The sequence below is a fragment of the Neopsephotus bourkii genome, unplaced genomic scaffold, assembly GCF_033783945.1.
Source record: "Neopsephotus bourkii isolate Nb327-2 ecotype Australia unplaced genomic scaffold, CSIRO-AGI_Nbou_v1 NB_234, whole genome shotgun sequence".
NCBI lineage: Eukaryota > Metazoa > Chordata > Aves > Psittaciformes > Psittacidae > Neopsephotus > Neopsephotus bourkii.
Genome location: NW_026900744.1, coordinates 17433344 through 17564336, shown reverse-complemented (window position 1 = coordinate 17564336; position 130993 = coordinate 17433344). Strand labels below are relative to the sequence as shown.

At 47.9% G+C, this 130993-nt stretch overlaps 1 protein-coding gene and 2 long non-coding RNA genes across 9 annotated transcripts; all 3 read right to left on the bottom strand.

Moving 5' to 3' along the window:
* Positions 1 to 3430: 3430 nt before the first annotated feature.
* Positions 3431 to 15625, bottom strand: LOC133208029 (uncharacterized). 7 transcript variants are annotated; one of them, XR_009724212.1, is made up of 4 exons: positions 15507 to 15625; positions 6601 to 11604; positions 5952 to 6058; positions 3431 to 5582 (listed from the first exon to the last, which is right to left on the bottom strand). It is a non-coding gene; the product is annotated as an uncharacterized LOC133208029 (long non-coding RNA). The 7 variants fall into 7 exon arrangements; XR_009724216.1 differs by having other exon boundaries at positions 6601 to 11257; XR_009724213.1 differs by lacking the exon at positions 15507 to 15625 and having other exon boundaries at positions 6601 to 8578; positions 9160 to 13403.
* A 42421-nt stretch (positions 15626 to 58046) lies between these two features.
* LOC133208030 (uncharacterized) lies at positions 58047 to 95665 on the bottom strand. The gene is made up of 3 exons (XR_009724218.1): positions 95607 to 95665; positions 58767 to 58850; positions 58047 to 58573 (listed from the first exon to the last, which is right to left on the bottom strand). It is a non-coding gene; the product is annotated as an uncharacterized LOC133208030 (long non-coding RNA).
* A 2062-nt stretch (positions 95666 to 97727) lies between these two features.
* Positions 97728 to 117922, bottom strand: SEC16B (SEC16 homolog B, endoplasmic reticulum export factor). Its single transcript, XM_061345630.1, has 26 exons — positions 117877 to 117922; positions 116551 to 116876; positions 115369 to 115475; positions 114707 to 114812; positions 114476 to 114590; positions 113563 to 113704; positions 113066 to 113223; positions 112413 to 112474; positions 111019 to 111154; positions 110264 to 110491; positions 109619 to 109716; positions 108867 to 108948; positions 108624 to 108741; positions 107896 to 108007; positions 107546 to 107651; positions 106882 to 107022; positions 103986 to 104099; positions 103219 to 103291; positions 100774 to 101022; positions 100124 to 100194; positions 99649 to 99789; positions 99360 to 99467; positions 98515 to 98596; positions 98343 to 98425; positions 98174 to 98242; positions 97728 to 97833 (listed from the first exon to the last, which is right to left on the bottom strand). Exons 1-26 carry the CDS (start codon positions 117913 to 117915, stop codon positions 97765 to 97767), a joined length of 3135 nt encoding a protein of 1044 aa, XP_061201614.1. The 5' UTR covers positions 117916 to 117922; the 3' UTR covers positions 97728 to 97764.
* Between the last annotated feature and the right edge of the window lie 13071 nt (positions 117923 to 130993).

The window sequence follows — 130993 nt, the reverse complement described above, 5'->3', positions numbered from 1 at the left end:
GCAGGGTTGTATATGTCTTTTTGTGAGGAGCTCCCCAGTTCAGGAGCCTGGACATTCCTGCTGGGTGATGAGCTTCGAAGCAGGGAAATTCTGAAGCCATTCTTTTGAAGCCCAAGAGCAAAAAAAGCAGCCACAGGTGAGGAGACTACTGGGCCCTTGCCTTAAAACAATTCTATCCCTCAGTAGTGGGCAATCAGTTTTTCCTCAGCCAGGCACAGCATACGAGCTCATGTCCCAGTGTTTCCAAGCACGACAGAGGAACCTCTCTGACTGCTGCCAACACAATGCCAAACAAGCCCTACACTCCTACTGCAACCGGTAACCTCTCTTCAAACTCTCCAAGAGCTCCCAGGCAACTACACCAGTCTGGGGAGCAGCACAGCTCTTCCACTTGTCTGGCATGGCTAGAAGAGACTGACAAAACAGGTTAATGTGGGGACTCCCACCTCCAGAAAGGGAAATAGTTCAGTTTCCATCACAACTCCAAGCTCCACCATTGGTTTCTCCTAACAGCTCTCCAGCTTGGGGCAATTGAGCTTGCTCCCATATCAAAAGGGCAAATTGCTTTTTTTTCCTCTTGGGTATCTCAAGAATGGCTTCAAAATTTCCCTGCTTTGAAGCTCATCACCCAACAGGAATGTCCAGGTTCCTGAACTGGGGAGCTCCTCACAAAAATACAAACACAACCTTGGTTTGTCCTCTGTTAAAAGGACAACTATGTCACCAGCTGCAGTCCTGCCAGCACTCTGAGCATCTCCTGGGTTAACGCACTGAGGGCTGACAATAACCAGCAAACATCAGATCCAAGCCAAAGCCTGGAGCACTCAAGAAATCCCCACGGGATGACTTGAAACAAAGTGTCCCTCTCCCTTCCTCCCTCCCACATCCACCAGAGACTGACCCCAGAGCCCACTACCAGTTTTCCTAGCGGTGGTTAATCATCTGCCCCTCTGGAAGTCCCTTCTCAGGGTGCAGAACAGTCCCCACACATTCCACCTTCTCCATCTGCTGATGGCTTCCTTCCACCCAGGCTGAGCCTCCCCCAACCTGAACTAATGGTAAGAAATTAGCATTAAAATGATAGCTTGCTATTAGTAGTGCCTCAGCTTCCTATCACACTCCAGGAACAGGGAATGACAGGCTGTGATTTCCCTGCCGTGATGCAGGGGAGAGGGAGTGATGGCAGCCAGAAGCACTGAAGTTACTCATGGAAAGTTTTAGGCTCATCTCTCCTATCCCAGCAGCCCCTTCCATTCCCCATCCCCATCGTGCTCATCCACTACACAGGCAATCCTACAAACAGATGGCACCTGGGCAGGAAAGCAGACAAATTGGCTCCCACCTGCAGGAGCACTAAGCTTTCAAAGCAGACAAAGCACTCACTCGCCAAGAGCCCTGCAGTGTGGAGATGCCAGAGGAATCTGCCATCACCCGCCTTCCTCCCTCCTCACTGCTCAATGACTCCTGCTGCATCCTTGCCTGCTTGCAGGCATACAGCTGGCTCCTCCCAGGAGTCAGTGGCAAGAGGAGAAGGTTGTCCTGAATCAAGTGCCTAGAAGAGGTAATTCAGGCCGAGCATCAACGGAGCGATACTTTTTTCATGTCAGCACAAAGCTTTGGCTTGGAGGGCTTGCAGCTAGCCTGAAGGAAGAGGGTTTTCTTGGGTCCCCACTGAACATCCATCTGTTTGTCATAGAAACAGCAAGCTCAAGCTGTTTCTTCTCTCCTCCTGCCAAAGCAGGGGTCTGCCCTCCCAGAAAATTCCCCTCCTTGACCAGATAGCTGTGGCAAGAACATGGAAAGTCTCATTTCATTTTCTGCCTGCCTGCCTGCCTGCTCCTCTGAGCCCACCTGGCTGAAAGCTTCTTAGTACATCAAGGCCAGGGAAGCAGCTCGCATACCAGACTGCAGAAAACAGAGAGGCAGGAGGAGATGAGCAAATCCATGGGTGTCGATGCAGGTTGTCATCTCCCTCTGGGTACCTGAGTGACCCTGCAGAGTTGTAGCAACTGAGGATTTCATATATGGTGCATTCATCCTTGCAGAGCCCCATAGTGCTGGTCATCTGCACCAGGGAAAGGGGACACAGTGAGGACAAGACATGTAGGAGCACTTGAGTGCTTTCAGCACGTATTACATGGAGTCATACACAACACTGCTGAAAACATCCATTCAAAGCTACACTTTTAAGCTGCTTGGGTAAAGTCAATCTCTTCCACTCCATCCTTACCTCTCAAAAAGTGCCTGGACCAACAAGTGAAGGCAAGTGTCCTTGAACTCCAGCCTTCCAATTGCCTTGTAATAGGCTTACAGATGGGATGAAAAAGGGAGAAGGAAGAGGATGGTAGGAAAAAGCAGGGTAAAACAGTTACCCCTTTCCCAGCATTTCTATTAGCAGCTGAGATGTGGGAGCAAGGAGAGGATTTATCTGATGATGGATAGCCCGTACATTTGTATCTTCACTGAGCCATAGACCCAGTTCGGCAGACTCCTGACAGATGCAGATGGCAAAGCCATTTTTAATAAGGTGGAGAAAAAAGGGAAAAAGAAAAAAAAAACAAAACAAACCAAAACAAAGACAGGCTCCAGCTGGAAAAGATGGAAGACAGAATCAGGGCTAATAGAGAACCAGAATCTTGGATGCAATAAAGAAGCCCACCCCCTACCTCTGTTTTCTACCATGGCCTGGCAGCAGCAGGGTCATTCTCTCTCCTCTGTAATCAGGTGGAAAATGAAAGCTGCACCCAGAACAGCACTATAGCTTTGCTGAAGTGGTCCCTGAGGACAAAAAGGTGGCAGAGAGGCTGCTGGAACTCTTTTGGGCACAAGCACTCTTCTACAAGATTAGCTCCCATTTCAGAGGAGGTGAGAGACAGCCTGGGGAGAACATTAACATGTTTGCCCCTCAGACCCTGATTTAGTTCAGGCCTGGCCCCCAGAGAGCACAGATGGCCCCCAGGACTCTGAAGAGGCATCCCTGGCAGACTTCCTGTTGGTACAAGACTGCCAGCATGGCAAAGGACCATGCTGTGCAATGCTCCCATGATGGCAAACAGCAATCCCAATGACCCTGATTTATCTCAGGCAGTGACAAGGGCTTTCCCTCTGTCCCAGGCCACCGCACAGCAAACAGACACCAGTGACACAGTGCTGCTTATCAGCACAGCAAGAAAAGTGATGATCAGCACAGTATACATCGCCCTTTGAGCAGCACGTATGCATGCCCTGCTTGTTACTAGAAGCCAGCGATTCTTGATGTAAGCCCAGGGGAAGGGAAAGGAAGAAGTAACCTCATGAAGGGAAAGATTTCACCTCAACCAGTGACATTCTGCTGTTGTCACCGCAAGCCATAACATCACCCTCTCGATGTGAAATCTAAGTTGACAGTGATACAGGAGAGTAGACAGGGCAGCAGTCTCTGCACAAAGCAAGAACCAGTAGCTCATCACCAGGTTACTGAGCAAGTAGATCTTCCTTTTCTAGAGCCATGGAATAATCTTTCCTTGAAGTTATTCCTCCTTCTGGGCAACTCTGTGGAGGATTTCATTTTGGTCTCTGTTGTATCCTCTTCCATTTCTGAAATAAAGAAACTAAAACCTCCTTTGCAGAACAACACATGCATCCATAAGCTGGAGTCACCAAAGCCTGAAGAGTTTCTAGTGCCAAAGTCTGGGTGCTTTCAGACTCATCGGAGGTGCATTAAGCACCTTTGAGCCCTGCTGCCTGTGGCATTTCCAGCTGACATTCCCTCCCCTTGTCCCAGGAACAGGCAAGGACAGGGCTGGGCAGTGAGGTGTGGCGAAGGCTACTGCTGAGACCTGGTAAAAATGTCATCCAGCAACATATGCTTCAAAAAAGATTCATTCCCAAGCAGCCAGGCTCCATAATAAAAGTGTCAGAACAGGCGAGTTGCCTCCCCCCAACCTCATTGCCTCCAGATTTATCCTGTCTCCGGTCTCTCTCCCCCAGTAAGCCAGCACGTGCCTTTCCTTTCAATGGGCTGGCACTGAAACTCAGCCAGCTGAGGTTGTAAGGGAAAAATTAAAAAAAGCCAGGTGAAGGGACTGGGGGGAGGGGGGTGTCAGAACCTGCTTGGAGCCAGGTTTTCCTCTAATTTTGGCTGCTCTCACTTCTGAAAGGGAGGAGGGGGGAAGCAAGAAGTACCTTAACAGGAGAATGCTCCCAAACCAGAAGCCACCTGATTTTGTGTCCCAAACCAATGCTGTAGCTGCTAGGCTGTATCATCATTCTCAGGATGCTCAAATCACATTCCTGATAAAACCCATCCCAGAAGACATGAACATCCCTGAGCCTGTCACCCTCCCAGCCTCTTCTAAGGGCTGTGCATGTGGAGGGTACCCAGAGAGCAAGGAGAGAGGATGAAGTCCCCTGTGAGTCATAGTCTTGGGGAGTGCTGAGCACTGGCTTATCTTCACAGAGATATGATGCTAATGCAGTATTGCAGGCAGCCCCAAAGACAGAAATGGGGGGCACAGCAGGAGGAGAGAGAAGAGAGGACGAGAGAGGTTAATGTTAACGGTTCTTTGCAAAGAGCTAAAAATACCCAGAATAGCCAGGGTTTCTGTTGTGTCTGGGGTTTTTTTCTCTTTTCTTCCCCTCATCCCCCCAAAGGAATATGCCACATAAATTAGAATTATTTCCTTCCAACCTGCAAGACAGGACCAGGCAAAGCATCCTTCAGCTGTGAGTGAAAGAGACAGATCCTGCTTCTGTCGGGAGCACACCAGCCCCACGGAGGTGAGGTGGAGGATGGCAGATACCAACTGCAGGGACCCTGCTGGCTAATCCTGGTAACCAGGAGAGACAGGTCTGTCCCAGGCTCCCAGCTGGGGTGCAGGGTGTGTTTCTCCAATACAAGAGACATCAATAGCAGAAGTGAATCCTGGATATCTTAACTGTCCTGAGGGGATGCAGGCTAAGAGCAGATGCTTGCAAAAGTGGGCTGTGGAACAGCTTTCCATGGAGCAGAGAAAAACTCCACTACTGCTAAGGCAGTCCTGTTACATTTGCAAAACTTGTTGCAGGAGGCAGAGCCCATGATACCTTCTGGACCTACGGACCTTATCATCAGGGACACCTTTCTCTGGCCCATGCTAGGATACCCATTCAGGTACATGGCTTGCAACCTAGCACCCCCTTCCTCCATTCAGCAGGGAGAGAACCAGTTCACTTCTAGCAGTGAGTGCAGGTCCATAGGCAGGAGAAAAACCAAAGCCACCCCCACCATGCTATAAAAGCGCTGCTTCAGTGTGTCACAGCTGTTTCTCACATCTGGATGAGACAGCACTTAAAGTGTTGCAGCTGGCACCAGCTCCTCAGCATCTCCTAATCCTGTTAATGCCAGGCAGGGGAGAGGTCTGGCAGTTGAGGTGAAGGGGCACTTCATCTCCATCAGGTTCTCCTCCGCTAATGAAAATGTTTCGCTAGTGTGTCCTTAGGAAGGTTTCCTACAGCTCCAGCCCCTGTGTGATTGAAGGCTAATCTTGGCTCCTGTTGGCTGAATGGCAGCCCATGAGGAAGGTGATGTATTGTGTTTCACTTCAACTCGCCATTTAATGGTGCTGGAAAAAGAAGAAAAAGCACCAGATGTTTCTAGATTGTAAGTGATCTCTTCCTGTAACACAGAGAGAGGGCAAGGCAGGAACAGGGGTCTCACGGACTGAGATCACAGTGCACCCCTATAAATTCAACCCCTCTTCGAAGGGCTATTTCATGTGCCAGTGTGACTCCCTCCAAGAAGCAGCCCAGCTGATTACATGTGGCCACAAGAGGCAGCATGTCCTGTAGCCACTCTGTGGGTCATGACAGGCCTCCAATGAGCTCCCCATCATCAGTCTGGTCAGTGCAGTGGCTGGGAAAAAGAACAAGGTCTGGAGTGCAGGCTATTTGGGGTCAGGGAGGAGAGCATGTAGCAGGGGCTTGGTACTCACAGGCAGTGGCCTTGGCTCCTCTGCCTAGCTTTGAACTAGTCTCTGAAGCCTCAAGATGTGAGTTTTCCAATCTGCGGTGTTAGTTTTCTTTTAAAACGCTTAGAGATCTACTCATAAAAAAATGGAGATAAAAAATCAAGATTACAATCCTTTTGCTGGTGTGCTGCTCACACTCAAGGAGATGCTTGGCTCCAAGACACACCAATCTTTCCCCTCTGCTCCAGAGCCACAGCTCCAGATCATCCCCACCAACTGTTGCTCTCCTGCTGTGTCTGCCCTTGATGGAACAAACCAATTACCCATCATAGGACCTTCCACCTGCAAATCTTTGCAGCTTTTCTCCTCCTTTTTTGCCCCTACAAAACGACCAGTATTTGTTGAGGACACCCAAACACAATACAACCTCTCCTGTTTGCTTTCCTTTCTCCTCCTCCCCCTTTTCCTACCTTTTCCCAGCCCTGCCTTCCACTGGCACTGGATGTGGGATGCTTACCACAGACCACACAAAATGCGTCCTCCAACAGCTGGAGGAGAAGGAGAAACTAAGAAATCAGGAAGAAAAAGAAAAAACTTCCAATTACTGTCAATTTAGCCACTGAACACCGTGCCCCAGACACAAATCACTCTGGTAGAGTAGCACATAACATACCTGCACACACAGTACACAGGGGTGAGCATTCAGGGTGCTTGCTGAAAGTATTCTAACCCATTTGGTCACCAATGGCCGCAGCCCTTTTGGGGGGTTCCTGTAGCCCAGTCAAATTGTGGATGGTACTTTTCTCTGCTCCCATGAGCTGTGGTCCAAGCAGAGACAAAGGCACTTGCTGAGAGCTGAAGCCCAGCACATGAAATTGCCCGAGGGATGTCCATCCTCATGCCCAGACCCATGTTTGGGTTATCTGGCTGTTTTTTTTCCCAGGAGGGATATCAGCTACAGACAGCACTATGGGCTGCCTGTTGATGTGGTTGCAGAGGAAACAGCCCCTGCTGACAGACACCTTTCCCTCCACAGGAGTACATGCTTTGCTCCCAGCCAGAGGGAAAGTGGAGGCACCCAGCACACTGTCTCAGCGGAGGAGGCACTCAGCCAGCCACTAATGCTTCCCACTGTCTTGGAGCAAAGGGATGAATTAGATTTTATTAGCTCTTACGAAAAGCACATCACTCCTGCCCTTTCCTCCTTGCGCAACACTCATACACAGACTCAGCTGTGCAGCAAGTGAAGCAGAACCAACTTACCTCTGTGCCAGCAGTCCCAAACTCCTCTTGGGTCCTGTATAAATCTTATGAATTTTAAATCTTAGATAAGGTGGGAGTTAGGATAGAGCAATCCTCCTAAGGTGCTGCAGGGCCCTTGCTGCCCCAGAGTTCTTTAAAAGAGATTGATGCTTGGCTTTTTCATACGGATCTCTCAGGTGGCACCAACACATGGCCTGAAGAAGGGCATGGTCTTCATGCCAAAGCCAGAGCCACTGCACAGTCCCTACTGCAGACACCCAGACTTGGAGCTGTTATTTGGGGTTGGTCGGCAGTTTTCCACTGAGCACTCCTGCCACGCAATGTATTCCTCACCCCCAGCACCCAGCCGTAAGCAGGGCTGAGGGATGGTGCTGCTCCAGAGAAGTCTCTCTGAAGTCACTCTGGGGCTTGTTAGCAGAGTGATAAAGGGGATGAATGGCCTCAGAGAAATGCTCTATTTCCTGCTGTGGCATTCATTATCCTTTAGCCGGGCAATTTTTCACACCAGCCAGGAGCCCTGGGCTTGCTCGTTTATTGTCCTCTGGGGCTGTCTTCCACAAGAGGCCAAGCTCTGTACTTGCACTCATCGCCTCAGGCAGCTCAAGCGTGCCTGAAGAGCCCTCAGCATGGCAGTCCATGCAAGACGGCTGGGGGCAGAGCAGCTCTTCTCCTGGGTAGTCTCTGAGCTCAGCTCCTTCCTCCCACCTAACCAGCCTGCTTTCCTAAACTCACAATTTGGTGATCTGAGCCACAACTGCCCCCCCAGATCTGCAGGAAACAGAGCTGGGCACGTTTTCGCCTCATTTCCCAGGAAGTGCAAAGCATACGCACTCCTGCTGCATCAGTCTGTCCTCTGCCCACTCCCCGCAACTTCTGACACAGCAAACAGATTTCAACCTGATCTGACAGACACAGAGGTCTCAGAGACAGTCAGAGTCTATAAATTTCATGGGAACAGACTGTTAAAGAGAGAAGAGACATTATTAGCACCTTCCAAACTGTAGTGTATCATCCCTTATTAGACATCAGACAATCTGTGTGGGAGAAGGAGAGATGCTATAAATATCCAGTAAGGGGAGATGCTCCATTCAACACAAGCAGCTTACTAGACACCAGAGAATCCAAACTCAAGTGCCATATCCACAAGAGATGAGACTTCATGGATCCCACTGCACACAGTACTAACGGGTGAAGGTTTCAAGCCTGCTCAGCTGACAGGAGAGACAGCCAGCTAAGACGGCATGTTAGCTTTTTCAAAGGCTTTTCAAAGCCTCTGGAACCAGGATGTGTCCTTTTTCCTTACTGGTCTTCCAGTGTCCAAGCTGAGGTCCTGCTGCATTTCCAGCTTGAATTGCCATCCCAGACTTACGGATTAGTTCAGATGCTCCCTGAAATGGAAGAGACATGCCCAGGTCAAAGGGGAAGCACTGATGGGCTCCATCCCTGCAACCCTCTCATTGCCTCTCTGCCACACAGAGAGAGATTTCACCTTCCACCAAGAAGTTTCATCCACTTCCAGCAAGTGCCAGCACGTGGGAAGGCAGCCCCAAGTCAAAGCAGCCACCCAGGGAGCTCACAACAGTATCACTTAAACACCAAACTACCTATTAGCATGTTGACTGATTAGTGGCATTTGTTATTGTGTAAGAGGGTGCCTGTTCCTCTACACATAGGTCCTTTCTGCAGACCAGACCCACTCACCAACCCCAAGTACAAATCTGCAAGCCAGTGCCAGCACAGAGCTGGCAGGCAGCAGCATGGGTGCAAAGCTCAGCCTTCCCCTGGCAGGACAGAGGAAGTCCTAGCAACCTTTCCTCTTCCTTCTAAAGGATGAAGGGGACACAACAGTCTCTTGGTTCTCCTTTAAAGTCAGTTAAACAGTTTGTACATTACACAGTGTGATACAGCCTTGGGAAAGCACCACCAAGAAGCTATTTAGTAGACCTGCCAGCTGGCTTTCCTTGCTCACCTCCTTTCAGTAACCCAATTAGGAGACCCTCATTAGGCTGTTTCAGTGTGGAACCTGGAGCTGGTGTTGCTGGGACCTCACATCACTCATCACCACTCTCTGGCATAGGAAGAATTAGCAAGAAGCACATGGTACACGGCAAGGCAGCAAAGGTGACTGGAGCTTGCGGAGGCTGACCCCATTGCAAAGAAGCCCAACCTTGCATGCAATTTGGGGACAGAGTGGGGCAATCCCTGTGCTCATTTAGGATCTGTACTGCCCCAGTTGTCATCTGTTCATGGTGTCATTTCCAGCCTCACTCATTCCAGAGTCCTGGAAGTAATCGAGAAGTGGAAAACAGCCTTTTTCCCTCCAGCTCCTATGTGACACTGGCCTATCTGGCCAGATGCATTTTGGGGCTTCTCTGGATCACCTGGCAAAGGCCAAGTCCCAGGATGTGCTGTCAGCCTGGTGGATCACGTATCACTTGTCCTTGCAGGGCTTCAGCTCCACAAAAAGAGTATTTAAACATGCACTACAGCACATCCTTTATTCCAAAACAAGGATTTACACTTCAGGGCTGCTTGACTCCCTGTTCCACCCAACAAAAGGAGTGATGGGGATTGAATCCAGGCTTGCCTTCATTAAGAACAAAAAAAAAAGAGAAAATCCAGAAATCCAGTCACTCTATCTTAATTGTTCTGATCCAACCTTTCACAGTGTTGCATTGAGCTAAAGGGCTGCACCTGAAAGTATGCCAAGAGCGGCATGAAATGTTAATGTTGCAATTAAAACAATATGAATATTGCAGCACCGCTCTGCTGCTCCCCATCCACTGAACAATTCTCATTCAATGGAAGTCAAGTTACATTTGAGGAAATAATGAGGTCTGCTAATTAAGTCTGGCCTAGGAAGACAGCAGTCTTAAAAGGGGGAAAAAGAATAATCAGATCTCCCCCAAATATATACTTTCACTGCTTATTATCTGCAGAGGGAAATTATTAACACTGCACAATGCCAGGATCACAGGTCAGCACCCATTGTCTTATTGCACACATCTAGAGGAAATTATCTTTTTAATGATAAAACACGTAAGTCAGGACCTGCCTTGTCCCTAGGAGCTGAGTGGGGAATGCCAGGCTGACACCTTCTATACTCTGAATGCAGAAAGCAGGTACCTGACAGTGAATGCCAAATCCAGGCTGGGCTAGTGAGCGGCAGGCAGGGGCTCCAAGGAGCTGAAGTCTGCAGATTGCATTCAGCTGACAAGACAAATCCCACCTTGTACACAGGGAAGATTTTTCCTCCCCAGCCACTGAGACAACTGACTGACACTGACACTAACTTGAGCTCGTGGAAGCCATATGGAAAGAGACTGATGGGTCAGTCCTAGGGGGGCAAAGACTGGTCAGGATCATCTCATGTTTTAATTCTAACAAGAGGCAACAGGGGAAGACCTCCTTTCCTGCCCCTCGCATCCACCAGTTGCTACCCCAAGCCACTGCAGTAACACTGCATCCACCAGTTGCTGTCCCAAGTGCATGTTGCAGTAACATGAGGACACAGCAACAGACCAGAAACCAGAAACATCAAGTCCAGGGGTCCCAAAGGAAATCTGTATCAATGCATCACACCCACAGCTTCTCCACCTTCTTGTCTTTATCATCTTCCCAAATTTCTTTATCCATGACTGTTGCTGGGACTGCCATTGTGATTCCCCAGTCCACGTAACTGCAGAGGGAATTTAAGGCAGGGAGAGTGTGGCAGCATGCATATTTCTCGGGAAGAGCAGACGGATGAGAACAGCCCCACCATAACTTCCTGCTGATTCATCTGCCTTTTCTCTTTGAGTTTCAGGAGCATACAAGACCTACTCATCCTACAGGCTTGAACTTTGTCATTAGACCCAATCTGAAAAACCAGCACGGAGTTGTCTAGGGACTACAGAGCAGCTTGTTGTGTAAAGAGCAGGCTACGTTAGTCCAAACCTCTCCTGCTGCTGGAGAAACACCCTTCCCAGTTCCCCAGAAGAAAATTCATCCACTGGAGGTGTGAAACAAGGCACCAGAGTTGTGGTTCATTCCTTCACCACTGCTGACACTCTGAACCAGATAAGATCCTTGGAAACACAAAGATCCAGATGAGGGGAACTCAAACCATCAGGAAAGGAAACACTTAATTTGAAAGAGGAGAAAAATACAAATGAAAAGATCAGAAAGGACCTTCTAGGTCCTAGATTGTCCTAAGGGACTCAGATACCATTTATAACTATCTGTGGCCTCCTGGAGATGGAAGAGAAATAAACTTACTTGCTAAGCAAGGTCCGACCAGGAGGATGCCTTCACCCTGACCACAGCAACAGCAGCAGCTCACTGTTTTCTGGATGAATAGGTGGTCTCCTCCATCCAGCCTGTTTCTCACTGTATTTCAAGATGAACCAGCGCTTGCTGCTACCAAGTGTCTGTTCTGCAATAAAGAGCAATAAACATGCCAGAGTAATTAATGTCTTAACAACTTATTACAATCCTCAGATAATTAATCACAAAAGCTAAACATGCTGTCTCACCCTCCTAATGTGTTAATGCTCTAATTATTATGCCTCAATTAAGGGAAAGTCAGTGCTCCTTGCTTAGAAGTGCATGTTTAATAAGGGTGCTTGAATGTAGGCAAGTTGAAGTGGGAAGGGAGGGGGTGATGGGGGTTAAGGAAGAGGACACCATTTTTAATGAGGTTTCACGGGTGGCTCGAGGCAAAGAATTGACAGCCTATATCTGGGATCTCACACACGACTGCATGGGGAACTGGGGGCCATCTGCAGTGGCTCTGTACTCCACTTCCCACCGGGCTATTTATAGAAGAAGCAGTATGTGGGACAGACAAGACAGGGACTGGAGATGAGCAGTTACACTGTGGATCTGGACAGTGTTAGACAGCAGAGCTTGCAGCTCGCAGAGCAGCCAGCAACAGGAACTGGTGGTCTCCACTATCCAGCCCACTTATTGCCTTATTTCTAGACACATAGGCACTTGCCACCACTCCTGTCACATGTAAAGTCTCTCCAGCACAGTCCTCTACCCTTGACGTACCTTGCCTCCAAACAAGCTAGCTCTGGGTCATCCCTTGGAGATGATAAAAATAGTCCCTGAAACCCAGGATTACTAAGGGATGTGACAGAGCAACTCATCTCATTTCAGCCATTGCCTGGTGGTTTTCCTTTCATTCCTTTGTTGCATGAGGGAACAGAAAGATGTGTCTTAAAGAACTCACCATTAAAACAGCCTTGGTTTATAAGTAGGGAAACAGAAAGCCAAGGGAAGGCAGTCTGCAGGGGACTTTGGTGGTTGCTGCCACGGAATCTGCTTTTCTGGTGCCTGGCTCTGAACCTCAGAAAGAGGTTCTTGGTGGAGAGGAGCCTGAGCAGAGTTTAACAGAGAATGTAGGACCTGGACCCCTCATTCTGCGAGAGCAAGAGGTCCCCACTGCACTCAAGACACAGCTCTTCATGCATATGATCCTCATTCTTAAGAAAACTTTCAGTACAAAATACAGTCAAAGCAAACATGGCATCACCTCTATTACACCCTGCAGAAGTGGTGTCCTTAAGAGAGCAAAGCACTCAAGATACAGGACTCAGAGAGAGGTGGCACAGATCTGCAATGAAGCAATCATGGGAAGCTAGGACCACAAGGGCCAGACTCCAGATCTTGGTACCATACAAGATCCGCAACAGAAGAATGGCTGGAGCCCAAGTCTCCCAAACAAAGCCTATCAAAATTTTATTTTTCAAATAAAAAGCTTTTGAAACAACTCTCTCACTCAGGTGGGTCTTCAAACATAAGAAAGCTCTCCCTGAACCAGCCTGGTTTCTGTTCCATCCAGGCTTTTCCGAATTTCTCAGACAAATGAATCACCAGAAGCATTTCCAGCCTAGGTTTGACTGGAAAATGATTTTATTTCCTCAAAAAATAACACACTATGTAGGTTTGGATGGTTTCTCTGAGGAATAAGGGAGAGGGAATATGAAACAAAACAAAACAACCTGGAGGGGACATGAATTTTAAAAGCCATGAAGAGTTTTCATTTTCAAATAATCAAAATGAAAAAATATTTCACCTACTCATTTCCACAAAAATAATTCTGTCACCCTGATTCCTTGGTGATGTCTCATGAAAAACAACAGCAAGCTCTCCACCTCTGCCCACTTCACCTCTGAGACCACAACCTGCTGGAAGTTTGGCTGGAGAAAAGGGGCTGATGTCTCCCCACAGAAGCAGCCTGTGAATTCCTCCAGGGATGAGAGCTCCAAAGGACTTGTGTGCTGGCCCTCTCTGCATGCTGCTTTCCACTCCAGCATCAGTCTTGATCTGCCCAGACTTTCCTTCACCTCTTTGATGAGGATGACTTTAGACATCCAACTGTAGTTCCCCACACTCAGCTGGAGGCACTGCAGCACTTTATCTCAGCAGCTTCAATTCACTCTGCTATTTGCTGCATGAAGACTCCACCAGAACCCAACCCATCGTGCAAAACCAGACCATCCACAACAGAGCCATCAAAATCATTGAAATCTGAGCAAACACCACTTCACTAGGGACATACAAGGTATATGATGCCTCCTGAGGAACCGAAGGATCTTTCTGCTGCTATCTGCACTGACTGATGGACTGGGGAATTTTTCCATGACTGCTGGCATCTATATTGTTCATCTATGCCGAAACAGCTGTGCTCAGAGATGAGACTGTTGCCTTCTTTCTTTTCAAACATACTAACCAAGCCTCTCAGGCATTGTAAGAAAGCAGCTAACTGGTTTTGTATCTCACCACTCACCACTGGCCACTAAAGTGCTCACTTGAACACACAGGCAACTGAAGACAATTAGTTCTGGGGATAGAAATTTTTGCTTGGTTGTAACAGATTTGACCTATTGCAAAGCATCAAGTCTGGCGCCAGGCGTTTTGGAGAAGTTGTCTGGCTTATGTTAGTATTGTGTGGGGTTGGAAAAAAGAGCGCAGTAACACACAGCTCCTATGCCAGGGTGTTTTCCCAGGATGCTCTGGGTCCTGTTTAGCCTGTACCCACAACCAGTAAGAGAAAAGGCATCAAATCTGAGCCTTCTTCCCAGTACAGTGGACATAAGTTCACAGTAATCCTCACTGTGCCCAGGCTGAGCATGCTCCCATTCACACTGGAGAAGATGAAATGGAGAGGGGAAACACCATTCATCATGCCGCTTTGTACCTTCCCCAGATGAACTTGGGATCAGCTTCTTGGAGATCTGCTCCCAGTCATGCTCACACAAAACACTTGCACCCAGCAAGCACATGTGAGCGTGTTCCCAGCGCCCTACAGCAGGGCTTGGATTCTGAAGGCAACCTCCGGAGAAGAGCATATAACCATCACATAAATAGATACAAGATGTAATGACCATCAGATAAAACACCATCACTGCTTCTCAGAAACACAGTGGGCCCCGAGTGGGTTAAAGTAAAGTACTGGGCCATGAACAAAGGTGGTGCCACTGGAACCCAGATGCCCCCAAACCAACCCTCACAGACTTTCTGAGCTCATCTTACCCCATCCCTCTGCTTCCTTTAAGACAGCATGCAGCATGACAGCTGGGAAACCCACTCTGGTCCAAATTTTGTTACAACCCTACTGTTTTTTATCCTTGTTTACTAGCATTAATTTTAATGGCTTTCCCTACATTAACTTTGTCCTGAACCAGTTGGAGAAAGGTACCTGCTCACTTGCCTTCTGGAGAACAGCCTGGGTAATTTTCCCTTGCCATATAACAGTCTGTCTGGGATCCTCAGGAACTACAGCCAAACTGTGTACTTTGTTGAGGGCAATAAACTTCCCAAGGCTGGAGAAGGAGGATTTACACATCCCTGAATACACTACCTGTTCTTTATTAAGTTTTGGCTTGTGCTGGTCCAGCAGGTGGACATTTTTTCCTCCTGCTCAGCACTGAAGTACCAAGCCTGCACCAAGGAAATGTAATGCTTCCAGGCAAAGTGGCAACCTCCCCAAGTCTGGGAAGCTTTGGGCTGGCTTCATCACCGAGTCTCATTTTCCCTGGAATCATTAAACATGCTTGTGAAATATGCCCTGAAAGAGATGATGGTGCTGGAATACACATGGAGAATGTTTCAGAGGTGGGGAGCAGGAAGAGAGGACACCTTGCCCTCTGCACCAGCCCTCTGCAATGCGATGCCCAACTCTGCCCACACTGGCAGAGCTGGCCATTGCCAAACAGGCAGCGCTCCTCTTTGTACTGTCTCATTGTCCTACACACACAGCAGGAAGCAGAAGTGAGGATGATGCAATGCTTGAGATTTCTCCCTCCTGTTCACTCTCCCTCTTCTCACCTCTGGCTCCTTCCAGCCACTATCCTGACTTCCTGAAGGAGACATCACAACTCAATGCAGGCTGGGCTCTGCTGGAGAGAAAAAGATTGCCCTTTCCTTTGCCCACCAGGTGCCATGAGATGTGGTCCCTCCATTCTCCAGCTCACAGAAAGGTGTGACAGGTCAGGCCATGGGAAGGGAGAGAAACACTCAAGACTCTTCCAGCACCATTCTTTCCCTGTTAAAAAAAGAAAAAACCAACCAACCAAACAAACAAAAACCACAGGACAACCACTCTTTCCACCAAAGAAATGCAAAGGTTCAATTCAGGCATGTTTCCAAAGTTTTTTGTCTGACAGCATAAAAAGGGATATGGTTAGACCAAGGGAAGCTATTTGATGTATCACATGATACCTATACTTTAAAAGTACAGATGTTCCCTCCATGCTCCAAGGGGCAATTCAGAAGACAGAGGACTCAAAAAATGCCACTATATCCAACCACAAGCACCTGGGCTGCTGTAGAGAGTGTTGCCATGGAAAGATGAGGGAGGCAGCAGCGAGATGGCTGGAGTATTCCTACCAATTAACATGAAGAATTTTGACTGCTTTGCTGTATTTTCTGCAAGAGCCTAGCAACCACCTCAAAAGCGTTATTCACACATCTGAAAAGCGTTTAGCAGGGTTACATGCCTAGTAAGCTATGCTAACAGGGAGGGACAGCTCTCCAGACAAGGCCTCCTCAGCACAGGCACACCGTATGTATGCAGCTTGGGCACCTCAACTCCTGCTCCAGGAGGCTCACGCATTAGGTGTGGGCAGTCATCGGATCACACAGGACACCAGAGCGAGATCACAGGGCAAGGAACAGAGACAGAGCCACAGCTGCAGGGAGGAGAAGACCAGAATAAGGAACTAGATGTCTTCCCTTCATGGGACGAAATAGGGCAGCTTGTCATTGCTCAATTCTCAGTCCTGGTTCAAGAATCCCTGTCAGTCTGCAGCATGGGTTCATTTCAAATGTACTGTTTCCACCAGGGCTCCTTCTGCTCTGCCCTAATAAAACAGGAGAAACAAGACCCCCGAGATACCTTACAACGTCTCTACTAGACACTAAAGAGTGAGTGACTCAAAGGCCACAGCATCCTACCTACTTCCACCTGAAGTAAAGGCAGATGTATCAATGTAGCCTCTTCCAAAAAGGGGCACTACAGACTGACAAAAGCCAGCTTTTACCCATTCATTAAGTTCTTGGCATTAACTGATTTCTCCCCAATCAAGCCATAAAACCCAAAGCTGCATGCAAGCAGCATCCTAAAATATCCTTGTAAATCTCAGCCACCACGTTCATTAATTACAAACCAGTGATAGTTCAGACCATTAGTTCTGGATGGTAACTTCATTTATTCCCACATTAATGCTCAGTGTCAGTGGTTATCTCATTACCACTCTATTACTTACCTACTTAATCCATCATTGCAATCCAGGCCAGAAGGGAGGAGCCGAGTTTGCCTTGTGTCTGTAGCAAGATAATGCATCAAGTGTAGAGTACCTAGGAATCACAAACAAAACACTTTACTAATCTGCAGCTGAGGTTATATCTATTAAGAGGAGGAAATTACAGAGATAAGTGTTGTTAGCTGCACAAACACATTCCAACATTGAAAAATTGTTGATATTGAGGATTAAGTTTCTTATTAAATCAGAACCAAAAGCTTTGGCAAGAACGGAAAGGCACACTAGCAACCATTAAAAAATAAATAAATCAAAGACCTTAACTCTCTACTTTCCTCCTCGACAAACTCTGCTTCCTCCAAACCCCAGGCTGGATTCAGTTTCTGGCTTTTCAGTTTCTAGCTTTATTTCTGCTAAATAGTTTGAAAAGGCAGGCCTAAGTATGGGCACTGTGACCTTGCTACCTCCTGAATGCTCCAGAAAACATAAAGGCAGCATTGCAGCTAACACTAGCCTCAAGCGCTAGTGAAAATACACCTAAAGCCATGAAAAGATACAATAGTTATTGGCATTTCAGCATGCACCCAGCTGGAGTTCCTCTTGTTTGGTGAGCAAGCGCTTCAGAAAGTGTGCTTTATTGCACCTGCCACACTCTTGCCTGTTTCAGGACTTACTCTGCTCACTGACTCAGCCCCATGGGTCTGATCAGGATGCTTCAGCAAGACCAGCAGCTTTTCCCTGTCTCATTCCCTGCTCCTTCCCCCCCCCCAGATAGTCTTGCTGGAGATAGTATTTCAATCTTTCCTGACTCCACTGAGGAAAAGGGAAGCCCTTTTTAGGTTAACAGGCGTGAAACCCAGATATGAACTGGAGAAAGGGTTCAAATGGACATTTCCCTTTCAAGTAAGGCAGGCTCTCTTAAGAGCAAGCAAAGTACCTCTGCTCTGCCCAGACTTATAGGAGTGGTGACTGGTTTTTACTGCTTCTAAGGACATGATATAGAATGACTGGAACCCTCTAATGTGAAAGAAGCTGATGCCACAACAGATAGGTAGAGAAAGAAGACACTGCCCCAAGATGATGTTGGGAGCAAAATATCAATATTTTTCTCTGCAATCAATAAACCCCCAGCTAACATGCCTGTGCTCACAAAAGTGGGCTCTAAATGGTGCTGTGCCAGAACAACTGAGAAGGCAAGCTTGCAAGATGCCACAATCAGATGTAATTAAAATACCTTTGCTGTCCTGCTCTCTATCCCCTCAGCAATGAAATCCATTACGGAGTGTGGAAAGAAAATTATTTAAAATGTCCCTGAAGCTAAGTTGTTGACACTAGTGTAGACAGATGGATTTTGATACACTCTTGATTAAACAGCTTTCTGCAGAAGGCAGAGGGCAGAAAAGGAACTGGGTGATGAGCCAGAGGACCAGCGTAGAAATAGTGGCTATTGCCCAGGGAAAGCAAAGCCTGCTTTGCAGGGGAAAGCTGCCCCATAAACCAGCCTCATCCCCCTGGGAAGCAGGCTGCAACCCTCTGCTCCAGTGCCAGGCTCCTGTCCCTGAGCTCTGATGATGAAAGGCTGCGACGAAAGCAAGCAACAGAAAACTTCACACAGTACTTAGCCCATAGCAGGGCCAGCAATACTTCCATTTTCCATGGAGTTACACATCATGGGGGTATTCTTCAGGATGCAGTAGGATACCAGCTCCAAATGCAATTTTCCCCATAGGCATTCATAACATCTTTTTTCTTCGTTCTCTCTCACACACAAATGCTCTTGAACTGATAAGGATTGAACTCCCTTGGCAGAGAGGGGCAAAGATAAAGTCTTCTCCCTGGCTATATATTTATATCAAGCTGGTAGGAACTTATTATCTTTAAGATCTCTGGCACATACAGCTGCACTCAGCCATCAGGCTGGAAAGTTATTAGGGGTGGACAAAAAGGAGCCCAAAACACATTAACCCTGTTTTCGCAGAGAAGTAAATGAAAGGCAAGAATGAAGGCTGTTACAGCTGGGTGTACGGAGCTGACCTGTCCAACTCTTAGAGACTTCAGAAAGAGGAAACCCAGGTAGGACAGAGGGTCAAGCACAGCCCAGGAGCTCAGAGCTCGGTCTGCACCCACAGCTCAGGTTAAAACACTCTGAGTGAGCACACAAGCTCTGCAGCCCAGGGTGCTGCAGGTGTGAGTCATGGAGCCATACAAACTAGTGACCACTGCTTACCAGTCCTGTGCCTGCATAATTCTGGCCCACTCTGGTGTTCAAGAGCTCTGCAGCTGCTTTTACCTGGTTTACCTAAAAAAGAAGGCTCACAGGCATGTCCCACAAGGGGCTTTCCTAACAAATGTTCCTCAGGCTTTGTGTACAAAGATATTTGATACAAGACTCCAGATAAGGAAGGAATTATAAATCAGAAAGTATAAGGTACTCAATATTACCAGTTCCTGCAGTAGTAAAGCCCCTGTTGTTGCACAACATTCATCTCTCTTTCCTAATCTATTTCAGACGGTTCAAACAGAGGCTTGAAATATTTAATTCCCTCTGCTCGCTCCCATAGCCTGAGAGAAACTGAGGCAAGCAGAAAGAATCCTATACCTTGCATCCTCCTTATCATTTTTCTGGGACTTGCTTGTGAGTGCGCTGTGCAAACTTGACACTTGGGAAACCTCAGCTGCTTGTTTTTACATGCACCTTGAGACTGAGGTGGCTTTTGGTCCCAACTCTGCTCAGAACCTCAGTTCATAACAACAGTACCACTGATGCTCAGATCTGCAAATAGCTGAGGGGCAGCTAAGCTCCTTCCGAGTCATCAGAAATTCAACCCTACACTAACAAATGAATGGCCCAGACAGCCACAGAGAGCACTGCGTCTCCACCTTCCCCGCAGCGGTTTAGTCTTCCAACAAGGAAGCAGGTGTTTTAAAAATGTGTTCACCAATGCACTGCAATTAACAATGTCTTTAAACATTGTTTCACACCCAGCCCAAGTGAAAAATACAATTGCATCTCAGACAGAGGGATGCCCTTCCACAGGGTAGCACAGGTACTTGTAGCCCCCATTTTTGCACATAGGAAAGGATTAGGGGGAGATGCACTTTTAACCTAAGGCTGCCTTAAGCAAAGACTTATGCCTTTTAAAATAGGGCAAAAAAGTCACATTCACTGTTTATCAACTTTTCTCTGACAAAAAGTCATTGCCTAAAACTTACCGTGCCTATGTCTATGTGGGCATCTGTGCACACAAACAAAGGAGCAGGTGGTCTTTGCCCTGGTCTCTGTCCATTGAGGAGCTGACAGCTGAGCATTTTATTCCCCCTGCAAACAAAACACATCACTTGAGCACTCCCAGGGAAGTAGCAGGACCAGAGCAAATTCCCAGAAAAAGCCCTGGCAGCATTCCCCTTGCTCTGTGGCAGTTAAGTGAGACGGAGTAACAGAGCAGGACACATGGAGCAACAGAAGCTGAACAATGCATGTGTTACTGCAAGGAAAATTAGCAATATTAGAGGGGAAGGGGAAAGGGAAAGCACTTGCTAACAAATACTTATTAAAACACAATCTTATCCTCATCTGACCCTCATTCTGATTTAAGAACACTGGAAAGACTGGCATTGATGCTGCTGCATTCAGGCAATACTGCTGACCACCCATGCATCTAACTGCCCGGGAGACTCTACAACCACTCCTTGCCTTTCCTCCAGCAATACCAGATGCATCAGGTTAACTTACCAGTATTTTTAAGGTGACTCAGCCCCACTCTCCAGGCTCCCAGAGTCCTCTGACATAGTCAAAGCATCTTCCAGTCACCCCAGACCAGCTAGCTCACCATGCACTCACTATTGCCTGTCTTGGATATAAAAGAATGGTCTAGTCACAAATCCTGGAACCCCTGTGAATCTCCTTCCAGATGTCTTCAACAGAGATCAATAAAGGAAATGCTTCCCATCCAAGCAAGCCCATTGAGCAAGCCAGCATGCTCAATAGATCATTCTGCTGCCCTTAGTAGCGTCTGGAGACTTCAAAAGCCATCTAGCACACCCAAGTGTGCTTGCCCTACCAGTAGCTGCACCACTATTTCACAGGAACACAGGAAAAAACAGATTTTATACAGTTCAGGGACCATGTGCCTAAGAAATCTAGGGGAAGCTAGACACATGCTGAGTGGCTTGACAGACTCCTGAAAAAGGCCACCTCTGCTGACTGCCCAGCAAGCTTGGTTCAATGTATCTATCAGTCACTGGCCATCAAGCCTAATCACATGGCATACTATTCCATAAATACATTTTAAAAAGAATGAAGGGGGAAGAATGCTGTGATGAAAAGGAGAGTTGAAGTTCATCCACCGTAAGACAAATGCACATTTCACATTTTGAAGTCTGTAAGAGTTGATTTTCTGTTCCTCAGCTTCAATCACCTCTTTGTTAGTGAGATTTGGCACTAGCCCAGGTCTCCTGAGGAAGCAGAGGCAAGGATTTTCCAAAGCATTTGTCACCCACGTCTCCTCCCGCAACTCTCCCTTGGGGATTTGCTAATGATCAAGGCCCTCTCTGAAAAAAATCTGCCTTTAGAAGATGAGGCCATGGCCACGAGAAACCCAAGAGCAGTATTTCTGCCTCAGACCTAGCTCCAAGAGAAGTGTTCGCTTGCTAGCCCTGCTGCCCTCCACCTGTTTAAGGAGGATGTTTTCATTATTGTTCAATTTTCAGTGAGTTTAGCTTCACATCCTTCATTGGATTATTTTTATATTTAATGTCCTCTCCTACTTTTCTTTTTATAGACTGGTAATCCAAGTCCCTTGGTAAGGCTGAGTAATCTTCATCAGATTTTAATCAAAGTAAGCCAGATCCTCAGCTGCCACTATTGATGCATCTGCCTTTAAATATTTGAACGATGCCGATTTACCCCAGGAAGGCACGCACCCCATCCGTTCAGAAAATTGGAATTCCTTCCTATGCATCAAGCTAAAACAACAGGACAGAATAAACAACCTGCCGCAAAGGCGGTTTAGTTTATAAAACCAATACCCAGGATTTCAGAACTAAATGAAAATCTGAGATAATCCCTCCCCAGATCCAGCCAGGGAAAAGCACTCTGGACAGAGCAATATCAAGTAACTTCTTATAACACACTTTTTCCTCTTGTGAAAGGTGCCATAAAGTGAGAGTCAAAGGGATATTACCCACAATGCCTCACTCCTTGACACGAGTCAGAGAATTCCTATTTTCCATCCATAGAAAATGCGTATTTTACCCATGCAGGCTTCTCCAGGATGGACCTGCTTCTGCTTTGTTCAGCAATGACCCTTGTGTCACTGCCAAACCCCAGCATACAAAATCAGCATATTAGTTGGAAAATAATGAGATTTCTAGAATACAAAATGTTGGCTCCACTTTCCTTACCTTTAAAGATGATATCTGCCAGCTTTCCTCCACAGATCAGAAAGATAAAAAAAGCACTTAGATGAAAGAGAGTCTAATCTAATTGCCTGACTCCAGGAGACAAGTTTGAGGAGAAGATGGGGGTACAGCACTTGTCAGTATTTGGACTGCAAACAGCATCCAAGTGAAAACAGAAATAGAGGATTACCTAAAACACTCTGGTAAAAAACAAGAGAAGCCGGTTACACTGATTTACTTTCACCTTTGGGGGTAAACTCCTGAAAAACACTTGGGATTTTGCAAGTTCTCTTTGGCCATTTCCACTGAGATGGAGGGTGTATCAAAGCCAATCTTGTGCTTACACACACAAATCTGCATTTCTATTATTACTGCTAGAACATTGTAAGGTCTTGAGGGTTTGTCAAAACCACGCTCTAGTTTAGACACACTTGAACAGTTTAAACCTCCTGAACAGGAGGAGAACAACTTCAGGATCTCAGTCTCTGCTTCCCTTAGGAGGTTGAGGTTTCCTACTCATCCTTTCCAGCTGTTGGCTGGACCTGCCCTTTCTTCTGCCTCCAGCTGGGTTAGCTTACAAGCCGGCAGGGATCAAAGCTTTCCTGCTCATGACTTAACTGGCATCCTGCTTCACAAGTAGATGTCTCAGTTTTGCTCTCCATGCCCAAAAATCAAGATGGAAGAAATATAATCACCTTCTTAAAAGAATTCAAGACATAGCCCAGCCCCTGAACTGCACCTGCTTTCGTATCATGTCATTCATGCAAGTCCATTAAAACCAGGGGCCTGTTCAAGTGAGCAAACACCACAGTATTATGCTGCCCTGCTCGGGGCAAAGCCAGGGGACAGTGGCATTAAGATGTTATTAATTATTAAGGGGACTAAACCCAAGATGGGCATTAAAAAAACCCACGAGTCAGCTGATGGTTGTAAGAAGAAATTACGAAAAGGCAGAGCTATTGATGAGAAAAGAGCAAGGACTTTGTTTCCCTGCGGTTGCTCCACAGCTCTGTGAGTAGAAGAGGGCTCCAGCGGACACAACCCCACCAATTTCTTCCTATATGGAAGGAACACTAAGCAGGCAGCAAAAGCCCTGGTGTCATGCCCTGGGACTGACCCCAAACCCTACAGGGGATTTAAATGAAAACACTGGTGGCTCCTCCATTCTTTAGACTTGCCAGACAAGCAACCCACATGCCATCAATCCAGCTGCAAGCAAACACTTGGGAAAGCTACGGCAAATCAGCTTGAGGTGAGACTCAACACAGATTGCATGTTAATGGGCATATTAAACCCTGTAAATAGCCTCATGCCTATATGGAGGTGCATCTGCAGGAGGGGTGACGAGCTTCAGTTCCCACAAGCAGAGTGCATCTTTTGTCCTTTCATATTAGCTCACCCAAGCATCCCTGATTAGAAACACAGGTTCCTACAACAAATGGTCTTATTAGTATCTATGTGTAGTGACAAGGAGACAACAACAGGTGGCCTAGACATTAACTGAAACACTTCACCCTACTTGCCCCAAAACAGGTTCAAGATCATGCCAAGGGCAACCAGGATCAAAGCACAAAAAAGATGTCACGCATAAGCAGTCCAAATGATCCTCACGTGACTTCTGCACTGTTAGGATCTCAGCTGGAACATGTTGTCCAGTTTGGGATGCTGATCTCCAAGATGGTACAAACAACTGGAGACAGTCCAAAGGAGACGGACAGCAGTGACAGGAAATCTATAGGAGATGGCTGGCAAAGAGAGATGGCAAGCATTTGTGATGCTTAGTCTAGAGAGCATGGAGACATGGTTACATTCTTCAGACAAGTAAAAAGGAAAGAGGGGGACACCCCCCCCTTTCCCCACCTATGGAAAAGACAAGAAATCCTAAGTTTAATATAAAACAAGGAACCTTTCAGTCAAACATTAAGAAAGACCTTCTGAATGTGCAGACAGCAAAAGCACTAGACAGTTGTCAGATCTCCACTGCTTTCTTCAAAACATCCACAGTTAAATTAAACCCTTTGGGCTATGTTACAGAAGACCCTGTAACTCAGCCGCAAGACAGTCAGAGTTACGAGCTCATTCTGCACTGTGACATGGGGAATGGATAGTCCAACACCAATGAAAAAGAAATTAATTTCCAGCTCATCATAAAAAACACCAAAAAAAAAAAAACCCAAAGCCACACAGCAGCTGCTGCTTAGAGGGACCTTTAAAAACCCTTCCAGTGTGAAAAGGCCAGCAGAGGAGGGAGAGGGTGCATGCTTTGAGGTCTGGCAGGAGCAGGGGGGAATGAAGAGGAAAAGGCCAAAGCAAACCTGAGTCTGCTGAGGCTGTGGCAAACAGATCAAGAATAGCAGAGCAGCAATAGCCACCTGTCAAATGAGAGCCCTGTTGAAGTCAAGAGGGTGCTCTGAGCACATGCAAAGCTGTACTAGGTTAAATGACTCACCCACCACACACTGCTCAGATGTGCCATCAGCAAGAGGGTCCTTGTGCCCTTGCAGAACCTCCCATGGAGTCTTGAGCGCTCTCTCCTCCAGCACATGCAAGCCTTGCTCTTGGTGCTGTCTCCAGCAGCAGAAGAAATAGTCAGGCCACTTCCATGTGGCAACTCAGGACCAAGCCCCCTGGCTGACTTTAGTATTTCATGGGTGCCAGTGCAAGGCAGGAGCATGTGGCTGGGTGCTCTCAGTTGACAGAAAAGAAAGAGTTTTGGGATGTCCATGTTTTTTGTCAATGTCTGACCACATAAAACAATACATATATTTATGTCTAACCAACTTATATATTTATGACTAACCAACTTATATATTTTTGTATATCCAACAAAACAAACTGCAAGTAGAGAAGCTCTTCAAGCCTGAGGCAAACCTGGGTGCCCCAAGCTCTCCTGAGTCTTATTTTTCTTAGAAATCGGGCAGGAGCCCAGGATTCACACCATCCCCCTTGGATTTGTGTCCTGGCTGCCTGCTGACCTCTTGTGTGAGTAAAAAATACAGCAGTTTCGTTGGCTCCCTCATCATGGACCTGCCCCATTCCCAGTACATTGGCTGGAGCTAATTCCTGCATCATATCTTCAAATTTGTTCAAGCCAAATTTGTTCTTGTGCTCTGAGGCCCAAACCTCCCTAGATTTGAGCTCTTCATGCATATTTGGCTGGATCTGCATTTCAGGGAGCTGAGAGATGCTTGGAGAAACCAAACTGCCTAATTGCCTCAGTACCCATTGGAAAACGCAGCTTGATGCACATCCATGATAAAGCCTAACTATTCGATGCAGAGTCCCCTAGTGTTGCAGCAAGTTTTGCAGCAGGTTTCACTCCAGATCTAGACATTCCTGCATGCCAGACCTAGACTTTAAGCCCAGAAATATTCACCCTGAGTGTCTTCTCCCACGTTGACTTGTGTTTGTATGAGGCTTGGTTCAGATCATCACACTCACTGTATTTGAAAGACTTAGTGCTGTCAAAGTCTGCTCACCTAAAAGGAAACTTCCTGACCTCTTCCACCATTCCTTTCCCCAGGTGCATCAGAGAGAGACCACAAGACACGCCTGCAGTGAACTATTATGCTCTGCGCTCTGCCTCCTGCTTTGTTTATAGAGACTCTGGGGAGATTTGTGGGCCTGGTGATGAATTATAGGAAGGAAGACAAACATATTTTACTGTTCTGGGCAAGGAGTGTTGGAATCCCGTGGACATCTGGAGGAATTATTTCCAGAAAATTAACATTGTTTGTCATTTGCATGATGAACTTCTGGATCTCAAATGAACTATGGGAAGAAACCAGTGGGAGAGGTTCATTATCCCTGATGGAATGAAGCCCCTTGACATGATGCTAAGGTCGCCATGATCTACGGACCTGCTTGACTGACAACTCAGAGTGCTCTGGAATTGAACGCACAATATAACTGGGGGCGTAAGTGATCTGCCACATTAAATGCCGAGGCGTTAATAATTGTTGCTTGCCTCCAATTGCCTGAGTTTCGGATTCACTTGTTCTGGCTGTCTCATAGGGCACGCACATTAACTCCTTCCTGACAAACTTCAGAGGACACAAAATTCAGTCAGAGGCACCTGCAGGCATCCAGGTAACCTCATGGATTAAAACTTCCAGGCTTTCTTGCTTACCTACTGATGTGCCTTTTGGGAACATGATCTCAGCAGCTCCCTGACACAGACTGCCCACCTCTGCCTCAGCTGCAGTTACAAATCCTAGGCAATGAAAGATGACAAGCCTTCACCAGCCCCCCAAAGGAGATACTCAAATTCACAGCACGGCAGAGAAGCCCTCGAAGTTTTCCCAGTACCACAATGTAGCCCGCTTAGTTTCTCTGTGTGTTAATGTCTGCCACTTGGGACTTAACTTCAGGGCTTTTTTTTTTTCCGTGTGACTCTAACGTACCAATGCCAGGGAGAAGTTTGAGAGCTGGAAGCACCACTAGCTGCAGGGCAAGGGGTGGCAGGCACTAGAACTGTTTCTGAGAAACATTGTCTCATTTAGTACATGGCTCTTGGTCTCTCAGCATCCCAGTTTCTTCCTTTGAAAACCTGAAACAGTCTTTGATCTGCTTCTGAACTGATTTTCCTAAGTCTCCTGAGTTAGTATTTCCCAAACTGGGGAGTGAGGTCCCCTCTGTTTCCCAAGGAAAGGGGCACATCTGGGGTGCAGAAAGGATGTGAGATCTCTCCACAGGAGCAGTGTGGGTGCCTCAGCCACAGCAGACTTATTAGAGAGGGAGGCAAGAAAAGCAGAGGGCACCTGGGCTTGGATCAAATTCACTCACAGAAGTACTACCTCAAGTGCTTTTGTACGCTCCTCTAAATTCATTCTCCAGTGCTTTCACGCCCCAACCTCTAAGCAGACAGAAGAACATTCCCTTCCCTCAGAGGGCTGCTGGAAAGAAAAATTCACAAACTTTTCTGAGGCAAGAAAATAGGAGAATGTACACTTCATGAAAGATTTAATGACAACCCAAATCTTTTGGGCACCAGGACCATCCTGGCATCACCACTTGACAAGGAAAGCAAGGGAAGCTCTCTGCTATGGACCACAGCCTCCCCAGGAACACAATGCGGTAGGATCTGAGGAGACATAATTCACTGACAGTATTCTCTGTGCAAAGGTCCTGAAAAAATATGCCAGCATCTTTCCTTATATCAAAGGAAGTGCCACACTGATTAACACAGGCAGAAAAAATCGGCCCCTGCCTTTTCGACACATCTTGAGGCCATTATGTGATGACCAAGTGGTTGAGTCAATGCAGTTTGGTTTTGCCTGGGAGACAGGGGATGAGAGCATCCTATAGGTTTAGGGCATGCACGGGACAGCCAACACTGTGCCCACCAGTGCTCTGTGAACAGCTCAGGGGGTGGCTCCACTCTGCTTCTATCCCCCCTTGCTGGGACTGGAGCTGAGACAGGGGAGAAAACTGAGCATCTGGAAGTCCATATGAATAAGCTAATACCGCAGGGCTGTCAGTCATGTGCTAATACCCTTAGCTAAAGAAACATATTGATCCTGATTGCCTGGAATTGCACTTGAAAAGGGCTGGGTGACATTTCCAAGGAGACACAAGCTACTTTCAAGTCAATTAGCGGCATTGGAGGATTCATGCCGAGGGGACGAACTCACCTCTGAGGAATGCCAGGAGAGAATGAGAATTGAATTAAGCTCTTTCATACACAGAGAAACAAATCCTTTAATGGTCTGTAACAGCTGACAGGACACCCAGGGTCGCCAAAAGCATGCTGGCAGCAGCTAGGTGAAGAAGTTACCCTGTCATGAAGCTGAGGACTGCATAGCAACTGAATCCTTGCTAAGGGCCCAGGAAGGCATGCAAAGCCACACAGGCTAATCCTCTAAATAAGGGAGAAGATGGAAGCGAAGGTTAAGTTCCATGTCAACAATGCATGTAAAGCTCTTCATTCCTCTACAGGTGCCTGACTTCCCTTGAGGCTCAACAGGAACTCCACAGCCAGCAGCATCTCACATATAGCTAAGCAGCACTGACTCTCGTGTAACAGACATTTAGATGAGGTCTTTTGCCTGCTGCATTCCCCGGAAAATTCCCTCCATATGTGGATCCCAAAGACTCCTTCAGAGCCTAGGATCCCAAGCAAGTTTGAAACCACCACTGCAAATCTGAAGGCAGAGAAATTAAGGTAACTCTGCAATCCCTCTGATTTTTCTACTTGCAGGTGCTCTGACCCATATTTAGTTTCCATGGTTCCTTTTACATTCCTATAAATAAGAGGCTTGTACCTGAATTCAAGGCTTTCTGGACAGCTTTACAGAGATGATTTCGTGCTCTCTCACAGCAACTGCAGTCATTCTGTCTCATAAGCCAAGGAGCACAACCCTTCGATCCCTGTGCAGGAGGGTGAGGAGCTCCAGTGAAAAGCTTTTCAATCCATTCAGCAAGGTGAAAGTGACCCCACCATCTACTGAGCGACCGAGAAGCCTCAGATCTGGACATGTCCCAGGAGTATTTGAATCCTCCCGAGCATGGCATAGGAAAAAAACATGGAAAAAAAAACAGCCCACCTCTTCTCTCCAGCCTCACCTCTGCAATGAACTCTTAAAAATCTCAGACACTATGGACTTCCTTGTGATATCATCTCTCAGTCATGAGCCCAAAGCCACCTTCAACGTATTGGTGACAACTAGAGGCACCAGAAATGACAGCATGTTCTGAATGCTGCACCAGCCCAGGAAAAAACTGCCCCTTGCTCCCACCTTCCACAGTGAAGTAGTTCAGCCTAAGCCTAAGAGCCAAATCATGTCCCCTTCCTCATCCACCCACCTATACCAGGCATGCTGCAGCAAGAGCTCTAATGGGGATAATCTTTCTGGCAGAAAAGGAAAAACTGCTGCAGCAGCATAAGTTTTACTGGGCATGCAACCACATTTCCTACCTATCCTTGCCATGATGGAAGCGTTCCTAGTCCAGCACAAAGAAAGACCCTCTTGGTGTCCTCCTGGCTTTCCACCCTCCCCTCTCTTCCCCACTGCTACAGTCCTGAACTGAGGAGTAGAGTCAGCCAATTCCAGTCCTAACGGAAATCAAATGGAACTTTTTCCTTTCAACTCAGCTGATGAAGAGAGCCCATGACTGGCTGCAAGCTCTGAGTAGACTAAATGAATTTCCTATTAGCTGCTGCAGAAAGATGGAGACTTGGGAAATGGATTCTCCAATGGGTTCACCATGAAATGTCCATGTAACTTCTTAACTAAGCATTTTCTCATGTCCAGTGACTTCCCTGAGCAGAAAATGAAAGCATAATTCCAACACGTATCCAACAAGTCCTGCAGAGCCAGAGCTCCCATTTGTTTGGTGACAGAGATTACACACACCTTGGACCACAAATATCTATCCAAAGCACAGCCAAAAAAGCTGAAGCACATTTTCACTAGAACTCCACAGTGCAGGGTGTCAGGCTCATTTTGCAAGGACTGGTAGGTGCCTGAATCTCAGTTAAAGCCGGCAGGCCTCAAAATAGCCTTCTGCAGTTATTTCCAGCCTGTAACATAAAGCATAGGTGCTATTACTGAAAGCACCTGAGAAACACAAATGTCTGAGGCTCAGCTTCAAAATGACCTTTGTTTCAACACCCGCAGTTTCCTCCGTGGATGGAATATGGTTAAAAGCGACACATGACTAACCGTTTAATACTAAAGAAATTGAGCAGACCACATTGATGCAGACAGAGGCTATGCTTACAGGTAGGCAGCAGATACACAGAAGTGACTTTTCCAAAGCTATACAGCAAAGAACAACAGAGACTTAACCCCAGATCTTCCAAACTCTCCTTTTTTTTTCCCAGACTACTGTGCTTTCCTTTCTTCTTGCTATTAAAAGCCAACGGAAGGGATACAGTATGGCTGCTGCATGGACATGCTTAGCACCAGATCTCTAGTGAGGAGCATAACTGAGAGAATCCACTGCCTTTGCAAGGTGGGAAGAAAGTGAAGGGGAACAGCAGGGTGCTCCTGACTACATGGAAAAGAAAGCAAAGGGGTTTATTTTTTGCTTTTTCTGTGAAGAGATGTCTACATTTCCCTTATTAACAGCAAGGCTCAGCCCTAGCTAGAGAACAGCAGGAGAGACTATAAAATGGGGTCTTTTCAAAGCACCATTTCTCTATAAATACCAAGCATGAGCTGTTGCCCATGAGAGCAGCCCATTACATTTCTGGGCTGCTCTCACTTAGCCATGCAGGAAGCCAAGCTGGTTGACTTAATGACCCCCTTCTGGGTTTCAAACAAAGCAGTATCATCCCCCTAAGGATCTAGAAGGACCTACGAAGGTACTAAGTCAGAGTAAAACATATGAGAAAGTCAACTTTGGCCCAGGACTTGGAGCAGAAGGGATGGTTCACCTCACTTGCATGCTTGAGGGACCGCTGACTCATCTGACCATGTGTGCTGGCCTTTTTTATCACTTTTTAATAAAAACAGAAGTAGTTCCTTCTGATATAGAGCACCACATGCAGGAGGGACCAACCCAACTGCCCTTAGCTCCAGAAAAGAGTCTGCCACAATATAGGGATGTGGATGATGTAGGAAGGGCATGGGGACAGACAGAGGCACCAGAAGTGGATGTGCTTAACCAGACAGATGATGAGCTGCTAGGTTAATGATGGGCTCTGTGCTGGGTGGTGGAAGGGGGAATCAGCCAGGGAAGCTGGAGGGATGGGAGAGGGGGAGGACCTGCATTACGTTTCAAAACTGTTTGTTCTGGCCCTAGTTGCCATTATGAATTTCTTCTACCCTTGGCAAAGAAGATGCAAAACCCAACCTAGTGTAAAATTGGAGGACGACTCAGTATTTTTTGGCTGGTGTTTTGTTTGGGTTTTTTTTTTCCCCACAGCCAGCTTCAATTCTCTTCAAACCTGAGCTCACCCTAGCAATTCCCTCAGCAAATCCAACAACACCAGGAGTCCCCATCCCTTCACCAGGAAAGTGCTTAAATACACATATACACCAAGAGCAGATCCTCCCTCCACCTTATCCGATCTAGACCTGAGGGCTCAGTTGTGTCTTCTTACATAGATATTTTTATGGAGGCAGGGGAATTAAGTTTTATTAAAATAAGGGCTGTGATTCTCTCTGTCATATGCTCCCACAACATAGGAGTTCAATATGACATGTATCACCAGGGGGGCTACCAGAAAAATTGCAGGAACTAGCAATGAAAAGACCTAGGTTCAGGCTAGAGGCAAAGAAAAGACACAACATGACAAGGGGCTGAACATCTTGTATTGCTCTCACATGTGTCCTCAGGTCAGGTGTGGAGCAGAGACAGTGTGGCAAGGCAGCAACGAAACAAGGCTGATCATGTTTTCCTTCTCCTATGCATTTCATACTCTAAGGCTTTTACAGCTGCACCCACGTGCTCCACACACAGCTACAGACAGAGAGGATTTTATTCTTGCTAAAGCTTAATCTCTAATCCGAAAACCTATGGATAAAAAACTGAGTTAGGAAAGCAAGCCATGTGCAACTTTCACCACCCAAGAACTGAAAGCACAACCGCCTGGGTGCAAGAGGACAGATAACAATACTGAAGTGGATAAAATCAATTGTTCTGTAAAAGATTTCTGGGACCATTAGTTAATTAAGCTGCCAGCAGATAAAAGTCTATATTATAGACTCTGATCACCTTCAGCACCCAACATTAAAACAGATGAGTGGATTTGAGTGCCCATCCCCTGCCTACCTGCAAAACTCAAACCTATTATTTCTCTGCATGCTCTCTACTTTCACAGAGTAACAAGAGTTAAAAACAAATCCACACTCCTTCGGCAAAAGCAAAAACACTGCCAAGCACATGAACACCAGGGATAAGGGAAGCACAAGCACAAGCCTTGCAAGCTGCCCAGCCTTACTATTTCTTGAAACACAGACATCACGCAGTGCAAATAACTTTCAAGAGGTGCAAGGGATACAGTACCCATGATGAGCCACTTCTGGACCCATCATCCTCTTGGGAGCATCATTTGGGGCTTGATGAGCAACTTTTTGCTTTGCCCATCCATACTCAACCCACAGGCAGTCACATCCCAGCTTTCCCCATGGACGGTGAAGTGGCCTCATTCTCACCCAAGGGACAATGGACCTACACCATCCATGCTTTGGCCTCAGCAGAGTTAAACCCAGGCAGGGTCTTTAAAGAGAGTGCTCCACTCCACAGGGCGAACTGAAATGGAAAAATTGACTTGGAAGCTCAAGAACAGACAGGAACAAAGAGGGAGTGTTCTCTAGAGACCTTCAGTAACAAGGCATTCTCATGAAAACCACAGTCTCAGCAAACAGGAAAACAAAAGACTGCAATTACCTTTCTGAACACGCTTGAAGATGCTACAGGACTGAGTGGTGCTCTCCTCAAACCTTTCCTTTCCAAAAGTGATGGCTTCCCAGTTTACCTTTACCCTGCTGGTGACCCACAGAGTCCTTGTCACCACATTCCCAACCTTACGTTTAAATCTGACTCAGGAGCTGAAGCCAGAAGTTACGTGGTTTAAACACTTCTGCTGAGATGAGTGTATCATTTTCTCCTGGCTCCCCACGTGAATTACAGCCCCCTCTGGGCAGTGCAGAATTGCTTTTGAAGAGCAGCTAGAAACACTTCAGCACTTTCTGAACAGATAAAAGGAGAGCTGTTGAATCCAGTACATTCTGGGGAAGAGAGAGATTTTGCTTCCCAATGGCTGTTTACAGCACTAGCACAGCCTGGCTAGGATCGCATTAACCACCTTTGTGCTCTGGCAAAGTTACCATCACCTTACCACACTCACTTTTGTCATACGAAAGAACATTACTCAAACAGCACCTGGTTAACAAGCAAATCCCAGAAAATTCCTACACCCCCTGCTGCCATCCAGGTTTTCTAAGGCTCTGACTCCCAGTGCATTCCAGTCAGAGCCAGCCCTATTTTCACAGATAGCTGAAAGGCATAAGCTGGAAAGGCTGTAAAGGGGAGCTCCCAGAAGGAAGATATAGGCATGTCCCTGTACTTCTCTGAAAGACAGCAGTGGAATGGGCTCCCAGTACCTCATAGCAGTATGGCACAGGTGCAGAGCAGTGCACTGGTGGCAGTACGGCCCCCTTAGTGCTAGCAGGACCTCAAAACCAGCAATGAAACCATAGGGCTGAGCAATAGCACTTTACCTCTCCTTCCTCTGCATCTCACTTATCCCAATTTCACAAGACCTTCCACCAACACACAGCTCATTAGTATCTTTCATTGCTTTGTTTAAACGCTTTCCAAACCCATTTAATCTTTAGCATCCACAGTATCCTGTAGCAATGAGTTCTGCAGTTTGCTGGCATGTCATGGCAAGCAATTTCTCCTTTTCAAGCATCCACAAAGTCATTTCACTGCAGATGCAGAATGAGATGAAAAAGCAGGAGGCAGTCTGGAGGAGAAGAAATAAAACCATCACAGCTTTAGGAAGAAGAACTGGCAAGGAAAGGTTAAATGAACTAGGTTCATCCAGCTTAGGGAAAAAAAAAAGAAAGGAAAAAAATAAAAGGAGAAGACTAAGGCACAGAGGCATAACAATCTTCCAGTAGCTAGCAGGTTATTAAGACAGCAGTCGATTGTTCTCTGTGTTCAGTGGCAGAAGAAGAAATAATTTAACTTGGAGCAAAGAAAACTTAAAGTTTAGATATTTAAAAAAAACACACTAAGAAAAACCCCAAAACACCCCCACCCCTATCTTTCTCACTAGAACAGATACCAAGGAAGTTGCAGAATTTTTCACTGGAGACATCTATGGAAAGGTTAAACAAACACCTGTGTAGTGAGGAAAGGTGTAATTGATCTTGCTTCAATGCCAACACAGGGAGTAGATTATCTGCAGAGGCTCATTCCAACCCTCTGCTCTGCGATACCAACAACAAACTTTCAAAATGATTTCTTCATGCATTTTTAACTGCATTTTAATTTTTGCCCTCATATAGCTTGAGACAAGTATAAAAAAAAAAACTGTATCTAATAAATCAGAAATTACATGTTTTCCATTTTTCCAGTGTAACAAAATGATGTAAAAGTTCCAAATTGGAATAGATATATGTTAAGCTATACAGTTGTGCCAATAAATATGCATGGGTGTCGCATCCCCTTTTGCTTTGCCAAAAATAGTACCAAATTATGCCAACCAATGAGAAACTATGTTTCATTAGGAAATGAACTTTAAAATACAAGATTAAAACGTGTTTCTTAAATCAAGATTTCCTGCTCGTTGATTTAAATCATGATTAAAATGGGTGATTTAAATCAACCATCCTGAACAAAATACACATCTTTCTCAAGTCTTGAGGGTACTTCTGCAGAAGACAGTGGTACCCTAAAGATGAGTCAGATATTTCTAGTTTCTATTGTTCTGCTCTTTCTCCAGCTAAGGGATCCTATCATATTCATCTTCTCTGAAGAAAAAAGCAACTTAAACACCCAAGCCTGACATCCCCTGTCCCTTTCATTACCCCTCTTTGGACCTTGTGCCTGCACAGCTCCCCTGCCCAAGAAGCATCATCAAGACATTTCAAACCAACACAGAACCAATCTCAAACTTCCCTGCGACAATTATAATCAGATCCTCCCTGGATGCAAATAATGTTTCTGAGCGTGGGCTCCAATCATGGCTCGTGAATAATTACACCAGGATTTCAAAAGCCGCCCTCAAGAACAAGTGGAATGTGGAATCAACATGCCTTCTCACGCGGCTGGAAGTACACAGACACAAAAGGAACTGCCTGCCAGCAAGACACAGTGCAGAGGGCCCCAAAGACCTCATTACAAATAGATGTTGGATATTTCACCCCAGAGCTGGGAATGTGGCTTGTGTCAGGGATGCACTACACCTTCACCAGACCACAGACACTTTCAGGGCAATCCTGAACATTTCAGCCAGGGGTGGCTGAGCATCTTGTCTAAGGCCTTTTGCCTCCTTGTTCCCATCCCAGTAGATGTCCTCTTTGCTGCTCAATGGACAGGGCAGCTTGATATTTATTAGACACAGAGTGGAGTTGTTCTAAGTGAACTTCAGCCTAAGCCTAAAGGAGTCATGAGGTTTATGGGTTGAGTTCTGGAAATGCCACTGGGAGCTAGAGCCATACCTCACACGCTTGGGTGGCACACTACCAAAACCAGTCTCTGGCTCTGGGAATACACACAGCCAGGTATTTTCATCTATGGTTCAGCCCCACAAAGTGAAAGAAAAGTCACAAATGCAATAGAAGCGCACTGCCAGGGATCACATTCCTCAGCCATGGTCTAGAGCATCAGGGTGCCACAAAAGGTGGTGTGTCTCCACATTTCTGTGGAAGGTTTTGGTCCATGGATGGGCAGGCCATGTCTCCAAGGTCATGTCACTGGCTTCATGTAGAAGGAGTTCTCCTCCAGAGTTCTGAGGAGAATCCCAGACTCCAGAGACCCTGTGATTTTCAGACTACTGTGCCAAGACCATCACCAGAGGTGCAAAACACTGGTGTTTCAGCATGTGCTCGTCTATCAAAAGTAGGCTGAATGCCAGTTCATTTTCCTGGGCTCATAGATACAGAAGGGACTGAGAGAGAAAACAAAGCTCTACATGGGCACCCCTGGCCAGGACACCTCCCAGCTTTCTCTTTTCTCCAAATCAAAGATCAACCTGTAGTTCCAAAGGCTCCCCAAATGGCTTCCACTATTTTTATTTATGTACTTACCTAATTGATCTGAGCTACAGAGGAACAGAAAGCTAGCAAGGAAGCAGAACTTCAGTTATTGCAAAGCCAGAATGACTCTCCAGTCAACACAGGTACAGATCCAGCCTTACCTGACTGACTTCTGTGGGCCATAAAGAATATCCAAGTGGCAGAATCTGCCTCTCAATATATAAGAAGCGGAGGAAGATATCCTGAGCTAACAACGAAAACTTTCCAGCAACAATCCACGAACTAAAGACAACGTAGCCCAACACAATAGCTCTAGGAATCACGATGCTCTCAACCCCATCTAGCCCATCCAGGAAGGAAATGCCTCATGACCATTTTAACTGCCTTGGAGGTGGAAACTTCAGAGAAACAGGAGTAGGAGTAGGAAAAGGCATCAGCAAGGATGGAGGTGGAAAGGAGAAACAAGGACAAATCGAAAGAACCAGAGCTCTAAGAGGGAGCAGACAACCCAGAATCAACTCAAAATTTTCTCAGCACATACTGAAATTCCATCAGAAACAAAGCAATTCAACCAAATGACATTTCAGCAGGCATACACCAAAATGAAATCAGGATTTCACCACCCCCACCAAAAACTGTCATTTTATCTGGTCAAAAATCAAAGAACTGTCAAGATTTTGATATTTTTTTTCTTCTTTCTTTGTTCTTATTCTTGCCATTAAATGCAACAGAAAGAATGGCACCCAGGCAGGATTCACCTGCCTTTCCCTTCCCACCTATTCTAACTTGCCAACACATCCTTTTTTAAACAAAATATAAAGAGTCTGTGAAATGAAAAGCTAACTTCTGTTAAAAATTGTATTTGCAAAAAGTCAAGGAATCTTTAAATATGAGTAAAGAATAGAAAGACTACAAAAATATTACTAAAAACAAGCTTTAAGCTTCCCATCAAGAGAAGTTTCTGTTTGGTACAATGGAACCCTTGGCATTTTCTTCTTCACATTGACTGCTGTATTGTTTTTTTTCAGGGTTTTTTGCTGGTTTAACATCTTCCCTCTCCATTAAGCTGGACAGCACAAGCGGGCACTGGGCAAGTAAGGCTCGGGATTTTCAGCTTTGGCTCAAAAGCCAAAATCTGCTGCTGACTGCTTGGGTAGAACAGCACAGAGAGGCCAGAGTGAGCTTTAAAAACAAATTCAACACCTTCCACAGGGCATCTCTTTCCATCTGTCATCCCAAGCAATTCTGCTCGCAGCACGAGGAGCAGGCCAACACCTAAGTGTGTTTTGCAGATCCTCCTGTGATTTTGCAAACTCACCCCACAAGGAAACCGGCAATGAGCTACAGCCTAGTCTCCCTCTCCTTCTCTCAGCAAGCAAACTGCCTGGCCCCGGATTCTGTCATTAGAGACAGGAGCTGTTAAGAATTCATGCCCACTGCCAACACTGCATTTTTTGGAGAGGTCCTGCACTCAGGCAGAACTAATGAGCAGGCAAAGCAAGAGAACAGCAGTTAAAGCAGAAAACACGCACACAAATACAGCCAAAATGAGAATGCAGACTTATCTGTAGGTCTTCTCCCCTCCGAGGTACTTCAGCAGCATCGCATAATGAAATGTTTACCCAGGGGAAAGGATGATTGTCATACCTGTTATACAGATGGGGAAGCTAAGGTAGGAAGGATCTAACTACCCAGATGTGGAGGGATGTGCTCGAACTGGGTCTGGATTTGAAAGGAATGATCCTGACATATTCATTCAGCCGAGGAGACCACAAGGTGAAGAGAGTACCCTTGCCTAGATGGCTCTGAAGGTTGCAGATTCTCAGCTGTAAAAATAGGCCAGATAATACCCGTCTGAAGGGGATTTACCCTGTCGTACTTGCAAAATACTTTGCAGTCATTGGACAAAGGACTTTATCAAAAGTCAGCCAGAGGCTGGATGAGATATTAACTTCTCCCTCTTTCAGCTATTGCAAAAAAGTCCTGCTGGTTTCTGGGAGCAGAAGGCAGTGCTTCTTCCCGCATTTCTGTGCCTAACAGCCATCCTGTGGAGCATGTGCTTACGACTAATAAGAGCCCTAACTGCAATGGAAGAGCAGAGGACTTAATCACATATAGAAATAGGACATGCAGAGAAAGGATTCACAGAGGAACAGGCTCCCTTTACACCCATAGAGCAGTTTACATAACGAATGATGCTCTTCAATGTATACACTTCCATGTATAGCTTTACTGAGCTGTGGCTGCTGGAGAATTGTAACTAAAGTATTTCTCACTTGCATCTGTTTATGTTGTAAGCCATAATGTTACAGCAGCATTTATTCCTTTTTTCCTTTCTCTTTCCCTGCCTGCTTTTTCCCCAAGCATCCAATTTTTTAGGCCTATAACCCTGAAAATGATGGAAGTCTCCCATTGATTTCAATTGGCTTTTGTTTAAGGCCTTAATAGCAGAGAGAAAAATTGAATGATCATTCACTGAATGAGACAGATTTGGCCCAGTTCCCCAGCTGGTGTAAATCAGCATGAGCCCATGGAGCTCAGAGGCTCCCTGCCCTCTGCTGATGACTTACCCCACTTCTGTACACGTAAGGAATTTTAATGATTCTATCTGGCATTGTTGGCACATTGGACACAGAGTGCAGCTTTTAATGCTGCTCAACGGCTCCACCTCATTTGCTTTCAGGACACCCCCTGCCATGGAGCAGAGAGAATACAGTGTTTGTACCCCTTCCCTGGGGTACAAGCCTTTCCACTGCCATAAGGTAACTCAGTCTACTGGATCTTTACTTCTAGCAAAAGGTAAGCACACTGCTAATCCTTGTAGTCAAATCAGGATGCACTCGATACATTACACCAATACTCTGGGGTGTGGTGTAGGAATGGTAAGGAACGGGCAACTGTTTATGTATCTATTTTGCCTCCTTGCCTCTCCTTACTCACCAGAGGGAATTAGTCACCTAGGCCAAGAGGAGGCAGCTTGTATTGGCAGCAAGGTAAAATACACAGAGAGGCTTTACAGCAGCACATGCCTGAGGCAAGGCAAAAGGCATGCCAAGCACAACTCCTAAGCCATGCTGCTGCTGGAAATCCTCTGGAATTCAGCTTCTCCTCATGATGCAGGTATTCCTTCCCTCTATAGCTCACCTGTAGGCCTGTCCAACCTGAGCAAGGTGCCCCTGAGAGGAGCAGGAGGAAACCACAAGAGGCTAGGGTACACCACATGACTGCCATCTCAGGGTTAGCAGTTGATCTGGGATCTCAATGGGAATGGGGAGATGAGACAGGGTCAAAGGTAGTCAAAACCTCTGCCAAAATGTATTTTCCCATGAGTTTTCACATACCTGATTAGAAACATACTGCAAAAGGCAGTCTGGAAGAGCAAGAACTATTTGTTTACAAGCATCCAGCAATGATCAGCTGGATCTTTCTTCCCCCACAGAAGAGATTAGTATAGTAGTCCAGGAAAGGAAGGGAAAAGCCAAAGCAAAGCAATGAACAAGCTAACAAGAGGAAAATCTCTGGCTGGCAGGTCTCTTGCTCACCTTGATTAGTTGAGCAGGATATAGACATAAAATTACAATTGCTTCCTCCATTCCCCCTTGCCCCCCCTTTGTGTGGGGAAGATGTTAAAAACGTCAGGCTTGATTTACCCTGACACTCTGACTGACTCACGACAGCTATAAATCCTCCCCACCAAACACAATCTCCTCTACCTGCTGCACGGCTGCAGATGGCAGGGGGAGGAGGTAGGGAAACGTGGTCTCCCTCTCTTGCTGTGCACATCAAGGCCAATAACTTCTTTCGCCCACCTCAAAAGAGGAGACAGGCAGCTTTTGTTCAGGTTGCTCATGCTTTTGCGTGAGTGTGGTTTAAACAAGGCCATGCGATATCTCTTTCGCTTTGAGGCTGTCTCTGTTCATTTTTATTAATGCAAGAATCTGGGTATGTGCTGCAGCACACATGTTCAGATCAATCTGACCACTGCCAACCGCATTACAGCTCCATTTCACCAGGGTGATTAGCACCAAAAGGAGAAAAAAGTAATATATATAAATGCCAGCCTCCCCTTGTGCAAACTTCCAGGCAAGAGAAGCACAGAAGGCAACAGCTAAAGTGTGTTTTGGATAGAATAGCAATAGAAAGCTCTAGCCAGGAGGCAAGAAAAAGGGGTGGTTAAAAGGAGAGAGAAAAAGATCTAATAGGAGAAGCGGATGCAGTGCAGTCTGGGATATAGCTCTGGCATGTCTCCAGAGGCCAAAGCAGCTCCTACAGGATGGAGGTTTTCTTTTAAAAATACTAATGGGCTGATTTGCAGAGCTGCCTGGCTCCCAGGTCTCCCACAGAAACTACTCCTCAAACATCATTAACATGTGTGCACTGCTGAGAAAGCCTTCCAAATATGACCCTGCAGCCACGCTGCCTGACTGTGGGAGCTGACACAAACAGTACCTAAACGAGACAAAGAGGATCTGCCTTCCCTTGCCCAAGCATCACACACTGGTGTTTGTTGTGGCACTTTCACATCTCATAGCTGGTATGAGACTCCCACATTTGGCTTTTACCTCTCAAGGCTGCTGCTGGGTTTCAGCCTCACTGGCTTGTGGTGTCTTCTACATCTCTGAGAAGAGATGTTTCTGGTGAGAACCATGATGCAGCCCAGCATCACCATTCTTCCTTTATCACCTGCTCTATGCTTCCTCATCCAGTACACAAGGCCTCACATGGTGGGAGAAGACTCTAGGGAGTTTCATCCCTGAGTAAAGAAAGTGCTGTCAGTCAAACCACAGCAGCTACAGCCTCCAGCACTCAGCCTCTGAGCCCCCATTTCAAGACTAGAGGACATAGCAGGCATAAGAACATGGCCATGCCAAGGGGAGGAGGAAGGAAGCGAGTGATGAGGTATCCATGGCCTTTTTCTTGCTGCAAACCCTTTTGTTATGTTCAGCACCTCCAGGGATCTGCCTTTCATGACAATTTAGTCCCACTTCACATCTATTCTCCTCTTTTGGACTCCACAGCAGCATGTGGCAATGAAATACCTGCATAATTACGCTCATCAGAAAAATGGTCTTCCCTTCCTTTTCGTTAAACCTTCAGCTTAATGAGTTCACCAACTAACCCTCAGGAGCTGAATCACAAAAGACTGCTAACAAGAACCTGTGTCATCTCTTTTACTCCACTCTGGACTGTATGTGGCTTGATCATACCCCTCTGACAGTTGCCTCTTCACTCAACTGACACATCCCAGCCTGATTAAACTCTCTTTGTGTGGAAGCTCCTCTGTACCTTTTTATCAATTTGAGGTTTCCTATGCCCTTTCAAGAGAACGTAGTCACGACTCCAATGATGGCAATTTAAGAGACCTTCATTCTCATCCCCCTGGTAACACATCTAATACCTGGGTTTGACCACCACTGAACATGGGTGAGACATCTAAAACCCGTGCCAGTGTTGGCAGAGAGCTGGCCACCATGCAGAGCTACTGGTGGAGCCCAGCATCCCCTTGCCATGACTATTCCAGATACTGAAGGAGCAACAAACTTGTTGATGCACTTTCAAGGAGGCTGCTGGAAGGACACTTTGCCAAATTACTGGAGGGAGCAACAAGACATATTCTGGAGCTTGGGGCTACTTGTATTTACTAGAATAACCACTACCAACTTTATATCTTATCTACAAAAACAAACCCAGAAACCTCTCCACCCCAAGAGGGAGAAAGTAACATTTGCAAAGTACAACACAACAATACTCAGTGACATTGGCATGCTGAGCTCCCTTTCGCAATCTCCTGGTTAAGAAAAATTCCCCTAAAATGTGCTGCTTTTGTTTATCACACACACACAGCTGGAACTCCTGTGATAGGAAATCCGTTTCTCTGTAGTTATTTATAAACTCTCCTTTCCAATAGTCAGTAGCTTCATAAACTAAAGCAGATCAATACACCTGAAAAGTTAGAGGCAGATCACAGGGAATTAGATGTCATTGGTGTACACATCTTTAGAAATCAGAAGAGCTGATCAAAATGTGTAGGTCAAAAAGCCTTTTGGGTTTTGGGGGTTTGGTTGTTGTTTTGGGGGTTTTTGGTTTTGGGTTGGTTTGCTTGTTTAGGTTTGTTTTGGGGGTTGTTTTTTTTTTTTGCAATCAGGTATTTTCCCCATTTCCAAATAAATTTTTCTAGGTATTGGACATGGAGGGTTGAAAAAAATGCAAACAAACCCCCCCAAACTATTTTGTATTTCTCTCATCCCCAAATCTAAGGCATTTCTGATCTTTCCCATAAAAAAAAAAATGGCAGAAAACAAACTTACCATGAGTTTGGGGGATGGGAAGGGAGAAATCTGACATGAGTTGTTTTGTCTCAAGTCTTATTTTCATCAATTTTTCACTCAAATCCAGTCACTGCTCCAGAAAAAAAGGACAAGAAAAAGCATTATTTTCTCAGCAGAAGCACTGCAGCTTCTGCACAGACATGGTTATTCTTCATGTGCGAAAAACTTGCAGGCTTCAGGCTGCTTAGACAGACCGGAGATCACCCCCAGCCATGGGAATGCAAACACAGCACCAGGGTTTCTCTTCTGTGAAGCCAGAAACTGAGTCCAACTCTCCAAGTTGCCTCTGAGCCACTTCCCCAGGCTGTCTGCAATCTAAATCAAATCACACCTGACTTCAGGCCAAGTTCAGGAAACTTGATTATCTTTCTCCCCCTATCCGATGGGAGATGGCAGGTTGAGGGGAAAGAGAATGGAGGAGTGAAAAATTAACACAAGCACTTAAGATGTTATGAAACTGCAATATGCATCTCTAGCCTGCCCCCTGGTCCTCACGCCCATACATTATTTAACAGAAAAGCATAAATGAGCCAGAACAATAGCTAGAGGGAGGGAGAGGAATATATATATGTATGTATATATACAAATAAAATTCCTTAAACCATGTCCATTAGTTTTGTTTCTTATTTAGGATACTGCATTAATCATGTTAATATTTTACAGCCGGGCTGTACACTTTAGCCATTACTTTAATCAAACCCATCAGCGTACCCAAGAACGCACTACCAGGTGGGAATAGCTGCTACTGCTTGCTGTTAATTACTTTGCATTTTACAGCAATCAGCAGCAGGGGCTGAGATCATAATAAATTCATGACTTATGGGTCCATAAAATCATTACCGTAGGAAAATATGTTTTATCAGGCATTCGTCGGGCTGCTGCTCAGAGAGAGATTTCTTGAAGGAAATGACACCCATGAAATTAAACCAATCCTTGCAGTCAGCAGAAATGCTAATGTGGGCACAAACAGAGCCGAGGTTTGCGCGGAGCTGAGAGGTGGGGGGAGCAAAGGGAGGGGAAGACAGAAGGACTTTGCTAATCTGGAAGGAGGGGAGGCAGTGGGGGAAGCCAGCTCCCACCAGGACAGGCAGGACAGAGGGAGGACAAGGCACTGCAGGGAAAGAGAAGAACCAAAAGCAGGATGCAGATCTGCCAAGGGGTCTCAGCACCATCACTACCACAGTATGATACTGCAGGAACATTGCTGTATGGGGCACCTAAGCACAGGGACATAAAAGGAGAAGTTACTCTCGCCCTTCTATGAGAAAGAAGCCTTTTAGCTAAAGATGCACTGATAAGTTGATGTACAGCAGCTTCAAAAGCCCATATTCCCTTTCTGGTGGCAGTTTTCCAGAAGGGAACACAACACATTCATGACTAATCACAAAAGCTCTTCGCTTAAATGATACGCCTGTGGCTTTACACATAGGTAATGACAGCTTGGCCTGAACTTCCTATCCCCAAATACTGTTATCTGAATCCAGAAGCTTTAATTCAATCACCTAAAGGCCCACACAGATTACATGGGACATTACAGATGTGATCACTGCAGGACCTATTCTGTACTGAGCATGGCAACGCCATCACAGTAAAATCAAGAGCGACAGTGAAATCAAGCAGTGTCAAATTGACATAAAGCAGCAATAAAGAAGCCTCAGGATTTAAGAAGCATGAAAGGAGCCTAAATGAACTTGCTGAATATTTTCTGAGTCTCTTCTGCACTCACATAAAATCCCATGGCACTTCCAGAGTCATTAGCCCTGCCAGTTCCTAAAAAACAAACAATAAGTTCACTTTCATATTTTTTTTCTTATTTTGTTTTCAATCTAAGTCCAACTGAGTTTTCTTTGGCAAGAAGCCATCAGCTCTTTAGAGCTCTTGTGTTTCTTGGCCTGTGAAAATGAAAAAGTGAAATGCCAACTAGAAAATTCCCCCAAAGTGTTAAATTGGCCAAGCCCTTATTTTTTACTGTTTGTTTCACTTTGAAAATACTATGGAAGCTCAGTCATAGCTGGTTTGTTTGGTTTATTTGCCTCTTCCAATTACACTGTGCAAACAAGGAACATTATTTAGTGTTATTTAAGCATGAAATTATAACAGATAATTTTAAATATCAAAGTCCTAAAAATAAATCTTTCTATCAAGGCACAGCAGGTCTAGATCTACTAGTTTGTTAACATGAACCAGGGTGGGCGGATGGCAGATAAACCACGGTGGAGAGCTTGCTGTGGAGAAGATTTGTTGCTTTCCTTTCTGGGGATGGTGAAAACCTGGGCAGCTCAGCTCTAGAGCCGCACTGCTGGGGCTGGTATCAGAAGGGACATGGAAGCAGACCAGCAGTGTGGCCGGAGCATGCCTGATGTCCCCAGAATGTCATCCTGCACGGTGCCCTGGGCTCTTCAGCTTCTACACAGCTCAGAGGAGTCAGCTGACATCTCCAGGGGAGATCTCCTTGGGTCTCACCTCCTGTGATATGTGGTCTGTAAAGAGGCGTTTTGATATTCTTTCAGAAGTAATAGCCCGGGAGGTTTTCCTACAAGTATGGGTGCAGCCCCCAACACAGCCCTGTGTGGTACCTACACCCCCATCCCAGAAAATGGGTCCCAACGCCCCTACAGTTAAACAAGGACTCTTCACCAGACCATATCATGCCTCCCTCTCCAGGCACTGTACCTGGATTTCTTTCCCTTCAAATCTAGGGAAACATGCAAAAACAGAGAGAGAGATCAGCCCAAGCCATCCAAAGGAAGGCATGGACCTATGCCGCTGGAGATGCTCCCAGGTCTAGTTTAAACTCATCAGAGATTTCATACTACAGGCAAATGAGCCAGCACTGTGCACAAATAACAGGCCCTAGACTACATTAGCCTGATGCCAACTTTCATCGGGCTTCCATCTACCTTGTACTACATCAGAACGTCCCTAGCATCATACCTGGGGCCTCAGTGCAAGCCCCAGGGCTCAGGTTGCAGAAATGCTTATGCCAAAACTTTCTGTGCAGGCCCAGCAACCACACAAGACAACCACAACCCCATTCTGCAACCCCACATGTGAGCTCCCCACAGGCTTCAGGAGAGCTGCATAGCCCCTTCCCTTCCTTCTGGACCAGTGGTAGTCAGAGGTGACATACAAACTCTTGTGTAGAACAAACTGTAGGTAAGAACAGGTTGTGGTGGAGCTCTGACGTCCCCAGACACACCGCTTTTTCTTTGCAAGCTGTCTTTACCTTAAGAAACCCCAATCACTCTAATCCCTGGGAGAAAACTGCTCCAACCACAGCCCAGACAGCTGCTCACTGCTCAGCATCACTGGCCTGGCTTCAGATCTGGCTGAGAGGAAGCAAGGAGGAACCAAGACCTAGAGCCAGATGCTCCTTCAGTCCCTCAGGAGCTCCTAACTCCCTGAGGACAAGCAAGCCACAGCTTCTGTGCAATAAGCTATTTTTCTTCGGGTTTGGCATCTCTAGTTTACCCCTTCTCTATCTCCCCAAAAGACAGCAATAATCCAGGCCACACTTCAAGATCTCTCTGTATCAGCCCTCCCCAAGATTCAGACGGGCAACAAAGCACAATGGGCTGTAACAGTCTAATATTCTAATACCTAAAGGGGGCCTACAAGAAATCTGGAGAGGGACTTTTTACAAGGGCAGGTACAGATAAGACAAAGGGCAATGGGTTTAAACTGACAGAGGGGAGATTTAGATTAGACATTAGGAAGAAATGTTTCACTGTGAGGGTGCAGAGGCGCTGGCAGGGATTGCCCAGAGAAGCTGTTGCTGCCCCACCCCTGGCAGTGTTCAAGCTCAGGTTGGATGGGGCTTGAAGCAACCTGGTCTAGTGGAAGGTGTCCCTGCCCACAGCAGGGGGATTGGAACTGGATGATCTTTAAGGCCCCTTCTAACCCAAACCGTTCTGTGAATCACGAAACATTTGCCAAAAAGAACCACCACACTCCAGGCAAGGCTACCTTCACCTTTTTGCTACCCTGTAGCAGGTTCCAGGTTGGCTGTTACTATTGAGGCCATAAGCAACCTCATCTGACAGGTACAGCAGCCTGGAGATTTCCCTGTTATGGTGCTGCCCAGCTATAAATATCCTTTCCTTCTTCAGGGATAGTGTGTCTGACCTGAAGTGCATGAAGCTTCCTGACAGGCTGGAAAAAGGGAATAGAAGAGGTTTAAATGTCACCTAAAACAATCTTCATTTTCTTTTCTAAATTTGCAAAGCTCCCCCAGTCACCGGAGTGAGGCATTGCCTGTTTGAAGTTCAGCCTGAAAATCCTTTTGCAAAATATTTGCTGAAACACAATAATGTTGGAATTGGAGGGGATTAAAACTGCTTCTGTCTGTGCCCCATCCCATTGAAGCCCCTCCTTAAGAGGGTTTCTGTAGAGGCAGTGACTTGGGTCCCTGTGTCTTGAAGGCGCAACACAAAAGAGAAGGAAATAAAAACGTAAAGCTCCTAACATCACTATTATTGAAATGCCTCATTTGACATTTTGACTGTTTCAATTAGCTAACAAGGAACGCTCCACTTAATCCACCCTCAGATACTGAAAGAAACCCAGTCTTTCCCTTCCCCCATCCCAGATCCTGCCTGGCAGCTACTTCCCAGCCTCTGGAGAAATCCCAGTCCGGGTGACAGCTCCTGTCCCGGGGGGGAGCCATCAAGCCAGAGCCTACCCAGCCCAATGCCAGCTGACATTAAGGAGCATCCTTCCCCCAAACCCTATGTGCCTTCAAACACAGCATCAGAAATTCTGGAGAGAAAGCAAAAGGGCACCCCAAAAACTACCAGCTGGTGCCTTTCTTACCATTTCAGGAAACACAATAGTAACATGGTGCTGGTTTAGACCAAAAAGATGGCCTCTCTCCATCATTAGGATTAATCAACTAGGATCCCTTGCTGTTCTGAACTGCAGAAAGCTGAAAAATCACCCACAATGATTTGGTACCCACAAGGAAGGACGAAACACTTCAGAAACATTCCCCACTTCCTGCACACAGTCCTGGGCTAATTCGATTGGGTTCATTTTATTTCTCCAAGATTTACCTGCCGCTATAATTTTATGCCAAGGAAGCTGAAGTGCTGGAAGCATTCCTGTTGGCACGTGTAATGGCCGGACCTTACCTCCACAAAACATTTTACAACCTTTAAACACACACACATAAGCTCTCCATCCCACGGGTGAGCTGCTGCGTGCTGCTGGCTGCAAGGGGGACTCGTGGCCATTACAGAGGAGACACTACACACTCCATAAAGTCAGGGCTATCGCCTTCAGCTGGGGGAGCTCTCGGGAAGATTGATTACCCTACGAGGAACACTTCACTTGCCTTGGGCAGAAAGGCAATTCACCAGCTCTTCTGTGGCCTGACTTTCACAAGACAGCTCTCCAGGCACCACCAGGAGTATTTTCTCTCACATCTGGAAGGGGAGGAAGGTGCAAGGAAAGAATGACACATGCAAAGCCACACAGATGTTTAATACCCACAGGACAACACCGCATCCCCAAAATGGGGTCTTGGAGGTGGTAGGTTCTTACAGACCTCAGTCAGGAAATCTTGTCCACAGTTTGTACCTGTTTGAGGGGATCAAGAAACCGAGAACAAGAAGTGGATTCAGGTGTGGAGAACTACCAAGGACTCCACCTGCTCTGACTACAAGGACTTTCATGTCCACACTGGCAAGCCTGGAATCTAGCAGACAGGAGTAGGAGCTGCCTGACAGAGAGCAGAGCAAGGTAGAGGCAAGGTATCAAGAGTCAGTAAAAGCCCTTTTTTGGCCTAAGACACAGGCTTCTCCCCTTTTCCCATAAAGAAGGCTTATTACAAGTGAATGGGACAAATCCTGCCCATTTTATGCTAACCATGACCTCAACCTGCTTGTCCTGTCCCAACCAAGGGCAATATTCTCCATCAGAGGAGACTGAAATCGTGCCCATTTGGAATAGCTTTTTCCATTGCTACTTTAATAACTCCCATAACCTTTGCTTTCATAAGTATGTTAGCAAGAGATATAATTTCCTCTGTGCATGAAGAAAAACTAAAACAAATACAAGTGTTTCTAGGCTCACCTTTCTCGGTACAGCCTGCCTTCCCTTTGCACGGAAACCAGCCACTTCCTAAGAGCTGTGCCAGATGCCCTCAGCTCCTAAATACAAAGTTAGTTTCCATCACATGGCTCTTCTCAGCAAAAGGCCTCTGTCATAGTTCAGGAAAGCATTTGCGTGCCAGGCAGCACTTAACTGAGTGCAAGTCTGTGTTCCAGCAGAAAAAGTAGCTTATAGAGACGCAAGAAGGCTTTGTGGGAAACTAGCCCTAATCCTCTTCTAAAATATCCTGGCTATCTTTGAGCTCCTAGACCAACAAAAGACATATAGACCATCATAAATCACACTAGCAAGAAACCGTATGTCCCTGAGTCCAGCCTCTGAGCAGTGAGAGAGCTGCATCATAATCACTCCTGTTCAGCTTCATTTTAAACCAGGCCCAGTACTTTCCTGCTCTACAGCCAATGAAAGGGATCAGCAGCTTTCAGCTCTAACATGCAGGAGCCTCCTGCTTGTCACCAGCCTCCCAAGTTCACGGACAGCCCATAACTAGCTGTCTTTGTGCCAAGACCTGCTTACTCTAAATAGTTTTTCTCCCTACTGACTACTTCTCTTCCAATATACACACACAGCATAACCACATGTCAGGCTTGATCTTGTGAAGCCAAACTCCAAGCATGATGGGATCTTCACACACCCTCTGTGGACTCCTTTATACCTCCTCCCATCTGACTTCAAAGGTCTTCAGAGAGTGCAGCCACAGCAACCCCATTATTCCTGATGTGGTCCCATCAAACCAGCTGACAGCAGTGCTAACACTTCCCCCAGCCCGCCAGGAACATCTCACTGGGCTTCCTCCAATCCCTGTTACTTCAGCCTTGGCTGCATATCATAATTTTGATACCTCATATTCTTTGGAGAAAACACTGACCAGAAAGTTATGAGGGTCCCAGCAGAGACTGGCACTTGACTCTGTCCTCTGGCTTCAATGGTCAGGCAAAGAGAAGAGACACACGCTGGAGACCTAGGCAGGATAAACAAACCCTCTCCAGGGACTGGAGGAAAGTGGCCCTGCAAAAAGAAAAAAAAAGGAGACTAAATTTCCTACATGACCCCTGAAACAGGTTACACCTCCAGGGCAGATCTCATTCCTTCTGCACGGTGACACTCAGGCACCCTAACCTGCATGACAAGAAAGCCCCAGGCACCTGGGGTACGAATTCCCCTCACCTCTTCCCCAGCATGGGCAGTATAGAGTCTGTTTAGACAGGGTTGGCTTACCCTAGCTTTGCTCCTCTGCTTCCCAACCACAGAAAGGCAGGGCGGGGAGCAGGAAAGGTCCTTCATTCCTGGTAAGGGCAGCGAAGTCCCAGCAGCTCAGCCCAGCACCTGAGAGCTACCTTATCCACAAATAGAGCTGTCCCTTCATGAAAAAAACCCATCACTGTGGCTGCAGAAGGGACCTGGCAACAACTTCTCCCTCCCAGACAATTGCCCAGATGATCCAGAGGCACAAAGTACCTGATGCATCCCAACCAGAGGCACCTCTATTAATCACAGCGCTCCACAGTTAAAGTTATTTAATTCAGAGGTGAGAGAAGCTGCTCAGCTGTTTATGTCCAAGGGTTAAACTTACCCCAGCCGCACACTAAACACATTTTTTTACAATCTGGCAGTGATCCTTGCCTATTAAGCATCTCTGGCTTCAGAGAAGAGGTATTGATTTATTTCACTTTTATGGCTGGAGGTATTTATTCCTATTTGCTTTCTCACTTCTTCACCCCAGCCAGGGTGGGAGAAAGAACAAAATTACAAGGCTGGTGGAGCCAAGAGGTGATGACTCCTGGTTTTCTGATGGAGGACACAAAGGCTGGGACGAGGGAGGTGAGGACCAGCTCCTGGGCTACACCAGCCTTTTTCACAGCTTTTATTTTTATGATGAAAAAAGGCAAACATGTGGCTGGAAGAAAAGGAAATCACATCAAACTTCAGAGGGAAGGTTCCTATCAAAATTGCATCCCCATAGGGTGCTTTGTGAGTTAGAGCTTGATTGATTTGTACCAGCTAAGGACCTCAGCAAATATCTCCTGTGGGAAGAATGTCAATGCTTTCCCATATCTTAAAGCCAATCAGGAAAGGAAGATAAAACCATACTGCTTCAAGAGACGAGTATAGACTAACAACCCTGATTTTAACTCATTCCCCATACTGCTGCAGACACCCACTTCCAGGCACGGCTCCTAGACAGGGCCCCCACTCCAGTTTCTAACGTTCTTTTTCAATCCCCTCTTGCTATAACTGATGTTGGAAGGCGGCTGGCTTTGTTCCTCAGGGCCAACACAAATGCATTTGCACCCTTCCAGGTGTTTCTTTCCACACAGGTGACATGCCATGAGATGCCTGAGATGTGACAAAAGCAACAGGAGGACAGTTCAGACCACTCCAAGGCAGCAGATGATCTGGCTCATTGTGTGACCCCCATCTCACATGCCCAGATTGTTCTGCCTCCTAGGTGGGAGTTTGCTTCTCAGACATGCCAAAAATTCACTCACAAAAACTAGAGAAAAACAAACAAACAAAAAACCTCAATCAAACAAAGAAACCCACCAACAACACCCACCCAAAAAAAAAAAAACCAAAACCAACCAACAACAACAAATCCCAAACATGCTCATTTTCAGCAGCATCCAACGTCAATGCATCAGCCTTAAGCTCTGCCACAGAAACTTCGCATGACACAGGACCAGACAAAGCATCCTGCTCTCCTGTGACTGCCTGGACTATTTTGGTAGCAGATGACTTTGGGGAAAGGATGCCTTCCACTCCTATGTGCATGCAATGCAAATGCAACAGAAGCCTATAGTCTGCAGGCACAACGTTAGGATTTCTGGAAACACAGTTCATGTCACAGTTCCTGAACTCCCACAGCACAGGCCATGGGGACAGAAAATGAAAAAGGGCTTAGGTGAAGCACTGAAAGTTCAGAGAAGAGATGGAAGCAAGTGCCAGGGACTCTGGGGAGAAGAGCAGGGGTACCTGGAATAGGAGACATGGAGCAGGTGTTGTTGCAGCAGTGAGAGATGGAGGGGGTTTGAGGGAAGTGGGAGGTGTACATTTTGGAAGCTCTGGGGTGAGACTGGTTGGGGACTCAGGACTCTGTACAGAGTAATAACAGCCCTGAAGCACAAAGGACCCCAAGTCAGGGCCTGTGGTCAGGGACTGAAAAAGAACCCCAAAACAGTAAGGATTTCTGGGCAGTTAGGAGCCACTCAAAGATCCCTTCTATGCACCCAACTAAACCTGCAAAATCCAGGGTCTCCAATCAGCCTCAAGGTCCCAAAGACTGTAAATTCCCCTCCCCGCCAGATGCCTTATGAATCCTCCAACCATTTAGCCTAGTCTGGGGAAACCGGAGAAAGAAGAACTTGAGCTCCCACCCTACCCGCTTGCTTGCCTTCCCTCCCGCTTCAAAGAGAAGCCCACATTTCCATTCATCAAACATGACATGCAAATACAAGAACGAAAGGAAAAAGTGGGCAGGCAGGCAGGCAGGCAGGCTGGTGGCAGATAGCATGGGAGCTGCCACTAAGCCCAGCTGGTTCACGCTTCATTAGCATCCTCTCACCAAGCTGCAAACACAGCCTTTCAGTCTGGCTACACACAGACAGAGAGGGAGGAAGGGAAGGAGGCACATTTTCCATCTGAAGCCCATCTTCCCCCTTCCAAAACCCAGCTAACCCCCACTGAGGCTTCCCTGGGCTCAAAGGTGCACTCTTGTGTTCCAGCATCTCCCACACTAGTTAAATATACCTTCAGGCAAACGTCAAGAGTGAGCCCAGTTTGAAATTTACTGTGTTGTCAAGATGACAAGTGCTCTGCCATGCTGTTAGTCCCTGCTGCCCTTCCTGTGTCTGTTCCCCTCCCCTTCTACTCATTAGAAGCTCCGTTGATAAACCAAGGAAGGGGAAGTTTTGGGGTTTTTTTTTTTTTAATCATTTGAATGCTTTCTTAGCTTCAAAACACCAACAGCTGTGAGACTAAAAGCAGAAGAATGATGGTTTCCCTCTGATATAAATGGAGATTCAGCCCACTGCACGGTGGGTCAGTAGACAGAGAAGAGTCTCAGTGTGCTGCAGTCATACAGCAGTAAGCAGGAACCCAGCCTGGAGGTCTCACTCCCCTGGCTGCTGACAGCTCACCCCAACCTGGCAATCCTGCCAAAGGAGCTGGGGAGCCACTCAGCACATCCTACTGCAGCCTTACCTGCCCCAGCTTTCTCCATTGTCACTTCCTGTATGGCCTTCAAAGCACCCTGCTTCTGCCCTCCACATGATAGCCCTTCGCAGTCAACCCAAACTTGGGTTTACATGAGGCTAGAGCCGAGGATGGATCCAGAGTCTGAACAACACTCACAAGCACCAACACCACACAGCAAAAAGTGCTAACAAAGGAGCCCATGAGTCAGGCAGGAGCACAGGCTGAAAATCAGGTATCTGGAAGTCCAAAACACAGACCAGCAGCTCTGTCATGACTTATCTCAGTACAGGACTGCAGTGAGCCACAGGACAATTTGCCTTGCTGTCTTCAGTGCTTCCCCTTTACTTTCAGTTAAGTTTGTGGCACATTCCTCCCCACATGACCCTGACAAACCTCAGGGCAAGGGGAACAAGACCCTTAACCTTTCCTCCAGCAATGACATGGGGTGTCTCTTGCATGGAGAGGCACTAAGTGTTGACTCGTCTTGCCTCTCTGCAGGACAGACAAGAGAAGATCAGCAATCTAGTACATGGCCTTCCCTTTCCTGGACTGCTTCTCAGTCCTTGTACTGCTGTTGTCCTTTGGTTTCTGCTCCTGGTTTCTGGGTCCTTTAAGCTTATCAGTTAAGAATGGAGTTAACCGGCTTTGAAAATGGCAAACCAAACTCCCCTTGAAAACAAGCTAGTGCAGTGAACCTTCCTACAGGCCTTTTCTATTGCATCTTCTGCCTGGGTTCCTCACAGCAGTAGAACTCTTCTGCCCTGTTAGATGTGCTGGGAAGCATCTTGACTAGCAGCCCAAGCCCCTGGAAGAGCTTGCTTTAAGTCTTGGCCAAGCCACTGGATCAAAACAGCTTGAGTGGGGAAATGGATTAAGCATTCTCCTCTTCGCCTTCAAGCAAAGGTCAAGGAATGAGGAATAGAGGCCATCTGAAACAGAAGGGACCCCACAGGACTGTCAGAGAGATACTTCTCTTGCCACAATTTACTCTTCCCATCAAGCCATACTCCAGAGTTAAAAGTTCTCAGCTTTCACTTATACCCTGGCTTCCTCAGAAAAAGAGGCCCATACAGCCTTTCAATGTGCCTGCCAACTGTTTCCCCAGCACATGCTCCCCAGAAATTCTGGGACCAGCTGATGAAGACAGAGGTATTGCAACAAGGAGGACAAGTGGTCACAGGAAAGATCTGCATCTTCTCAGAGCAATCTTTGACAGCCAAAATGGTGGAGACATATCTCCACTGACTTCAGTGGCTCTCGCAGCATCTCCAAGCAGCAGCAAGTCCTGCAGCTGGGGCTGAATGGCCAGAAGAGTCTGCCTACCTTGCCTGGGCTCTTCCTGCATGGTCAATCCACTCTCCAGGATTGGCTCCCGTTCATTCCATGAGCACACACAGCATCTGGCACAATAGGCCCCTAGTCTGAGCAGGGGCTTCTTGGTACCACTGACATAAATAACCATGATTAGCTCTTCTAAATGAGCATTCCCATCGTCTAATAAATATCGTAAAAAAGGAGAAATGAGACTTAATTCACTTTTATTGTCACAACTGACATGTTGCAAGATCTTAATTGGACTGAAAAGAGTTTCCAGTAAGAAGATGCTGTTTAACTAACTCATTAGCAGCTGCTTGACAGAAGAAAGATGCTCCAGTTTTAGGAGGTGAAAAAGACAGATAGATCCCACCACCCCATGCCCACCTGCCCATGCCCCACAGTGCATCCCCCTGATAGGCCCAGGAAGGGACCCATATTGAACAGCATCTTTAATTCAGGCACAGAGCAGACAGTGTAGCACACACCAATTCAGACATCTGCCACGTGTTCCCTTTCACCAATCCACATCAGTCAATAGTGACCAAAAAAGGAGCTGCAGGCACCTACACTCAAATTGAAAATATTTTGAGTTCTTCTCTATTCCCATTCCTATGCACTACCTACTGGATATTCAAAGGTCTCTGAACAACAAGGGCTCTTTGCAGGCTGTGCTTCAGTCTCTTTACCACCACCATTTCCACACTTGGGTCCTCATAAGGTCTTGGGAAGGAAGGCAAGGAGTGTAGCTCCTCACTTTTCTCCCAGAAAGCAGAGGGACAGCTTTGCATCACATACGGAAAAATCAATCAATCCAGGGACTGAATTAGATAAAACATCACCTCAACAAGGCAAATTTTCCAGTAAATTCCGAAACCCAGGGGCTGGAACAGAAGACACTGAGTAGCTGTCACTGCCACCCCAGCATCAGCAGCAACCGAGCATCTCGGACTCGGACAGACAGACAGCTCTGTGCCAGTTGCTCCACGCAGCATATCTGGAGCAGCGCCTGGCTGGTTTACTCGAGCTCTCTGTCCCAATGCAGATAAATTTAGTTTTCTGCTCTCATTGCCTGGGGAAGAGTAGGCAGGGGGAGCTGACATCTTTCAAATGAGACCTTAAAAATAAGCTGAACGCAGGTCTGGACGTTGAATCCCAGGCAGAGCTTTGTCTAGATAAAAGAGCTCGCTCCAACACCATAACCAGGTTGTACCCTAACCAGACTGCTAACCCAGCCAAAATCAGCTGCACTTCAGTAGCATAACAATCATGACTAGCATTTCTTGTTGTGCCTGGGATGCTGCAGGGGTGCCACCACACCATATGCTGCATACACACATGCAGCAACAGTCTCAGCTCTTCAATCTGTAAGGTCTTCACAGGGATCTGGAGGACAAGGGGCCAGAACAGGGCCAGGAATAAAAGTCCAGATCAAGCATCTTCTGTGACCCATTCCAGTCACTAGCCCAGCTTTGCTTCCAATGAGACACTTGCTTTCCCTGCGGCTGAAAGCTGCTCTGTAAAGGCAAGTAAGCATTTGATAAAGAAAATAACAGGATGAATAAAACCATGTGTTTGTACAAGAAAGCTTTTGCTCTGATCTTTAGTGCTGCAGTATGTTTTGACCTACAATTGCAAGACTCAGCTACATCTTCCCTCCCTCCAAATGTGACAGAAGGCAAAAAGAAGCTGCGGCTGATGCCGCAGAGCCCTGTGCTGGGATTCCAGCTGACAAACAGCATCAGCAGAGCTGCCCACACATACATGGATTAAAACCCATACCCTCTGCTCTCCTGTCACCTGCAGGAGGAAGTGCATACACACATATATACATACATTTGGGCCTGATTCTCCACTCAGACACTTGGTGATATATCAGCACCCTCCAACAGGTTTGTATACAAGAAGAAATACACCCACGACATATATTTCCTAATGAAGGCTGACATTTACCAGCTACCACAGATCCTACATTACCAAGAATAAAACTTACAGGCATAACCATCTCTGCTTGGACAGCGCTGTTTTCTGGGAGCGAGCCGGCAGGGTGGAGGTGGGTGTAGACTCCAAACAGTCTCAGTAGTGATGGCATGCAGAAAATGCAGGGACTGCACAGCCTCCCAACATGTATGAGGAGCTGAGGCTGGGTTTGCAAGTGGCATCTGCTCTTGTCCAGCATCCAAGGGGAGGATCAATGACTCTAAGTGGCCTCCTTAATCCAGCCTCTCCAGGCTGTCTGGCTACTACACAACCCTGTTGACTTATCAGCTCTGTGTTGATAGAGAGAGAAGAGGGCCACTTACCACCATTATCAGAGGCTCACAGAGTGATGGAGACCCCAAAAAGCACTATCAAACTGCTGGCATCTCACCCAGGACAGGATTTCAACTCAGAGGTTTATTACAGTGAGTTTTTCCACCAGCTCCTCTTCAGCATGGGCAAGCTTTGAGCCACACGCAGACTAAGTGCACTTTACAATAGACTCCAAAACCTCGCTGGACATGCCTCATCTGATTTACTATTGCTGCCAAGGAAGGTGGATTTATTCCCAAATTTAGCAGCTGCCAAATCAATGTGAGAGTGTTCACATGGGGATTTGCCACAAGCTTTTGTTAAGCCAGGGCAAGACTTGCACACTGAGCAGCCCTTTCCCTGAAAGGCATCAAGCCCACAGCAAGCAGTGGCCTCACTCCATCACAACATGAGTTGCTCACAAGGTCTCTCACTCCTGATTAAGTCCAGTGTCAATTCCGTTTGAAGTTGCTCACCCACATTTCATAGGTGACACAGTGACACACACACACACACACACACACAGTATGCTAGAGATTGGAAGGGACCTCAAAAGATCATCTAGTCCAGTCCCCCTGCCAGAGCAGGAACACCTAGATAAGGTTACACAGGAACGTGTCCAGGCGGGTTTTGAATGTCTCCAGAGAAGGAGACTCCACAACCTCCCTGGGCAGAAAACAAGCAGCAGACAAGGAAAAGAGGTCAGTGCTCCAAATTGTTCTTCTAAACTTCAACCCTAGCTTGGCATGCAGGGTGCATGGCAATGGGTTTATTTTTCAGTGAACAACTTTCCTTTCTTCCAATCAACTCTGAGACAGTAAGAGGTGGGTTTCAACATGGCATAAATCTGCCAGGAGCATATCAAGGCTTCTGAATAACAAGAGCAGAGACAACTGTCCAGTGGAAAAGAAAAAAAGGTCAGAGCAGTAACTCTTGCAGTATTTGTTCCACAAACAGAGAAGGTTTATACAGCTTTTCTGGGCAATTATTAGGCAGGAAATAAATCTCAAGAGAAACTCATCTTCTCCTGCTTTGCAGCTGAATCTCTTTGCCTCACGCCCCTAGCAATGTCCCCAAAATGCTTTGCAACAAGATGTCAGTTACACAACCCAAGGCTGTGCCCCAAGAGCCATTGGAGAACTGTATTAAATTTAATAGCATTGCTTCAGGTAATCTACGACCGCTTATAATCAATTGTCCATGCCCACTGCAGCATGACTATAGCCGTCTTCCCAGGGCTGCAGGTGCAGGACTGGCAGAGAAAGCTTCTGCGTAGGCTGGAGATGAGAGCGAGCTCTCTCACAGCCTTGAGCATATGGAGAGGCTGCAAGGCAGCCAGCTCACCCTGTTCCATGCCCCTGTAAAGCCAGGGTTCAAGGTCTCTTGGTGGACTGGAGAGCCCAAGCACAAGCACACTAACTGCAAAGAGTCTGTTATCCATGTCAGAAGAAAAAACAGCAAGGAAAAGCCAGTCTCTTCCTTTCGTATAAAAGAGGCAAGAAAAGGATCGCTGTCTCTGTTTTACACAGAGGGAAACAATGAACAGGGAAACAGGAATGATTTACCCTCTGCTGTAGCAGAGCTGGGAAATGACCAGCATCTCCTGCAGCCTCCAACACCCCACTCCATGTTCTGCAGTCATTCCATGGCCCAGGACTCACTCCAGGCTCCTCTGCAGCTCTGGGAAACAGAAGCAAGAATGGCCCCAGGTACGGGGCCAGAGCTGGGAGAGCCAGGTCAGGCAGAGGGGAGAGAGAAGGAATACAGAGCAAGGGGAGAGCTTGAAGAGCACAGCTTGCTACTCCCACCCTTGCCACACGGGTGGGAAATGCTATCACATACACCTCAATGCTTCCCTCTGTGGAAGCGGCAGGAATTAGCTCAAACCACCACCAAAAGCCGAAGAGGAGGGGGTCCTGAATTCCAGGTCAGCTGTTGTTATCACAATACTGGACAAGTTCAAGCAAGATCTGGGTCTAGCCTCTATTTCTGGCCCACAAAGCAAACCCAGACTTCCCAAGATGAGGGTATACTTGGATTCATAAAACTCCAAGGAGCTACAACAAACGGGTTGCCTGATTTCTTGCTTGGACCTTTGCTGAATATGGTGCTTGCCTTCTACCCTGTATTTTCTTGCCAGCTCTGATGAGGATGGCAAGAGAGAAGAGCTACAAGACCTCAGTCTACATGTGCTGCATTTCACAGTGCCTGGAGGCAGGAAGACATCCCTAGCTCTCCAAGTCTTTCTCTCTTCTCCTTGAATAAAAGTGTGTTGAGCACACACGTTGAGTAAAACACGGTTAGGAGAAGCCAAGTGAGCTTGGTCCCCCCGGGAGCTGCAACGACTTCAAGGAGAGGTCAAAGGCACACAGCAGCTGGCTCCTCAGGTAGTGTATCACCCACACTGCTGTTGGAGAGCCCTCAAGATTTTTCTTGAGCCCAGGCTGTCCGTGCAGCCGGTGAGTGACAGCCTCCAAGCCTCCCTCCTTCCCTCCTTTCTCCCTTGACATTCACAGAGAAAGAAAATACCTGTCACATTAGCATCCAGGAGAGACAATATATGCTGGCACAGCCTCTGAGACAAGATCTCCACCTAGCATCATGGTAGAAGCCCTGGAAAAGGCAGCGTATTGAGCCCAGCATCCCCATCACTCAGGCACTGAGTACAGCTAGTTGCAGGCACAAGGTAGCAAGTGTCAACTCTGTGCAGGAGCAATTACAGCTCTCTCCAGCAACACTTTTCTTCACCAACCTCTGAGCTCTTCTCCAGCCAAACAACATGGCCCTATTTCCACACATGTACCCTCCACGCACACTGACTGCATCAGAGGGAACAAAGTCCTCACTCTGCATCCTCAAGCACATATAGGTAACAAGCTGAGCATCAATAATGCTGAGCTCTTTACCAGCAGCTCCCAGTCACAGCAAGGGACTCCCATCACATCCAAAAACCCTGGTACCTCCCCAACCAACAGGCAGTTGTCTGGGCAATCAATCCCACGCTGATTTCATCACATGGAGGGGGGGGAAGGACAGCCAGAAAACTACTGTCCAGCCTGCTAAAATGGCTGGTCCCCTGAGGTCACCAAATCCAAGCCACTTTCACTGAGGAAGCGATAAGAGACAGCAGGGTACTAAGCTGTCCACTTCAACCCTGTGTTTTAATCTCGGAGCTTCTCCACAGCTTGGCATGAAAGGGAACAGTACAGCCTGCCTGTACAGCTGCTGTCCTCCTGAACAGAAACACTGCCATCTAGAGGCCCCTTCCCTTGTGTGTGAAAGGGCTCGGGAAAAGGGGTTTCCACCCTCCCCAAACACCTGTGCGGAAGCAGAGAGCTGTCAGCGGGAACAGGGAATCTCAGGTTTAGGAATGCAGCATGAGCTAGGCGCCAACACTGGATAGAGACCTATAAGGGATGCAGCCTCATCTGGGTCTTTCTTTTCTCCTTGGGAGAACTTAGGCTGAGAAAGTTGGGGCTGTTCAGCCTGGAGAAGAGAAGGCTGCGTGGAGACCTCATAGCAGCCTTCCAGTATCTGAAGGGGGCCTATAGGGATGCTGGGGAGGGACTCTTCATTAGGGACTGTAGTGACAGGACAAGGGGTAATGGGTTAAAACTTAAACAGGGGAAGTTTAGATTGGATATAAGGAGGAAGCTCTTTACTGTAAGGGTGGTGAGGCACTGGAACGGGTTACCCAGGGAAGTCGTGAATGCTCCATCCCTGGCGGTGTTCAAGGACAGGTTGGACAAGGCCTTGGGTGGTATGGTTTAGTGTGAGGTGTCCCTGCCCATGGCAGGGGGGATGGAACTAGATGATCTGAAGGTCCTTTCCAACCCTAACTATTCTATGATTCTATAACTTCGCTAGAGCTATGGAAACGTTCCTTCTGCTTTGGTGTGTCTGAAGGCTTGCTTTTGCCCTCAGCAGCCTCAGCAACTTCGAAGTCTTCCCTACACCCACGGGCAGACCATCCTGAGGTGACTGAGCTGTCCCACAGGGAGACACCAGTGGAGCCTTTACTGAAGAGTGTGTTAAACAGAGACAGGCTTAACAGCACCTAGCTCAGCCACAGATCTCAAGCCCTTTCTGCACACAAGGAAGTGCCAACCCAAAGTCCTCTGTAAAGCTGGGCTCAGATCCAGCAACCTCCACTTTGAACCAGTCTCCTGTTCCACAGCAGAGACATTCTCCAGAAGCTTTATCTGGCCCATGCTCCCCTCCAAGTTAACAGCCTCTCAAATGATTCTCTGTCTTCATCACACAAGACCAGAAGGACAACAGGCCACATAGTGGCGTATCAACCAGCACCTCCTGATCAGCATAGAAAAGTAGGTCCTCCAGCGAGGAATATGGTTCGCGTGGCAAACAAGTGCTCCCTGCATGATTGCCCATGGTGTCCTCCACTGGCACATTCACTGCTGCAGAGATCACACCAAAGGCCCTGGGAATCCCAGCCCCAGGAATTGTGATGGACAGCACAGGAGGCTGAACAACGTCTGCAGGTGGTCATGCAGGCTGTGAGAGCAAAGAGCATGCAAGCACAGAGATGTTCCCTCTGGAGCCTCAAAGGGAGCTGAAACAAACACAAGGAAGAGGCAGAGCATGGCAGCCTCCATCCTTTCCAATGACACATTCACCAGCAGCCAAGGCCCAGCATTGCTTCTGCATTTCCGATGGTGGCCCTAACAGCAGGGACAAGCTGGACATGAAGCTGGAGGTCAGCAAGGCAAGGAAAGTGGAGGGCTGGGTAGGTGATGTGACAAGAAATTCAGCTTCAGAATTAAGCTGAATTACCCTGAGGTAATTTCCTCATTTTGGGTAAACTGAGCCTGGCTCACTGAAATTGGTGGTCATAGATTGGCTTGCACCAATGAAGAAAAGGAGCTGGAGCATGTAACCTCCAAGCTGAAAAAAACCCTCAGCCTTACAGAGCAGCTCCCAGGTGAGATACAGATCTCTGAAGGATGGCACTTTAGCTTCTGGTCTCACCCTCCAAAATCCCCACTAATAGCAAGGGCTGTGCCACTATTCAGTCATCACTCCAGAAAGTGGCCTAGACACCCTTAACTGCTCTACAGTGAGTAGATGCCCCATTGCAATCTACCATGACATGACATGGTGTTAGGTCCACCTTTTCAAGCTCACCTGGGAGACCTCACACAGTCTGCAACTTCAAGCATGTCCTCAAATCCAGACCAGTGCTTAGTTGGGAAGCTTTTGTCAGCAAAGATTAATTTCTGCTGTTTGCAGCTTTCTACCTGAGCTACCTTGGAGCTTGAGCTGTCTGGGGAGGAGAAGACAGTAAAATCCCCTGAATGTGTTGACCATAAAGAATGTCTGGTTGGTTTTCCTGCTGTCCTGTCATTTTTAAATGGGTGAATAACCAGAACTACTACAGAAAAGAAAAAAATGCCCACCCTAAGCCCTGGAAATCTCATCAAGGAAGGTGAGACACTAGAAAAACATACTTGAGCATGGGTTTTAAGAGAAGCATTCTAAATTAGGGCTGCTGCATGCCAGGCAGCCATTAAGGTGCTTGCACAGGGAGCCATGGTTAGTACCCATTAAAGGGTGAGTAAAAAGGTACCCCAGGATTAAAGCTATCGGCGCCTCTGAGGACCAATGAAGGGGAAGCTTCTCAGCAGCTTATTCTTCCTCTCCTCTGCCATGAGCCGGCTGGTGATGGATGACCGAATCCCAACCCTCCTCTCCCGCAGCACATCATTTGATTTGCCACAGACATGGGGCTGGAGGTCCCCGGCAGCACTCTGTACGCCAGGAGAGGTCACCGTCTCTTTGAATAACGTCCTCTTGGAGTGCCAAGAAGTGACATCAAGCTTTGCCCCTTGCCACCCCCCTGGCATCACAGGGACGCTAGTCAGAGTAGGGGTTACAGGAGGTGCGTTCCCTGCCATCTCTGGCTGCCCATGCATGATTTATACCTGCTGTGTCAGACGGACATTTACATACGCTGGTGTGATTGCACATGCTGCCTCCCATAAGGGGTGGCACAGCTTATGAAGATGGGTAGGATGACTGGTCTGCACTGTGCCAGCCAAAGACCTCCCCCATCCCCCCTGACAGAGGACAGCTAATACCCTCCTTGCCCCACCAGCAGTACTAGGCTTGCCCACGGGAGATTACTGTTTGCAAAGAGATGTTTGCAACAGCAGACCATCTCCTGGGATGCCGCTCTGCAAGGGAACATGCTGTGCAACTCAGATCGCTCAAAAGGTTCACTGCTGAGATCCTGAGACAACGTGAGAGGCAGCAACATGCCAGCACAAGAGACACAGCCAGGATGCACATCATATGGAGGACACTTGCCTCCTGACATCCCTTTCCCAAAGTTCCCATTCCACCCCAGCACCGGCTTGCAAGCCTGCCTTCTGCTCTCTGCCCCTGCTTTGACAAGCACAGCTGGTCAACAGATAGCAGATCAGACAAAGAAGCAATGGCACATGTCTCACAAAGCCAAGGAAGAACAGCTGAAACACACAAAAGAGAGACCCAACTGCAGGGAGAGTGCACTACAGTCAAACGGGGCACCTCTAAAGAGCAAGGAGTCCCAACCGTTCCAGGTCATGGGTGGGAAGCTCCCCCTCTCCCAGCATTTGCAGTTTAAATTACTGAAAGGCCTTAATTTTAAACAACCCTAAAGATCCTGTTAGAGCCTGGGAAAGGGTCTACAGCTGTGTTTTCTCCTTCTTCCCCTCCAAACCCCTTCTTTGTCACTGCTCACCAGCCCAGACATGAACATACATGAGCAGCCACCTGCAAACATCACAAACTGCTCTGGAGCCAGTTAACACTTATGGTGGCATCTCTGCTGCCCTCCTGAGCTGGCAGGACCCAGAAGGGGTTGAGGGGTATCACTGCAAGGCTCCCAACCTGAAATTACAAACATTGTCCCACCATTGAGTCACTCACCACAAGATCTTTTATCACTGCAGCCAGCTGGGACTCTCAGTAATTTTCAGCTGCAAACTCAGCAGACAGGGCTGGTGCTGCTCTCCCAGCCACAAGCTGTGTATTTGAAAACCAATGTGTAGATAAGGAAGTGCCCCGAGTGGGTGGCAAGGGGGGGTATGTTCATTTGTCCTTGGCAGAACACCACCACAGCACCAGCAAACACAGCTCTGAGGGCAGAGGAAAGCGCTGGCAGCTACAAATTACTAATCAATGTCGGGTAACAACAACAGCAGCTAATAATGAAGGGCTGATCAGCTTACTACAGCAGTAATTATTCCTGACACCAGTCCTCAGAAGGAGCATCCAGGCTTAGCACGCTGTCTACCATGATGATAACCCAAGATAACTAGAGAAATTTTGTGCTGGAGAAAAGGAGGGGGGGAGAGAAAAAACCCTCAGCAATTAGCAAGACTTGTGGTGCTAATTACCCTGTGAATGGTGTGCAGCTTTGTCAGAGCTAACTTGAGCCTTCCCCATGACACCAGGGAGGGATGCGAAGTGCCAGCACACCTTTCACAAAGCAGCAGTGACAAACGGCTTTGGCACCTGGTTATTTTTGAGAACAACACAACTCGCTGCTGCTGACACTGAACTTCTTGATGGCACCAGCTCTTTGCCATCATGATTATCTCAGGAAAAGCATGTCACATCCATAGTGCAGAAACAGGCTTCATTTCACATCACTAGGTGATACTGAGCCCACCTAATCTGAATACAGGACCAATTCAGGATGTGAGCCTTTTGGTATGAGATACTGCCAGTGCAAGACCAGGTATCTTAAATCACCGGTGTATCTTAGGTGTGTATGGTCAAAACATGCTGCAGTCGCCCACAGCCGCTTAGGGTACTGCAGCAATGATGCTCTGAAGCACTGCAGCAGCCTAGACACAAAGATCCCCACCACTTCCAGCACAACTACCAGTCCTCCTGCTGAAGAAAACTTCCCGTCAGCATCCTCTCACCAGCAGAGGAGGAATTATTGCACCCGGCAGGGGTAGCAGTGTGAATGTGAGAACACGTGCGTGCTTCCCCCATGTGCTCCCTACTGCTAGAACAGGTGAGAAAAAAAATAATCAAACCTAACAGCCCCAAAGGCTTGCGATCGCACATGCCTCCCTCCCAAGGAGGTGTAATTAAGTGCACCATTTTCTTGCACCCTTCATTCAAGGAGGCTGCCAAATTGCTCTCAGCAATGGCACGTATTTTACAGACATGAACTTCTCGGGAAGGCAGCTGCTTCGAGGTGCGGGTCGCTGCAGTAGCCAGCACACAGAATCGTAAGTTCTGTGAGTCCACAGATGAACGAAGAGGTTGCAGCATTTCTCTGCAAGATCAATGCAGTTACAGCAGCAGCAAGAGCACAGCATAGCCGGTTCAGAGCTCATCTTCCTAGGCTCTTCCTCCTCCTCCAAGGCTCAAAGCCTCTGGCATCTTATTGGGAATGGGAGCTTTACCTCAGCCCTGGGGTCTCTGCAGAGAGCCCTGCATCCTGTGAGGAATACAAACCAGACATTTCACCAGCCTAGCAAGATGCAGCAATTGAAGGTGTATGTCAGCTCTGTGTTCATGGCCTGCAAACTTTCCAGCATATCCCGAATGCAAGTCCTCTGGTCTCTCCCTGCAAGGGTCCCCTGTACCAGCCCAGCCCTTCCCAGCCCGCTTGCAGTGCTGTGATACAGCCCACAATTCTATTACAGGGCAGTGTCAGGAGGACTGGGTTACCAGCCTTTGCACAAACAAAATCCTATTACAGTGGAGATCCTGATCCCAGCCTTTATTTACAGAAATTATTATTACAAGGGACCCTGAGGGAAATCATGGTTCTGCGCTGTATACACTGAATTCATCATTGCTAGAGAAGAAGCCTCATAACGTTTTGAGACACAGTGAGATGCAAACTGCCTTTGAGTTGCATGTGATGGAGTAGAGAGAGGAAGGGAAAAAAAACAACTACAGAAGAAACTGTCGCAGAAGAAGATAAAGGGAACAGCACACATATTTCTTTTGCCCAGCCCAAGGCAAGGTGTGTTTCTATCTGCAAGGTGCACTAAATCCTTTGTACCACTCAATTAAATTACAGCTGACCTAAGCAGAGATTGATGTTTGTCAGAAAAGCCTTGTCCAGCCTCAGCATCCTCTGCAGGGCAAATGGCCATGCCCCCATACAGGCACGTGGGCAGCCCAAGGAGGACTAGAAGGGAAGAAGAAGGGAGACACTGCAGGCCTGGAGCAGTTTGAAGCTGCTACCATGTGCAGTATCACAACCAGTGCCAGCACAGACACCAAATGCTGGGCTGGAGCATCTGCTTTCACGTGAGACAACACAGATAAAGAAGGAAGCAAAGTCCCATTGCATCCTCCTGAGATGCCACATTTGGACGTGCAGGGAAAGTCAAGACATCAAGCACCGTGGGGCACCTTCCTGCATAGCCCAGCAATGCTCAAGCACTAACATGCTCCAGTGGTCACAGCATTCCTGTTGCATACCTTGACTGGTTGATATGAGCAAAGAGATTTTGATGTCCAATAGGGAACAGACAGGAGGCCTTCCTGGGGCAGATGAACCCATCAGATGCAATGCTGTTCAGGCATACTCCAAGGAGGAAGAGGAGACATGGATCTACAGGAGTGGCTCCTAAAATTTCTCAGCACAAAACAAGCAAAGCATCAGAGAAGGGGAGGTGGTTTGTACACAGAGGTTCCATGACACTGCAGCATGGGTACTGTAGCACCATCAGAGTTACAAATCAAAGAGCTGGCACCAGACAGCTCATATGGCCTATACCAGGCACCATCCTAATGATGTACACCTGCTATAGAGAGACCTTCTCTATCAGAAAGGTCTCCCTCACCCTACAGATGCTTGGAATAAACAACCCATCATCACTTTGCTGGTACAGAACCAGAAATTCTGGCCTTAATACCTTAAGACACCACTCAAAGATGCTCTAACAGTGCCTGACCTGCACACATGTTTAAAAGATGCTTTTTCAGCCATTCCCACACACCTGTACCTAGAAACTAGCCTACTCCCCTTATTTAAGGGCCCAAGGAGGTGTCCAGCATGTCACAACGTCATCAGAGGAAGGCAAATCCTGACAGACAACAGGAAGATCCCACCAGCTGACACCAACAGGTGACAATGACAGCTCTGCAAGAGACAGACAACAGAAATGGAGTTTCTCAGGGACAGTCACGGTATGACTGGCACACCACAAAGGGGACATTAGCACAGGGTGCAATCTCAAATGCTAAATCAGACTTCCAGAAACTAGACTAGAACCAAACTGTTCCTCCTTTGTGTCTTCAGTCAACAATTCTCTCCTGCTGCTGTCTCCATCAGTAAAGGAGGCTGTAGTCTTCCACACCTCTACAGACTGCAGCCAATGCAGGGTGACACGGGTGCTGGCCCCTGCAAAGCTGTTTGCCAGCATTTCAAGGTGAATCTGATGACACAGTTGCTTTCTTAAGTGTTAATAACATGCTTCAGTCCAGCTTTTCACCTCAAGCAACACACAGCACCAAGTGCAGCTTGCCAAAAGCAAAAATCATATGCAGAACATAAAGCACTGCCCCTGGGAAATCTGCATCCAAAAAACACTGGAAATATCCCATCCCCCCACCCCCCGGAAACTGACAGAATTTGAATCCCTCCCCTGCTGAGACAGTCTCAATTTGTTCAATGGGCTCATTTCATGCCTCACCTGTGGAACAACTATTTCCTGAAGATGGAGGAACCGTGGAGAAGTTTGAGCCCAGCACAAAGCCAAATCTGGATTGTGCCTCTTGCTTTTCATCACTTCTCCCCCACTGAGGTATGTTAGGAGCAAGATTCAGAGACCGGCAATATTGTGTCTGAGCCACAAGACAGCAACCCTGAGCTGGAAGGAACAATACAGCCCTCTTCATGAACCCGTCCTGCTTATTCTTTTCACAGCACAATTGGAGGCTAAACCCACACTCCAATAAGAGTGCTGTGGATGAGTCATCTTCGCTGCTGTCAGCTGGAATGATAAGGATGAAATTGCATCGCTTATCAGCAATGAGCCAGCAGGGAGGTGGCTGCAGAATGCATGAGGCTTGCATTAGGAAACAGACCAAAACAGGGACATTCTCAAAAGCCCCAACCTTTTGTCCAATTCTGACACAAGCTCAGCATTCCTTCAAAGCCTAAACCCAAGTTAAATATTTGCTTGCAGAGACAGCAACTGCCTCTTGCACCTGCCCATGGAGGAGAAAACTGGGGAGGGGGCTCGATGACAAATTTAGTACCAAACTGTGCTGTTTTCAAGCTGGGAGTCCTACAGGGTCAGTGGACATTGACTCACAGATCATTATGGCTCTGACTAATCACACACAGCTCTTGGCTGGCAGCCTGGTTAAAGGATTACTCCAATGGAAAGCTGATCCCAATTTAAAGCAAAGCCCACATTTTACAGCTTCATATTGTAGCTGGTAGGCTCTACCTTATGTGCCTTCTTTTTGACATAGCTGTTTCCTCTCCCTCTTTCTACAAATCAGAAAGAATCAGGACCACTGGCAGGGTCTCATTATTGACAGGTCTAAGGAAGCAACTTCCAGCCAGCTCCGATACATTGAACAGCTGAGCAACTAAACCCACTGTTACCTAGAGCAGAATATCAGTCCTTTGGGAATGTCTCCCTAAGCCAGCCCCTGTTAGTCCTGATTAATACTAACACCTAATAACACCAATATTAATACCTTTCCACTTGCACACTTCCCCCTCGAGCTACAAAAATGGAAAGTCCATAGCAGAGAAAGAGCCACCTAACATATTGGAGAAGATATTTCAAGAGCACCTTCCCAGTTTGAAAATCAGAATCTGATGTAGCCCTTGGCCTGGAAGACAGGCGCCCATGTTCCTGTGGCATGTTTAACCCTGAAAAGTCATGACTCACCACCATTTTCCTCCTGTAATTGGAAATGTAACAAGCAGTGCAATACCAGCATTTGCAGTGCATATGGAGTGCATATGCAAAAGATCGCCTCTTACCCAAACATATATAATTTTGTCTGACAGCTATAATGGACATCTGAGCCTTGCTCTCCATGGGAGATTCAGCCAGAGATCACCTCCACAGGATCAGCTATCTGACCAGAATATAAAGGCAAGCTGTTGGCATTGAGACTGGCACATCAGGGATTGAGAGCTGAACAAGGCCTTCTCAGATGGCTTAGTGAAGCAGATAAAGGAGCTGTATGTTTATTTGATGATTTAATCAATAAGATAATTCTGTTAATTCAACAGTTTGATACAAAGCCACTTCCTTTCTGTTTAACTGCATTTCAGAATTTTCATGGCTTAGTTGATCAAATACATAAAATAGCAAATTTGTGCTAATTAATCAGATGTTCCTTAACTATGAATTGCAAGAAGCCCACAGGCAGAGAGCCTTATCACCCTGTGACACATAATGACAGCCCATAGATTTGCATCTACAGTAATCACACAACCAACTAACGATGCCAGAATTCATTTCAAATGCAGGACAACTGTACCACGAGGGGATCTGGCAGAGAACAGAGATGCTGGTGCATCCACATAATTAATGTGCGCATCTGCACTTTATACAGAAGGGTCCAACCACTTCTGGTAATGGAGTAAAGAAGGACTAGTACCAGATACGTAGTTTTCTTTTTACAGGTAAGTAGAGTAAAATATCTTCCTTCAGGAAAGTGGAAGAGCCCAGGGGTACATTTTTTAGACTTGTACCCTAAGGAAACACCAACTAGAGAAGCCCATCAGCACTACCATCACCACCCCCCTTCCAAAGACATAGCTACATCGTGAGCCCCTTCCCTTAACACTGCAGAGAACCACTGTAAGAGGTTGAAAGGCCATGGCAGACTGTAGGAAATAACTCCTCAAGGCAGGGAGCAGATACCAGTCACTCTCCTTCTCATGAAGGTACCCCTCATGTTGCTGGGCAGCCACACTTGAGAAAGCAGAGTGGAGAAGAGCATCTTCCTGAGCTGGGGAGAAGGGTGTGGTATGCAATGACCAATCCAAAAATGTTTTCTGCCTTTCCTCAGGAAGAACAAAGCACACACACCCTCCTTGCAACTATAGTCATACAGTAATTGCCAGAGTTACCACAGCCTGCTTTCAGGCTAATTCTCTGTTCCCCCTTCCTTTATCCACTTGGAAATTAGCCAAACCCTGATGCTGCCAGAAGAGATGCAGGAAAGGTGATCGCAGATCAGCCTCCTTCAAACAGTTCCAGGGTCTTCTTGCCAGGTTCCTCTCTGGGTAATACCATCCCTCCAGCAAGAAAGAAAAGCCTCTAATTAAAAAGACCTGGACAGCAGCTCCCACTCCTACTCTGATCAACGAAGCTTGCTAATTAAAAGCAGTTGACCTGAGCAAAGAATGGCTTGGAGGAGATTAGCCCAAGGGATACAAGATTTAAGAATTAAATTACTTGACTGCTCTGTTTCATTTTATTTTACAATCCTGGCTTTTCCTCCTCCCTCATGCAGGTAAATGGTGGTTTTGAGGACTCAGTCCCAATTTGTAGGAGCAAAGAACCAGAGAACATGGTCTTGCTGTTTAATTCACTGTCAAACACCACAGTCTGAATGTGTGGGCTGTCGGAGCAGCTGCTCCATCTGATCACCATGTGACAACTGAAAAACGACCAAGTGGCACCTAATTTCTCCAGTTTGATTAACTAGTCCTTTGCACCCTGCCACATGAACAGGACTGTGAACAAACACACAAGCAATGCCTCAGACACTTGCTCTGACTCCACAGCCAAGGTCTTACTGATGTATTTATCTCTGCAAGCCCTGGGAGATTTATGCCCAGCAATAAAAGGGAGGTGACCACCATCCAAAAGCAAACATGCTCAGGTCAGGTCCCCATCATCTAGCCTGATCAGCAACTCTCTCCTTTGAGTATCCTATCCCACATGGCTATAGAGCAGATGGGAGATCCTAAGGCAAGCTGGGAAGTAGCAAACACATCAGGTCTCATGTGTGAGGTGTTGCAGGATGCACTGGAATAGCAAAGCAGCAGAGGGCTGGGCCCTTTGGAGAGCATTCACGTCTAGTTTTCAGAGTTGCTCTACCCTGCTTACATCAGTGGGAACCACAGGACCTCAGCACCTCTAGAAACCCTGTAACAGGAGGCAAAGAAATGGAACGTCACACTTCCTTCCTTCAGAAGAATTAGCTGGACACATGGTGTTCTCCACATACAATGAGAAACTCCAGCGCAAACAGGAAATATGTTCTTCAAATACCAGCACTCAATGGCCTTCATTACAAAATGAGGGGAATTACCCAGATCATATACATTTTCACAGAGAGAAAAAAATATTATTGAAAGAAAAAGAAGCTTCCTCACAAAACACTTGGGATTTTTTGTATGTTCCACACACAGTCTTGGCATTCAATTTCTTTTAAAAAATCACTGTCTTGTAGTTGACAGGCAGAAGACCAAGACAAACAGGAGCCATGACAATCCAATTTCTACAATTTATTAATCTACTCCCCTTTTCTCTCTTGCATTCCATTTCTTTCCTCATTCAGGACCCTTCCTTGCTCGGATGCTGCAGGCCCAGCCTGGCTGGTTGGGGACCTCTTGCACTCCTAGACCATGCGCTGTCTCCTGCTGCAATGGTATATATACTGGGTGCTTCTCTCTCCTATCCCAGGCAGCCAACACAGGCAGCAGACTGTGCAGGCTGCCAGGAGCAGGGAGCCCCAGGCAGCTCACACACAGTATCTCCCAGAGCAGCATCCTCCCTTCAGAGCTTCCTCCACTGGACACCATACCTGGTTCTTGCTCATCATGGAGAACAGCTCATGCAGAAAAAGCCACACAGCTGTGAGAGGAGCCTTGCTCACACACAAGAGAGTAGCCTTCTATAATCCAAATCCTTGACAAATACACAGCTGGAAAAGAGCCATTTTGGGCCTGGTTATTCCTTCCACTAGTCCCTCAGCAGGGTACCATGTCTCTTCTGTGCTCATGCTTCAATGGCTGCTTCAGCATTTGGGAGACTGGGCCCTCCAAAGGCCTTTCTGTGCCCAGCAAGAGCTGCAGGGAGAACTAAATGGTGCAGAAGTCCCGTGGCACAGTTGGTTGCCAGCCCAGGCAGCACAGCCTGGCCCAGATGTTCCCTAAACTTTCATTGCATTTGCAGTCACAAGACATAGGCACTTGCCAAGAGCTGGCAAACAGGTCTGGCTTGGGCCCTCAGCCCACGGCTCCTCACACTCCTGACTGTTGATACCAGATCTTCAGAGTCATCTCAGTTTTCACTTTCTCATGATTACGCTCTCATCTTTATACCTTCATGCAGTCTGCAGCAACTTGCTTACCATTTCCCAACCAGCATAGCTTGGTCACACCTGATACTGGAATGACCATCAGAGCAAGGCACTATACTTCAGCTGCAATTCCAAAACTAAAATAATACCCTATTGCTTCCTTCAGTTCCCTTAGAAATGCTGATGGCAGGGTGAGGAAGAAGAGACTGTAACATCCAGCAAAAGGAGCTGGTCATGAATTAAGACCCTAAGGCATTACCCACCAGAGAAAAAAAAACCAAAACAAAACAAAAACAAAGAAAAACAATGCTTCCAAAGGAGAAATAATTCAGCAGCAGAAGTCAAGCTGCATATCAGCAAGACAGTGATTTGTATTCCTCTTCACTGAGGGAAGTAGCACATAAGCATTTAGCAACAGACACTGCGTCAAACACACCACGCTGCAATACCAGAGATGTTTCAGAGGTACCCTAGATGGCTCACCAAGCATACAGGGACATTGTGGCTCACACTTTGTTCAAGCTGCATAAACAAAGATGTCTGAGATGTTATAATATACTGTTACTCATCCCTAAGTCCCCAGATGCTGTTCCTGAAATAACCCCATCCTTTTTACTACCAGGAGGGAGTCAATTGTAAACCCAACCACTTTACCTTCTGAGTGGGAGAAATTTTATCAGAGATGCAGCAACACATCCTCATCTGACTTCTGAAGCAAGAGATTTCTTTAAAGAAAGTTCTTCTCTCCAGTGTCACCTCTCTCCTGCCCAAAGGTGAGAGAAGTACAGGAAGAAGTGGAGAGAAGCAGTACTGAATAGTCCATCAGAGGAGGGTGCTGAATACAGTCCCTTCCAGTTACCTGGCTGAAATTCAAATGCTGGATTAGTGTCTAAGCACACTTAATAGGAGGCAAAGGAGAGAAATATAATGCTTCCTTCCGGCCTTTCACATCTACAAACCTCTCCCAGGTAGCAGACAGTCTGGTCCATCAAAGGGAGACTAGAATCAGAAATGAGACATATTTGTCATGTAAAATTTCCAGGTATGAGGAACCAAGTTGAATTTCTGTCTGGCAGAAATGCTGTAATAACACAGCAGCAGCTAAGAACTCCAGTCAGGTGAAGGTCAGGGCTGCTTGGCATCCGTTACAGTCACAGACCTCTCAAAAAAACAAGAAGTGCAAAGGATGAACACTTCCCTTTGGCAAGCTCGCTCCCAGACAGCTGGAAATGATGGACTTTAAAGGCTGGAAACTCAGTGGGGTTGGCTGCAGCGAAATAGGGAAGAAAACTGAGATATGGAAGACGAAAAAAAAGTCTTCCAAACCAGTGTGTTTTTATCCATCTTCTCTTTGGTCACCAAGGTAGCTCCAGCAGTGACTTACGTTCTGGGACTGAAAGGAAAACACTAGCTGGAGCTCTCAGGAATTGGAGCATCTTTTCTCTACTGAGTTACAGCTCACATAAAAATGAGGGTAAAAAAATTTTTTTTGGTAAAACCCCCCAAAAGTGCCCTTTAGCCACATAAAGGGAAAAGTGCTGCAAAAGAAAGACCTTGATAAAACATAATCCAAATGGGGACACATTCAGCATTCCTTGGAGTATGTGATAGTTGCACATCATCCTGACAGCACCAGGCAGGGTTAGGGCACTGCCTTCTGCGCAGATCCATTCCATGGGTAAAAATATAAACAAGCAGGGAAATTGGTGTTACATTCAGATTTGGATGTGTCCTATTTCTCCTATCAAATCTCTGCAAAAGCAACAGTTTTCCACCTCCCCCTCCTTGGACATCTATAAGGATCAGCAGCTGGAAACCCCTTAACACTGCCAATCTCAGCACCCAAAGACCTGCCATCTGCACTGCAGCCTGCATTTTGTACTGATTTGTTCAGTTTTTGCCCTGATAGCACACCTCAGGCAGGCTACAGTTGCTCTGTGCAGGACTTGGAGGGAAGTTTCAAAGCTTGGCTGCTGCCAATGCACAGATGTTACAGGCTGGGTCACGGCAAGGTGCTAAAGGCCTTCAGAACTGTTGCAAAGCATTAATTATGTTCCCGCAGCTGTTCTTTAACCCTTGTTCATGTCTCCGTTCTTTCAGGGGCTGCCAGAATGACAACTGTGAACGGGAAATCAAAGCAGGAGGCTTTGAAAGGAAGCAAAGCAGAGACTTTAAAGGTTAAAAGAAAGAGCAGTCTACAAACACAAGTTCTTTTTTTAAAGATGTTCGTCCCTGCCATTTGCCTGAAAGCTTCCTCTTCTCCCACCCAGGTGCAGTACTGAACTCCAGCAGCACCCAAGGAAAGATGGAAGAGGTCACCCAAATCCTGAGATATCACAGAGGACGTCTCAGCTGGGAGGTTGACCCATGCACTTGGAAACGCTTTATTTCACAAGACTGGAAGGAATGGCTTGCAGTGTGGGCTTAACCAACCCTTCTATCTCTGTAGATCCAGAGACAAGATCTGAAAGGCATTTTCCTGGTCAGAAATGCCTGCTATGCCCCAGCTGGGCCAGGGCTGTACTCAGGAAGAGAGTAAACCTCTCAGACACCCCACTAACCAAACTAATCTGTTGAACCTAAGCTCAGAGCTGCTATAGAGGCCAGGGAACTCCAAGTGACAAGACAGCATTCAAGTAGGCTTACTTGGACCAGCACTGAGAAACACAGGGACACAACAGTTTCCTGAACTCACCTCATGTGCTTCACCCCCTGATAGCCACCATGTGTATGGGCTGGCAACACGCTTTTCAGGGTCCCAGCAGAGGCAATCTCAAGAGGACCTGTGCACAACTCTGGGAAATGGGAGCATTTGAACTATGTGAAGCTACTGCCAAGAAAGCAGGTCTACCCCTACAGCACAGTGCTGTTCAAAGCTGCCACTATGGGAAAGCAAAACCACTTCAGTAAGGAGGTCTGCATCCAAATACTGAGCCCTGCTGAACATCAGGACTAACAAGTGCCAACATAACACCAGGACAGCCATTCTGGTGCTAATGTTGCAGCCTACCCAGGAGGCATCTCCTCGCCCCATAAACCAGGGCTTCCCATGGGGAAAGTCTGTTCATTGCTCATCTACAGACCAGCTACAAATTAAAGCCCCAGCTTGAACACAGCCATCCCACTAACGTATCTGCATGGGGTGGACTGCAGCTGTGACACAGGACCATGAGTGGCTTGATAAAACCCACCAGTCTCCCGAATGGCTTCTCCCTCCCCTATTCCCCGTGCTTTAAGCTGCAGTCAAACAGAGCATAACTCCCTTTTAAGACTTGCAGATGTTGTGTTTCTGAATCCTCCGGCTGGGCAGCTTGTGCTGGCAAGAGGAAATAAGATTGTCTCTGGAATCCTCTGTGCTGCAGCTCTCCATGCACGAAAGGCTCCAGCACACTTGTGGGCTAAATAACTTCTTATGCTAGAAACGAAACGGAGTGGGGAGGAGAGTACAGATGCAACAGCAGCAAACAAGCAAGCAGACACTGAGGTGATAGAAAAGTTGGCAGAAAAAACTACACTGTTGTGCCTGGACACACATCCCAAACAGCAGCGTCTTCCATCGGCTTTCACATTTTAAAGGGCAGAAAACACTGCAGACTAAGTTTTGTCTGACATCTCTTGGACATGCCTTCAGCCAGGGATCATTATGGCAGCATGCTGGCCAGGACTTGAGCTTCTGCATAATGACCCCCGACAGCTACCGATAATCTCAGCTGCTGCTAGCATGAATGTTAGCTCCATTGCAGCCTGAGGAGCTATGGTAACTTAAAAAAACAAAACAAAACAATGCACGGGTCTTGAAAGGGAACCCACAACAGCATTATGAGCTGAGCCCCAGGGCCACATAACACCAGACAGAGCTCGCCTGACAGCCAAAGGTAAAGGAGCTTCTTCCAGGTTCTTCCAGACTAGCATCCCAGGTCCCCAAAGAGGATGCTAGTCCTTGCACACCAAAGCAGTGGACGATAGCTTTCCTGCCCTACAGAGACACCCCACAGAGTGCCATGGGGAAGTCTGGCACTGGGCATGCAGCCATTTCAAATGGGAATCAGGGATCTGCAGTGACACCCTCACTCAGACTCACAGCACTCTCTCAATCCTTGCATGCAGGGCTTGGGCTTGCCTTCCTTGGGTGGCTGTCCTAGGGCAGCCTGACACCGGATTCCCACCAGGGAATGGACCGGATGGACCAACAGCGAAACAAAATCAGATTGAAGGCTTTGTGGGAGCACTGTTTGTGTTAGACATTTCTGGAAACCCCCATTATACTCAATTATCAAGCAAGGAGACAATGTTTTTATCTGCTTAATAGAGCTCTTCAAACCACGCACAACCACGTGGCCTAGGCTGGCTATTTTAAAACAATGTTCCACTGAGACTCTTGTTTCCAACAGAATAATTTAACACCTCACTCTTGCAGAGCACTTTCACACCCAGATACCAAAGCAGCTCAGAAAGGCTATGCTGATTTTACAAACCACAAGGAGGGAGTTGCAATGCAGCAACATAGCTCACACGACCTGCAATCCCAGCAGAAATTCCTATCTGCCCAAAGCAGACCCCAGCACGGATAGGCAGCAATGCAGCTTCTCCAGCAGCCTCTCCCAAACAGCAGCTTTCCTCTTTCTCCTTTTTCCAGCATTCTTTTTTGGGGTTTTCTAATCTTTGGGCCCACACACACACACTCCACGTTCAAGTTACTGAAATCTCACAGGGGGGCTGACATCTCCTGGTGAAGATGATCCCACTAGTGTTATTGTCTGGCTGCCAGCTCCTGGGAAACAGGCACGGCACGAGGGTGGTTGCTGTTTTTAACCAGAGGCCACATCTGACTTGAGCGTTAGGGGAGTTAATGAGCACTGTGCAGCAGGAGGGAGGCTGGGAGAAAGCAAACAGGGAAGCTGCATTTCTGTGGTTCATTATTTGTGTAAGAAAAATAAGACAGGGACCTTAAGGGGAGCATAAAGATTTTTTCTTTCTTTCTTTTAAGCAGCATAATTACAGGATCTATTGGGATGTCCTGTGGCCAGAGGTAAATTGCAGGGAGGTGCGCCTGGGTGCCCATGCAGGACCTCACAGGTCACATGGCTCTTCCAGGTCACAAGAAGTCCGAAAGAGAGATATCCCTCATGCCGTACTAGTGAGTCTTGTTGGGAATACAGCTGCAGTCATGGTCAGGCAGGGAAACCTTTGACCATCTGCAGTAAGGGCCAGCTGCTTAAGGACCACCTCACCTTCTAGAAATCAAGACCTGCACCAGTTTGCAGGGTGCTGAAGAGCAGACCACACCAGCCATTCCGGTCACCACCATGGTATTCACATACACCCACTACAGCCCTAGAGAAGATTGCTCTGTAGCTCACCTCATTCACCAACCCCATCCCAGACATAGGATGGGTCTGCATGATAGACCCTCTCTTGGGGATAACAGTCTCCAGGCTGCCCCCAGAGAATCAAGGCATCCTGGGAGCTTCCTCTCCAGCTCTGAAGGGGGTTCAGGCCACTCAGTTGGGTGCTCAGCACCAGGCAAGTTGAAGCCAAATACAGTAGTCTCTAGAAAAGACAGACAGGGTCAACACACCTGACGCTATTCCCCTTAAAGCAGCAGGAAAATGGTTAAAAGGTAAGATTTATGGGCATATATCTCTGCCAGAACCACCAGGTGATCATGTGTACACATTTCTCTACTCTAAGACCTAATTTTCCACCATTTCCCTTGATTTGCTGTTCCTTTTCTTCCATTTCCTTGATTTAGGGCCCAATTATTTCTTGTCCTCTTGCCAGTGAAATAAAATATTTCATAAGCACTCCTGCCGTCTCTCCCCACTCCCTCCCTCCTTTGGATGCTGGTTTCAATGCCTGACTCATGCCTCATGTTCTGCAAAATTTAAAGTATTTTAGTGAACACCTAATGATGATTTTACCATTTTTCTCAGTGATACAAATGGGATTTGGCACCAACGAGCTCGTTGCTGGAATTTAAGCGAGTCTGTAGCCCCCGCAGCTCTGGCACGTCTTTGCAAAGCAGTCCCTGGGGACTGTCACCTGGACATGATTTTCTTCTGATGAGACTGTGTCCTTCACTAGAGATGAGCCACATGCCCTGGGCTAGGCTGCTGGTGACACTGCTAGGATATGGAGAAGGGCAGACAATTAAACTCAATAGCTCATCTGGCTCCTGACCAATACACGATGCCCTGCAGGAGTTGTGTCAGCAAAAGCAGCACAACTCTGGGAACAGAAGGCAACTTCCTGGCTGGACCACATCACCCTCTGATGTAGCTGCATGACCAGGCCAGCCCCAGCCCTCCAGAGAGGAGCTGGGGACTGCTAACTGTACACAAGTACGTCTAGGGTCTCATCCTTCCAATGATACAGACAACAAATTCTGCCTTCATTGAAAGGAAATGCAAAGTGTAAGAAAAAAAGGCAACTCCTGTCCCTGGTGGGTCCTCAGTCTAAACTTCTGAGCATAATCAAATCTTTCAAGTGGCTCATCACAGTTGGAACCTTGGGACCCACCCCAAGACTGCCGCAAAGGACAGACTGACTTCTGTCAGCACACTGAGCACTAGCCCTTCAGAACAGTGCCCAGCAAACACCCTACTCTCCCAGTGGAGCAAGTTTTACAATAGCTTTCCATCCTTCTTCCCCCCCCATCCAGACTTGCATGATCACAGCATATAACATTTCTATAGCATCCTCCTACTAGTTCCCATAATCATATCCAAACCTGTCACAATATAACACAACCATGAAAAAGACAGTTAAAAGTGCTATTTCAATATTGCCAACCTTTTCCAAGGAGATGCATCCATAAAGTTAGGTAAGGAAGATTAGGGGACTGACAGCACTGATCAAATCAGAGGTTTCCTATGCTTTGAGGGGAAAAAAAGCTAAAGAAAAGCTAAAGAAAAGCTGAAGTTTGCTCTGAATCAAGTGGAGCAAGGACTCAGTGTTGGATGTCCTGTATTCTGAACTCATGTCTCAGACCCCAGTGACCTCTAACTTCCATGACCATCATCAGCTGCTTACTTCTATCTGCTCCAAACACCATCTGAAGCATTTGGAACCCTTGAAAGTAGCTCACCATACAGCTCTAGCTTGGGTCTCTCTCCAGAAGAGAGCAGGAGCAGCTGCTTGTGTCAGCAAGCTCTTGGTCCTAGATAATCTTGCTCATCATAATAGTACACATGAAATACCACCTCTCTGGTTTACGCTGTGGCTGTATATGGTTGATAAAGAGCAGGAAGTTTAGCCAGCTAGGGCAGGTAAACTCCACAGCTTCCCCTAAAGCCAGTGCCTCTTCTACATGCAATGGACATTTCCAGTGATTCTAGTCCTTCCAGTGGCTGGCAGTAACGAGGAAAGATCTTGAGCTTCTGGTGGACAAGTTGAATCCTGTGACACTGTTTAGCCACACTAGACTTCTTGCTCTCTGTTATGGGATTGAGCAATTTCACTCCAAAAAAGGTTTGCAAAATAACTGACCACCAAATGCCACCATAGTGAGACCTCTTTGATAACACAAGAAGTGACTGAGGTTTGTCAGGGGGAATCTTTATCTGAACTTAAGAAGCAGAAAACTAGCCCTCAGTAGAAACAGCAAGTAAGAAAGAAAAACAAATGAGAAGGAAACCTAAGAAAGGCTCTGCAGATTGGCTTGTGCAAGGGCATCCTCTCTTCAATGCTGGGACTACGTAAGGCAAGATCTCTCTATTTTGAGCATGTCCTGGGAAAGGCTTTTAGGACCCTGTCTACCACTCTGTGGGGCATCAAACCTGCTCTGAACCCCCTCTAAGGATCATCCCAGCTGAGGGCCTCTAAAATCCACTTGCAGCTTGGGGAGCTTTGGGGTCAGCACCCCATAGATCTGTACGATTCAGAGCTTTTAGAAGATGCTCATCAGGCTAACTTGATTCCTCTTCATAACTTGGTATGATCAGCTATACTAACTGTGTTAGTATGGTATGATCAGCTATAGTAACTGTGTTGGCCTGGCTAGCCTGACATAGATTAACATCATTTGTAATTTATCACGTGGCTGTGGCAGGCTGGAAGCATCACCTTTAAGGGAAGCTGACGCACCCTAAGCACGCTGTTTTCCATAGGGCCAGATAAGTACTGTCCAGTAGAGCAGCTTCCCTTCAAACTACCTGTCAACATAGTACAAGCTTGACAGCCCCCCCTAAAGCTACATTACCACAGTTCATATTCCTAGCAAGTACCATCACAGAGCTTAACTTCCCTGAAAAGTATTTGAAATAGTAAAAGCTGCCCATCAGGGCAGTTTTATATTGGATAGACATATTCTACATTGTAAAATGTGTTTGGAAGGACCATTACACTCCCTCTGTTGTCTTTCCTCAGAGGAAAAATGATAAATGTCCAGCCAGTGTTTCATAGCCCAGGGCAAGGGAAATACAACATCCTCCATAGCAGCCAGCAGAAGTACCGGGGAGCAGACACACACAGGGATTCTGCCCAGAGACAGCACATCTAGCTTGCCAAGCACTGTGCCAGCACAGTATCAAATCCAAACCACCTCTGGTAAGTCCTGACCTTTGCACCACTCTCCCAGCAGTCCAGGTGCCAACATTTTAATGAAAGAGGTGCTCATTAGCCCCAACCCTGAACAGAACAGTAGTGCATGGGTTGGCTCTCAAGATAACTAGACTACAGTAGGCAAGCCGTGCAGTGCCTCTGTGCGGTTACTCTGCTGCCAGAAGAAATGTCTCCCATTAGATTTGACCATTAGATAAGCACAGGGGAGAACTGTGTTTGGCTCGCTAAGCCAGTATTTCTGTAGGAAATAGGTGCCTGTGCAGCAGAATCTAAATAACGCCTTTAAAAACCTAAAATCAGCCTCTACTCCATCTGATTGAGAAAATAGTCTTTGGAAGGTAAACTAAGACAGGAGTGTTTGCTCAGATTTATGGGGAGGCTGAATAGCAAGTTGGAGAGGTCTGAACTGAATCCATCCCTTGTGTGGAAGCTTAACTACATAACCTTGGAGTCCACTATAGTTTCCCTTGCTGCCTGGCAAAATCCACAAAGAAAGGAAGAATGGGCCCTTAATGACCTTCATCAGTGACTTGGATGATATGACACAGCACATTCAGCAAGTCTGCAGATGACACCAAACAGGGAAGGAGAGGTGATAGCATCCAACATACAAGGAGAGGCTGAGAGAGCTGAGACTGTTTACTCCAGAGAAGACAAAGCTCAGGGGAATCCTATTCACGTGCATAAATACCTCACAGGAAGGAGTAAAGAGACCAGAGACATATTATTCTCAGTGGTAACAGGCATAAATTGAAAGACAAGAAATTATATTTAAACACAAGATCTTTTTTTTACTGTAAAGGTAATCCAACACTTTAACAGGTTGCCCAGACAGGCATCCACCCTTGGAGGTATTCACTCACTGGATGTGGTCGCAGGCAGCCTGCTTTAGTTGACCCTACTTTGAGCAGGTGGGTTGGACTAATAAATTGCAAGACACTCCTCCAACCTCTTTATGATTCTGTTGTGTTAATGGTACCCTATTTTGATGCAGGGAACAGGAGGAATATGGTTGGGGCCACAGCAGATCTTCTATCCCATGTCTCGCCTCATCTGATTTCTGACAAAGGGTTGGATTAAAAAAGCTCTATCACTTTCCCCAAAAGGAGCGTTAAAAAACATTTAGAAGCTTCAGCCCTGGAAGAGCAGATGTCCACCAGAGATCAGTTTTTCCATTTATTCATGGGACGGATCACATCAAAAGAGCCAGGGCAACTCTAAAACATGCAGGTCCTCAAATGCTAAAACATTTCCAAGCCCCTGCTTGCTAGATTGGAGGGAAAAAAAGACAGCACGGAAGAAAGATGAAGCTTGGTTTACTGGACCCTACTAATCGAGCTTAGTGCTTAGGATCAAAGATTAGTTGATTAAAATCCAATTTCAAAGCTTATTAACTTCTGAATGAGAAATGCTGCTATGGTGAGCTTACTCCAGCAGGCTATTTCTGGCTTGGCAGAAGTGGCTGGCAGAGAAAAACAGCTCTTTGCTTATCAGTACCCAGTTTAGACCCAGATGAGACAAGAGGATTTCACCTCCCCAGACCACTTGAAACAAAGACTAAATGAACAAAGGGACTTCCTTTAAGCCAGCTATTAAAACCAGCTGGGCACTCCCCTTTCATGCCACCCCAGTTCATGTGAAAGCCATGCAGAGCCATTATGTTGCACTTGTGAGCTACTCAACATTTGCTTCCTTCCAAGATATTCTGGTCAGGCTGGCAACTGCCAGTTCTCCTTGCCCAAGTGCAGCAAAAAGCGGGCTGAGAAAAACAGGTCTCTGTCCTTACAGCAGCTGTACCACGACATGCAGCTCTGTCCCACAGCACAAGGCACAGGATCCCCTAGCCCTGACAGTTGAGGAAGATGGTGAGCCAAGCTGAAATCTCTCTGCCAAAAGGTTTTATCCTGGAAAACATAAATCCCACTCCTAACCTGAAACCCCTTCAAGACCCTTAAGCATGTTTTAAAGCATGCAAGATATAAGGTAAAGCTGTGTGTGGAGATCAGGGTTGAACACCTTCCTTATCCTAAGGACAAATGGGGGTTAAGCACTGCCCTTTGTCATCCCTTCTTCTCCTGTTTGAGCTATGTTGCTTGCAGAGTTTCCCACCTTCTCCCCTCTTTCCCAGGCACAGCAACCATAAAGATGCAAACTGCAACACACAATTCCATAGCTAACTTTTTCAAATTCTAAGAGCCCATTTTTTATCTCGGGTTTTTGAGAACATCTCTCACCTGGGAGACAATATTTAAGGTCAGCTGTGGCCCAGCAATGGGCTTCTCCTCTTTTGCTGAAGGACTTGAGTTTATCAGCTGAGTGCAGCAGTTGCTTAGATCAGCTATTGACAGGGACTCACACATATGCGATGGAGGTGGCAACTGTGAAGCACCAAGGTCTGGGTCTGACTCTTGTCCCACTCACAGTGAAATACATGACATCCTCGGAAAGCATCAGAACAAGAAGATGTTAACACCAAAGCAAAGGGAATAAAGGCAATTCATGCTATTGCACATGAAAGAGAAGGCAGCAGGTAGTCTGGGTGACCAAGTTTACTTTGAAGAGTGGATGGTGGCAGCTACATGATAAATACCTTGTCTCTCTGGGAGGCACCTTGGTAGCTTCTTTCCTTTCTCCTGCTTTGCTCCAGGAATCACAGACACATGCTGCCCAGCACAACATGGCTGAATGAGCTCCACTTCACCACAGGGCTCTCAGATCCAACTCCAAATGGCCATGAGACCATTAAATGACACAGCAAACAGTAACTTGTCCCTGGTTAAATTGTCTGTCATCCAGTTAAAGTCTTCCATTCTTTAACTGGAAAAGCAGCCTTTTACAACCTGCCTCCTGTATACAGGTGGGCACGAAGTATGCAGGAGCCCTTCAGAAGGATTCCTGCTTTAGCAGTTCAGGCCCTGGCTTTCAGAAAAGGAAAATCAGTTATTTCCCCATGTCTCTTGGCAATGATCAACCTAGGACCCACGGGATAGTTCCTGCTACGCACACAGCCTCTGGGGGAAGGAAGCACTATATACAACACAAACCAAAGCCCTTCCCCATCCCTACCAAACCAGAGCATACGATGATGGCATCCTTCACCTAAATATGGGCCCAAAGCTGTGATCCAGTCTCTGGAGCAAGCCCATAGGAATCTCTGAATGCATAGAAAAATATTGGTACAAAAATGTAGTAGTATAATAGCTCCTCACTGGTGGTGAGGCTGCTACTGCCCTGGGAAAAGAGCATGCGTTTCTCCCCCTAAGAGAGGCTGTGCAGAGCCTGGCATGAAAAGGCAGGAAGTTTTTTCTACAAATGACATATTTTCATTTACATTACCTCTACTAAACAGAGTCTAACTCTCCTATTACACAACCTATGCCATCACACTAGCCAAAAGAGCTAAGGGTCCCCACATGGCCTAGGACAGAGCCAGAAGTCAGCACAGATTTTGTTAAGTGCCACCCTTGAACTCCAGCCACATGCTCCCAAGACCAGTAACCCTGCAATCCTGCTGTCTCTTGCAAGCTACACCATGCTGCATGCTCCAGCAGCAAGTCACAACCAAGCTGTGAAACAACACTCAGAAGCAAAAGACAACACCAGATCACTCAGGCAAATGCTGAGGAGAGGTGACAGTAACAAGAAGGGTTATGTTTAGCCTCACATCTGTGCTGTTTGCAGGCTCTCTTCGGAGGAGGGAAAACAACATCTTAAGAATAAATCTTTTACTTGGAAAACATGCAGCCTGGGAATAAATAAAAAAAAAAATAAAAACCAAATGAATAAATAAATGAATTAATAAATAAGTAAATACAGTCTAAGAGAACAGGTAATTCAGGGGAGACAGACTGTTGAACAGAGATTCAGGGAGCACACATGCAGGACCACCAGCAAAGGGAAAATCTAGTGAAAGCTTTCATCTTTGGGGCCAACAAGTAAGTTCCTGCTCCCCTGGCCTGGCTGTCTCACCAGGATCATCTTGCAGGAGAAGGGAGGAAGCCCTGTTCTGCCTCCACTTTTCACAGCCTGCCCTCCTACAGCAGGGGAAACTAGCTCCATTCTTCCCTGAGCTTTTCCATCCCAAAACCCAACAGAAACCCAGATGCCAGACAAGAACTAGGAGCTACTGGTAAAGGTAGCCCACTGTGGAGAACATGCAAAGGCACTGGATCTGGGTCTCAGTCTGGAACTAGCCACTTCATACAGTAACCTAACATCACAGAGCCCACCTGTACCCTTCTACAAAAAGAACCACTATTTCATTCTCTAGCCTCATTCAGCCCCACCACACCAAGTCCCCACCACAGCTGGTCCCGGACCACCTACTGCAACAGCAAGTACCATCAGAGGAGTAGAAAAGCACACAGTTTGCTCAGGACCAGCTCAAGCACACATTTGCAAGCACATTCCCACCTAGTCTTCCAGCATTCTAGGAACTGGCCACAGCAGCAATAGGATCCTCCCCTGTCCACTACACACTGATCCCAAGAAAGTAACACCATGTTCGGTTAAAATTCCACACAACCAACCACTTGGGCCACCCAATCCAACTCCAGACAACCTTGCTAGGAACATTTCCCTATTACTGCTTCAACACCAGGTAACAGATCTGAGCCTCACTGAATTAGAGGTGGTTGCAAATACAGTTTCCTGCCCCCCAAAACTAGGCATGTTTCCATCTGCCTTGATGCCCCTGCACCCTGCCTAAGGATGGAGTGACTGGCTTGAAAAATCAGTTCAAACCCCTCTAAGTGTTAATCCCGCACATTCAAATCAGAAACCCAAACCTCTAATTTACTTCACACTGAAGTCACGCAAATATAAGCATTGCTCCTGATCCTACTTCTGTATTTACTTTTATGGTTGCAGGTATTATAATTATTGTACTAACAGTACTTTAGTTGTGATTATAAATACACAAACTCACGTGCCTATATATGTGGAAGCACGCATCCACACACACTCACTCTTCTACCTCTTGAGAAATGGGTCTGTTCCGCTTTCTTCTGCTACTGATAAAATATTGATTAGGGAATTTGAAAATTTGAAATGATTTAGGAGTCCCTGGATGGGAAACGTAATGTACTGTGCCGGTCGCATTATGAGCCATCCATCACCTGTCAGCAAGCAGCAAGAAAGTGACAGAATCAATACAAACGTGTCTGAAGATGGGTTTAACTCATTTCCCTTCCCCCTCGGGCAATGGCTAGAGCATCCCAGCTGGAGAGGAAGGGAGGCTTGGTAGCTAACCCTAGGCCAACCTCAACCCATCCAAAGTGCAAGGGGGTTAACTTCTTCCTTGGCAGTCCAACCACACCAGGGTCAAGAGCTGATGTGAGGGCCCTCAGCCGCTCTACCCTGGGAAGCAGGGCCAGGACAGCCAGCCAGGAATTGCTAATACAAACCCCAAGGGCTGTGTTAATTTCACAAGCCCTCATGTCAGCTCACAGAGCCTTTCTAGATGGTCTGGGGTACTGAAGACCTCCACGTGGGTCACAGCACCTGCATGGCTCCTACTGAGACTGCTTTGACTGACTTGAGCAGGGTGTAATTTGTCCCTGAGACCTCCCAGGGCTGGTAAACTTTCTCCAATCCTGCCTCCCCCAGCACACTTTACCCCATGGCACACTCCCACAGCCTCACAATACTGTTACTCTGCTCTCGGAGTGACCACACCAGGCAGCAGCACAGTATAGATCCCCGGCTGACCTCCCTACCCGTTCCTGCCATGCACATCATCAGCATTGACTTTCCTTCTGCATCACCCACTTTCAGTTAGCACAGCCTGATCCAGCTCCTCATTACACCACAGAGCTTCTTCCTTAAAGTGTCTGTTGTTCTTACTAGGTTCAGGAGTTCTGAAACAACAAAAGGGGGAGTGGAATCCATCCATAAGGTGATATATTATCCTCCCGCACTTTGCAGATGGATTCAATTGGCCTGTAATCCTATTTTGCAGATTCCCTCAGAGCACTGTAATTCATCCTGCAAGGTATTTCAAATGAGACTGGACAGACCACTGGAGAAATGATAGGACCTGAGAAGGCTCCTATGAGTAGGCTATCGCTCATCTGTTATTAGAGTTAATTATTCTGAGGGCACACCGCAGGAGGTGATGGCAGCACAAGGGCAGCTCAAACAAGGCTGACAGAGTGGCTCAGGCCCAGAGAGGCTGTTTCGAAAGCTGCTCCTCAACTCAAGTCAGCTCACCATGGGACACATACAAAGGAAGCATTAACACTGGCTGCAGAGCACGTGGTGCGGCACAAGGGATGGGAACAGGAGAAATGGGGATGTTCCTGAGCACAGGACACCTTTTGACTTGCTAACTGTGCAGTGGAAGACTCAACAAGCTGCTAGGTGGGAACAGCGAGCATCTCCAAGCCTCCCCCTTGACTAGCTCTTCTCTATCAAGACAAAAGCCTGATAGATGTCCCCTCCCAATACCTTTCAAGGCTCCAGGGTGGCAGCACTAGCCAATAGATACAGGAGCAAGCATTTGTAATCTTGGCAGTTCTTTTCTCCTCTGTTCTTTCTGCAAGGGTGAAGCTTCAGCTTTAAGGCAGTGTCAAGCCACCACCTTGGCTTAGCTGTTCTACAGGCAGCAGAAACAGCCAGAAGGGTGCCAGAGCCCAGCTCTGCCATGTCAGTTGATGATGTGGCTGCAGGTAAAGCTTCTTGAACAAAACCTTCTCATTTATTTTGCTTTTAATTCCATTATTTAATAGACTGCAAAACCCTTAATGTGGGAGTCCCAACTACTGTGTCTGTTCAGTTCACTCTGGATATGTCCCTTCTACCTTACCATCCCTAACAGACTCTACAAATGGTTTCCAAATCCAGCAGAAGTGGTCTATTTGCTGCCTAGTATACCATGTAATCTTTTTGCAGAGGTGGTATTGATCTTATTAAACCTCCAGCCATTGAGTCTTCAGATGTGTCTCAGCATTTGCTTTCCTAAAGCAAAGCAAAGTGCTTCTTCCAGCCCCACAGCGCAGGTGACAGCACCAGCCTACACTGACCCGGGGGCAAGACGATTACTGCATTTCTGAGAACAATTTAATAGTCAGTAGAGCCATGGCTGTAGGGTCCTTAGTCAGAAGCAATACCCCATCTCAAAAAGAAATGTCCAAGTCATTTTAACTGTAAGGGACAGAAATTAGGGACTAATTCAGCCCGTAACAGGTACTGAATGCTGAGCTCAGAAGCAGCTCTGCTTCTGGCTAATGGATTTTGCACACTAAGACTAGCTCAGAGCTCTCAGCTCACTACTCCAGGACACTCACAAGACTCATTTGCAGCTGCCTTGTCAATTTTTCCTCACCCATCCACAAAAGAAGAAACTCATGCAATTACTTGCACAGTCCTCTCCAAAAAACTAACCATTCCCTCAGCACACAAACAGGCTCCAGCTGAGAGAGAAGAGGCACAGAATGCTGAGAGGCTGCAGGAGGCCAGACAGGGGAAGAGGCACCAAGCCACAAAGCACAAAGTTTGAGCTCTTTAAAAAAATTATATACATATATATATAATACACACACACACACACACATCTGTATGTGCAGGTACATAAGGCTCACCTTTTTGGAGAAAGGCAGCACCACAGTGTGCTGGGAAGGTAGAAATGTAGAACACAGTCTAACCAGATGCTTATCTGACAGACCATCAGCACTGGGTTATGTTCCCAGGCTGCCCTTGCAGCGACATCCAAGGAGAGGACAGATGGCAGCTCCACAGAGCAGCATTAGGACCATGACTGGTGTCTTTCTTCTAGATGAGGCTCTCATGCTGCAGCTTACAGCAGTCACCGAAGGGGGTGGTGATAAGTGGCCACTGTCTGGCCCAGAGGCATTGGGGTGCCAAGTGGAAGGGAGAAAGAGTCACGGCTTCCATCTCTTTGCCATTTGCGCTGACCCAATTGTGTCAGCCCTGCTTGTCAGCTCATCTGTCATGGGGTTGGTTCCTGCTGGGGCCTCAGGACCTGTGAAGGTAGCTGCACATGTTAGACTATTTATCTTCTCAGGTTGTTGGGACAAGGGGTCTGACAGCCTTATTAGTTATCCCACAAAGCAGAGCCCAAACACATCCTCAGAGAGGACAGGAAATAACCCCAGGGAACAGGGGAACACCACAAGCCACATGCCTCCCAACTCCCCAGACCTCAGCGGAAGGCAAAGCAGGAGCACAGCCTGAACACTGAAATCTTTGCTAGAAATACATGGAAAAAAGCCCTGAAAGCTGAAGCTTCCACTCACCTGACACCTTTCCTTAGCCAGCTTTTCCTTAGGTAAGTTGTGATTTCTAGTGGGCAGCGATCATCCCCACTTTTTGCACTAATCTGTCAAAGCTTTGTCCTGGGATGTGCCCAAGCTGGGAGGTAGGACAGCAACATTTTAAGACTACATGCTCCAGCTCCAGAGCTCTTTCAGGAAGAGACACAGGCCCAACACTCATTTGTGCTAGGACCAAGACAATGGTATGCCTTTGCTGGACTGGTATCATGGAGATCTAGACTATTCCTGCACCACCCTCAATTAATCATACAGTCTTCAAGAGATGCATTGCTCTGGCAACCAGCCAGCTACCCACACATGGCTTTCTAGAAAGAGAAAGAAATATTACTCCAACAGCCTAAAGAAGTTATCCATATCTATGTGATGCCCACATGTCCTGGAAGCAGCAGGTAGGGACCTGCATCTCTACACCACAGCAGAACCAGGATGCATACAATGGCTCACCAAAGCACTGAAAGCACCAGGCACAGCAGTTGGGTGACTAAGAAAAACAATGTCCTACTAGCCCTCAAGACACATCAGTGGGAAGAGTTGCTTCAGCAGAATAGCAAAGAAGTACTCTGCTCCCAAAGCTGCCAAAACAGTGCTCCTCCAACCAGTACAAGTGTTTCCAAGTGACACACATACACCCAGGCTGTGCATCAAGGCAGCTCTTGTATATGCTGGCTTTTGGGTAGGGAAGTCCACGTGCATGATTATAAACCAGTCGGTCACTGTCAGTCAAGGCTGCCCACCTGCCCTGCCAACATCTCCATCAGGGCAGGAACCCAGCCAGCACTAGGTCCAGGATCCATCCCAGCTGCTCAGGACACAGCCAGAAGCCAGAAACCAAGCAAAGGCTTAGTAAAATGGAGTGTGCTGTAGGGGGGAAGGAGCGGACACAGCTCTTTAAGCAAGTCATTTCAATTGCCTTGAGAAAACAGGTTGTTAAAATGATGGAAATAAATGAGTTGTTTGAGCAGCCTCGGAAATGCTTTCAGAGAAATCTTTCAGGTAAGAACACTGATTGCAAATACTTATTAACTGCTCCCTCATTATCAAAGATATGTGATATGTATGTTTACATATTTTGATACATTTTTATTAATCCTACTTACTGTTTAATTCACTAAAACTGCACAGAACTGTCACCAAGCAAGCCCCTAAACATAGCCTCAACTTCTGCACAGGCAGGCTTGGGCACTGGAGAAGTCACTCGAGCATCTCCCTGTACCAAGGAACATGTGTCACCAGTGTTAGACCTGAAATGGCTCTTTTGATTGCAGCCCCCCAGAAAGGAGGATCTTGCTTTAGATGATGCATGCAAGGGTCATTTACCCACCTGTGTCCACTCATGACAGCACCAGCCAGGAGACCATAGGTCCCTCTAATTCAGCCTTCTGTCTCCAACAGCAACCAAGCTTGATGCTAATGGAAAGAACTGAACAGAAGATGGAACATGGAGGTGTTTTCCCAGGACATTTCTCCAGCTCCTAGCAGCCCAGCACTTAGAAACTCTCAAGCTATAAATCACTCCAGGGCTACGTTTAAACCATCATCAAGAGTTATCTGCCATGAAATTACCAAATTCCTTTTTAAATGTTCATGATATTTTTTTCGTCTCCACAACATCCCAGTAAAGTTTACAGGGCTGAATGAGTCCCTACCCACCCCCACCCCCCTCCACTCCCCAGCATGTAGTACTGTTTAGTTTAAACCTGCAGCCCACTGTTTTTGGTGGGGAGCCCCAGCTTCTTGCCCTGCAGGAAACAACAAACAACTGCCTCCTAATCAGCTTCTTAGGTGATTTTATAGGTGTGTCTCAAGTCCTCCTCATTCATGTTTTTTTCAAGCTGGTGAGTCCCTATCTAGACTATCCTCAGATGGAAGCTGCAACACCATCAACTTACATAAAGCACAGCTCCCTGCTCCAAATCAACATCATCTCCAGCAGCAACTTCAGCATGAGTGATGCACTGTGCTGGGACAAGGGTTCTCCTCTGGGGCTCCTCACTGGAGCTGTTCTTCCAATGGAGAACCTGAAGGTCTGTTTATTTTAAGCAAGGCTTGAGAGATGCACAGGCAGAGGATGGGTGAAGAGGTTCCCTGCCTCCACATGACCACACAGCCTGCCACAGGCCACTGCCTCAACGAGAGACAAGATCTTCCCCTGAGGAGAGCCATGCCGGAGGGAGGCACAGACTGTCACCTCCTGGCTACTTGGTCAGGGGTTTCTGTCCAAAGCAGAGGCATCACGCTGACAGACAGATCCCTGCAGGCTTCCACAGCCTCTGTCACTCCACTGGAAGCAAAGGGTCCCACCAGCCCTCCTTCCAGTAATCCTGCCCAGCGACTGCAGCGTCCCAACTAGTAAGTACCCTCTGAACACACAAGAAGCATGTGGTCTGCAAACTGCACCCACCACAGAGATTACAGTTGGTCCAAACACATTTTGTTTTCAGAAGAAGCAAAACACTGGTGAAAACCTGGTGTGGTGCCGAGCCATGGATTCTTCATCATCAGCACCTCGCCTTCAGAGTGCACACAGCACCGGCTGGTGTTTGCAAGAAAAAATGGGAAATATCCTCTCTCCACATATAGCTGTTACAAAGTGCTTCATCAGAATGGTAAACCCAGCAGGGCCCAAAGCAGATAGGCTCACAGGTAAGAACCGACAGGCATGGCATGCATCTGATGGCCTTTATTCCCTGGCAAACCTAAAAAAAGACCAGTTGCAGCTTTCTGTACACAGCAAGGGTGTTGTCTTGGTGTCACAATTTTCATACCATTAGAGCAAAGATTATGGGTCAAAGAAACCAGATGTGTTTTGGTATTGAGCTTTAGGCCCTCAACATCCCTGCAGAGGCCCAAAATAGAACCTAACCCTTTGCCACAAAAGCCAGTCCTCACATCACTTGTGAGCGAAACCCAGGTTCACTTCCCAGCCACGCAGCCTCTGCAGACACCTCCACCAGATGGGACAACACATCAGCCCCAGAACACCATACCCTGTTTACTTCAATCCTAATCCAGTGCCAGCAAAGCTCACTGAGAAGTATAACAAAGCATCTCTTTCACCAGCACCTAAGTAGAGCCTGCACACTCAAAGCTTTGAACTTGCCTATACAGCTCATGCAGCATTTTCACCGCAGAGAGAACACAGCGGCAAGACTTCATGCACTAACTGTATCCCTCCCTCACTGCAGCTGTGTGGTCCCAGGGGCCTTAATTAACCAGCATGTATTCTTGCAGGGAGCTGCTCTGTAGGAACATTTACATGTTCAACTCCTTTGGACAAGTTCAGAAGCAGGCAGCTAATCCTCTCCCAGGTCTCAGTGTCATATCAATTTCCTGTTCGAAGCTGAGCTCTCTCCATCAGGGTTTTTAAACTAATGAGATGTACCAAGGACTTCAACTCTGGGAATATCAAATGCAGAAGGATTCAATTTCATTCGATTTTCATGTGATCTTCCCTTCGTAATTAACACCATACAGTATGTAACATCTCTTCATCCTACCACTGGATACAGTCTCTGCTGAAGACAAACATGTCAAGAAAGGTGACACATCATCCTACACTGCCAAAACCTTCTAGCAGTTGAATTTTTTTTCTTTTTATCCCCTCTGCAAATATAATCCACATCCTCAAGGTAATATTCAGAGCTTTAAATCTCCAAGAGCAGTGGCATATGTCCCTCAGGGCTCACAGGTACAGCAGACCCTCTTGTTTTTTCACTCACATGGATTATTCTCTGACACATTGGTGCACGGGCACAGGCTCAGAGAACATTTTGTAGGCTTGTCTTTCCTACCATCATGAGAGGGCTAAGGATCTCCAGTGTGTCTGAGCAAAGACGAGGAATTGTGAAACCATTCAGCATCTTTCCCAAAGGCAGCCCTAGTCTTCCTGCCATGGCGAATGTGCCTTTTCCTCTTCTGCCACAACCCTCCCAAGACCATGCTAACCACATTGCAGAACCGATTAGCCAGTTCCCTAAGCACATGATACTCCTACACCAGCCATGCTCTTCTGTGAGTTTTTGGGTAACTAGAGAGAAGGATCAGCCTTCTGATCTGTTCATACCTTGTTTACTGTAAAAGGAAGCCAGTTTGACCAGGGCTGCCAGACATGGTGATAAGAATTAGCATACACCATTGGCTCCCACCTATGGATTTCATCCTTAAGTGTTAAATGAAAGAGGTGAGCAACTTTGCAGAATGCAGGTAGGGTTCAGGCCCTGAAGGCTTTCTACACTGCTAAGACACAGCTGACTGCAGTGGCCATAAGCCTGGAGAGGACACAAGCCACCACCTGTCCTTTTTTAGACCTAAGTGAGCTCAGCTGTGCTACATCTGGCAGGATCTGCAGAAAAGGCAATGCTCCTTCTGATCAGAGGATTTTGGACTGGTCCCTCTGTGGAGCAAAAGTCTGCACAGCAATATAGCATGATGCAAAAACCTGGTTAAGGGACAATTCCTACAGGCACTGGTATATGAAGGTTTTTAGGAAGGATGTATGTGTTTTAATGCCCATTACTATAATCAGACACTGCCAAATTCCTATGGCCCTGATCCAGCAGAAATCCATGCAGAAGGACCTTCCTTCAACCTCTATGGCAAGGGAACACCCAAGGTAGGAAGGGAAGAAGATACTGCTTTAAGCACAAGCAGAGCAAGTGAAGTCTGTTTACTCCAGGAGAGAAGCAGATTCTTCTCCAGAGGTAAGAAAATAAGAGCCAACAACTATTTACCAGATACAGCTTAACTCTGGGCTGTCGTTTCAGGAGCCACATAAGGGCTCAGAACAAGATCTGGGGTCCTCTCTCCATGTTAATCTTTTGAGGAACAACTCTGCTGCCATTCAAGCACAGATATTAAATATACACTGATTAAAGGCAGCATGCAGTGCAATATATGTGTAATATATTCCAGATCAGTATGTAAAAAGCCTCATTTTTCCAAACCCAACTGTTTTATTTACAAGATCTCAGTTGTACTCCTGACTTTTCCACACAGGGTAGCAGAATCTGGAAGGGACTTGCCTGGATTAATTCAGCAAAAGCTCGCTTTCTGCAGACTCAAATTTATGCTCTACCCTTGTGCATATAACAGCCACCATCCCATTCCCACCCACTACCAGCAGCCCAAAGAGACCATTTTAATAGATGTTGCATTGCATCTGTCCTTGCCCCAGTCCCAGCTCAGAGCCTTAGAACATTAAATTCTATTAACCAGACCATTTGCCAACTGAAGTTGCGACCAACGGACTCTCCCATACCTGCAGCACCCAAAACATCCTTGTAAATCCCTCCCCTGCTGATGCTCACGCTGTTGTGCACAGCCAGCTTCAGAAAAGCCAGTCTCATACTGCTGCGCCAGGAGCCTGCAAACTCAAAGACCTGAGCAGCACCCCAGAGGAGAGTTCATGAACACTTTATTATCACTCCATCATGGAGTTCCCCGCACTGCCCAGCAGCTCCAAATGAGCTCTCCACAGCCATGACAGCACCATAGGACCACCAAGGTTTCATTAATATTCATGTACCATTGACACTCTAGCAAGCAATGAAAGCTTGCTTTCTACAGGGTATCATTAAGCAAGGTGAAACAAGTGACCTTTTAAGACCATCTGCGTCACAGATATCACCGGGAGCTGAAGGGACAGAGACAGGGTCATCACCCAGTACTTCTTCTAATAAATAACAGTTCTAAATGAGCATGGCCTTGCCATGCCCAGCGGGACCCACATGAGACTGAAAGCATCTGGGAAGTGGATGCCTGAACTGCAGAGCCAGGAAAGGCAGTGTCTTCTTGCAGCAGCCCTTCCGGAGAGGCAGGGCAGCTGGTTGTGCTGCCAGTTGTGCCATGCAGTGGGAAGTGAGGGTGCAAAGATCTCACCAGCAGATTAGGTGTGCAATTCTGAAATAAATCATGGTGTTAGGGCACAGTTAGTCCAGCTCACTGGAAACACACACACCTCCCTTTACAAGCTGGTAGCATTTAGGAGCATCCCAGAGCATCCTTGAAGCATGCAGCTCAGAGTATTTAGCAGAGAGCTCCCCCAGGCAGCAGTTGTAACACTCCACATAGCAGAGACTTGATCTCGAATTACAGACCCTAATTGCTGCTATCAGTCAGAGTAACAATTAGCATCAGGTTTATGCATTTCCAGTTTTCTCAGGAGAGGATGCAGAAGGAAAAGAGAGCCTTAGCCCCAGTTTATCTCGAGTTCACTGGGAGGCCACAAGAAACTCAAGACAAACTTTGCAGGCACCGGGGTTACCCAGAATATTCACCACCTCTGAAACAACCAAAGCCACACAGAAAAAAGCTCCTCCAACCTTCCTAGTCCAAGCAGCCAGCCATCCCACCTCTACATTTCCATAGAAATAAGCTAATAGAAGATCACATCTCACCAAAACCAAGATACCCACCCTGCTGTGAGAAGCCACCATCACCCATAGTCTCTCCTCTTTTTTTTTAGCTCCTCCACTGAAGACTGATATCCAACTCACACACATTATATGTGCACAAGACAAGGTTGATTCAGCCTCTTCATTCTTCTATGACTCTGGATCTCCATAACCCCATGATACTAAAACTGAATTGTGCAACAGGCCACATGCAAGCAAGGAAAATCCTGTACCCCTACACCCATGGCTGCACACTGAGCTGCCTATAAGGGCCTTTGCAGCATGCTATTTCATAAAAACTTTGCTTCATGTTCCCTTATAAATTCTGAGGGATCGAGAATAGAGTCAGAAATTAAGGACATGCAGGGTGATCCCAAACCCACAAGATTTCTAAAAGCATTTGCCTGATCTGCAAACTTATACCAGCAGGAACTCATCTGTGCTCATCATTTCCCTCCAACACAGAGGTTGCCTGAGGAACAGGAGAGACCATGTTCAATAGCAAAAACGTTTAATGCTCAAGGTGAGAGGTACATACTGCTTTAAACTAACTCAAAAAACTAGAGGACAGCAAAAAGCATAAAGCCAAGATGGCAACATACTCACCCTCACAGAAGGTCGCCCCACAAGCACTGCTGTCTGAATCACTCTACAGCTGTGACTAAGGGACATAAGGGTGTATGGGCACAGGGCTACAGCAAACAGAACTGTGAGGACACCCAGCAGGGCTACGGCCCCAGTGCAGCCTGCTGGCCCTCCTACCCACGGCCAGAGGCAGAAGGATCGCAGGACTAAAAGCTCCATCCCCAGGAAACCCACTGGAATTGCGTGCTGCAGTCAGCCAGACTTACCCTGTGCAGCATCCCAGGCTTGGCTGGTCACTTCCACCTGTGCGTCCCTGTGAGCCAAAACGCCCTGGACGGAGGGAGAGCATGGTGAGCAGCTCTCAGGGTGTCTTTGCAGTGCCTGCCCAGCCAGACTCCCTGAGTTTGCACTGCCCTCAACAGCCTCTGTTAAGAAGCAAACAGCCCCAACACTACAGATACTCACACTTCTGGAAGCATTTTAAAGTCAGACACCTACATGCTTGCTCACTGTCCCAGTGCTCATAGCACACACACCCACACCCCCCCCAGGCAACCTGGACCTGGGCCCACAGCCTGCTGTGTGCAGGTCTTGGCCCCACAGCCCATGAGGAGTGGGCTCTGGCCCTACAGTCTGATGCAAACAGACCTTGGCCTCCGAGCCTGTCACGATGGGGACACAGCACCACAACCTGCAGGTCCCAGCCACACAGCCTGCCACAAGGTCTTGGCCCCAAAGCCCATTAAAAGTGGGCCCAAAGCTCACATTGTCACAAGCAGATCTTAGCCCTACAGCCCATCACAAGGGGGCCGCGCCCTACAGCCTGCGACAAGCAGGTCTCGGCCCCACCCGTTATCACAAGGAGGGCGCAAGCCCCATCGCCTGTCACGGGTGGGCCCGGTCCCCGCAGCACTGCGACAGCCGGCGCCCAGCCGCAAGGCCGCTGTTTACCTCCCCGCGGGGAAGCGGCGAGGAGCAACCCTCAGCTCCGCCTCCGACGGAGGGGCGGGTGTACATTAGCATGCAGCGCGGTGCGCGCTGGGTAACGCCGTGCTCACCCTGAGCTAGAAGCGGAGGCTGCCGCCCGTGCATATATACCAGCGGCGGGGTGGGTTGGTGCGTCCGGGGGAAGCTCACCGCCGAGGCCACGCACTGGGTGCGCGTCACCCCGGCCCCGCCTCGGGGAAGGTCTGAGAGAAGGGCCGCCCGCGGCTCTAGCAGAGCCCTGCCCGCGATGGGCGGGTGAGCCACCAGAAAGGGGGGGCGCCGGGAGGGCCGGCCTGGGCAGGAGAAGCCGAGCAGGGTCCGAGGCGGGTCCTTGCCCCCCCATGGAACCCCCGGTGGATGCTCATGGCCCCGCGGTGCTTTGAGACAGACTCACGGCCGGCGATTGCTGAGTCCAATGGGTGAGGTGGGGCATCGCCCTATAACCCAATTCAGACTACTCTCCTCCGGACACCCTTTTTTTCTGCCCCACATGCCTTTTAACTCACCCAACACACTGATGGCAGAGCCTGGGCAAACAACCAGATGCTGGCCCATCCCATGCAACACAGAGAGCCTCTCGATAGCTCAAACACCTCCACAGACATGTCAGAGTGCCAATGTCAAAAATGCTCCTCACGTCAGAAAAGAGGTTGCTATTACCATCCTTCTCTAAGGAAAGGGACCACCTTTCAGCCCCCTGACAGCCAGCTTGAGTCCCAGGCAGCTTTGCAGGGTATCCCTGCCACAAGCTTCAGAAACAGACAGGCTCCCATCAGCCATCAACCCCTTACCCACCCTGTGAGCATGGATGGGAGCTGGTAAGGTTTCAGCAAGGGCTCACCTGCCTGTTTCCTCTCCCAACTTTGCAGCAAGCATTACCATCACTAGCAACCACACAAATGCAGGGACAGGAGACACCTGAGGTTACCTCTTCCATCTGCCAATGCACAAGAAAATCCTGTGTGCCCGTGTTTGTCTGATTTGCACTTGCAGATCTCCAAGGGAAAGATTTCACAGCCTCCCAGGACTGTCCTGATGCTTAACATCCTTACAGCTAAAGGGGTTTTTCTCTGTATCTACGTGAAATCTTCCCTGCTGCAAATTAAGCCTCCCTATTGCTGCTCCCGTGGAAGCTGTGGGGACAGTCAGGCACCACCCCCTGAGAAACAGCCTCCTGCATGCCAGAGGGCTGTCATCACATTCCCCATCCTCCCCCAGCAGATCTTGCCTATAAAAAACAACCTCATGGCCTCTTCGGAGGTCATTTTTCCCTCAGTCTTTTACCACCCCTGCTCTTCTCTTCTACGCTTGCTCCAATTTGGCCCTGTCTCCCAGTGCAGCATCCCAGCTGGGCCACTGTGCCCAGCCAAGACCCGCTTCAAAAATAATCACAAACACCATTTTGGTTCACAATGGTCACTGCTGTTGATTTCTGCCTCACAGCGGGTTGGGGTAGCGCCACTGGGAAAGCAGCCTGGGTTGGGTGGGTCGAGAGGCAGTGATGAGCTGGGAAGAGAGAGATACGGTGTTAGGGAGGGGTGTACCCGAAAGTGTGGAGCTGCTGTCCTCAGGATGTAGCTACCAGCATCACCCCCCCCCCCCCCCCTTTCTCTTCTCCATCACACACCTCCCTATCACTGTCCTCCCCCAGTTCATTGTCTTATAAGTCAAACACTTACGCAGGGCTGGTTGTGTCGTGTCATGTCGTCTTTCCCCATCCCCGTCCGTCCCGTCCTGTCCCCCCGCATCCCCATCCCCATTGCAGACTGCTTTCAATCTGCATCATCCAAGAAGCCAGGAGTCACCCTCAACCCTATCCAGCAACACCTTGGAAGGATGCTCTCACCTGGGAGACCTGGAGAGGGTTGAACAGGGGGACTGCCCCCACTGGTGGTGGATGTTCATGGAACCCGGTCTGGAAAGGGTGAAGGAAAAGAAAATTAACAGACAGAGGTGTCCTGGACACCTCTTTCCCTCCTCCCTAACACACACAAATACCTCTTTCTTCTCCTCACCTGCTCTCCTGCTGATTCCCGTGATCCTTTCATCTCAATGGACAGCGGAGTAACAGCAAAAGCATTTTCACCTTGCAACCCTGCTGGGGCATGCAACAATTACAATACTTAAGAAGAGCAGCTTCCAAAACGCGGACAGGGACAGGGACAAGGGGACCCATGTGGCATTTACCAGGGTTTCTGGAGGGAGGCTGAGCCGAAGGGGCTGTCCAAGCTGCAAGAGGGGTGTCGGATGGGAATGGTGATGTCTGTTCCTGAAACCACATCCACCCATGTAAAGCAGAAGTTCCTTGCATGCTGAGAAGACTTCTGCACCAGATACCACACCACATTTTCAGGGTACCACTCAGCAGGATGGGGTACCCCAAGGGCTACAGGCAACCAAGCTAAGGAGGGGCTACAGGGTCAGGGCAAGCAACCCCTGTCACAGCCTGAGGAGAGGTGAAAATTAGGCAGGACACCAAGCCTGTGTACAGCGCAAGGGGCCATTAGTGTCCATGGGCCACATTCTGCTCCTCATCTCCTGTTGGTTTTGGAAGAATACCACAAAATCTTCTGCTCCGGGACTGCAGTCAGGGATGTCACCCTGAGGACTCAGCCAGAACTGGGATAACCGTGCATGGCTGCTTCCCCCTCTCTACTGTGCTTCCAATTAAAGAGGTTTTCCTTCCCTTCAGCTCCTAAACCCTGCCCAAGCCATGCCTCTCGCAGCTGCTGCTTTCTGCTCCAGCGGAGGGCAAGCGATCTCCACAGAGTTTGCCAAGTGCTCAGAGGACTTCCCGGATCAGAAAGGTTTTATAAATTTACAATTATTATTAACCAAGGATTGACTTCCAGGCTAAAAGGGCTCCTGGTCCTGCTCTGTTCCCACATAGAGCAGCTATGGCCATGAAGAGCAGTGCGATGGCACAGCCCAGCCACCTGCACAAGGACTAAGTGGGTAATGGTGGAGCCTTGTCACCCATCGTCATGGCTGTACCCTGTTACTTAGGGACTGCACAGCCTTTTGTCTCCTACCTGCAGTTCCAGTGTGGGGGAGTCTGGTGGATTCTCAGACACATCTCTGGGAGAGGTTTCCTTGGTGGGCTTCGACCGAAACCAGCCAAACCACCTGAACCCAGAGTTCTGGGAAATGGAGGTAGTCACAAAGGAGAACAGTGGAAATGGATGAAAAGGGGAGGATGCCATGGCCACCCAGGTACCTGCCAGTAGTAGGCTCTATTCTACCAGAGGCAGGGCAGACACCAAGCATCAGAGGCAGACAAGCCCAGAGCATGAGGCTTCACATCAGCTCTGGCATGCTCACCTTGTCCTCATCCAGCTTCAGTGCCTCTGCTGATGCCAGCTCTTCAGCAGTGCCGTCAGCCACGCTCTCTGAGGAAGGCCGGCTGTCATCTTCCAAGGAAACAGTGGAGCTCTCTGAGACAGTCCGAGCCTTTAACCCCTCCTGGCATTGGAGACGCAGCTGCCATATGGTGTTCCCAGAGGAGCCGCCCCAAAGCACTATTAGAGTGCTGCCAGGATCCCACCATGCCAGACTTAGATAGCATCCCTAGGGACCTCTGCATCCCTTACACGGCAGATGGGGAGAAGCAGCACCCACAGCAGGCAGGAGGCAGGAGGTAGGAGGCTGCGGAGGACTACCCTAATCCATCAGGCAACACAGCTGGCACCATGATGGGGAGTTTTGAGAGTTAAGTGAGTGGAAGGATAAGCCACTAAGTCCCAAATCCCCCCCCAGAGTTCCCAGTGGGATGGTCTTCCTGATTCCTCTGACTCACCTGCTCTTTTGGGAGGGATGGATGACCCCCCTCAGGGGACAACAGGGCACCCCAGGGCTCCCCAGCCTCTCCTGTGGAACAGATGGAAGGACACAGTCAGAGCTTAACCAGAAGAGCTCCTGCCATGTCTATCAGAGGCATTTTCAGTGCTGTAATCATCCCACCCTAGAACAAGGTTGCATGGCCAAGATGCTCCCGCTGGCCAGGAGATGTAAAAGGCCTTTCTGGTCCCTGTCAGCCCCAGGGAGGAAGTCACAAGGGTGCACCAATGCATCTCAAACCTGCTTGCTTGCGCTGCTGGATGCAAAGCTGGTTTTCCATCCAGCAGGGCAGCAGCAGCACTGCCAACAACCCACAGGTGTCCTCCTTCCTGCTTTGGGCAAAATGTCCTAAAAATGAAGGCGCACCTGCCCAGGGTGGCCAGCACTGCTGGACTTGGTTTGCATGCACAGCGCTGGGGCAAGCATGGCTTGCCATCTGAGACAAGGTTGGAAGGAAATGAGGTGCTGGGAGAAGGCAGTGCTAGCAGGGAGCAGCAGCTGAAGTGACACACGTGCCATAAGGGATCACACATCCCTGAGGGACACACCATCCCTCTGCTGCTAACTGGGGCAGGCATTTGTGCAGAGAAACAAGGCTGGAGCACTTACCTGCTGGTGGCAGTGCCTGTAGAGGGGGCTCAGCAAAAACCGCTCCCAGAGGGGTGGCTGTCCCTGGGTCAAGCACTGGGGGCTGCAGCTCCTGCCCAGTGCTGAGCAGTGGTGATGCTGTGTCCTGAACAGGTGCCAAAGTGCAGAGGGACACATCCTCTTGGGAGCTGGATCCTTGGGGTGGCACAGGCTGGTACTGGTCATGCTGGTAGCCTTCGCTCTGGGGAAGCTCATGGCCAGGCTCTTCATCTGCAAAAAGTGTTTACTCCAGAGTTTATAATGTCACTGGGTCATTGCACAGAATTCTTCCCTTGTAGTTTATACATCAGCGGGAGTCAGGGAGGTGAGGAGGGACCACGGGGACCATAAGAGGGTGAGGGACGAGGTAGGGCACAGCACAGCAGCAGGGACCCTTCAGAGGCTTCAGGTAAGATGGGCTGTGAAAGACGAGGTTGGGGCGGAGAGCTGCGACCTCCTGGGAACATGCCTGAGGCTGCAAATGAACTTAGAAGGGGAATGTTATGGAAGCAAAGAAACTAAGCACAAGCAGCGTGTGCCAGAACTTCAAAGGGCCTCCAAGCCTTTTTGTCCACTCCTGCTGCACACCCAAGGTAGAAAAGAAAATTCATCAGGAAGCCTTCATTCCTGCTCCACAGGAGCAACCACGGATGAGTTCCTTGCTTTGGGCAGATTTATTCAGAGTTGGGTTGGTTGGGGGTTTTTTGTTTGAAAGGTAGGTTGAGCAAGTGGGACTTGTTTTATTTAACACACACATTACTCTGCCTGGTGGTAGTCATAGTGCAGGCAGCACACTGCTGTTGATCCCAGGTTTGTGTCCTGCTTGTTCCAGCTCTGCAGCCTCCAGCCAGGAACCGGCTGGGCACTGCAAAGTTTCTCTTTTAGCACCATGGAATATGGCCAGGCAGGACCCAGATCCCGTAGGTCTGAGCCTGGAGACAGACTAATGACACCTCTTGGATGTGGTGCTATAAAACCCTTTGCTTTGCCTGCCAGCATTGCCTCCAGCCTGCTCAGGATTGGCTTCACATCCGTGAGCTGCTCCCTCACAGCCTGGAGATGCTCAAGATCCACAGGGAGGAGGATGGATGCTCAACTGCACACTACGTGGCAAGCTCAGCCAGAGAAAGTCAGAGGCTGTAAGGATGGATGGGGAGGTTACTGTGACCACACAGATCTCAGCTTGGCACCTTGTTTTGAGCTTTGTCTTTCCAAGGTGGATGAATTCAGTACCAAGTCAGCTTTCTCTGCATTCAGAGGTGCCTCTGGATTCAGACGGTGCCTCTGGATGGCCTTCTCAATGAACAAAGGGACAAAACATTGGGAGAGCAAGCTGCAGAGACCACATAGAGCAGATCTGGTCCCTCAGAGAAGCCATCCCATCATATCTGTGACTTTTTTCCAGGGAAGGATAATCATAGCCTCAGCCTTTGATAGCAGCAGAAGGCAATCAGGATTGATGATTCCTTTTACTGCCTGGGAGAGCTCTTTGAAGAGGAATCTGGGAGCAGCAGGGAAAGCTGATAGGAAGAAGTGGTTTGGGGGATTTTTGTCATGTTTTATCCTGTCTGCAACAGCCTTTCTTCACCCACTGGTGCCAGTGTTCCCAGCAGAAAGCTGTATCTGAGCAGCAGTGAGGAGCAGTGGGGCTATGATGGGGAGTCCTGCTGATAGAAGTGACTGTGAAGCAACACTGACAGGTCACCAGCCCCTGAACTTCTCCTTGATGGGACAACCCATGGATGTGCTGCCTGCCCAGCTAGGAAAGGAAAGCTCTCCAGCCCTTTCCTTGATAGTCACCCAGGGGAAGCTCATGTCCTTGATCTTGATGGCTCTTGACCCTCTGGGTGGACTGTGGTTGGGGTGGACTCTTGGGGTCAACCAAGAGGCAAGGCAAAGGGATGAAAATGGAAGGGGAAGCGCAGCAGCTTCACCAACAGGCATGCTGCAGCCCAATACACATAAGGACAAGCTCCTTCCCAAATCTTTCACTCTGCAAGTGTGAAATCCCCTTAGTTCAGCTCCAATTTGCAGCCTCAGAGGACTGCCTGGGAACAAGGCTGCCTCCCCCGGGGCTCAGCCAGCAGGCACATGGTGAATGCTGCCCACCTCCAGCCCCCCTTCTCCTCTCATGGCACCAGCAGGGACTCCTGAAGCTGCAGGAATCAGGCCAAATTACGCAGACTTTGTATGGAGGGCACACACATCAACCCCTCTATTTGCAGCCCATCCCTGGCAGCCCCACACTGCAAGGATGCATCCAGGCAGGAGCCAAATTTGGAGTCCTGGGGAGATGTAAGGAGGAAGGAGTAGCTGCTGAGAAATGCTCCAGGGAGCAGGGAGCTGCCTCCCAGGCCATGGTAGCACAGCTCCACATACACAGAAGCACAGTGTGGTGACTGCAACCTGCTGCTTCATTTTCTCTACCTGCCATAATTGCAGCAGCACAGGAGAGGCCTGGCTGAGTGGGTGACACATCCAGTGGGAGGTCATCTTCCACCTGCAAGGAGTCAGAGGGAAAACATGATAAAACAGATAGAAAAAAAACTGGCACAGATCAGACTAAGGAAACCACAAAGTCAGTATAAAGGAAAGCATGATGGTTGTGGGTCTGGGGCTTATGATCCACCCCAGGCTGCAGGAGCCCAGGTTACAGGTGAGACCCATACCAGCATGGTCACAGATCTTTCCCAACAAGTGAAGGGGGCTGCACTGCTACCCTGCTGAGAGCCGGCAGGAGAGAAACTGGAGACAGAAAAGGGCACAGAACCAAAAGCAAACAAGAAACCTGAACCAAGAGCATTAATCCAAGAACCAGACCAAAAAACACACCTGCAAGGTGGTGCCCCACCAGTGTCATCTGCAACATCCTCACTACAAGGATCTCGTCATTCACCCACCAGCCCAACTGCCCTTCCTGAGCCAAGAAAAGGTGTGCTTTGCCCCATGAAAACTCTGCAGCCCCCACTGCCCACACCCTCAGGTGCTGCAACCCCCTGGTCCTGCTGAAGTTGCAGGTCCCACAGCAGAGGCCACATCTCTGAGCTCACAAGCCAAGGAGAAAAGCACCTGGGCAGCAACAGACATCAAACTCCCACACCCATCCCCTTGATTCAGGGCCGAGGAGGAGGATGCTCCTGCAGACAAGCTACAACACAGACTGGCTGCCCCACAGCATCCCCGCTCCTCCTTACCTCCCACTCCCGGCAGCAGTCTCGGAGATGTACCAGCCAGTCAGGCTCCAGCATCTGGTCCTGCTCTGGCATCTCCAGGAGCAGAGGGTCAGAGAGCTTCAGCCGCTCGGCCAGCTGCAGAGCCAGGAAGGCAATGACACCCGTCACGCATTTCAGCTCCACAGGGAAGAGACCAACCCTTGCAGCAATTGCACATGGTTGAGCACACAGGCCAGGGGGAAAACAGCACCAGAGCCACACTTCATAATATGGGGGTAAAAGTAACACTAGCCTCTTGTGCAAGATTTATTCCCTCTCCCACATTGCTACAGAGGGCTGCTGTAGCAGATAAACCTCCCAGCAGGGCTACCTCAGACACCTCCACAAAGATGTCAGAATGCCAAAGATGCACTTCACATCACCTCATAGAGGCAGGTTACTGTTACCATCCTTTTCTCCTCCAGGGAAAGGGACCACCTTTCAGCCCCCTGACAGCCAGCTTGAGTCCCAGGCAGCTTTGCAGGGTATCCCTGCCACAAGCTTCAGAAACAGACAGGCTCCCATCAGCCATCAACCCCTTACCCACCCTGTGAGCATGGATGGGAGCTGGTAAGGTTTCAGCAAGGGCTCACCTGCCTGTTTCCTCTCCCAACTTTGCAGCAAGCATTACCATCACTAGCAACCACACAAATGCAGGGACAGGAGACACCTGAGGTTACCTCATCCATCTGCCAATGCACAAGAAAATCCCGTGTGCCCGTGTTTGTCTGATTTGCACTTGCGGATCTCCAAGGGGAAGATTTCACAGCCTCCCAGGACTGTCCTGATGCTTAACATCCTTACAGCTAAAGGGGTTTTTCTCGGTATCTATGTGAAATCTTCCCTGCTGCAAATTAAGCCTCCCTATTGCTGCTCCCGTGGAAGCTGTGGGGACAGTCAGGCACCACCCCCTGAGAAACAGCCTCCTGCGTGCCAGAGGGCTGTCATCACATTCCCCATCCTCCCCCAGCAGATCTTGCCTATAAAAAACAACCTCATGGCCTCTTCAGAGGTCATTTTTCCCTCAGTCTTTTACCACCCCTGCTCTTCTCTTCTATGCTTGCTCCAATTTGGCCCTGTCTCCCAGTGCAGCATCCCAGCTGGGCCACTGTGCCCAGCCAAGACCCCTGAGACCTGAGCTTGGGGGGATTATCACATTGGTGTCTCACACATGCCGTTCTTGTTCTCATAGCCCAAAACAACATTATAACATTGGGCTTGTTTCTTTTTTTGCAACAGCATCCTGTTATGTTGCTGCTCAGTATTTTTTCCATGCTCCGCTATCTCCCCCAGGTTCCTCTCTGCAGTATTGCTGCTGCATGTTTAATTTCTCCGGCAAGAGAGGGGCCCGTGCTGCCTTGGCTTCAGCCCTCCCAATGACATGGGGCTCCAGCAGCTATTGTCAACGCAGCAAGAAGCTCTTCTGGCGTGACCCATCCCACCAGCCCAGGGTGAAATGGAGGGCTCCCTGCAGAGCTAAATCCCAGTCTGCAGAAATTGCTTAGATAAGGATGCAGTTTAAGACAGCTGGATGAGGGGATATGACACTTAAAGCATTGCTCTTCATCTGAGCCTTTACTGAATTTTCTCTTACTGGTATCGACCCACTTCTTTGGTGTTTATCAAGCTCCCTCACACTCATTTACCTTCTGTGCTTCTATGATTTAAGGCAGGCACATGTTCCTATTCCCAAAGTTTTTAAAACAAAGTCCAAACCAGCACAAAACACTTCCCAGTTCCAGGAGGTTCCAGCAAGACATGACCCACGCAGCCAGAGCCCGGCTTGAGACAGAGACTGGCCACAGAAAACAGAGTAACCCAGCGCACAGCCAGGAGCTTGCACTATCTAGAGACCCACTGTCCCATCTCCTTGCAAACACACATGCATTCATCCTAAATCAATTGCAGGAAAGAGGAAATTATAAGCATGATTACTCCTAAACGGGGGGAATGTTTAATCCAAAAGCTAATGTGCACTTTGATCCAATATTAATGAACCAGCACCTGGTTGTATATCGTCCCCAGCTTCAAAAGAGGGGAAGTCTTAATCAAACACTAATGTGTATCATAATTTGTAACACAGTCTAAAACATCAAAGACAAGAGCATCCACGAATGCACTAGTTTTTCAGATGAAAGTGTTTTCTCCCAAGAGAAGCATTATCCCCAGCAGAACAGCAGATCCGAGAGGCTGTTAGGCAGTAAATAGGTTTCAGTGATAAGGGGGCTGTGTGAGGCAAGCTTTGGGTGATTTCTGCAGCACCTGCTTCAGAAGGGCATCCTTGCTGCCCCTTATCTCACAGCACCATGGCTTTTGTCCCCTTCCTGACAGAGGAAGGCTCCAAGCAGCCTCAGCACTGCCTCATCTCCTGAGAGCCCAGCCTCCTCAGGGAAAGCTGGGACACTTTGCTTCACCCCTCCCTGCCTCAGCACCCTGCTCATGAAGCGGAAGAGCTGGGCTCAGTGCTACAAGCTGGGACATGCTTCTGTTCACTGTGAACCCAAAAGAGCCCCTGGCAGGTAAATGGAATTGTGGGATGATGCTGGAGGGGAAATGTGAAGCACTCACACTTCAGCTTCTCAAGTCTGTGCCATTTATAAGTTCAAAAAGCCTCTACAGAATACAAAGCTTCCTTTGCTTCCAAATAACTCTGCTCCTACTTGGCAGTCAACACAATTCCTTTGTTTCTATCCCAGATCCATAGGTATGAGAGACACCATGGAGGTGTTGGCCTTGCTGTGTTCCATACACAGCAAACCCAGGGGGGCTGCTCAGAGCTGCCAAGCACCCCCAACCATGAGAAACTCCAAGGATGCTTCCCACCATACCAGGTCCTGAATATGTATCTGCCAAGAATGCAGAGGGGTACAAGGCTCACCTTCATCACTTGCTGGGCCAGGACAGGGTGGCTGGATGGATCCTGGCTTAGGAGCACGGTGGCAATCTGCTCACAGTATTGCAGGGCCTGGGCTGGGAGTCCATAGTCAACCAAGAGAGAGGCATAGAGGAGCTTGTACACCTTGCGAGAGGGAAACAGAAAGGATATATGAGGGTAGGGGATGCTCACAGGCATGGGCACCCTCTGCCATGGCACATCGTCTCAGCATGACTCAGCATCACAGTTCTCATCACCCAGAAGTCATCTGCAACTTGACATCCCCATGGGGCCATCCAGCCTCATCCAGCTCCCCAGAGCACAGCACTCTCACAAGCCAAGCCCAGCCCAGCCCAGAGCCAGAAAACCGGCAATGGGGGAAAGACTCTTTAACTCACCCAATCTGTGCAGTGCCTGAGATAGCAGCAGACTTATTTGCAATACGAAAAGCCTATCCATTACCCCAGAGAGCAGGAAAGCAACCAGACCTGAGCAAGCACTGATCAAATACACCATGACCCAAATTCTGGAGGAACCCCTTGGCCAGGGCACCAGCAAGGAGACAAGCCTTGAAAAGCAGCCTGAATCCCTGGCTTCAGAGGGATGGATGCATTTCTGGGGGCAGATCTGAGCTGCTGCACCAGATGTGTTTGTGAATCTCCACTACCTGGAAGGGGAGCAGGAAGGATTCAGGCTGCCGTAGCCGCTGGCAGTACTCAAAGATTTCTGTCTGCTGGATGGCCTCCATTCTGGCAAACTGGGCAAACCCCTGGCTGCAGAGGAGAGAGACAGGTTCAACAAGCAGGAGCAGAGCTCTCTTCCCAGGCAGCCCCACAAACACATTCACAGCTCCTGCATTTGTGCCACCCTGCAGCTGGAGAAGCCCAGAGCAAAGTTCACATTAAGAGCAGTAAACCCACAAACAGGGATTGTTTTTGCATAAAAGTGAGATCCCGGGGATAAGCAGAAGGTGGGATATGTCCCTCGGGTCAAAGCGCTGCCTCCTGGCTCACTCACCGGTGGCTGCTGCCCAGCAGAACCATGCGCTCTGCCTTCACCCCGAAGTAACCAAAGGGGATATCTGCCATCAGGTAGCAGAAATGAGCTGCTTCAACTGATCCCTTGCCAGCTGGATGGGAGATAAAAAGACGAACACTTAGTCCTAAGAGGTCACCTTGTGGTCAGCACTGCTTTCAGGCCCCCAAGCCCACTGAAAACCCAATCCTGATCACCCCACTTTTCTTCCCTGTTCAGACAGAACTGGATCCCTTCCTTCTCCCTGCTTTTCATCTGTATTCTCCAGCTGCTGGTTTCTGCACCGAGGAGGAGTTTCATTTCAGTGGCAGAACCAGGGGAGCCTGACCAGGCACCATCTTCAGCTTCAACTCTGTAGGGCATCATTATTAGCATGAAACCCTTGAGAGTTCCCACCACCAGGAGTACATCTCAGTCCCTGCAGTTACAGGTGCCCTCCCCAGATCCAGCAATTCCAGTCACCTCCAAAAGAGCAGATAATGGATATACCTGAGCCTGACCTATCTGCCAGCACAAAGGGCAGTGGGATCCATCAACACCCCATCCCTGATACTGCACAGGTACAGGCACGCACACCCTAACCCTAACCCTAACCCTCTTGGCACCAATGCACATCCATGCCAGCATGGACATGCACAGCAACGTTGCAGGTGCCCACCCACTATCACAAGGCAGCAGGAACATAACTGCTCACAACAGCCTGGGCTCACCCAAAGTGTCTCCCATGGTGACGATGGCTCGGTGGTTCAGCTCCGTGTCTCCAACCTTGTTGGACAACAGCACAGCCAGGTGAGGCCTCCAGTCTCCCCACGTGCCATCTCCGCAGCACTGAAGGGAAACAAGAGAGGAGCGAAGGTGAACGGAGATGGTCACCACAAGGTGGATGTCACAGGCAGGTCACGGCATAGGGTACACAGGGTACACAGGCTGGGGCCAGCCTTTTGCTCACAGACCAGCGCTGCCTGAGGGATTCTTCCTGACATGAGCTGGAAGAGGGTCTGCAGGGGGTCATTGGTGACCAGTGTGCTGGTGAACCTGTGAGGAGACAACAGAGATAGGGCTGCTGTGCTGGGACCCCAAACCCTCATTCACCTTCAAGGGCATGTCCCAAATGCGCCAGGAAAGCAGTGTCCTGAGAGGCTTCCTGGAGAGGGGGAAAGGATCAACAGCCCACCAAGCTGATTATCTACATTACCTTCAGAGCAGGCAAGTCCCCAGGGCAACACTGGATAAAACCTCCATATAAGGATTCAGTTTGCACAAGACAGAAAACGTCTGCTTAACTCTCCCTGAAGGGATCAACCCAATCCAGACTAAGTACATTAATTCCACCAGAAGACATTCATATGAGTGAGATGAACAGCTCAGACTAGGCTGGATCATGGTGAAGATGGCTCAGCTCTCCCTATCCCAATGGCTTTTATTAGAGCAGCAAGGGCAAAGCCAAAGACTCAGAATAAATCCACCCTACATCTCCAGGAAATGCCTTTCCTTCTGCTTTCCAGCTCCCACTTGGTTTCTCCCATCCATTAGGAAGCTCATCAGAATGGATGCCCTTTCCCCACTTTGCCCCCTCTGAAGTGGTCAACTGAAATCAGTGATGTTTTTAATTCAGTGCACTGAGGCTAAAGGTACCCAGAGGGATAACAGGTTTGGCAAAGTGAGTCACAGAGCATTGTACCTCACTTTAGCTTCTCCAACTTACCCAGAGAGCACCCAGCTGTAGGTCCGAGGGTCCATCTTGCTGGAGAGGAAGAGGGCATGTCCCCAAAGGTGGTTTCTCATGGCCCAGACTAGAGCATCCTGCAGACAAGGTAAAAACAAAAAAGGGATTGCACTAACTCTGCTCCCCTGCCTTCCCCTGCTGCTCACCCAGCTCAGAAAAGAGCTCCAATAACTGCTCTGCCTTTAACTAGTACCCTCCAAAAAACTCTTCTGAGTTCACAAAAGCCCCTTTATCTTTCTACCACAGCAAGAACTGGGACCTTCATAGCAGTATTGTCTTTACTGGATTTCCAGGTATGTGCTGCCTGTTAACTATCAGAGTCATCACTGATAGTGATACGTCCATCCCCCCTCTTTCTCCGTGGCCTTTGATACCCCTTGAGATCACATAGCTGCAACAAAACCCACAGTGCTGGTAAAAGTCTCTACATCTTGTCTTCATTTAAGGCCCCATCCCAATTTCCAATGGTAGGGAAATCACTGCCATAAGTCCTGTTGTACAAACACAACTTGAAGGGTTGATCCCACAACCACAAGGCACCAGCCTTCCCTTTAAAACCTGTCTGACAAGGCCAAAAGGACCAAGGAAAAAAGCCTTCTGTCCGGGATCCCACTCACCACTTACTTTCTTCCTGCCATAGTAGAGGAGCTTGGTGAACTTCTCCACTATCTGTGCCTGTGTCTCCACAACAGGAGGGATGTCCCCTGTGATGAGGTCCAGTGTCCCTGTCTGACGCGACATCCATTCGTCATCTGTCAGGCCTATCAGGTTTGCTGCAGGGTTTTGCCTCTTGTACTTCTGGCGCCTGCAGTCTTCCATCAGCAGCTCAGCTGTGTCTGAGCCCACCATGGACTGCAAAAGGGAAGGGGAGGAGTGAGACTGCCCCACAAGTAAAGGCTGATGGCACTTCCAGTCCGACACCCTTATATTTGTACCCTCATCCTAGGACATTTCCCTAACAAGACCAGCACTGGCCACCAGCACATGCTTTTGGAGGGCAAAAGATTCAGCACAACTAGCAAAACCTTCACAAGACTTGCTCTGAAGCCACAGATTAGATTGGATGGATTTAATTGGGCTAAGGGAATAATCCCCTTTCAAGCATAAGCACTGGCTCCTCAATGAAGGTAGCACCAGGCCTTCCCACAGCTCCTATAGCATTGGGTTGTTGGTAGTTCACAAGGATGAAAAGCAATCACAGAGAAGGGTTTGCTCCAACTATCCAGGCAGTATCAAACTGATTGACTGTACTATGGGATTGGGTGGGATTTAAGGTACATCCCCCCTAAAAATAGCAACCGGATCAAGAGGTATCTTGGGGGTATAACTTGTCTCACCTCTAAGATCAAAAGTGTCAGCCCCTTCCACAGGACACCTACCCCATTCTGCCGGCAGAGAAGGACCAGGAGTTTCCAGAGAAGACATGAATCTCTGCCTCTCTGTGTTGAGAGATCACAGCTTGTGGCTATCTTCTGCTGGCAAAATGTCATCACATCCACCTTGTGCAGATCTTCCCTATAGCAGCAAAGAGAGGCATCAACAGAAACCCAAGGCAGAGGCATCAACAGAAACCCAAGACATAGCAATCTAGGGCATGAGACTCAACATGTCCCCACGTTCACTAATGGGGTTGCCAAAGATTCAAAGTGACAGATGGAGATCTCCAGTGCCAATGACTACACACCACATTGGCCACGCAAAGCTCAAAAATGCTTAAATGCTATAATAATTATGACTCTGTAGACTTTTGTTTCAGGGACTCAGAGTGCATCTCAAACCCTCTCTCTGCCTTCCTGATATTTTCATCCATTCATCTACGAAGAACCTCAGTTTTGCTTTGCTGTGTTGCTGTTACAGCCATGGATGCTCAAGGCTGCAGGAGCAGGCACGCATATAGGCAGTATCTTTTATTTAACTGGCATAGTGTAGAGAGAAAGACACGCTTGTGACCATATAATCCCTTTGGGTATGAAACAGAAGCGAAACCTTTAAGCTATGTGCAAGCCAGACAGAACTGCTCTCTTACAATAAAATAAACAGACCATTGGAAAGAAAGGGTGGCTGAGATCAGCCAGGGTAGACAAACTGGGGATTGAAATGCTGATCCTGATTCAATCACACCAACATATCATGTACAGATTCCCCAAATCCCATTTGGCACAAACGGTAGCCTCTAGGTCTTGTACCCAGCTTCTGGGCATAAGCAGCTTTTTAGCTCAGTAAACAGCTTTCCTCCTTCTGCACAATCCTTTTCTCTCCCTTCTTTGGTTGAGTGGCCAGAAGACACACTGGTGTAACCAGTACGGTACAGAGACAACCTCATGCAACACACCATGATTCATCCCCAGGCTCACACTGGATGAAGATGCATGCTGAGTCTGCCCTTGCTGTGTTCAACAGTCCTGGGGGACAAAAACTTTAGGAAAAGCTAAATGACAGGCTGACCCAGAGCTTTAGACATCCAAAGAAATCTCCCAAAAATCAGTTTTCTGGGACATGAGTACAAAATAAGGTCAGACATACCACACTGAGCCCACACTCTGAATATTCAAAACCACCACCATCTCCCACAATAGAAACCAACCTACACCACAGCAAAGGGGCTGCGCTCCCAGTCTGAACCTAGTCTTGGTCTTTGCAGATATCTCAGTATCATGGCGACCTTAAAGCCTGCTTTGAGCTCCTGTCTCCTCACAAAGGAGAGATGCTCCCAGGCCAGCCATGACAGCACAGCCTGGAAGCCACAGCTCCTGGACTTGCCTATGCAGCATACCTGACCAGGGGCCCTGGGAAGGCCTGTAGTTCCTCCAGCTCTTTTGTACCATGAAGGACAACCTATAACACAAGAGCAAATTAAGCAGCTGGACTTCAGCAATCTGACCAGCCACAGCTGGGCTAGCTGAAAGTCAGTGCTTCAGCCAAGATTTAACAGTGATGGTGAACCCACTCTCTGTGCTGTTCTAAGATAACCCCAGAGCATAGACCCTAAACCATCACATGGACACCAGTGCTAAGGTCCAGGAAAAAAAATGCCTATTGGATGGAATCTGTCCGCTTTGGGAGGCAAAATATGAGACTGAGGGTATGGATATGGCTTCTGTATTGAAGCACCTCAGAAAGACGAGTAGAATTATCCTTCAAAGAGGTATGGACCACATCTGTACCTCACCGTGAACAGGTCACAGATGACAAGGGTTACAGAACTGAAAGAGCAGGATGCAGGACCCAAAGGCTGAAAGCAATGCTCAGGCACAGGCCGACACAGTGCAGGGCCTTCATGTGGGCTGGAGAAAAGATGACTGCAGGGGATGAGAAAGCTGCTAAGGAGGCTGTTTGGGTGAGAACAGTGTTTGCATCCCTCAAGGTGAATGGAGTCGCTCCAGCAAGGGGACAGAGGACAGTTTGGGGTGTCAGGCTGTGACATACCTCCAGGCTGTGTAGCTCAACAAGAGCTAGCTGCCCCTTGGCAGGGTGGTGGGGACACACCAGCATCAGCTGGCCTCCGGCTCCAAAGCACACCACCGTGTGTGGCACTGAGAACTTGAGGGGTACCACTGGGGCTGGGGTGGACACCAAGGGCCTCCCTGCAATGACACACAGGCCACTGTGAGTCCCCTCACCCTGACCCCACACCACCTCCACTATGAAGGACGTAACCAGGTCCCAACCTAGTCCCCCAACTTAAGTGACCCTCCACTGACTACCCCCTGCTAGAACTGTGCTCTAAAGCAGGAGGCATGCATGGCAGCTCCTGCACCTACCAGGTGTACCTACCACTGGACAATGGACCTGCCCTGCAGCCCTGAAGTCATGACTTGTGCCTGTACAACATCCTTCAGAAAAGGACCAAGCTACCTAATGCCAGCCATTTATTTCTTTGCTTCCCTGTTGTCAGAGGGGGTCAGGGCCCCATCACACCTCACCTGCTTGTGCCAGGCCCCAGGTCCCTGAAAGAGCAGGGTCATAGTGGTCAGCACCATCACGGATGTACTGGCTGAGCTCATAGCCGCTGGAGCTGAGTCCCGACTCGCGGTACTGCAGGAGCAGGCTGGGCTGGTCTGACGGCTGCAAGGGAAGGAGAAAACACAAACTTGGCTTAGAAACTGGGGACACGGCTGCTTTTCTGCTCCCAGAGCAGTGGGACAGGCTCTGCTGCTCCATGGAAGTGCCCAGCGGAGGAAGCACGGCACAGCCAGTTCCCATCTGAGCAGGTCACACCCTTCAGCATCTTAGGTTCATCATAGCACTTTCATCATAGCACATCATATTTTTATCACAACCAATGGCTTTTATAACAACTGACATGAGCCACCAATCTAGCCCAATAGCTTTCCTAGCCATAGCACAGGCTCCTCAAGACAGCCAGCAGATGGGGCTTGGGAACTCACGAAGTATTGCCCAGGAGCAAAACCACAGCAGCTCTGATTTGGCCTCTTCATTTACTCTTGGCAAAACAGTGATCAGGACATTAAGTGTGATGGAGCAGGACTTGGTGGACAGAGCCAGCAATGACACACAGCTTGAAGCTACCTGGGAAGGATGCAGAAGAGCATCCCACCAAGCCTGGATTTCTGTCCTGCTCTTGGACATGTGCAGGAGTGGTGTACAATGCCATGCCTGGTGGAGCAACAGCCCAGCATATGGAGAGTTCACAAATGCCAATAACCCATGATAATAATCCCCAGAGATTGTTAGACAAAGAGTGCAACATAGCAAAGCAGCCCTTTTCTCCTCAGCTTCTTTCCCAGCTGAAGGAGAGACACACGGATTGCTCCCAAAAATCCCTTTGAGATCCCCGAGTGCTTTGCCATCCACCCCTACCCATCTTGAGGTTACCTCTTGGGGCTGGCCACCAGCCTCCCCCAGATCACCGCTGGGGGTTTCCCCCCCTGCCCTCTCCTTTCTGGCAGCCAAGGTGTAGCTCTCGTCATAGGGGTCACAGGTCTGCTTCCTGCAGGCAGGCAAAAGGAGACACCCTGAAGGTCAGAGGGTGTGTGACCAGTCGCAGACCTGCTGATTTGGCAGCAGATCGTTGTGCCAGGAGATGCCCAGACTGCCCACCCTTACCTGTCTGACGCCAGGGAGCTTGCGGCCAGGTTGGGGTGGTAACCCCTGTAGTAGTGCTGGTCCTGGTAATTGGTACTCTTGCTGTAATGCTCCCTCGGTCTCAGGTCTAGAGAGGGAACCAAGATTTAGAGTTGCCCATCCAGAGCTGCAAGCCATAATGAAGTTGCAAAAGTAAAGTAATGAGTCAGGCAATTTGCCGTGCACACCCCATTTGCTTCCAAATTAGCCCAAGACATTGGAGGTATGATAAAGCCTCATACGCATTTGCCAACACAGCATGGATGTCCTTTCCTCTTTCCTCCCTTCCCTTTTCTTCAGCTCAGAAACTCCAGAAAGAGCAAAAATGAGGCCTTAAGACACCATGATCACAAAGCATCATGAGCACTGAGTTGAGCCTGGAACCAGGAATGACACAGGGTTTTAACCATGAAGATCAAGATCAAACACCCCCTTGAGTGCACCCAGTTCCTGCTCACATTTCCCAAACGTAAACTGAGGGCAGTGCTGCATGGGGAGAACAGCACCAATGACCTAGTAGCATGGGCAGAGGAAAGCCCTGGAGAGGTGCAAGCCCTGGAAGAAGCATCCATTCTGGAGAAAGCATTGCCTCTTCTCCTGCAACAAGCTGCCTCCATCTGCGGGTCCAAAGGATAAGCCCCTACCTCTGTCACCCTGCCAGGCCACTGGCTGCCACTGGTAGCTTTGGTAGGTGCAATCATCCCCATAGCTGGCTGATGGGTACTGCCAGTGGGGGTCTTCATATCCTTGCCTGAAACACAACACAGCATACTTACTGAGAAAGAAAGGGCACCACTGCAGGCTCTAGAAAACATTTAGGATTAGAATGAGACTTTTGGAGGCAGAAAATGTGATGGAAATACAGCAAGGTACACTGCCCAGGTACCTTGATCAGCAGCAGAGACTGGCCCAGCATCCTTCCTGGAAGGAGCAGCAGAAGGTTTAGATACTCTCCCATCCCGCTCCATAAGAAAGCTGTGCACTGCAGCTTCAGGTGATGCCCACTTTCAGCTCAATGGTGTGGACTTGTCATGGAGATCAGCTCTCACCCATATTTTAGGAGACATCCCCCGAAAGAACCTTCTCTGCCAAGCTCTGCAGCCACCATGTCCATTGCACAGCCCAGCAGGACTCCCTTGGCACTGGAGCCCAGCTGAAGCCACTCAGCTCTCACATGCCTTAGGTCTTTCACAACTGACAGTGATCTGGTGAGCCTCATGCACCACCCCACTTCCCAGTGTGAGTATCATACGACCTCAGCGCAAAACCCTGCATATCCGCACCATAACTCTCTGCGGGCAATAACTCAGGCAAATCATCCCAAATTTGCTGGAGCACTCAAAGCCATTTCTCAGCACTGAGAGCATCATCTAACCCACATTTTATCCTTCCATCCTCCGCTGTTTCAGCAGCTGAGCTTGCAAGCTGCCTTTAGCTCCTATATACCATTTATATTTTTATTGTTCACCTTGTGCTTCGTAAAAATGAAATTTATTTAATCAAACCTTCAAGAAAAATGCACCTCGGGACTGAGATGAAGCCTGTAAAACTGCAACCACAGAAGTCACAGCTGTAGGCAGAAATCAGAGCTGCAGCTACTATCCAGGCTTAAATATAGAAGTCACCAGCTACTTAATAGTTGGACATCACCTATTTACACACTGCCTCCCCAAGGCTGCTCTCTATGCTACCTGTGCAGTTCCAAGGGCAGGACCCATATCACAAGCCCCCACATTTCAGCGGTGAAATGGCCACATCTCATTGTAAGAAGGTTTAGAACAGGAAGGGGGCTCAGCAGGAACATCACTGAGTTGTGCAGCTCTCACCTGGAGTAGGGCCTGCTGGGGTAGCTGCTTTCATAGCGCTCAGCCTGGGCAGCCAGCCTGCCAGCATCCCTGCGGGGCGGGTGGCCAGGGGGATGACCCCCATCCCAGGAGCCGGGCTGAGGCCGGGGCCCTGTGTGGAGACCCCCTCTCCTGGGCTGCAGTGGGGGGCCATGGTGTGCCTTTCCCCATGCCCCCCGGGCTGCCTGCCTTTCCCAGGGCTGGGGTGGCCGGGCAGGGGCCTGGGGGTCCATCACGATCTTGCCGGAGGGATCCTCTCCAATTTTTGGGGTGGAAGCAGAGGTTTGGTCCGAAATGTCTTTAGTGACCTGCAAGCAATGAAGCCACAGTGCAGCTGATAAACAGCTTTTCACTTCCCGCGTAGGTCCCCCCATGAAGCTCACCAGCTACTCTGCTTCTGGGAGCCTGCTGGAAACCCAGCATCCTTCCCAAAATTCCCAGAGGCAAGGAAAAGCCATCTCCACATCTGCCTAAACTTGATGTGCCCCTTGAACCACCAGGATGAAATGGTCTATTCTGAAAGCAAGAGGCATCCAGCTGTTCCCAGAGCTAGAGGTAGCACCATCATGCACCCCCAGCCAGCCCTTGCAAAGCACCACCACTCACAGCCTCCCCAAGGAAGTGAGAAATCAGCTTTACCTCTGTGACAAGGCAGTGAAACCCCACATTATGTGTGGCAGGGAAAGGGATATTGGCAAGACAAAAACAGGACAGGGAGAATTATTCTCACATAAATAAGTAGGAACAGAGGAAGGGAGAAATGGAGCTTTGTTCACGTGTGCTATGAGGTGGGGTGGAAACAGGGGTTTCCTTCTGCCTTTCAGCTCCAGCAAGAACATAAAAGTTCAAGAGGACACTAAATTCACTTATAATGGTCCCATGCAAACGAGGAAACCCTAATGACAACCCACGGCAATACACGGGTGAAGCCCCAGCTGCCAGGGAAGAATGCAACCCCTCAAGCTCCCCATGTGTCCTCTTGCAACATCGGCACACAAACCACCCCCACCACAAAGGCTCATAAACCTCCCCAATACAGGCAGAGGCCATCTGGACCACTTTGTCACCCCATCGCATTCAAAGTTTAAGGTACTTCAGGGTAATTTCAGGGCTGGGGAAGACACTCAGGTCTGAACAGAGGCAGCTGAGTTTTTACCCTTTTCGGGTGAAAGCAGGGTTAAATCCTTGCTCTAAACACCCCCATGCACAAGCATCCTGGCACCCATCATTTCGGTCCCACAGAGCCCCCCCCTAATTTCCAGCTAGGGGTTCCCACTGCTGTCCACCCCCGGCAGCAGCCAAACACACCTGATCGGGTGCCGCTGGGGCCCTCCTTCCGCTCCCCATGCACTGCTGCCAAAGTCCACTGCCACATGGGCTACGGGCAAAGGGCAGCCTGCACTCCTCCAGCACACACCGACCCACTGTCCCTGCTCCTGGGCCATTTGCACAGCTGTTTGCATCCCTAAGGGTCACCCTCCCCATAACTCGTGTCTCTCGTCACCCAGGAGATGGAGCACACAGCTCCCCCCAGCTCAAAAACACCCACATATTTCTCCTGTGTTTTTTAATGCCATAAGTATCCTCCTTTATATATCCTCACACTGCCTAAATTATAATAAAGGCTGCTGCCTGAGTTGTTGGTTTAATCCAAACTCAGCCACAGCTCGAGCAAATAACATCTGTCCCACTGGCCACTGCCTGGGGCAGAATTCAGGCAGCATGGAGCTGGAGCCCACCCCAGCAATGCCTCATCCAAGTCTTTATAATGCAATAATAATGGACTCACGCTACACGCAAAGAGGGATTCCTGCCTGGATACCCTCCCCCAACCTCCCCCAGGCACCTTAAAAACCAAAAAGAGGAGTAAATTACATCAAATGGCATCAGAAAGCTGCAGTAAAAGCTACATATAAGAGCCAGCATCTTCCACCTAGCAGCCTAGCAATATACCTTCTTCTCCCCCTTCTCCAGGGAAAACATGCATGGTTTCTAACCCCCAAAGCCTCCATTTGCTGCCTCCACTGAAGCCAGATTTCAGCCGTGGGGCAGCACAGAGGAACATGGGATGACCAGCAGAAAGAATGAGCTTTGTTTCCTCCCTCCTTTTTTCACACCCTGGCAGTCCCAGCTTTCCCTGGCCTTGCATGAGTGCCTTCAAATTACCTCCACCATGACACCGCAACACCGATTGATCTGGAATTCACAGGCGGGACTGTATTCTTTGCATTCCAGTGGAACCATCAGAAAACCCCTATTTTAATGATGTTAGAAGACTACATATATTATAGCTTCAGACCTTGAAATTTCCACCCTACTGGGAGAATAAGAAATTTCCCCTGGTGATCCTAAGAAATAAGCACTTGGTCTCTGCAGAATTCAAGGTTTCAGATAAAAAATACTCTTAGCACTCAGCTGCACTGAGGGCCAACTGGGAGGACCACAAACCAAGGAAGTGCTGTCTTGGTGCTGCCACGCTGCTTCAGCAGAATGGAATTAAGAATCTCCTGCTCGTTTCACAGCTGCCCTTCAAAACTTCAGGAGGCTTTGAACAAAGAGGTCTGTTATGGATGGGTCAGGTCTTCTGGGAAAGGTAGAATGATGCCTAGAGACCATGAGCACGCACTTTTTCAATCGACATGTGCATATCATGCTTCCACTTGACTGCTGGATCATAATGTTAGGTTTTTAGCCAAGAGGTGACTGCTGGGTGTTCCCAACCTGTTTTCTAGCAACCACACAAATTTATACTGGGAACCTGCAAGGGTTCAACCAGCATCACATGAAGAGGCTGAGAGCAGTCCCAGCTTGTTGGGCTTCTGTTGCCAGCCAGACCTGGGGGACTGTACCAATAGGACAAGGGGTAACGGGTTAAAAGTTAAACAGGGGAAGTTTAGATTGGATATAAGGAGGAAGCTCTTTACTGTAAGTGTGGTGAGGCACTGGAATGGGTTGCCCAGGGAGGTTGTGAATGCTCCATCCCTGGCGGTGTTCAAGGCCAGGTTGGACAGAGCCTTGGGTGATATGGTTTAGTGTGAGGTGTCCCTGCCCATGGCAGGGGGGTTGGAACTAGATGATCTTAAGGTCCTTTCTATCCCTGACTATTCTATAATTTAGTTTGCAAGGAAGACTCAGGAGCTTGACTTGCATGTGTTTGAGATGAGTGGAAACTCTGTACCAGTCCATGCTACTGAAAGGTATACAAGAAACACTACCCGCAAGCAACATCAAGTTTCAAGTAAAAGGGGCTTAAAATGGACAGCTGGGAAACACCAATTTAAAGCAAAAAGCAGAGACGTAAATGTGTTGGAAGAAGAGAGAGCCAGGGGAAAGCACTGGGAAATGAGAAGTGAAGGAAGAAAAAACAGAAATAAAAGGACCAGATGGGCTAAGAAGAGCGAAAGAAAATGGTAACCCTTTAACTACATCACTTCTAGCTGAGAAATTCCCATTTTCAAAGGATTCACAGCTTATTTGGGAATTCAGGCTCTGTGCCACAGGACTGCCATCAAGCTTACAGGACTCCTGTGAAGCAGGCAGCACAAGCAACAGATAGCATTTGTCAGAGCTGCAAGGACACCACTATCACTTTAAAAACCGGTACTTCTCTGCTTTAAAAGGTTTCCCTGCTGTTGTGACAGTAACAAGATTAGGTGGAAAATGTGTTTCTTCATGCCCTCCAGGTGTTTGCGCAGCACCTTGGGGCTCCACTCACAGCCAGCCCCACACCAAACCTAACCAGTGAGAACAATTATCCAAGGCTCTCCAGAAATCTCTGTAAGCTAAAGGAGAAATCCAGGTGGCTTCAGGTGATTTATGTCCTTTCTAATTGGTTCTGAAATGAGATTATTTTTCTTTTTCAAATGGCGTCAGTAGGAAGCTTTGTTCATCCCTGAGTTGTATCCCCCTGGAAATGGGAGCTACATACACACCCGTTTTCGCGGAGATGTCTAAAGCACCATGTCACAGCACAGAGTTTGAAAGGGCTGGGTAGAGTCAAGAGAAAATGAGAACAGCTCATCTCTCATCGCACCTGTGAGGCAGAAATGCAAGTAGTAAATAAGCTACATAAAACATGAAAACTCCTCTTAAATGTTCTATACAGTGAAAACACCAGCCCTGAATGTGCTGCCAGCACTGAGGACATTTGACAGCCCATTGCATGTCACACACCGACCAAGAAACTCAGGTTCCCAGACAGGCTGAGCACCTGGCTGAGCGCTTGTACCAGCATGGGGGAAGCCCTCATCCTCAATCAGTCTCAGTGGCAGTTAATTAACTAATTGGCTTGATCACACTTCCCAGGTTTATAGATAAGGAATAATAAAGCCCCTGCTTCAACTCTATGTGGCATCTGGGGGCCTTTCCAGGCCAGGGACATCCCAGTGGGAGGAAGATGGTTGCTCTTAAAGCAGCCGAAATCATTTCTGCTCCCACCTGCAGCCGCTGCATTAGCACCATCATGTGGACTTGATGGGCCAGCATGGCACCACTTCACATGCTCCTGTAGCTAGCTTGTATGCTTTTCACCAATGATTCTACACCTTTCTTCCCCACATTAGGCTGTTTCCAGCTTCAAGGGGCTGAGCCATCCCTGCCATCCCTCCCATCACCACCCCACACACAGTCATTTAGCAACTTCCAGGCATGCCTATTAATTTTTTGAGACGTAAGCAAGAAAATTAATTGCATTCCAGAGGCATTCAGCATACAGCAAATTAAGAAAAATCATTTTACACCCCACATCATATCTAATGGAGAAACAGTGCTGAAAAAAAGCTACTATTTGTGAAAATCAAAGCATATCTGTACAGAGAGCTGAACATTCTGTACATATTCCCAGTGTGGCTGCAATAAAAGGTAGCTCCGGTCTTCTGCATGAGCTCCTATTACAAAGCAAGACCCAAAAAGCTTAAGTCTTTGCCTTACTTCATTCCCACTATAGCCAAACCTCTTAACTCTTGGCTGCAAATTGCAGCCAAGAGTTACGTCCTTGCTACTTACGTCCCCCACCCTTAAGGGAAAGGCTGTGCTGCTTCTGCATCTCTGTCACAGCATCTCACCTGGCTCAATACACCATTAGGAGGAACTGGGATGCACAAGGCCCAACAGACATGCAAGAACTAAACACAGCCACATTGAGGAGGTCAGAGAGCTTTGAGTATTCAGGTCCTCTCTTTTTTCTTTGCAATACCCCATACATTTCCCCAGCCATAAACCTGATGTTTATCTCACTGCTAACTGCCTTACAGAGATCATTACACATTGCAAATCCAACCATTTGCAGATAAAACAAGCATAAGCAGCCTATAAACCATCACACCACCCGTTGCCTTGCCACATTGCAATGCGTTGCAACCTTTAAGCTGAAAATTAGCATATAAAACCAAGAGACCTGGAAGTATTTGCCAGGCAAATGTTGACAACCAAGCAGAAGTAATTCTTCCACCCACACCCTACACCACCCCTGCTCCAAGAGGAAAAATTAATTTTTAAATGAGAAATTCTGAAGCTATTTTTGTGCCAAAAAATACCCACAAAAAAAGTCCCAGAGGACGTTATTCTTCCTTGGATAAAATCTCCCTGCTACAGGATGTCCCTCTGGATCTATGTCTGTTGGAAGATATGGAGGTGACAGAAGGCAAAGAGGGGGATGCAGATGTCAAAACAAGACTCAGAAGAAACACCAGCGGCTACACTGCTGCACCTCACAGTGTATGTGCCACGAATGAGAAGTGGAGAGATGCTGCGCTCTTGTTTGGATTGGAACATGAAGCCAGGACTACTGGGTGCTGCTGATGTCCTCAGAGATTTCCATCTTACCCCACACACCTTCAGGCTCTTTTGACATATGGAGGGATCAAGCTGGACACAGACCAAGGTCTCGAGCAAGTGCCAGAGTGAGGAAAGCTGATAGCTTGGAAATCTAGCCCGGAGATATTCCAGGGTGTCCTTTTGAAAATATTGCCATCTTGTGTCTTTTCAAACACTTGAACATTGGTTGCCTGCATTTGAGACCACAGGTCTCGTTCAGGAGCTTTATTACACACAATCAGGGACAATAAAGACCCCTGACAGTTACAGATAGCTTTGCTGTGTCCTGTTCTTAGTGCTACCTTGTAAAGTTGGGCAGTAATGTTTCCCTCATTTTTTTTCATCTCAATTTATGACTCGTCTACCATGAAAAGCCACTTACGTCCTCCGCAGTTACATACACCGTATCCTTCAAGGCCAGTAAATCACAGACTCAAGCCATGTCAAATTTTGTGAAATAAAACTAAATTGCAGTTATCCTCTAAGGCAAGAAGCTGCAAAATTGGGAAAGAACAAGTTCTGTTTAAAGCCAGAAACCTGGCTGGCAGCTTCCCGTGGTGTGTGGGGACAAGAATCACAAAAAGCCCTGTAAGTGAAGGAGAAAAGCCTGATATCAGGGAGCCCTGGGGACCCTCTGCGCCACCCTAACGAGATTTCTCCATGGGTCTTCTGTGGTCTAGAGTTAAAATAGTTGAAAGTCACAGGATTTCCCTATAGAAGATGAACGTCCAGTCCCCTGCAGGCAGGCCATAGAGCAGGACAGAGCCAGGTGCCAGCAGTGTTTATTCATAGAGGCTTGGTCCCTTGTCTGGATTTGTGCTTGGAAACAAAACTGGGGAGCTAATGGGATTCACGGTTTCTTGTTTTAAAGGGATATTGTGCAGATAAAAGTTGGGAAAATACTAATAGCAGGGGCTTGCTTGGCTGGTCCCCTCAAAGAACTGGGGAAACTGAAGGCAAAGAGCATAAAACCACATTGAACTGCAAAGCCACCCTTTACATTTTTCAGGAGCACATTGACTTGTCATTTCCCTTGTGCAGCAGAGTTGAACCTTCATGATAGCTGAATTAACTTGGAGAAGACCCAGCTGCATGCAGCAGCTTGCTACACTAAGAACATGGGAGACCCATACCACTGCTCTTCTTGCTAACTCCCCTCCATGCATCCCTCACAGCTAATCTGTAGGGGGGACAAAGCGCTCCACCCATTACAGGTTCACCATCATACCATGGCACAGCATTCAGCCTGGCGCAGACACCAGGGCAACATTTCCACCATGTACAATCTTCTCAACAAAACCCTAACAATAAGCATTGCTGGTTTTGAAAGCCCTATTTAAATGTTTGTCCCATGATCGGAGCTCTGGAGTCTTCTTTGCTTCACAAGGTGACCTTACACCACATCACATGAGCCCAGAACGCAAGGTCCAAGCTCTTCATGTGAAAGAGCACCTCCCTAGAAGCGAGATCTAACCTCCAAAAAAAGAGGAAAATCACTAGCAGCCATGACACAGACAAGTAAAGCACAAAACATCTTGTGCTAGATCCTTAGCTGATAAAAACGCAACATGAATAACAGACAGCTTCAGGCTGGGATACACTTACCCATCTCTGAATACTTAATGGGAGCATATGCATCAGTTAATCAGCAGCACAAAACAAAGCATTTTGTACCTTCTCTCCACATGTTGTGCAATTAAAAGGATTCTCATCCAGGCACAGACAGAAAAGCCAAGGGACTTTGGCTGTGAAACATCCATTATTTAAAAGTGTATCTGTTATTCAAAGTTTTGCTCAAAATCCTACTGTCAGCTTGAAAGGAAAAAGAAGATTAGTTTGAAAGCTGTGCTCCGTTGATATTCTGCTCCAATTTTTGCTGATTGTAAGTACTAATACTCCAGACATTTTAAAGAGCTGAAGAAACCCTTCACGGCTCTGGAGAAAGCCAACACCCTGTGGGTAGCCACGATTTTTTCCCTCTCACTGAAGTTTAGCAAGCAGGGATACGGTACACCCTGGCCAACAGCACACTCCTTCCCCAGATTGTTCAGCCACCCCAGCATGACGCTGATGAGCATCTGTTCAGGAAAAAGCAATATCAGATTACTCAACAAGCGGTAGCAGGTACCCACCACTGCACCTGACCAGCCTACTGACACACACCCACAAGCTCAGCTCAGTTGAATAAAGTCTGGGTGGGATGCTCAACCTTCTCACAGCACATGGCAGCTTCAGTACAGGGTGCCAGGACTAGGCTGCAGGAAGTCACCCGGTAAACGAATCTCAGCAGTGCCTCCCACCACTCAGATACAGGTGCAGAGGGCAGCAGGCCCCACAGAACCATTGCAAGGGAAAGCCCAGCACTGCCACAGCTCCTGCTGCAAAGGAAAGACACTGGCACAACTAAACTATGCTGCTCCAAGAGAGATACTACACAGGAGCCACCTGGATGGAGGAAGACCTTCGACAAAAACAACCATCAATCAACGGCTAACAGTAGGATTTAAATATCTGTAGCAAAGGAGACTATCTTCTCTAGCAGCTGGAGGTCCTCAGGTGGAGACTGTCGTAAGCTCCAGATCCAGGCAGCTCTGTAGGGATGAGGTGGGTCTAAAGTCCAGCTGGCAGTCAGGCTGCAGGTCTGAACTAGGTTCCCAGAAAGTGCTTCTATAAAGCACACTTAGCTAGGACTAACAGCAGAGCCTTAAAATGAGAATGACTGAGCTGAACTAGATAGTAGTGTTTCTACAACATAGCTCAAAAAAAGAAGCTAAGCCCCCAGACTGAGCTTATACAGGGCCCCAGGCCCATGGGTGGTGAGGCCAACCAGGGCCAGTAAATCTTATTAAGGCACTCAGAGGCCTAGCAGGGGCTTATGGGGAGATAGGGTAGAGAAAGATGGGTCTCCTCTGTAGGGCTGGTTGGTGAAGAAGGTGCTGGAGTGAAGTGATTTTTTAAGTGCTCTATTAGATTAAGAGGTAAAGACTAAACCTAGAAAAGCAAGTCAGCACTATGGGATACTAAAGATGCTTTTATTGCTTTATCTAAAATAAACATTTGTGAGAAAAGAGCCCTTTGAAAGGTTTCTCTGTCCTTTAAGATATAAGGCTGTAATATATAGGGATCTCTAGAGGTCTGAAGATTCTTCTACTTGGGAAAAAAAGAGTAAGAGAAGACATAACAAAGGTAACTAGTACTCGGGGGTGACAGACTTGTAATTGTAATAATGCATTGAAAAGTATTGTTAAGCAGACTTAAAAGCCTGTTTAACCTTTCTGTGTGCATATGTATAACTGTGGGAAAATGTGTATAAAACGTGGAACTTCCTGTGATGTGACCTGGAGACACCAAAGCTATTATTTCAGGAAAGCAAACTGATGGAAGGTGAATGATTGAAGGCAATGTAGCAATATGGCTGTAATGTATTGAACTACTGGGAGCTCAGTGGCTGCAATATGGTAAGGGTCCTTTTCTTTCACCATCACACTAATTACTCTGCTATAATAAGGCTACTGATTTTAGGTGTTGTCAATAGCTTAAGAGGCAGCTTGAACATATAAAATGAAACTGTTGTTCAGTGATCTATCCTGACTGCTATCTTTAAGTTGCACATTTACTTAAAGTACAACGATGCTTCAATAGTGGACACTTATGCACTTCTTCCAGCATTAAAATGAACTGGATGTTATCTACAGAACAGCTGTGAGCTATGGCTCACAGCTTATTTGGACAAATTCTTTGCTGCAGTAGCCCATTTTCTGCTGTTAGCAGTGAAATAAGCTTAAAAAAGCTTTCTTTTTTTTCTGTAATAAGAAGCTGTGTGTAATGTGATGAATTTGCAAAGCTTTTTAAAGGGTGGATGAGAGTTAGATAACTTCCTCCAGGGTCTAAGGCACTGCAGAGCAGGACCAGAGTTGATGCAGCAGTAAAGGCATGCTAAGAAAGCCAGGAGGGTTATTGAGGCAGAGGAAGCCTCTGTAATTGGAGGCAATGCTGAAGCAGCTTGTGTAGTCAGAGTCTATGCAATGCTGGAACAGTAGGGCACAGCTCAGACAAATTTAAGCACTGTCAAATGAAACGGTTTGACTGTTGTGTCTCCACAGTCTGTTGTAGTTCAAATCTCTTGTTAAGCTTCAAAGATCACAGCCAGAGTTTCAGGTTCCTTTGGTTTGCAGTGATGCTTATGAAGGTAACAGTATCTGTAATTGCTCCCCCTGAGACCAAACTGGACTGATGCAGGGTCAAGAGCACAGTCTTCCTCTTAGGCAGAAACACCCAGGAATGTGGTGGATGAGGTGGAAGGAAGGCATGAGAGCAGTCACCTTTCCTTGCTGGTCACTGCTGGAGGAAGGATGGGACAGTGACTTCGTTCTCTGTTCAAAACACACATGTAAACTTCACCCCTCTGCCCATGTCTCTCATTTTGGTCCTCATTTCACATCAGACCTCTGTCAAGCTGATAACTGAATGTTTGGTGGGGCAATGCTCTGATATCCCACAGCAGTGGCTCCCAAATGGGGACCAGTGGGACCTGACTAGCCTTTAGCAGAATCCGTCCCCACAGTCCTGCCTTCCCAAGCCAACCTGCAAGGAGAGGAAGGAAGAACAGATCTACGGGAGGTCTTGTACCTTGTTGTAAGGCAGTATTTGCATGCTGAGGGGGGCTCAAAAGCTGTGGGTGCTGAGCTTTCAGGCATGAAAGGCTCAGGTCTGGGCTGTTGTACTTGAGTGTCAGCTTTCAGAGAACACACTTAAAACATTAACAAAAATCAAAATTACTGAACAAGCCAAGGACCTGGCCCCCACACACCCCCACTGTGTGCACGGGGGGTTTAACCACAGGCATTGTCCCTGGAAGTGTTCAGCAGCGTCTGAACCCTAAAGCAGCCTCCCTTTGGCTACATCTTTGCAAGCAGAGCCCAGCAGGTTCAAACAGGTCAGCAGCATCACCTGTGCTCTCAAGGTTTTGTCATAAGGCAGGGCTTTTATTTCAGTGCAGTTTTGCAGATGTCCCTACTGATAGCCTTGGTAGCCATGTCAACTGCTCTGCTAACTGTGAACATCTTCACCTCCTCTTTATCTGCTCAAGCTGTAGCTCATGCCATGGCTTGCATTGCTTTCCAGTGCCAGCTCATCTGGGGTCAATTCCAGCTGCCCCTATCACCTGAGCCCAAAGGAAAGCCTGACCCAGTGCAGTCAGCTCTGCTCAGAGAAGCACAGAACATCTCAGGCTGGAGGCATCCAAGGAGTGGTGTTTTATTTTATAGCAAAAGGGAAGTTGGAGCCAGTGACCAAGTTTTTTCTCTGTATGTGTTTAAAATGTGTATAACATAGATTTTTGAAAGGGAAATACATTTCCAGCCACAAGAATACCCCTCTGCTATCAGGGATGTGCTGGGTACCACAGCTGCGCAAGAGGTGTCCCCCTGGAAAGGAGGCCTGTCCCAGCTCAGCTGAACCCAAAGCACTAGCTCTACCAAAGCACAAAGGTTTGATGTAGCAAAGTGAAATGATCTGCTAAGCAAGAATCTGCATTTGCTGGCTGTCTCTACAAGCAGAAATACATTAACTCCAAGCCATAGAGAAAATGTCACTCCTGTACTGTTGAGACAGACTGTGTAATTGCCTCTGCTGTGAAGGAGGAGTGCATGAATCAAGGTATAGACATGACTTCTGCAGGCTGTTCCCACCTCTGCTGCTGTCTCTCTATGAACATCAGGAAGCTGCTTAATATCTATGGCTTTGTTTAGTAAAGTTTCTGTATTTCAGAAGAGTGGAGAACTGCATTTCTTAGTACTGTAGCAGCTGTTACTGCAAATCCAATGAGTTACAGACACCCCCCACTATAGCTCCTTAGTCAAGGCAGAGCAGTGTGACCCTGCTTCTCCAAGCTAGAGCTGCTGTCCTAGAGCTCCATCAGGAGAGACTCACATGGACAGCAAGCTGATCTTTGGAGAGACAGCTATGCAGCATCACCTGCTTGGGACACTTCTCAGCAGGGGGAATTCATTCACCACTGCATTTGGCCTGTGGTTTTTATAGTTTCTGTGCTGAGCAGGCTCACCAGAAATGTAAAATTCTTTGTAGAAAGTTCATGGTGAACAGTTTCAAAGCTTGTGTTGTATCTGTGGGGGTTTAGTTTGAGAGTTGCTTTTCCTGCAGACCCTGCCAATCCAATGTTGAAATTCAACACATTGGAGCTGCTGATCACGACTCTTGGTGGCTATATCCCACCTGGATGCTGTGCAATCCTTGCCTCCATGGGATCTGCACACTTCCCGGTGTAGAGGGCACAAGCCTGAAATGATCTGCCCCTGCTTAAAGAGATGTGCAGAGAAGCAAAGATGCCACAGCATTTTTTGACAGTTGAAATGCCCAGGTTTAAGGTTAGGCTTTGTGTGCAGCTTCCTGAGCTGCTGCTGCTGCCACTTACCCTGGCTGAAACCATGCCCTACAGCTGACAACTAGTGAGGCTGTGCCACCACATCCTTGTACAAAGCCTTCAGGGGTCTGCCACAGCATCCCTGTACAAAGACCTGCAACACAAGTAATCCCGAGGCGAGATGAGGCTGAAGCTCTGCTGAATCATTAGGTACTATTTCCTACTGTTTGGAAAAACTCCCCCTATGCCTCCCACTTGGCTAGTGGTGCCAGGGGAAGGGAAAAGAAGCGATCAGAGGGTCACAAGGCAGTGGTTCTGGCAGAACTAAAGCCCTGAACAGCAACAAAAGCCTTTTGCGATTCTGGAAAACAAATGCTCTGTGTCTTTACCTTCTGATGAACAGCACACTCTGCTGCTGTAGCTTTAGTGCCAGTCACACCAATTACTCTGCATCCCTGCCAAAAAAAAACAACCCTCATTGGATGGTGTCAGGAGAGAAATCATGCAGTCCTGCTGTTCTCTCTGAATTAAACATTTGATTTTCCTGCATTTTCAGGAAGAACCGTGAACAGCTCAAGCTGTGTCTAGTAACAGCCTACTTACATGCAGTTAATGTAATTGCTACTTATTCCGTCTTTTGAATGTGACTACTCAAGCATAGCCTATGCCTTCTCCATCGAGTAGAGCTCAGCGCCCCTCACTTGCATCCACAACCACGACGCAAAGGCTTAGAGAGGACAACCTCCATGACACGGGTCTGGATCTCCGCCCACCACAGACGAGGGACCATGAGGCCACTCATAAATTCATACATTCCTGCGTTTTTCTTTTCCTCTCCCTTGCACATGGGCTGGGGGGATTTTCGGCAGCAAAGCACCGTGTGGGCAGAAGATGGCAGCATCAGCCCAGCAGACAGCAGCAGGGTGCTTAGCTAGTCAGGCGTTTCTTTCACTGGGAACACTGACTAGTACGTTCTTGCAGAGAAAAAGAGATACTTTCACGCTTTTCTCACGGGCTTCAGAATTGCAATCAAGGCACAAGACACAAAGCTTCTGGATTAGAAAACCAAAGCAGGTGGCTCGGCCTGAAGGGCTTAGTGCAAGAAGGACCATGTACGCATCACCCAGGAGTTGAAAGATGCAGGGGCTTGAGGGCTGGAGGGATTTTTGCAAAAAGCAAGGATATGGTTTCACGAGGGGAATGGGCCCTGTGTCTGTGCCAGGCTGAAGGGTGCTAGGGTGGCATGTCTGCCCAGGGACAAGGCTGGCACCCCTACCCACATCACTAGGCTGTCTCATGTGCTTATGTGAATTAATATAGGACTGAGGAGCATTCCAGGCTTTGAGCAGGGCTGAGTTCTTGTCCTAAACCTCTATGCTTTGGTTTTCTTAGCTTTCAGGCAAGCTTAATATTTCCTGTAGCTCTCCCCAGACTAGTGTGAGCGCTCTTTGCAGGCTGAATTGAAAATGCAGAATACTTTACACTGAGAATTTTCAGAGAGGATGTTAAAAAGTCATAGTCTTGTTGGCTCTAAGAAGATGCTTTAAGTGAGCCTCTGCTTCACTTGCAGTGGCCTTAATTTCCCAGTTCTTAACACAATGAGAATTTAATACTTTAGTTCATTTTAGCCTATACTATATGCAAAGATCAGTCATCTTCTCAACAGGCCTGAAGGGAAGAGCATTGTTTTCCTGATACAGCCCCTGGCAGCTCAAGATACCTGCAGTAATGGACACCCACTGGGACCTGCAAGAGGAGACAAACATGAACTCACCTCAATCCTACTGCAGCAGCAGAGGTTGAGACACCCCCCCTGAGTCTGCAGTGAAGTCTGAAAAACCAAACCCTGATCTCTCCAGTTGCCACACTGACCGCTGTGCTGTCCCATCTCCAGAAAAGATGATGGTGCTCTCTAAGTCATGGGGTCTCAGTCTTGAGCAGATGAAACTGGGGACAGTGACTGGTTTGGCAATGGTTGTGTGGATTCTTCCCTGGGATGCTGCCCTGTGGTACATGATGGAAAGCGGACAGCACACACTGAGGAGCAGCTATCATGCTGGTAGACTTTTGTGCTATTTGGGATGCTTATTCATTCAGTCTATGTTGACCATTACAGGAGACTTCTGTGGATTTTATCTCCCTGGTGCAGGTCCATGAGGCCCTGTGGATTTTAAGTTTGTCATCCCCTTTCCCGACTACAAATTACTGGGGGAAAAAAAAAAAACCACC

Coding starts and splice junctions, on each gene's coding strand:
- SEC16B (XM_061345630.1), bottom strand. CDS start 117,915: ATGGGGAGCGGAAGGAGGGCCCCAGCGGCACCCGATCAG. Junction 113,224..113,562: donor CTGGGGCCTGGCACAAGCAG/GTGAGGTGTGAT, acceptor GTGTCATTGCAG/GGAGGCCCTTGGTGTCCACC. Junction 112,475..113,065: donor TTGAGCTACACAGCCTGGAG/GTATGTCACAGC, acceptor CTTGTGTTATAG/GTTGTCCTTCATGGTACAAA.